Genomic DNA, 121896 nt, shown 5'->3' on the forward strand with positions numbered 1-121896 from the left:
CTAAAAGTCAGTTTCAATGATTTTTCTCTTTGGGAACTGACCTGAACTTCTATTTTCGTTGCGTTACTGATTTTCTGTCAAACTAGAGTTAGAAATTGTTTCTTCAATGAGATGCATGAAAAGATACTTTAAAAACCTTTACATTTGAAGTTTTGACTCCAACTTTCAAAAGTTATAGTTAAAAACAGGCCAGTAGTAAACTTATTCCAAGATTGGCCTCTTGGTCAGCTGATCAACAACTTGGGGTTGAATAGTTGATTCAGTGAAAGTGGACCTCGCAAAATTATGGTGTAGTTCTACTTAAAATAGTTATGAAGAGAGTCTGAAATGTAGAATTCTTGGCTCAGATGAGTGAAGGGTAGAAGTAGGGTGGGGAAAAAGGGGACAAGCGGATTAGGCAGGTAAAATATTGGGCGTATAGGTTTTCACCTGCAACACCCACTTGTCACTATATGTATTGCAGTGGCAGTCATTACACAAAATCTAACTTTGAAATTAAATTGATCTAGTAAATAGAAAAGAAGTTTTTTTCTCGTTTACAGTATGTCTCTTTGTTGGATCTGATTATTCAAGGAAATTCTGGATTTTGTCTAAATTCGAGATGGGGATTTAGGACAGGAAATATCACCAGATATGACAAACTTCTACGAGACTCAAAACTTTAAATCTGAGGGTGTGTCTTTGTTGAGCTCTGATGGTAAAAGGAGGGCAGGGATTAGGACTCGGGAGACGAGATGAGCGGATTTGTGCTGGAAAATATTGGTAGATATGTCAAACGTCTCAAAGCGTTAGGATAAGAGGAGATGTTGCTTGAAATATTGGCAGGCGGTTCCTCAAACTTATTGGTAATGTAATCGGGAGATACTCTCTGGGGATTTGAATACAACATCAAAGATACAACGACAGTCAAATACGAGAATATGAACCAGAAGTGTTCTCAGGATTTTCTTCTTCTATTTTTTTTCCAGTAACTTTAGTTTTGTAGAAATATAACCGTAATCTTTTGCCACCTTTGTTTCATCTTAAATATTTACAATGTACTACTAAATGTAACAATGAGTCTTTACAACAGTCATCAGGTGTAATCCTTTGTGGCTAAGTACTTGTGCTGCTTTCCTAACCCTTAGGCAGTTGTCATAGGCGATTACATTCTACTTAAGACCATTAAACGCTGCTAATAACCCTAGCAAAATACCACAGAACTCGTGTCAACAACGGCACCTGACTTGTTCTTGATCTGCTGTATTCCCACACTCCACAACCACAGCCACAGAACGCCTTCATTCATTATTTATAACAAACCAGAGCTAACTTCCTTTAAACCATTAGACCAACATGGCGCATTTTCTTTCTGGGCGGCTGCCCTAAAGTAAATGCTGTTGTTTCCTCCTGTGGCTAACGTGACTGCATTAGGGGCTTCCTGTCACCTTCTGGGTACATGGTCCTCGAGGGCTGGTCTTACCTAATAAGTGTGACTGAGTATTTTTGTGCAAAGTTGTCGAAGGTGTCCTCTGCTTAAGTTTGGCTTGTCCTTGGTTATAATCGCAAACTCAAATGCTGGTCATTTTCCTTCTATGGGCTAACCTGACCTATTATTAGGTAATGGGCTACCTGTCACCTTTCAGGTATACGGACCTCGAGGGCTGGTGTTCCCTAATAAGCGTGGCAGAGTATTTTGTTCAAATCTAACAAAGGTTTTCTCTGCTTTGGTTGCTCACAGTATAAGTTTATCACATACAGTGAATTTCATTTCATAAATGGCAGTTGGAACCAACCTGAATTAACATAATTAGAATTAAACCTCACAGCAAGGAATAACTCGGTGTGCCTAACTGTTAACTCCAAATACTTCTCGACAGCACCAGGTCTCTCATAAATTATCAGTTCATCGATCGCGACTTCAAAGATGTAAAAAATTAGACAGTACACTTCTTCAGCAATAGTAACTGCCATGATTTAGTGTCCAGCTGATGCCATTCACCATTACAATGGTTAAAAGAACAATATATTTCCTCACATCAATTAGGCCTAACAATCATGTGATATTTTGTTTGTTTTTTGTCTTGATTCTTGTATGTGAAGCAGACTGTGAGCGCACCTGTTACTCCTGGACCAACATCTATAAGTCAAAGTGTTCATTTAGTGGTCGAGCACTTACTTGTGGTGTTGATTTATTGTTGTGTGATTCGTACTCAGGTCAACAGCCTACGGTCTATTTAGAATTTTCCTTGTACTATCTCCCTGACAACTTCTCTGTGTTCTAAACTCAGAATAATCACAGCTATTTCATTTAATGGTTTCGTGAAAATGCAACTTGGGCGTGGTTTTAATTTTACATTTTGACAACCCCCTCAATAACATTTTCTTTGTTTTCGCGACCATAAGTTTTCATATTTATCAGTAAATTCGAAATACTCAAAACCGCCTGCAAACAATATCGGGGTTTGCAGCAACCCCAAACTTCCAGTATGTATGGCTGGAAGAACCCCTTGCTTGGAAACCATAAGTAACAGGACCTCAGACATTGAGATGAGCTCATTTCACTCAATGTGGTAGAAAAAGCGTATGGTCGTTTTGACTGGAATAGGAATTGGTTGTTGGAGAAAGGGTAAAGCTTAAAGAAATGAGAGAAATCTGTTGACAGCAAGACTCTCCAGAGGTGGCTTCATTTGCCGATGTCTGCTTGCCAGTCGATTGTTTTCCTGAAGCAAGCACCCGGAAATGAACGTATGGCCACCATCTTGACCATGCCATTAAGATGCGATAACGTCCACAAGCACAAACATGGCAATCCGACTCATTATGCGTCCAAACATCTCATGTGTGTCAAAACAGCAATACCTATTGACCCAATAGAAGACGTTAATATCAGGTAATTGATTCCTTTGGTTAAGGTAAACATTCGCGCACACTTACTATTAGTGATCAATAACAGGCGATTGTTGGCTACTTCCCCCAATCTCCATTAAGACCATTTTCTGTCGAAACAATGGAGAAGATGTTGACTTTAGACTGGATCAATAATCGGTGTGGTTATTTTGCAAAGTTGAGACATGTGCTGCCGGTCATTTCCAGACAGGTGCAGAGTGAGGTGATGAAGTCCACTCATATTGATATTGGAAGCAAACACTTTCACTCTTGCGAGCAATCTTTATACTTTAGTTCAACCAAGTTGACAAAGTGTTCTGATTCTGATCCCATAGGACCATCTAGAGCAGCTGCCCAGGTCGAGTTTATCACTCAGTGTTCATCAGAAACACATGTTTAAGTTGCTTGAGATGTGGTCAGGCCGTCATCTAGTGTCCAGTGATGCCAAGTCAAAGTGAAGTCCCACAGGGACATCTAGAGCAGCCCAGGTCACGTTTATCACTCAGTCTTCAGCAGAAACATAAAAAGACTGACTGCTCACTGGTGATCCAAGACTAATGGCTCCGCCACCATCATCGGAGACGTCATTGTGGTGTGGGTCACTGAGCTTGGGTTTATCGCTCAGTGGCAAGATGGTGGGATCACGTAACCGTTTGTCTCCTCAGTTCACCATTGTGGTAAGATGTATGGCTGACACTGAAAGGTTCAGGACAAAGGCATGATTAATACGGTTCATCTCGGTGATCTTCTTACCAGGCTTTCATTAACTCTTAAATGGTACATTTAGGTGTTGGTTTCACCGAGTGCGGATCAGGACATCTTAGTGGTATTATACCTGCCTCACTAGAGCTGTTCCTTTGGGACGTTCTTAGACGAATACGCTCTCCGAGGACCCGTTTTCTGCTCAGGTGTTCAGTGTCTTGATTCCAGAGGATTGCAACTCAATACGTCTGTTACAGAGATTAAAGTGAGATTTAGGATAAGGAGTTGCAGTCTTTTTCATAAGGTGCACCGCTGAGGTTGTCCTAACTTTTGCTGAGGTTAAGTTTCCCTTTGTTCATACTTGGTGGTTGTCCCTATAAGATGGGTATCGGAAATCTTTTTGTCTGAATGGAAAGATCTACATTTCAATTGTGGGAAATGCGGATTTTTTGTGTGAATGGGAGATAAAAGGGCAATGATTTTTAGGAAGGCCAGAAAATCAGTTTTTAAAAGCAGTCAAAGCAGTCTATGGAAAAGATGGTCAAAAGGTCACTTTGTATCATGTTTTGGTTGACACTGTACACTACCAACCTGGTCACAATTTCAAATGAAGAGTTCAAGATAGCGACCGTAAAAACACGTTTTTGTTTATAGGTCCATTCTTGAATATGCATTATCATGCATAACACTAAGTTACTACCAAGGCTTTACTTGATAATCTCTTCCCAAACTTTAGTCCCATCTTTTAATGGCAAGCTTATTAACGGATGACCAGATATCATAAAAAACAACCACTTCAATCATGCCATGTTGCTATGAAGCTGTTTTTCTCACCAAGCACCTAATAGCGTGGTTATTTGACCATATCGCTCATCCAGTAAGTCTCGTTCAGGGATTTATAAGAGGCGGCTAGTCCCAAAGAAAATCCCTTGCAGGGAGATAAGTATAATTGCCTGTCGTTGGTTCTGTTATTGACGGCATTCATATTGTCATCTCATTATATTTGCTATGAAAGGCCATCTGGTTCATCACACATTGTCTAAGCTCGCCGCGGAATCGTGTCGCTCTCAACGGATACAACTGCCAGCGATGCAAATCTCTTCTGACATGTTATAGATGTTATGATTGGTTAGATTGCTGGAAGACAGTTGCGGTAACTTGTCCAGTGTGGCGTTGCAATATTAATCACGGCCATCTTGTCATCTTGAGCTGCAGCTCTTCCTCGCTGAGGCGCATTGGTGATAAACCTTCATTGGACGTAATTGCTGGTATTACCATTGTCTTTAAAACATACCAAGATTGGTAAATGAGGCCCGGCGGCCAAACATATGATGTATCCCCTGATTGAGTTAGTCTTCTGTAATTTGATGACGACTTGTGCTGTCCGGGTAATGGCTACTAGATGATGCCGGTTCTTAACCAACCAAGATCATCATCGCTCTGGAATGTGATTACGGCGGACATTAACGCCAATCCTTCTGCCGTCTCCACACACCAATATGGCCGCTATCCGCGAATCTTATAAGTAGTTTATGGACTAATGAATGATGAATGGAGTTTTGATTCAATCTTAGCCATCATTTGTCCATTCTTCAGGCCCCATGCGACGTGCTAAAGTTTTTATCCCGAGTTTGCCAGACTCTTGCCCTCCAATTTCAGTATATATGTAGGTATGGTCCGACCTGATTAGGGCTAACCACCCCTGTAGACGGCTGATGGTCAGTCACAATAATCGCTCGTCTCCGATTGGCTGGGGGAGATGATGTTGCGCATAAAAATGTCGTCATGGTCTTCACATGGTCGAAGGTCAGACTCATTGGGTGCAGCATTTAGAGGCATTGGATGAGGAGACAAGCTTATGGCAATGTGTTGCAGTGGTCGCAACTATCCAGAAACCAAAATCTGTAGAAACCAAAGGGAGCCCACATTCAGCGCTGCTCTTGGACATTTCAGCCCAAGCCGTTTGAGTACTGTTCTTTATTGACCTCTTTACAGTTGATGCGTACGCGACCATCTCACTAAATGGCTGGACAAAATGCCATCTAATGAGATGATGAGGTACTTATCTAAAGGTAAAGTTGAGTCAGATCCACCTGTTCGCTTGCCTGGTAATTCCTCTCCAGCGTGATAACATATGGACTTCTTCATGTAAGAATATTCGTGCCGTATTCATGAACTGACTGAGGAATCCCATATTGAGAGTGTGAATTTGCATGTAACGATAGCATTTAATATTCCACCTTTATGAATTTATGCATGGTTCAAGTGAAATAGGGATAAATTACTTCTGTGACGTTCTCGAGACACCTGGTACAAAGTTTCAAAAGTTTAATTGAATGTGCTGATATCTTTAGGGGAGGTTTGGTTGCTAGTTCTGATAGTGGTAGTAATTAAGTTGACCAGGTTTCAATGCTCGAATAGTCACATGCACAGTTGCTGTGCTAAGGGCACTACAGACTGGCGATATTTATTGCAGAGGTGTGTGATTTTTATTGCCGTAATGAGTATAAAAAGAGTCCATTGCTAGTTTGTAGGCAAAAGTGCTTGTCTCAGTGACATGCAATAAGTTGATCCTGATTGATATTGCCGGTCTCAGCGATGACCGCTGATGTTAGGGTTGTTCTCCTTGGAGGGCAGGTAAAAGCAAACAAAATTAAAGCATCCACTACTCCTTGCCAACAGCTATGCCTCCATTGTGATCCCCATCATCGGCACCACAGATTGCTCTCCCCTAGGATATACAGACGTATTTCTCTCACATGTATGACCTCTTGTCTCTCCGAACTTACCACAGTAACAACCTGTTGCCTTCACTCTTTCAAATATCGGCCCTTCCAAGTGATTTATTGCTTTTTCTTCTCCGACCAACCCATCTATTATTCTTGAAATCCGACTTTATTCTTGATAATTTATAAAGTAATTCAAAACCAATATTGATCATATGGCTTGGTTTTGTCTTGCCACCGTTGAATCAAGCTGTCGCCTCTCATTCTATTGAGTTAAAGAGCTACACGTTTTCATTTGAAGCCAGTTTATCGATATAATTTCTCACGATACAATTGGCGTTAAGTTGTGTTAATCGGTCCTTGTATCAATTTCCTTGTATCAATGTGCCCGGGTTGATGTGTCAGATGGACTGGACACAAGTTAACCCTTTGAAGGCAGAATGACGTTGATCAACCCACGGTCTGCAGAAGATCAATGGAACATGTATTACAGTGGAACCCCGGTCGCCAACCACACCGCTATGATGAAAAAATTCTACTCTGAAGGATGAAAAACTTTCTAAGTCCAAATGTTTTTTTCACTCGTTTTTTTTCTGCTCAAAATGAAGAAATATCATCAGTCCGAAAAAATTTGGCTTTGAAAATTTTTCAGAATTTTGAACTTATGAAAAAATTCTTGAAGGATGAAAAAATTTCTGAGTCCAAATATTTTTCTCTCTTTTTTTCTGCTCAAAATGAAGAAATATCATCAGTCCGAAAAAATCTTGGCTTTGAAACTTTTTCAGATTTTGAACTTATATATTTTGTTCACATCTTCGCTTTGCCCTAACCTGTCCCAATGTCAAGTTGTTCAGAAAAGGTCCAGTGAATATTTTATCACCAGATGTGAACCAATAGGCACATGTTTGCATCTAAGTATATGAAGATATAGATAACATTTTGCACGAATAATCAAACTTCTGAGAAATTCTCCCGTGAACTGATGTGGCGCCAGTAAGTGATAACCATCAACTTATCAACAAACACCATTGGGGGAAAATCAAAGAAATGTCATTTTGACCACACATATGCCACAGAGATGTACATCCAATGACCACCTGTTACTGAAAATGGAGTATGGCTTAAATTCACAATTCAGAACGTTTCTCTTGAAAAGTCAGTTCTACCCACAAGATCTATCGCCATCCAGTGTTCGACATATAGTGGTCGGCTTGAGGATGAGAGTACCACAAAGATTCAAATCCAGCAAATTGACTTTATGCGTAGGCTACTCCAATGAATTTTGATGATCTTTGCTGAAACCATGCAGCAATTGAGAAGTGACATTGTAATCAAAGGCCTTTGTTGATCTTCTCATTACTGCAGACGTCAGCTGGCGATCCATTAAGATTGTGGCTGGATTGAAAGAGAAGAATATTACATCCCAGAGGTCCAAATGTTGCAAAAGTAATTGGAATTTGATCAAAATCTTGTAGAATGTGATTGAGATTGCCATAAAAATCTACCAGACTTGGTGATCATTGAAATCTGTTAGAAATATAGAATCTATGACTTCTGGGCTGGCCGATACAACGCGAGAATGGATTCTAGCTGATGCTTGTTGGGGACTTGTTATGAGTCGACGCCAGCTTGCAGTTTATCAAGATTGTGGCGCAATTGAAAGAAAAGAATGTTGCATACGGTAGCGCCTAACGTAATTGAAATTTGATCGAATCTGATATAATTTGATTGAGATATATCGAAATGAATAAGCAAGTCTTCTTTAAAAGTGTGTTCTAGATACAACCTGCCGACTCTAGAGTCTGGATATGATATGGATTTGATACGTCATCGTCAGTGGCCATGTTTGTTGGTTCGCTGTGGTGAGCCCTTTGTTTTTTTAGTTGAAACCGCAGCATAATCGGTGAATTGATCCTCTGTTCCTCGCAGACGACGACAGCTTGGATTGATAATCGATCAAGATTGTGGCTGGGTTGAAAGAGAAGAATGTAACATACTGTAGCCTTGCGTGCTTGAACATGAAAAAAGCGATTGAATTTTGATTTGAAAGTTGTAGTATTTGATCGGGATATATGAAAATAGACTAGTCTTTTTATCTTAAAACACATACCATGCACAACCTGTGACCACTTGATTAAAGATAAGACAATGTGCGATAATATGGTTTTCAAAGACCACGTTTGCTTCTGTATGTTGTTGCACATGGCTCATCCCTCGGACAGTATTTTAGAGACAGCTACTGTTTTGCAATATCTTGTTTGATTCAAGACCATTTTAACAGTTCATACATACAGCCACCTACAACACGTACTGAGAAAAGCAATAACATGTGTACGTTTATGGGTTTGAAACAGAGCAGATGAGTTAAGTTAATCCCAAGTTGTCAACCCCAAGATTCCTGTTGGTTCCTTGTTGGTTTTCTACAGGCATGTTGATGTGTGTCACCTCCCCTGGGTGCTGGATACCTCCCCATTAGAAGCACAATCGAGCATGAGACCGGAGAAACGTTCAAACCCTCTGAATTGGTTGACTCAGTTCAGTCGCTCATATCCATGTTGTCCCATTCAACAATAAACAATAAACAATCAGAAATATCAACTTCAGAAATCAGAAATGTTCTGACTTTTGTTCCACTCAATGAGCCCACTTATGACGAAGAAAAGAGAACAAACTTTAAATCTGGTAGAAAAGTCACTAAACAAACAATGATGATTCAGTGCCTAATTATAATGATTTGATCCCCAATCTCGAGTAGCTAGCTACACAGCATGTGCCACCAGTTACCAGACCTCACATGTGACCCTCACCATTGCACACGCTGACGCATGACCCTCGTGCCATTCCTCACTTCCTTTAAATAGATTCCTTAAGACTGGCTGTCGTTACCTCATTATAAGGCATTCATCCGCCGTATCTTTTATAATTGACTATGTCAAGTCACCACCATCATTGCAGGGTAACCACGACCATTTTAATGAACCCTGAAATCCTACCCTAAACCATTCACGAGAAACACCGGTGATTATAATTTAATTTTCTTCTTTGGTCGCCATGACCTTCATTACACAATACCATGTTAACTTGAATATGAAATTTGAAATCTTATTGATTGCGTCCAAAGTTTCATTATACTGAATATAATAGTGGAGGTCAGACACCAAAGGTGACATTGACTGTTGAAGGTCAAAGCTTTGTTTGTAATCGCAGCAGGGGTTGGGCTAACGACTTGTCTCCAAGAGGGTTTCGTGGGGCAATATTACCTACCTGTCCCTTAAATGGTGAGACCTGTTTCATCCCTCTTCAATGATACTTTGGTCCAGTCTCAGCCAACATTATGGGCAAATATGAATGGCAGTTGGTTTAACCCTTTACAGTGCTGCGTGCTCAAGAAGGCCATTCGCTCTTTATAACTTTAAGATGGGGCGAACCACCTCTACCAAACGTATGCCTTTATATCACTTCATCGCATTAACTTCACTCCTTCGCTGCATCTTAATAAAGGATGAAATTATAAGCTAAATAGCGATAAAACTCATCAATTTTCCATCTTGTCAAAAACGTCCCACCCAGCACATGCCAATGTCTTTAGAGACATCCGGAGAGATCCGTACTCATTAATTTCCAATTAGATAAAGTCGGAAACACTTCACTGAGCCACAGCTTGAATCTTGTCTGCGGTAAAATCTCTAAAATTGAATTTCCGCACTTTTCTCAAGTTGATTTTGTTTGAGTAATGAATGTACCCCATTGAGGGCGCTACGCTTATCTTCGGCGACGAGTTTCCGGTATAGCACATTCTCGCCGACTAAGATGAATGAGCTTCTCTACTTGGTCATTGAGGAATGCTAGGCGATCGTTGACGACAAATAGTTTCGTTCAGGTTGGCATCATTCTTAAGTCTCGTGGTACCGTTAATTTCACAAGTTGTGAGCTGATAGTTAGAATTTGACTCTGGGGATTCTCTTCGGAGTAAGCAATTTGAAGGAATACTATTGATGATTAGGCTCTGAGGGCCTTGGGTGAAAAATGGATGGAGTATTCCTTTGAAAATGACATTGGTTTGCAGAAAATAATATGAATTAATTCTGTCCGTCTTCGAAGAGAGATAGGGTATCTATTTCAGTTTCATAACCAAGGCCGATCTCCCTTCCAATTCCTCTTACTCTGGCCATCCCAAGTCTGTACCAATAAACGTAGTTTAATCTGCCGTCGGATAAGCGGATGTGAAATATTTGAATGATCATAAGAACACATCCTCCAGTGCCTGGGGACCATTGTCAAGCAATCAGGCGAGATTACAAACTTTATTTGAAAAATTACGCTCGTAATATCGCGGGAGAAAAATAAACTCCTTGATCACCAGAAAAGATTTATCACCGCTCAATCATGTTTCCTCAGTTATTATTATTAGAAATCTGCCGCACTGTTGATCATCCCAAGTTAATAAAAATTTAGAACGTATCATTTCCAGGAGCCATTATGTTTCTTTCAACAGATTTATGAGAGTTTGCGTGTTTTTATTGATGTTTTCTTCGCCAATTAAGTTTATCGTGGAATTACCGACTTGTTGCGTGAAGTGGTTACAGCTGACGGCCATTTATTCATTTCTGTATAAAATCTTAATTAGATTAGTGTGACACAGTTTATGCGTTGTCTCGCCTCCTTCTGTATTCATCACGATCATACATCTCTCAATCAACACGAATCAAGTTGGGCTTTAGGCTTAAATGGCTCTCACAGTTCAGTCAATTTCTTCTCGGAGACTTTTTGTTTACTCAAAAAATTTAACCAAATGTAGCCCTTGAGGAGGGAAATGTGGCTTTTTCTGGCCCAAATGTCATTCTATCAAGGAAACTTTACATATTTGAGGAGATGCAAAAAAATCGCAATCGTGGTGCTAGAGTTCAAAAAATGTCGTGTTGTCCAGATGTTTCACAAGAAAAGCAAAGTTTTTTGTGGACATAACAGTAGTTTATTGAAGTTGCAGATGCATGGGATATTAGTTTCCCCGACAAATTAGTGGCTGGCTGAGGCGTTTTTCTGGTGATATCTATACCACCTTGCTCCTTATTCATTATGCAACAGACACCCAAGTTTTCATTATCAAGTTTGCTGCAAGATATAGTGAGTTGCTCGTCCTTAAAATCATAGCAGGTTTGCAGCGATAGTTATCTTTGTAAACCAATTATATTTTAGTTTGTCAAATGACAATTGTTCCACCTCAGCGATCGCGGCAAGTGTCTCATGCGAGTGACTCCGGGCACTTAAATTGATTAAAATCACCAAGGGTGGATGGCTATAATACAACACCGACATCAGCTTTCGGGTGGTGCTGGCAACAATACGCTTTGTCAGTGAACTTATCTTTTCCAACACTGTCTATTAAAGTGATGGCCACATTTTTTATATGGCTGGATGGTTTTAATCAACATTTATTGACCAAGTTGAGCAAGAGCGGGTCTCATCTGAAATATGCATGAAGACGTGATTCGATATGTAAAATTGATAAACAGACTGTTGTTTGGAGAACATCTGGATTGAAAATGTTTTGAATGTTGACTTCTTTGAGTCACAAGCATATGATCAGTGGTCAACTTGGGTTCATACTACAATTGTTCCATCTGAACCCCGTTTGTGGTTGAATGGACTGGGTAAAGTGTTATGACATCCGTTTTGTTTTCTGAACAGCAACTTCAGATTTGGTCACAGCTTGCTTATGTCACAGGTGGCCTTCCTTTTCATTGGAATATTTTTTTTACAAATTGCCTAAAATCACGTACAGTTTTGTAAAACATAAAAGATGGCGAGATTTGCGGTTGTATTTCTATTCTCCTGTCAACGAAGACATGCAAGTTTAGTGTTGTGGTATTCAATGGCAGCAACTTTGACAAGAATCGGTTTTCAAAACATGTCACTTTGGATGCGGGTTTAGCAACAAAACTTTGAATGTGACAAGTTTTAGTTTATTGGTGTCTTTTGTGGTAGAATTATCAGATGGAGAGATACCGACACCAGCTGAAACTAACAGTTCTTTTCATCAAATTGAATGAAATAACTTTTTTAAATGTGTATCTTTGACTTGCATTATACGCATTTTTGAAATACGAGTTTTTGCTTTGATAACTATATGGCAAGCTTTGAAAGGTGTTGCAGAGAAAATGATCAAACTTTTGAATTTAAGTTGGTACAGAATAACCTTCAGCACTGTTTAGCAGTTTAGAGAGTGGCAGATGTGTTCAGTGAAAAAAAATGAAAGTGATTTTTTTGCCCTGTTGAAAATGTCAACAAGGTACAGGATGACAGGCTTGGTTTGTCAGACCATCGTCATGGAAGAGGTTTATGACTCTTGAGAAGGCCAGCTGAATTAAATTGCTACATGTGGCGACACATAGTGGCGAGCAGGGGTATTATCCAGTGGCCAGCTAAACCCCACACCCAAGTTTTCCCTCAAATTGATTTTCTGGTCAACGCAATCGCTGACTGCTGCCAAGTATGCTAATGCCGGTTCATATACAGGTCATAGGCCATACTTCCGCTGAAGATGATAAGCATATGTATGAGTCGATGAATAATTTCAATATTCAGGTACTTAAATCCAGCTGACACAATGCTTAGACTTTGTAAAGAAATATGAAATGATTATGGAGAGTATGTTAGCAGGTGTTTGATATACCGTATCTTGCTGTTAATATCTCCATGTGTTCCTTTGGAAGTATCCACGAATATTGCATTTGTGTGGTTCATATAACTCAGTCAGTGGCCATCCCAGTCTCAGTCAGTGGCCATCCCAGTCTTTAACGTTTTTGAAGGTCACCATGACCAATGCTGATGAATGGCTGTAATATTCTCGTAATATCCTCTCATAGAGATTGGATTAACCAGCCCCTTGAGGGTGGCTGCAGTTGAATTAATTGGACGAACGTTAAATTAATCAGAAATAGTAGAATCTAATGGAGTGAAAGTGGTTAAATATATTTATGGTTCTCGGAGGACAGTAAATATTGCAGGACATGAGGTGTCCGGGGAATTCGTAATATCTGTTGCTGCATGTTCTGTGTGATTTCTCTGACTCGTTAGAGATGAAGTCATACAACATGTTGCTTCAGTTCTCAAAATTTCCTGCATATTTGAAAAGATTCTGAATGTCTGTAAGTTGATTTTCATCATCTCTGAGTGTCAGTATAATTGCTGTGCGAACAACAGTCATATTGTAGTATTTGTTTTTATCGAACAGAGTGATTAGATCATATTCTAGTTCTTTCCCTTCCTGTTCTTGTCTTCTTGCTCTATCAATAAGCCTTTGCTTTCATCTCTTCCTCGAGTTTTCATCACACTGGCGACATCGGTGTTGTCTCTCGGAGACCAAAGGTCTCTCAAAAAGACAACCACAGGCACGCTATGTAGGCCAACAGAAGAAGTCAAAGGGTAATAAGCAGACTCGTTACAAGTTTATAATAATATATATTCTTAGTGTCATCAAATCGCCCTCATCACAGCTAATGGAGTATTAATTACACCGATCATCTCATCTGGAATTATCTTCCTCGTCTAGAATGAGGACACATTCGCCACTACGTCATGATTGCAAAGAGTTCAACCCAGAAAGACTAACTCTTTCAGTGCAACAATTAAGGTATACTGAACTTCCACCGGTATTACCTTCGTAGCCTCTCGGTGTCTGGAAGCTGAGCAATGTCAATACATCGAGGGTGAAGATGCAATGAAGGCAGAAGATGAACACTTTCAATGCTTCAACTAAGCCAGAGGACTAAGGCTTTCAATGCTACAACTAAGCCATAGGACTAAGGCTTTCAATGCTACAACTAAGCCATAGGACTAAGGCTTTCAATGATACAACTAAGCCATAGGACTAAGGCTTTCAATGCTTCAACTAAGCCATAGGACTAAGGCTTTCAATGCTACAACTAAGCCATAGGACTAAGGCTTTCAATGCTACAACTAAGCCATAGGACTAAGGCTTTCAATGCTACAACTAAGCCATAGGACTAAGGCTTTCAATGCTTCAACTAAGCCATAGGACTAAGGCTTTCAATGCTACAACTAAGCCATAGGACTAAGGCTTTCAATGCTACAACTAAGCCATAGGACTAAGGCTTTCAATGCTACAACTAAGCCATAGGACTAAGGCTTTCAATGATACAACTAAGCCATAGGACTAAGGCTTTCAATGATACAACTAAGCCATAGGACTAAGGCTTTCAATGATACAACTAAGCCATAGATGACTAAGGCTTTCAATGCTACAATCAAGGCAGAGGAATAAGTCTTTCAATGATACAGTTAAGAAAGTATAACTCGTTCCTGGTTACAAGTTCGGGCAGTCTGTGACGGCAAGGTCACGGAGTCCCAAACTTGGGAGTCGAAATGCGAGTAGTCAGTAGTGAGTGAAGTTGGTGCCAAGTCTAATGACTATATTTTACAGCCGCAATAGACCACCTCGTTCTATTGACCAGCACTTGCTTACAACAGAAAATATGTTGCAGAAACAGCAGACAAATAGAAGTATAAGCACAACTCATGACACTAAACGGTTTTCACTTTGCTCATACTATTTTCTACAATTGTATTGATCAAGCAGCCATGAAAGACTCGGCGTATCAGATATCTTCTCAATATTTCGCCGTTGTATTGTGCGAGGTGGCTTGTGTTGGCGGCAGAGAGAAGATGGATGATTAGACGCATCGTGGCGACATGGGGGCATATTGTCTGTTGTCTGCTCTCGTCTAATCAACAGCTGCTCTGGCTTCTATTGGCCATTTCAGTACAGGAAGCGCACAATCGCAAACTTGTCACAGTCATAGAAACTGCTGGGTGTCGACTATTTGTCTTTTTTTCACAGTTGGAGAAACTAGAGAGCTTGTGCTTGATAAGAGTCTGATATAGAACCTTTGAGCCAGGGTCCCCTCCCCTCCTATGTGTGGAAACATTCTATTGGTCATTTCAGGCCAGGAAAACTTGTCACCGTCGCAAAAACATTGATTCTGATTTGATGCGATGGTAGGGGGTGGGTCACACCAATATCTTGTTGGAATCCCAACTGGTCTATTGTAAACCGCAAAACATCTGCACCAGCTTATTTTACAATTCACAGATTTCTTTGCAAAAGAATTCTGTTTTGGCAGATTATGAAATTTCTGTTGGTTGTTCCAATCAATAAAAATTTTTAAAGTCAAAGGGTTAAAAAACATTCAATGAGCTGAAAGCCACCAATTCTCATTAGAAGGTAAGCTGAAGAGGTATTCAGATTCTATTGATACAAAAAAGAACTTTTACAAGAGGTTTGTACCTTGGGAAATCGCAGATGGTGAAATAGCTGATATTGTATCACTTTAGGAAACTTCACTGTTCATTGAGAATATTTTTAAAGTGCAATGCTTAGGTTTTGTAAGTTTTGAAAATTTGGAGAGGTCCAGAGTTTTAGATATTTTGAGGACTATATACTATAGACTATATACAAGCATATTGGTAAAGGTGATGAATTGAACCCTTAAAATCTCCAGTAAAGACAAGGCAAGATAGGGAAAGAATGCCGATGTGACTCGAGCATTACTGGACCAGTGTTTTCAGTGGGATCTGTAGCCTGCTTTGGGCCTTGGGGGAGATATATTGATAAAGAAACATCGAAAATCTTATGTCTTCAAACAAGTTTAATGCTAAATGGGGTGGGATAGGTTGATGGTGAGGAGACGATTGATGTCATTTACTTGTTGCAAAAAATCAAGGAGTTTATTTTGGGAAAGAGTTAAAATCAGAGAATCTTCATCAAAAGAACTGATGATAATTATGTGCAGTTCTAACTTCTACGTTCCTTCATGAATAAAAGATAGGGCTCAATATCCTCTAACCTAATGTGGATCATAAAATATGCGTCATTAGTAAAAACCATAATCATTGCTGAACAAACATGATATAACATAACCCCATGGTGAATTAAAATGATGAAAGCAAAACCCAATTCTTAAGCACCATAATAAAAGATAGCCGACATCATTTTGTTGACATTTGCAAAGTTCACCATAGTCGATGGCCATTTGATTGTGTTGGGAGACAACCTGGCACAATTACTGCTGATAGCAATTGGGTCTTGGAATATTTGAATACATAACTTGCATAAACCAGGCCACGCCAACATTTGCGTCTTTAATGTTGTATTTCTGGAGGCGGTCCAAATACTGGAACATCCACTGTGCCTGTATAAGGCCTAGCATATGATAGTAACAGATGTAGGCCTACATCTTGGTAATCTGTCTCATCGTGAGCTCGCTTCCCCACACTCTCAGCAAGTACCACGGCGCGAGATAAAACGAGATTGCAGGAAACGTCGTCCCTTAGATCCGAAGCCAGGCAAAAAGAAGCTGTGTGTTGTTTGTCTAGTGTAATGGCACCCAGGGTGCTTATTGTCCAGTCGATCTCGAACCTGGGTACCATTTGTCGGCACCCAGGACGACAACCACCCTTTCAGCCACACTCTCACAAAGATTGAGCTGCCTAATATGGTGGATCCTGGGCCCGGTAGTTAGAGACATTTTGTCCCTTTTCGGCTGGCTTCAAGTATAAGGGCTTAACTAAAGAAGAACGCAAGCTTTGAACGCTCCTGTCAAGACAAAATAACAGGATGTAGCACATTACCATTATCCCATAACCAGAGGTTCAAGCCGTACAAACGTGAGAAAACTACAGATGAAGATGATGAGAACTGCGTAATTGCTCAATCGCAAGATGGCCGCTTCCGACTGTAGCTATGGCAGACACATACAGCAATCACCATTTCTTACTGTAATAATGGTAATTAGGTGTTATTATCTTCATACCAGCATCTACAAGTGCAACTCAAGGGTACAGCAAATTGTGGTAGATCCTGAATCATTATGGCGTGTTCGCAATAAATAACTAATCGTCAGATAATAACATCGGTTGTTCTATCGTTGACCCTAATACGCAGCAAGAGAAATTGTCAGTAAGTGGATGAGAAAAGTACACCAACAATTGTCTTTCAAGAGATGTCTGGTTTGCCGATTTATGTCAACTTGTTCTTGTATTGTGTATAAAGTCAGCATGTCGATGAAATCTTTAAAAAAACCATTGACAGTGAAGCCAAAAGTCATGTGAATCTTTCACCAACTGGGAAGTCAAAGCCTCAAGTCAGTTTTTCAACTGGTTACATGACTTTCGATGTAAGCAACATTATATCGAGGAAGAGTTTACAGATGCAATCAGAATAGCAGTAGACTTTAAAGGGAGAGTGTTTTAAGATAATGCTGGGCTGGCTCTGTTGATAGTTAGATCAGCCCAGTAAAGAGGGTAGGTCTTTGTTGCCTCAGAAAGTGAACAGTAACATCCCTGGGCAGACGTTGTACTGTTTGATACACTTCTGGATGTATACCTTAAAGCATCATCTTCACAAGATCTCTGCAATTTCGTTTAGTGCCGGCCTGTCGTTATCTCTACTCTCCTTCTTCAGCGTCCGCCATTGGGGTGGGAAAACCAGGTCAGCGTATAGATGCAATCCTGTGCCATTCAATCCATATTGCAGAAACCTTAAATCAGCTACTGGATGGTATCTTTCGTCAATAATCATGCCTCATAAAAAAGGAATCAAATATTTTGATGAAACACCATATAATCACACAGTGATGAAATCAGCTTATTTTCTAACCACAAGAAAATACGTTTATCCATCAATTACTGTTGATACGATCATCTACCAATTTACAGCGGCATAACTTAGCTAAATAATATTCTTTCTTTAATCACTCAATTACTTGAGTTCAAGGCTTGTCTCCAGCCACAAATTGTTACTAATCTCCTTGATATTCGTTAACCAATTACTTGAAGTATACACGAAAACCAATTCTTAACAGATATTGCTTCAGCAGGTTTCCCTTAGTCGATCAATTATCAAAATAACACCATCGACCATAACTATTTTTCACCCGTCATCATTATCACACGATCGATGTATTTCCTTAGCGCTATTTTCTTAAATCTCGCTATTACAGAAATGAAAAAGACCACCGATTCACTAAATAAACCCTATCCATTATTACCATCAATGATGAGATATCATCAAAACTTATTTCTTTTTTCTCCTAAAACATCACTTTAAACTCCTTGGGTGGATTTGCCCAAGTCCTTCAATTATCAAATTCATAGGAGACAGATTAGGCTATATCCCTCTTAAGCCTTCGATATAATTCTTGGGACGGTATCTTAGAAATGTATCTTCTAATCAACTGCCAGTGGATAAAAAGACATGCAGGTTGATCCGTGTAATAAGTGGACATGAGATTTAACCCTTAAAGAACAAGGGCCGGACAAATATTAGTCATTTAAAGGAGAAGAAAAGATCTTGAGAGGTGGTCTTCTAGCAGAATGTTGATTAGAGGTATTCCTGTACCAAAGTCACACCAATCTTTACTAGAATTCTGATAACTGATCATTCTGTCACGGCATACTTTCTTTCGACACAGCTATCATGCATGTCTTTCTCAATCCTGTAACGTAGCAATAAAGAAAACAGAATGGTAAGAAGTGTCTGGTCCTCTAACCGAAGGACAATTATCTTCTACTCCCCCCCAAAATTGAGGCATATGTCACATTGTTTTGATGTCATTACACCATTTCATCACAAGATCGCTTCCCCAAGTTTTGAGATGTGTAATGTTATGGTCAACCTGCTCATGGAGCTTTTACACCATTTAGTCTTGAAGCTGGTGAAGTTATGACATAGTATTAAGTTGTCACTGTCATTTCTCCTTCATCTTATTTGATTTCCATACATGTTTTATTCATGATTCTAACAGTAATAAGAGGATCTCATCTTGAGTCATTTCTTAATATTAGAAGGTGCTTAAGACAAGATTAAAGCGTAATGAAACAGAACTTAGAAATAACCTTTGGAATGAATCCGACGTTTTGTGGCTTTCAAATATCTTGTGTGCAATTAAAGTGATCTTATAATTAATGCTTTTCTATGAATTAAACATCTTGTGGTTCTGATGTATTCAGCTGATTCACAATTAATGGCCAAGGGAGAGACTTATATCTATGCAGATATCAACCGCTGTTCTGGTAAAGTAATATGCCTTGCCATAGAAGCATTCTGTCTGTCTTCTTTGAGGGAATTTCATCTGTATCTGTGTCAAAAGGTTTAGATTCTTGCTTTGCTTAGCCATTTAAGGCGTGCCATACCTATGATGACTGCAAAAGGGTCCTGTAGTGTATGATTGAAACATGCTAGATTGTGTATTGTGTATGCGGATGTTGAATATGGTAAAGAATGCTTCTTTTGGAGAGGATGGCCGCCAGAATATAAGATGGACACCTGAATCCAACATTAACAAATTACCTTTTGTTTTAAGTACTAGAAAGATCTTTCTTACATGGTTCTCCAGATACCCATCGGAAAGTCCTTCATCGCCAAGCCAGCACATCTATTTGCGTTTGAATTCAGTCATTGGCCACATCGTCCCTGATGATTGCTCCCGAGAGCTATCAGTATAAATAGCTCATACTGATCAGTGTGCCCGAAGCTATCGTCTCCCTCCCATCTACCACCTAATCATATCTTCCTCTAAAACTAATTATATTCATAGAAACTGCCATCTCAATCGACACCAGGTTATGTGCAGCGTTCGAATCTTAAATTGAAAAGTTGTGGTAATTATGACATTAAGTTACACCTTGCCTCCTTAATGTGCGTTCATATGGAAATAGTGACAACTCACAAAGTGGAAAGTAATTCTTTGATATGAGATGTTGATGGCGAATATCACTCACTTCTCAAGCTTGTAATCACTTGATATGCTGATACTCGCTGCTGTGTTTTCTTCTCAAGAACTTCAGGCGGTTATTGTCTGTACAACAAAACTCGTCAGAAGTACCCAGGTATGTTGAGATGTTGATGGTGCCAAGTATGGTTAAATCTAATCTTTGATAGATTGGGCTTATCACTCACTTCTCAAGCTTGTAATCACCACAAAGATATGCAGTGCTGTTTGGTTGAATCAAACTTGTAATCACCTCAAAGATATGCAGTGCTGTTTGGTTGAATCAAACTTGTAATCACCTCAAAGATATGCAGTGCTGTTTGGTTGAATCAAACTTGTAATCACCTCAAAGATATGCAGTGCTGTTTGGTTGAATCAAACTTGTAATCACCTCAAAGATATGCAGTGCTGTTTGGTTGAATCAAACTTGTAATCACCTCAAAGATATGCAGTGCTGTTTGGTTGAATCAAACTTGTAATCACCTCAAAGATATGCAGTGCTGTTTGGTTGAATCAAATTTGTAATCACCTCAAAGATATGCAGTGCTGTTTGGTTTAGAATCAAACTTGTAATCACCTCAAAGATATGCAGTGCTGTTTGGTTGAATCAAACTTGTAATCACCTCAAAGATATGCAGTGCTGTTTGGTAGAATCAAACTTGTAATCACCTCAAAGATATGCAGTGCTGTTTGGTTGAATCAAACTTGTAATCACCTCAAAGATATGCAGTGCTGTTTGGTTGAATCAAACTTGTAATCACCTCAAAGATATGCAGTGCTGTTTGGTTGAATCAAATTTGTAATCACCTCAAAGATATGCAGTGCTGTTTGGTAGAATCAAACTTGTAATCACCTCAAAGATATGCAGTGCTGTTTGGTTGAATCAAACTTGTAATCACCTCAAAGATATGCAGTGCTGTTTGGTTTAGAATCAAACTTGTAATCACCTCAAAGATATGCAGTGCTGTTTGGTTGAATCAAACTTGTAATCACCTCAAAGATATGCAGTGCTGTTTGGTAGAATCAAACTTGTAATCACCTCAAAGATATGCAGTGCTGTTTGGTTGAATCAAACTTGTAATCACCTCAAAGATATGCAGTGCTGTTTGGTTGAATCAAACTTGTAATCACCTCAAAGATATGCAGTGCTGTTTGGTTGAATCAAACTTGTACTAAATTTATAGAAGCCATTTGAAACTGTGTGCAATACACCCTTACGAGAAATACAATGAAAATATCTTTGATTACCCAGACTTATAAATACATCAGTCTCTTTACGTATCTTTCAGAAAGTGTTTACCCTAATTGTTTGTTATGTCTTTTGAGAGCGCCACATATACCATTCTTTGTTCTTTATTTCTTTGTCGGATCCTTCTAGAAATATCTCTAATATCGTTTATATCAAACAGTGATGTTCGCATTGATTGCATTGTATTGAAAGCTTGAGATTTTCAGATATTGATGACAAGACATAAAAAGGTCTCTCTGTGCTTAAAGGTGCGATGCACTATGTTAGAAGGAGCGGTTTAGCAGTTCTTTGTTCTGTTTAACCCTTTAGTTACAGTGGAAATTGAATTTGTCCCAATGCAGTTCCATAGCTAGGGGTGATGCCCCTCCCCCTTCGTCATCTCCATGGATTTTAGAATATCAACCCCAAACATGCTGCGATGTCCTAGAATTGTTGATTAATTCTTTACTGCATTCTGGAATGACATGATCACCTGTTGATAAAGGCAACCTACGCAGGTTATGACTTCGGAATAGCTCATGATATATTCATTGGCGGCTGACTTTTGTGAAGTGACTCGGCCATGAAGAGATGCGCCTTTAATCATCGATTGCAATATATGACAAGATAATGGTGATGAATTATAGATGAGATCATCTCCGGGTGAATACTAATGGCTAGGGTATATACTTAGGAGGTGTGCATGGTGAATGGTGGTGATGTCGACGGGGAGGGGGGGGGGCACAGGTTTTAGTTGAAAGGAAACACGTAGTGATGATGGAGTTAGGCAGGTCAGAATTGAGAAGAAAGTCAGTATTGTGCTTGAAGTATGTTAACAAGTTATGGGGGGGGGGGGAGGGATGGAGGAAGGTAATCGAAAGGTTTGGAAGAGTTAGACAACTTCTTTGCCAGCAACATGGGTAGAATTTTAGGGCCAGGAAGACCAATCGTTGGGTGGCAGATACTATTCCCATCTCTCTCTAACAAAGTGTGTATTTCTGTCCCTCTATAGTACAGTAGCATTACTTATTCATCTTCAACAGCAGCTCGGCTAACAAACCAATTCCATACATTTTGTCTTCGAGGCATAACTTTATTCATAGAAATAATAATAAAGTATTCTGTCTCATCATATAAAAGAGGCCGACACATTTTCATATTCAAACATGAGCGATTTTGATGTGAAATTCATGATTTCATCAGAATGAGAGAAACATTTAATATTCTATCCTACGTGCTTTTATTCTAGGTCACAAGGAGAGCATGATTAGACATAAATTGATATATTTGTGCATTTACATATAGGAGCACAAAGTAGGCTGGTCCGGGGTGGATCTTCGTTGCTTACATGTCTTTCTGACAGGTTTGGGTCTGATGTTTGGATGGAGAATCACACTATTGCATCATGGCACACTAGGCTTGAGGTTGCAGTGTCACTCCAATAATCTCAACTCTGTCGGTCTGGTCACCTCTTGTAATACATTACATAACAAATTGGTCAATACTGTCTAGAGATATTGGCTTCACCCATGGAGGTACATCACTTAGGAGTTCTGTACTCGAGAGCATGTCATATAGTAGAACCTCTCATCAGTAGAACCTCTCTATTGAGGACACCGTCGGGACTGACAAGTGCAGTCCTTAATAGAGAGGTGTCCTGATTAGAGAGGTCAAATTGAATGGAAACCACCCCTTTGGGACCAAAACTAGTGTCCTTAATAGAGAGGTTGTCCTTAGTAGAGAGGTGTCCGTTAAGGGAGGTTCCACTGTATTGGCCCTTTTTGCAATGGTGGCTGGCGATTTTATCCCGTTCTATGTGTGAGCTCACTGAAACTTTGAAGAACATCTATCTCATTCATTATTTGATTGTGCTATGAGGTGGACTTATACATAGTCTACTGTCATGACTGCAGTCTATGCATGTTGTATATGAATAACTCCATGCCCTTTCACTTTCCTCTTTAATCGAAGCAGGTGTAATGCTTGGTTTACAGCTTGCTCAAGGACATTTAGATACTTTTCACCACTTATTAAAATGTATTAAACTCATGAATTATAAAGCTGCCTGCCAGCTTGTCTCATATATATATTTTTGTGTTTGTTTCATATATGAAACTGTGCATACCCTTGGATTCCATTGTCAGCTACTGCACTCATATTCACATCATTGTCTGACATTGGCATCATTATATATTTCAGCGTTTCCTCATATGGTTCTTGATTATCTTGCTGTAAATGGTGGTTATATCATTTTCCCAGTATACCCTGCCTAATTTCCAATCCGCTGATATTTGCAAGAGAGTCTACACACCTCAAACAGCGGATGAGAAAGCGAATGACAGATTACCCGCCGGGGAATAGGCGACCAAACAATTAGCCCTCGCAACGTGATTAATTTACTTTAAGCTTTCATGGTTGGTAACTTTTCAACTCCATAAAAATGATATTATATTACTTGACAAAGAAGATGTCGGCTGCCCATATGGATCCCGGCAATAAAAGCATCCCTTTCATTGACAAATTTGAGACATGCTTGTCCATTGGATATCAATTATTTACAACTTCTTTCTAGTTTTCGATTGGGATTGTTGCCGGTTGGTGCTCCTTGTCAGTTAATTCATTAGCATAGGCAGTTCAAATTAAATTCTTGTCTTCTTGAAGTCAGCAGTTCACTTAAATTTCTAATCTGAAAGACGCTGTCATCAAGTTGTTTTCATGTTGAATGGGTTCATTGACTTGAGAAAAAAATCCTTTTGTTTGTTCTATCTTGATTTGAATTCAGAAAATGTGTTAAAGAGAATTCCATTTGAGGTCGAGCCGACCGAAATCAACCCTCGATGAATTTATTACCGTGCAGTTCATCATGCCGTCCGTTGACAGTTTCCAACAAGAAGGTCTGGTTAATGATCTTATACTTAAGTAGAAAACAAGAAGTTACATGATCAGAAGCTAACCCCTAATTTCGTTTGGCCTTAATGACGCCAAGCATCAAACAGAATACTAGCACTAAAGAGATACGCTAGCTGGTACCATTATACAGATTGAAGCCTTTCATGCCTGACTAACCTCCCAACTTTTGTCATCATTTTCATTGCATTGCTCACTCTAGCGTGACCATTTGACTCTTGCCATGTTTGTCGTAAAACTATTGTCAAGACTTATGTCACATCATCAGGTATTCTCCCCGAGAGACGGTCGGTCCAGTCACCAGTCACAAGTTTTGTTGCGGCACCCGCTGCTGAGTGTGCCCCGTCATTCTCAAGTGGTGCGTATCATTCGATGGAGTGGTGCAGCTCGGCTTATGTTATCATGGAAGCCCATCATAGTATTTTATCAAAGTTAATTTTTTCAAGCCGGTGTGACAGCGGATATAGTCCCCCTGGAGTCATAGTCCGGTAGCATTGTATTTGATCAATTAAGCAGCATGATCTATTGTACCGCTCACCCTAACCAAAACATTTAGCAATGCGGGCTATTGTTACACGGACTATCAGCCCTAGGACTGCTATCCCTTGCACACCGGTATTCAACTTTTCACAAGAGGTTCTATCAAGAAACATAGGGAGAAACCACAGCTCTCATTCTGGGAGCAGGGATCTAGGCCAGGTTACACCTCCTGCTCCAGTCAGTGAGTTGTAGCTGATGTCATGTCTTAACTAATGATATCTTCTACGATCTGCTAGTGCAAACAAGGAGTTGGGACTCATTATTTGTTTCCTTCATATCAAATATAAAAAGGTACATGGCTGGTGATTCAGATCCAGGTGGGTTAAAATCATGCCAGCCTTCACTGATGTCCCGGTTGTCTCCTATACCATCTACGCAGTAAAGATATGATATAAAAGCACATGCTATTCCCCAAGCAAGTTAATGTTTAAGCAGGTGGCGGTAATGACTAAGGCAAGTTGATCATGTTTTCATGAATTTGAGAATAATCTTCAGATATCTATGCAGCCAGTTCTATCAATTCAACTTTTATGTGTTCAGCATATTCATGACTTCAAGTTTGGAATGAGCTCAAAGTGGATTTATTTGAAAGACTTTCATGCAATCAGCAACCTGTTGTTGTCGATAATTGATTTTCTTGTCTGCTTGGTCACTGAAAATGTATTCGGTGTTTTGCCTGCTCACGCTGTGAGTGAGAGTCTTGAACAAGTACCAACCAGGTGTCTGGCTTCAAACATCAGCTGACTCGATCACTTTTCATCTCAAATCATCCCTCACCGAATTAAACGTATTTAAATAAGTATCTCGTTGCTTGCAGTGGAAATCTAATAGAATTTGAGGACTTAATTTCGTTTCACTTGTGAAGAGGATATAACTTCAGTAACAAGTCCGAGCTGTACAAAAGAGGGAGTTAGTGGTCTAGATCTATCACTGTTCAAGTGGCTTTGCATGGCGTGTGCCCCTACATCGTAAAATACCCGACGAAAGGAACAGGAAGAAATGACAAGGCCTACTTCAGCAAGTCGGAACCCAGGGTTTCCATCATATGTTTATTCAAGTGTTACCTCCATATGGTGTAACACGTCAAAGATAAGAACGGTGATGCCATTGTTTTGTATTGGGGGTACTCTGGCCAGACGATGTGTGATCAATGCATCTTGTAAAGAAATAAGAACATATGCTGATGGAAAGTGAGGGGAACATGTGGTCAAGTGATTCACCCAATCCACTTCAGCGTCACTTTCCTGGACTTGAGATTCGGCCGTAATTGATTTCACTAAAGGTCTTGACGGAACAACATCCCGTAGTCAACTCTTCAACAATACCTCCATTGTCAACGCACAAACACGACAGACTGTCTAACTTGTGTATAGCCTCTATTGCCAAACCTAGTTATATGTACAGTTTTGAATGAATATCAGCTGCGATGTCTATATTTCTGAATGCAAAAAACTGCAAGTCATCCCTTTATGAAACTCTCTACTAAAAAAGAGTGACATTACCTCGTGAAATTAAACCCTGGCCCACGTATATGTCCTCTAATACGTGTCTCTGTTATCCTGTATCTTTAGTAAGTGTCCACCGGCCCATGTCCAGCTCGATTGACCGCTGATACACCCTCCATTTTCTCCCAATGAAATTATCTCCTTGATCGCTAAGTATCCACATAGTGATTCACGAGAAGCATCGCTTGATACGTCTCGGGATGTTAAAGACTATCAATAGCAGCTATAAGCTGATGACAAGTGTCATTTCCTTGTTGGTGGTAAGCTTCATTGGGTTTCTACAACCCAAAGAGCCTCTTCATATCAGAACTGGTCGACTATCAATGTGATGATGCGAGGAACAATAGTTATGACAGCGACTCAGACGAAGCAAGATCACTGCGGCTTTCCCTGAAGGAGGCGAGGCTTGTAAGATCGGTACACGGCGCGGTCGTCTCCCAGGGAGATCAAGACGCGTCGAGAGCAAGTGATCATCAATTGGCCACTTCAGCTTGAGCCGCGGTCGCAAGAGAATGGAATGGTACATTCAATTTATAGATCAACACAGCACATCCTTCTGAATCATAAGTCGGCCGAGCGTTATTGCTTCGGGACCTCGGGGGTACATTCTTTTGAGTACACTGTCTAATGATTCTCATACGTCTCATCATGTTTATGAGTTAAGTGGTCTGGGGAGATGGTAGCTTGGCTGCGGGAGATGATAGAATAGATCCGTGGACTGAGTCGGCCACCAGATGCAAACTGGCATTTTCTTGATATTTATGGTTCGTCTCATTCTAATCAAACTGGACAGGTTCCGCCGTGGTCAATATGATTAGAGAATAAACGAGGATGCGGATATAAGATGAACGCGGCCTCCTGGGAACACGGCGCACACAACCATAACTCCATATTGCGGAGAGAAACTCCTTTTATCGTAAATTACTTTAGTGTGTTTCCACGCGAGATCACATGATCGCCGGCTCTAAGTGGTTTTAAAGTGGCAAGAGACTGTGGACCTTTTCCTTGTCATTCTTAATGCTAAATGAAATTCACTCTTGCTTAATTTGGTAAATCGTATTGCAGTGATCCATTTCGCTCTATATTCTATCATGATAATTCAATATATGCTCCCGTTCAACGAAGTTGTTGGTGGGGGGCCGGGGGGGGGGGGGGCATCATGCTCTTGGTTGGTTTTCACCACGTCGACCACAATGTCTATGTTTCAAGTCGCTGCTAGAAAGTGTTTCCAGTAAGTGATAGACAGTGTTTCAGTGTGATGCTTGAATCAATACAGGTGGTGATAGAAAGTGTGACTACATGTACTGTAAAGTGTTTAAGGAGCTGCTAGAAAGTGCCTTAAGGAGCTCCAAGGAAGTGACACAAGAGCTTCTAGGAAGTGTTTCAGTGAGCTGCCAGAGAGTATATCTGGAAAGTGTGTCAGGTAACTTCTAGAAAGTGTTTCACCGAGCTGCTGGCCACAATGTCTTTCAGGAGAAGCGACAAAGAGAACAATATCACATGAAGCCACAAAATCTCTTCCAAGAGTAGCGACAAGAACCCACATATCCGGGGTGCACATTCAACGTCTATAAAATCACCTGTAGCTCGTACAAAAGCTTGTGCAGTTTCAAATTTTGACCTGAGTTTATAAACACACCAACCTTTAAATCACCATTGTCCTTGCTTCTGAAGGCAAATCTCAAATGAAGATTAGGTCTATGTTTGGTCAATAGCGATGGAGTTTTGAAGTATTGCCTGTGGACATTCCAGGGTAGAATACTGACCTTAGAGACAGGAGCTGAACGCCAAGTAGAGTTGTGCCTGAAGACAGTACTCGAAGTCGTTTCTATGTAGTTTTAGATCATAGTACATCACCTGAGGCTTGGCTTGTGGGATGAGCACCAACCTGACACCCGTGTTTGGACAAAAGAGTTGTATTTTTAATTTGAGAGGATCTAATGCGGGTACATCATCAGGTGTTTGTCTCGGGACCCGCTCTTCATTATAACTCGGCAAACAATCATAGAAAAACATACCAAAGATAGTTATTAACTAAGGTTGGCCAAAGATGCTTTCGATGTCTGTCCAGTTAGAGTGGTGAATTTGGTCACTGGGACCTACAATCCAGTGGTCGTGGTCTGGGTACCGGGGTGGTCGTGTTACCGGGTGTAATGGTAATTAGGGAGGAAACCATTCGGGACTGGCGATTCTTGGTCGTCATAGCAAGGTGGTCGCATTACCGGGGTGGTCACCGACTGGGGTTCCACTGTACTTTGATATATATCTTCATACACCTTCCTTGTCTGTTTTACTTAAATGGTGATCTACACTGGTGATCGAATATGTGTCCAATGGTGAACTTGTATCCACTAGTGATCTCCATGGGGTATCTTATTGTGGTTCTAAGACTCCTTTGGTGCACTGCGGTGATCTCCAATGGGGAATCTCTCTGGTAATATCAATTGGGATACTCCTTCGGTGGTGATTGATCAAGATGGGGCGTGGGTACGGTACTGAGAGGCACGAAGGTGAAATTGGGAATGAGGTATGGGAGCTACATCGCAACAGACCTTTCAAAACTAAAAATAAAACAAAGACTTGTGTTCGATGTCAGAATATAACTGTATTTCTAAATGTCTAATTAGCATTTATGGAATAAAGACCTCTTGGATCTCATTTGACCCTTTTGCAGCCTTCTATCCATTTATGAATTCATCATACAATGACAGAGAAAAATCACTACTCAATATGGCCGAGATTATCTTTAATTCAATAGTAAATAGTACATGAAGTTTTGACTTTAGCTAGAAAATAATTCACCTTTATCATAAATACACCGTAACAAGTACAACACCAAAATGGGCTCTTTAAAAGTAAAGATGCCCAAACTGGGAGAAAGAGCCCAGACAGAATAGGCCTACAGTCGCAGATATATCAACAGTTCAATACATTACAGTGCTTCAGATGAAGACATAATTTACAAAGTTACCTTAATAATGACCCTTAAATATTTTAGAATTATTAGCGGACTCTTCAACATTACCGTTGGTTCAGGACTTCAGGGACTTGGCAGTCGATTACCGGGGTTATGATACCTAAATCAACAAATTTTTGAGTTGCAGTTCTAATGATCAGGAAATCGTAGAATTTGCGACTCCATCCATACAGCGTCAACTTTGGGAAGAGATAGATTATTTTCAAAGTAAAGCAGGTTGTTAAACACTTGCATTCCTTTTATCATTATGAACATGAGCAAGTTATTGAAAAAGTCAGAAAGAAATGACATAAATACAGATAGTTGCTTTAGCTGGAAGCGAATGACGTATCTTTGGACTGCCTTTCAATAGCATTATTTTAATTATTCTTCTCAAGTTATGTTGATTCACAGAAACAGTGCATTTTTAAAAAGAAAATGAACTGACCTTGATGGTTCAATGTAAGACCAGTGAAAGGCAAGCCATAGATATATACGGTCGTGTGGTTTAAATCAACGCAAATCAATTCTGTATTCTAATATTTCTCAACATAAATCCACATTGGTATGACAGCTGGCTAAACACATAAAATGAGGGTTTGCACGAGATGGTTTTTGCCTACCACCTGAATGCCTGAAGTCCTGATTACCAGTGGCTAATACTTTATGATACAATAGTTGCCTCTACCATTTAGATATCAAATCATGCACTAAAATCCGAAGTTGATGAGGAAAACATTGGATAATTTAGAAAACGTCGGGGTTGATCCATGTTTACAGTTTTATGCCAATCATGACAGGTTGGTGACAAGAAAATGTCCTACAGATTTCAAATTTGTAAATTTGTAGGTGCAAAAGCTGTTAAACCCGTCTTGGTAGCAAAGAGAAGGAGCACCAATAAACATAATGTAATTTGCGTCTGTCTTACCCTCAAAGGACCGTACAAGGTTATCCGGTTTGGAATCGGGGCGGATCCGATCGAATCCGAATGCATGTTTTGGGTGCACGTGTAAATGGCCCTTATGACATGTTTTCAATGTCAGAAAATAAGCGAAAAAGCAGCCTGAGAGAAAATGCTCTCCCTCACGAGACCGGATGACAAGAACATGTTATGTTAAGCTCGTCTCACACTGTTGTTTCATATTGTAGCCTTGACGTCAAAAAGTACCTATTACCTTACCTTAACGTATATCAGGATAAAAGGATCAATCCAAGTAGCCACTATTGGTCAAGGACATAACATGCAACTAGTTCGTCACATACGAAGAATTATGTACCGTAGCAAATGCAACCTTTGTCGTGTAAAAACAAGGAACTGCATTCATATATAGTTCTGACTTATTTTCTATACACACTTACAGAGGTTTTTGAGTTTTGAAAGAAACTTGATTGTTTTTTTCATGCAGGTAAAACCTTTAGACTGAGGTTGTTCTGAATCTCAACATTTTACCGAACAACCTCTACAATGTGCGTGATTGTGTAGGCAAAAAAGTATTTAGTGCTTTTTTAAAGCTTTTCTAAGAGTGTAGTTAAACAAACAGGGAACTATGCAGCACTGAGGCTGAACTCGACACTACACTAAAAATAACAACACTCACAGTTTTGGTTCTTTAGATATTGTGGATCAACCCCTGTGTACCATTATGCCTTTAAGCCCAGTAGATAATTTGCTCATTAGGACAATTAAGATGGAGTTTTAGAAAGAATATGTATCACCAGCAAGGGAAATAATAAATAAGAGTAGAATCACCTCCGATGTAAGCGAAGACTTAGTTTTTACAATTTCCTGACTATCTATCATCAAGTGCAATGAAACAATAAAAATATCCTTTACAGTGGAGTTTTCTTTAGGATCACACCTTACACCACGATCATTCATAAAATATGTAGCTGACAATAGATAGTTATCGCATTCTTCAAACATGTCAAAGTAACACCACTCATGGCAGCGTGACATTTACGTAATTACACCTGAAGCACATCCAGATGCAGTCATAATCGTTTGAACAAGGTTTTGTAACAACAGAATGACATATCATCCTGCGCAGTAATGACAGAGTGACGTATCATCCTGCGCAGTAATGACAGAGTGACGTATCATCCTGCGCAGTAATGACAGAGTGACGTATCATCTGGCACGAATGGTGGTCAGAGATGTTCCTTCTCGCGCCAGCAAAGTATGTTGCACAGCTGCCAAGAGTGTCCCGGAGTATAGTGTTGGTTAGCAACCCAGCTAAATATGAAGCGACCTTCAATTAATCCAGGTTGAAAGCTTCAGTCCACGTTGACTTCCCCCCCCCCCCCCAAACAACAACACACAAACAAACAAACTGAATTCTGGGGGACACTCTTGCTAATAAGGCTGCCATTGGGGTCGACAACTTGAAATCATTACCATGATACGTTCAACATCAGTATAACACATTGGCTCGAAAAGAAGATTAAAACCGATCTTTTGAAAAAATGAACCGGCCACTTTCAAAGTTAGAAAGATGATGATATTGCTGGGTATATCATACTCCGCTGAATGCTAGGTTGTTGTTTATCCTTGTGGGATCCCCGATTTCCTCTTTCCTATAAAACATGGCCGACTGCGCATGACGAAGAGCGATTGGACCAAATAGGTATTGTAGGATACTTCGAAGGAATATTAGCGGCAGCTAGGAGCACAACAGTGTCCAAATACTTTTAAATTAGGGGCAGATATTCAACCGAATCAAATCAAAATTAAAATGCGTTAAACAGAGACAAAAGTCAAAGGGGTGGAAGCATATTTAAATAAATGCGTATCGTACATGAATACCATGCAATTTCAATCAAAATGCAAAATCTCCAGTCTTGTCGCGAAACATACAGATAACAGAAATGCAATGTAGCATCCACTACAGCACCTTAAAGTTCCATCCACCATAAGCTGGAACAATCGCCGTGAGACGGATTTTAGAGAGTTACAATTTAAACAGAGTAACACTTCCCAACTTACGGTGGACTGCGATCTAGTGGTTTTAGGGTTCAGTGTTCATGCTGTGCTAACAGTGTTTGGTTGTCTTGAGTGCTAGAAAAGCACCGTCAAAATGTGTCATCCTGAACAGCGTTCACTAGCGTCAAGAAGTGTCACGTAAGGTTAGCCATCCAAGTGAGATGCAGTTGTTATAAATGTAATAAGCAGGCCATTTCGCACATATGTCCTTAAAGATTCATGGCAAGTGGGTGTAAGATAAGAGAGTTGTCTAAAGTCTAGAATCATGCGAGACCAGCCGGTGGCCATCTTGTATTCATCTTTTTTGAAATGATACGGCTTCCCAAGGTTGGAACAATTGTGATTTTAGACACCATGTCTTGAACCCCCTTACATCCAAAATGTCACAAAATGTGTCAAATGGCATGCTGATTTGTTTTTGACCACAACATTTCATTTTGATTAGTTTTAACCTCACTGGACACTGGTTATTGCTACTGAATGCTCTTTAGTATGACCAGTCAATATAGGTTGAGATACAATCAAGAGTTCGGTCATTTATCAAAGTTATAATACTCAATTACAGTACTCATCAACATCACTAATGTGAAATGGTTTAATGAAGATATGAACCATTACGGCCAGGTGACCAATATGTGTTAAGTCAGGTTTGACAGAGAGATGATTCCGCGTTCTAGTGTAAATTTAGTTCTGATGCACGGAGAGTACATGCACATTTTGGTCACTTGGAAAGCATTTATCTGGCTTACCTGTCTCCTGCACTTTAGTTTGCTGAAACTGAGCAAACGGGCTTATCCACTTGATTGAGAAAACAGTAGGCAATCTTAGGTTTTGGTGAAGCCACTGCTTGAATTAATCATTGTTACGAAGTATTATCCAAAGGTTACGTGCAACTGAACTTGTAAATGTTAAGCAATTTGTCACTGAATTAGTTGTTCAGCTAAGTAAACTAAGATCTAGGAATGTGCGTATGTATTTTAATGAGATGGCCCCCACGGTTACAGGGTTCGTCTCAGGAATGTTGATGGTCAGGAATGATGACGATAAGCTAGTATGCGTACGCAGAAATAAAAAATCTCCATAATCGAGAAACACTTATGCCATGGCCAAGAAGGGGACATAAGAGTAATGCCCGTAAGAAGCAATAGTTGGAGTGACTAAAACATGTTATGTCATCTTTTATGTCCCCCTATTGTTGTTTGTCAATAAAATTTGCCAGGTTGACAAAACATTGTTGCCGTATTGTTTTCAGTCGCTGTCATGATCGGGCCTAAGCCGTCTGCATCATGTGTAGTGTGTGTAATGTATACCAAAGGAAGTGGGTTTGAAAAATTTACCAGCCAAAGGGGTGGAGATATGAGATTATTTCGCTAATTGGAGACGGTCTATCAGAAACTCAGGGTACAAGGCTGCTCTAGAAATGTAATTGAGAGTTTTTACCCATGGGTTCTGCATGGCTATGCAATACTGTACACTCTAGTTGCAGGTGCACTACCTGACACGGCTTTTTTAGACTCAAATAGAAACATTCAGGGCAGCCAGTTTGCGGCAAAAATAGAGGCCTAGTGTTGTTGTCACCATACATTCAAGTATCAACAAAGATTTAGTCATTTGGAATCGATGTCTTTCAATTGACAATTGGTTTTCCCCGCTTGGAGTTGCTTTGTGGAGGGAAGCTTTTACATGAATTTAAATCAGGAGCAATTTTCTGAAAAGAATTGTTTTGTTTATCCTTGTTTGCTACTAACCCCATCAAGACTAGCCAATGTTATATTATATCAGGTTGAAATTGTCGTGGAAATCTGTAATTCAATCAACAAATCCCGGTTTACAGTCAATTTCAATACACATGATGTGACGTGACGTTGGTTAGATCATAACACGAAAGTGCCATTTTTGGAAGTGATGATGTCTAAAATTCAAGCCAGCAAAAAGTATACAAGGTTTCCATGCATCATATAAGTGACTAAAATCACAAACTTAAAAAAACACGAGATTAGGGAAAATACACAAATGCGTTTTTTTAAAGGTTTTTAGTGTTAATTTGGTGAATAGCATAATATATGCAGAATAGCATAGATATATATCCACAATTAACAAAACAAAACTAATTCTTAGACACGTTTGACATTTGTAAAAGCCTCTCTGAACTTAGAGAAATACAGTATGTTCATGCCTGAAATGAAGCAAATTATCAACTTCTGAAAATAAACCAAGTGCTGGAAAATAATACGAAATTAAACAGTGGAATAAAGTTTGACTGGTTAAATTCAAAATTAAATTAATTTTTAAAATTTACTTCAAAATCTCAGAAATATTTCTACATCTTTATGTTGATTAAGTATAAAAGAATTACATATGTACTCGCTCTGAGCATTTCACACCGATCTGCAGTTAACACCACTAAAGCCTCGCTCTAACGCACCTTCGGACGATTATGCAGTATATAAACAAATGAAATACTAGTAAGACAATCAGCAATATTGACTATGAATAGTGCGTCCATTACCCAGGTATTATAATCAGAGTGTTTTGCCATAATTGAACAAACAAACAAACAGTTGGATATAAAATTGTTGTTGTAGTTGGTGTTCAAGTTTTATGATGCACTCCTGCACGAAATGCCTAGACACTTCAAATAAAGGAAGAAAGTCATTTTAATATTGAGCATACCGACACGAACACACACCCACCCTTACGCACAAGTAAATTACAGTAGATTGACAAATAGCATACGCAGTAAGAAAACTCTCTGAAGGGCGTCCACAAAAATGCTTCTTCCCAAGTGAATTCTGATTATAATTCCCGGATAATACATTTTTCTTATAAACACTTCTACCGGTTACTCAAAGAGATAAATCGAGACGTTTTTCCCATTAATCACAAATGTACAAAGATAATAAATATTAATATCATTATGACTTGCAAACATTGCAGCATCTTCAGGCACTAGACAGTTCTACGCAGGCCTAGTGGTAACAATCATAAATAACTAATTTACGGTGTGGATGTGGTTTTTGTGGTTTTGTGCAAATTGATACTTAAATAATGTGAAATTTACATAATAAATTACATTCTGTACAATTTGGGTAAATTTACAAACCATGCCTAGGATATATACATCTATAATCCCAAACACAAACCTATTGCATAATCAAAATGACTTAATTAATGATTAAGAACACAATTAAAAAATCAGATGGTGCTTTTCATGGCTCGGGCTCAGAAAAAGGCCACAAGCGCTCATCACATATTCGGGCTTGTTGTCAATTCCTCAAATAAAAAGATAACTTACTCCTGTTGTCAAAATGTGGAATGCAAAATAAAAGACGCATTTTCAATCCTGTATTCAAACTGTGGAATGGACACCTGTTTGATAAATGCCGAAGTGTAAATAAAAATCACATGGTAAAACAACATGTGCAAACGAATAATATTGTTCCAATTTTACAATTCAGTTCCCCTCTAGTTGCCCGTATATACCATCCGAACATGGTTGACTGTAGCCATGGGCTGCTGACAGTGCGGATCCAGAGATAGGTGCACGAAAGCCTTGAAAACGACGCGAATATTGGAATAGATCTTAGAAACCAGCAGGGCTCCCCCTTGTTTTCATTGGCGCTGTTGCTTTCTCAAAACACCTGGACCTGCAACTGTCATGACTTCAAATGGACGTCGAAACAAACATGGTTCACACTGTATCCATGGTCCTGACTTCATAGCCCAATGAAGCCTCCGTGGTTTTTTCGCAGCAATGGTGCCCAGAAACTTTTATATGGACTGTGAAAATTCAAAATAAAGTGAATTTCTTTGTCGTAGTAACCCGGTATAAAGAATACTAGGATCAGTATAACCTAACATGAGAACCTTTGACGGTCATAAAAAGTGAATGCTAAAAATGAAAGGCAAGAATCACTATTGTCATTATTCCTTGTAGCCATTAGTTATAATCATATAAAACCTAGAACTCTAGGTAAAACAATGTAAAAACACATCTGAAGACACATGAAAATGAAGACATTATTACCTTAGTGACTTGAGAAATCACGAGGTTTAGCGGCATCAGTGCATACTTAGTTATTAGCGGTTATCAGCTATTAAAATCAGTGATATTCATAATTCAGTAGTACACATATTTTTTCCTCCTAATACAACACACGATTGGAATGAAAACACTTATGCTGAACTTTTGGCTTACTGTGCCCACAATTGAAGAAGAAGACATGTTCATTACGTTCATTACAGCTGAGTTACCTACCTATCCCAGGGACAGACACCACGAAACATTCATAGAACGATTGAGATTAACTGACAGGAAACAACTTTCATATCAGTAGCGGACGAACACACGTACAAAACGACTTGATTACCTTAGTTAGTGGTACCCAGGCAGTACACCCATCGCAATAGTAGTATATCGAATAATAAGGCTCCAATAAAAATTTAGAAAAATATACAAAACAGGCGCCATTTTAACGAACACTTATAATTTGTACAATAAAGAACACCATTTAATCAGTCGTTGCCAATGTCTTCAAGAAGAACTTGGGAAGTTCATATTCCGCAAAAATATAATTGTCCGGTGCTGTGTAACGATCCGCTTCTTATGCTGCTGAAAGTGTATGTCCGGACACAGTTACTGACACGAACATCCAAAACAATACAGGCTCCAGTCTATAAATAAAATGTAAACATTTTGCCGGCATATCCTTTTGACAAGACATTGTCTTACTGTTCACCAAGTTGTTCCATCCAATTCGGCGACTTGAAGTATTCTGGGAGAACGTCGTCGAGTCGGGCGATTATTTTGTAGATGGCTTTCTTCCACGATTGTTCGGTGTCTTTGCCGGTAGCGATGGACTTGAAAAATTCTCTGAGCGAGGCTTCGATGACGCCGCGGAAAGATGTGGGTACCTGGAAGACACAAAAGAGACCAAACATCAGTCAATGTCAAGGTCATATTGAAATGGTATTGGATTGAGGCAAAAACTAATGAGGGATCCACCGGATTAGGCCAGGGTTGACCAATCAAGATTAAAACCAAGAAGGTCACCATCACTCAAGGCCACTGCCATGTCAGGCTTGACCAGTCGAGGTCAAAACCAAAGAAGGTCACAATCACTCAAGGTCATTGTGATGTCGAGGTCATTTGATGGCGGTCAAATCTGAAAGAAAATCGTTGCTCAGTCTTTGGCCTGAATTTGAAATACAGTTAATCCGGTAAAGTAGTTTTTGAAGATACCAATACCACGCATGGTATCAACTAGAGAATCATGTTTCAGAACAACCTTTTTGCTCTTTTGTAACCTAAACGATTAGATAGCAAACTTGAGGCTTTCATTCAAGTTAAATTTACCTAATTGGAACCACTAACGTGCAGCTGAGCTAAACTCATCTGGTGCCATGTTTCTCATGTTTTTCTCCAGAAAATAAAGACTCATTAATCTCTATACAGCCTCTTCTAAGCAGTTTATTCTCTCTCTTCATAGCTCCACAGGGCCGTGCACATCTCTTAACAGCCAGAAATTAAAAGTGGTATTACTTGAACCAGAAGTGCGCGCATCAACAGCAGTTTTTGCATCTTGCGTATTCCTCGTGTTGAACGAGTAGTAACTGTTTGTTCTGAGATGAGCACAGTCTCTAGGGTTTAGCTGCCTCCATCTCGCACATCCCAAAGACTCCATCGCGCCTTATCTCTCCACTTCATCAGTCAACGTCGTCATTAAACATTTACAACTCAGCATGAAATATTAGACTCAAATCATGCTTAAAACCTGTTTGGTTTCTCTTGAGGTGTTTGAGCCTCATTAAAACAATGGCTCGGGCGAGTTTCTCCTCTCAGGGTAAACACTAATGGCTCTTAATCTGTCTAATGGAAGGAGAAGCTAATCGCAGGAGAAAGGCGGTCGCATATTACAAGGAAATAGAAAGAAATGAAGCTTGGGGTTGGGTTTCAGCCAACACTTAATCTCTGCCACAACTTAATCTGTCTTTGCAAACTGGCCAGATGGGGATTGCTAATCATGTCCTTGTTGGTCGCCTCATCTACCAATTGTTCAGGAAGGAGAGCTAAGATAACCGTGGAGCCAATAACTGTGATGCCAGGAATAGGGTTGACCACTACCAGGCTCCTGGTACAAGGAATTGAGTTGACCAATTCCAGACCTCTGCTTCAAGTAATTGGGTTGACCCATACCTGGCTCCTGGTTCAAGGAATTGGGTCGAACCATTCAAGCATACAGTTGAACAATACAGAATGAGGTAGCGGTATAAATAAAGCAGTCCCCTAAATTCGTAGACTTGGCATCGGCGCCATTGGTTGCAGGTACGGGCTCGTGGGTGAAATAACACCACATATCCCAGTCGTCCCTCCAGAATCCCTATCATCAGAAATCTTGCTCTACCCTTGTTATGGGTCTGGTCTGAATTCAGATAGACCAAAGAAAGCAACTGAGAGAATGCTAAGAGATTTTGATGGCAGCAGACAGATTTTAGGCATATCTGACTTGCTAACTTCTTATTTTCACATGACAAATGCAAGGCTACGACCACTAACTTATGTGCCGCCATATCTCTCCAACCGTCTCCAGAGATAATGTGAAAGAACGATGCGCACAGTCTATCAACACAGCGGACTGGTGATTAATTTCCTTAGCTCGGCCCCTGGAGAGTAAATAGATTACAAGAGACGTTTACTTGTTCCTTATTCATGTCATTAGCAAGCAATACGGCTGATTACCCGATGTTCTCATCATTAAAGGTAATTACCGTGTTTATCTCCACATTGAGATATAACGGCGGACAGTCAGAAAACCATGAAGAACCAGTTATTTCCCAAATTATCTGGAAATTGCCTTCCAATTGTAATCTTGATGGTCACACCTTGTTTGAGTATACATCCGTTGCCAGCATGTTTAATAGAACCGGCCTGTCATCTACTAAGATGATGAAGTATAAATGTGACTCTGGAGAGTCATCTCGGCTATTCGTAGCGATAAAGACGCACCAATAACGCAGATTATCATCCGTAGCGAAACCAACGCCGTATAGTTTATGTTGATAACTTACACTAGCAATTTGTCTTAGACGCCTTCCTAAACTGATAATGAAAGATTTATGAGTTTGGAAACTGTTTGGTAAATTGTTGCGAGTGTATTAGGATGGGGAAGATGGCACATTACTGTTGTGGGAGAGGATAATTAGGTTATGCATTCTGGCAGTCTTTACATCATCTTTGAGATGATTTTCACACGGAACCATATCGAAATATTTCGATGAAGGTTACAAGCGTTCATACGAAATGACAGCAACGATGTTTATTCAATGATTGAGGGTCTCCTTTAGAAGCAGAAAATAGAATATTTAGCAGGAATTACCCGCGAGCAATATTACTTAGCGCCGTGTTGACGTCACAATAGCCACAGCCTCACATGATGAAAGAGGTTATTCACTTCAATATTCTTTCCAATCTTTAATAAACGGATCTATATTGTTTCATTGCCGATCCTTCCTCCTGCAGCCTGAGGCGATGTTCTAAGCCACGGACATGAGAAGCTGCCTCGGGGCCTCTTTCTCGATAGACTTACTTGGACTTAGTATTATTATTCCGATATATCTAAGTTAGTTATTCGAAAAGACAAATTTAAGTTGAAAGGGATTTTGTAAAGTTTAAAAAGGTATTCTTCAAATTGGACTCTTAAGTCTTTAAAATATAACTTTGATAGATTATTTTTTGTGATGAATTATTTTCAATGCAAACTTTGAAAAACGGATATTGGATTTTAAAGGAACATAAAACTATTTCAGTTGACAACAACATCTATCTCCAACGCCAAACAAGCATTCTTCAGCAAATCAATATAGATTTAGCTCCAATATAGATTATCAAGAATAAAACCCATTCTGATTTTTTCAGCTGGGAAACTGCCATTGAATGGCATATCTAACTGCCTTTTTTGATACTTTAAAAGTTTTATCTTAAAACTGAAATTATACTTGAAATGAAATTCCTTCGCTGCGAATATCATTACATATGCCGGCATGTATTTGAAATGCTGCAATACGGAATTAAACTGATTACTCTGAGAAACCAGGCAAGGTGTTTAATGGGGTAATGCCTGGTTTTCTGCTCATACCATAAGTCAACTTGGATAAATAATACATGTACATCCAATGGCAACCTTCAGCCATTTGATCAAGTTATGAAACATCAGTTCTTTTCAATATTCACCAAAACTTGATTATGTGATCCTGAGTCAAAGATTACCTTTATCCCAGAGGAGAAACAAAGTTTAAATGGCCAGATATTCAACTTAATTGGCTAGTTGGTTAATTTAATTGGTTTCATAATTAGATTGCATTGATGAGATTGTTTCACCGACCTGGAAACTGTCTTCGATTAATCTTGTTTTTACGAAGTTTGGATTCTGAAAAAGGTAACCCTGGGATTTGAATATTATTAGGATGCAAGTTTAATATCTGATTGATGAACTTGGATTCTTTATCAAGGTACCTTTACTGATGAGAACAGACCAGGTCAAGAGAAATAAAATCACATTTTCGCATCCTGCAGTCTGCCTTGTAGCATTTTCCTGAGCAGTTTGGCTGCTTAATTTCCACAACATAAAGTTGTGATTATTGGACTGAGTTTTGCACTCAGGATGTGTAAAACATTCGCTACAGATGGGTTTGAGAAAGAATGCTGGGCATTAAAAGGAAAGTTACTTCCAAACATTGAATATTGCCAAAGGGTAAAGATGCTTGCGTCAGACAGTGCCTCTTTGTTTGATTTTCTAAAGAAACCGTCTTCCACTTTTCAAGCATATGTAACAAAGGATATTCAGAACGTGAAAAAATATCACTTTTAGCTTTTCTTTCATAAGTAAGAGTTGTATCAGATTATGTTTTTCACCTTTTGTATTGACGTTCAACAAAAATACAATATTCAAATATGTTTGTCTTCATGGTGCTTTGTATTGATTGTTTTATTACAAGTAGATGTCGTAAGCTGGTAGGTTGTAGCTCGTAGGCTGGCTCCGGGCTATTGCTAGAGTTTCACTCTGTTGGAAGCAAATAAGAAATTGCCGAGAACCGAGAACTGACTCAGTAAACACGATATATATGTCTAGATTTTTCGATGAATATATTGAGAATTACGAAAATGTTCTCCACTGCCGCCACTGAAGATGCACTCACAATGTGTGTCGTTCAATATATAACTGCTGTTTCAGTTGCAATTATGTCGACATATGCTATAGATAATGGCACAAGTTTCCTCTGCACTTATAAAACCACATACATGTGACAGTGATGAATAAAAAACTGAATACATTCAACAATTTAAACAGTCATAGAAACAAGTCTTGCATATTTAGTATTATGACCACTAACTTTGCAAACAGCTGTAATTGGGGCATACACTGCTTATATGTTATCCAAGCAAAGAGGGTCAAAGTTGACTGTATTCTTGGAGTTTGGATAATGGGCCTGCCCTACTACATGATGATTGCCCATATGAACTTATAAAGCAAGCTATCCTAAGTGTTTATTAATTCCTCCATGGAACATTACTAATAATAAGCTGAAATTACCGCAGGGCTGGAGTTATTTTCTTATCAAGTTATTATGGCAGTTTCCTGTAATCATCCCAACTTCTATTAGACATAATTTGAGTCATTAGTTGATTTTCCGTTGCGAGCTCCTCGTAGGAAAGAACAAACAATGCTTGATGATGAGCATAGCTGATTTATCGTTTTTGTTTTTAAGACAACTGAGTCGTTACAAGTCGCTATTAACCTGTTTTCGTGTTTGATGATGGTGTATTTATTTGGTGATTATGTCAAGTGCATTCTCGCTGTCTGATGAGTATCATTCCTTTGCTCATCGGAGTGCTCAGACTTGACCTGTTGAAATGGCGCAGGATTGGCTACGGTTGTGATGAATTCATCCCACATATCTTCCCAACGAAAGTGCACACCCACCATATCCTTCTAGAGTCATCAGTGCATCCTAAAGTTGAAATCTAGGTTATCAATTCCTTTGATGGAAATGAGATGCCAAGTTCATCATCTTGACATTTTGGATAGACATATCAAAATATCTCAAGTCGAGAGTTCATTCTTCAGTCGATTGCACTCTGATGATGACCGATTCTTTTTTTCAAGCAAAGAAATTAGTTCCAACTAACTATCAACTTATTCTTATTTCCGAACGGCAACCATTATGGATTCTTTCTCTCAAAACAAAAACGACAAAATGATTATACAACAAAATGTTCCTACCTCAATCTGGTTGTTTCTATTATAGTGTAGGTTTAACACCCGGTAAAGTTCGGAGTCAGTAGTAACCACGAGGTCCTCTGGGGATTTCACACCTTCGGCCATAGCCTGGCGGGCATATTTTTCCATCTGGATGTAGTAAAACTCCCTGTAAAGGTAAATGGTTGAGACACATAAACATCAAAGAAATTAAAATTTGACATATGAAAATTTTTAAGAGAAAACATGGAGTATTCACAGGTCCAGTATTATGCAGTGTTTTCTGCATGATCCCTATGTAAATACTGTCCGCACCACATCCACGTGGACATTGGGCAAATGGGTAACAGAACTCAAATAACGCATCAATTTCATGTGAATACAGGAAGAGTGGTAAGGGCCTTTTCTTCAGATACACAGACACAATAAGTTTCATCCTAATTGTTGTGGTTCTGCAAAAGCATTGGGCCTTTGAAAACTGTATCAACGGCAATATTTTCCTGAAAAAAACACAAAAATGTTAATATTGCTAAAATGTCACATATGTTGGGTTCTTTTTCAGAAAGGTCAAGTCCAAGTGCTAACATGACTAATACAATCATTCTCCTAATAAGGAATCAAATGGAGACCAATTACATGGCAGAAGTGCAAAAGCTATCGAAGACAGTCAAATCAAAAACAAATGTCTACAATAAGAACAAATCTGTTGCAGACCCATTCATTAACGTTCTTATTGTTCCAACCCTGCCAGCATCAATCTCAACCCATCTCCACCGCGCTGCAGTGAGCTCTGTCCATATGTTGGACATTTGGCCATGCCCCTTCAAAGAGAGGTAGAGCTAATTTGCCTTTTGTTGTCGGGAATTATAGGTTTCAAGATCAGCCACTCAACAATGCCCTCCCACTCTATTGTTCTCCGAAGAAAGACGGGTTTTTTGCGCTGCGTGAACAGACGTGAACTCCTTGAAAGCGTTTTTCCTTGCGTGAGTGTTAGTGTCCATTTCCTTCATGGAATAAAAGCACTTAGGAGAAATTTAAAAAATTTACATTAAAATGAAATTAGAAGAACGTTTCTTTCATAGAATGTCTTCAGGTAATACTGGAAAACGTGCATGTCTCAGTACGGTTAGCGATCACCTGCTTCCAGCGCTGATGGAATTTCTAAGATTGGCCAATTCATGTGTGAGAACGACCTTACCAACCAGACATCGAAGGAAATGCAAAAGCAATCACGTCACATTGAGAGTAATATCAAATCAATTTGGACGTTTCTCAGCATAAAAATACAAGGAGAAAGAAGCCAATAAGACTTAATTCATAATAACGAGACAATTTTGCACTAATTCGTCCAGGAAATAGCACAGTTGTTCTCGATAGAAATTTTGATATTCTCGGCTCAATTCTCATAAAAGATGATCCATCTGCTGCAATGTCTTCAATCAAGGCCCTGGATTCAATCAGCCTGCGCTTTGTGTCCTGGCAACCTACAAAATGGAAATGTCAGCCACTCGTTTAGATGATCAACGCGAGGATATCGAAATATCTGATATTAGAATGGCGTCTATTCAGGTCGTGTCTCCAAGACTAATCTTAGAAGAAGACACACTGCATCACCCAATAAAAGCCAATACTGATTCAATAAAATACTCGGACCTAATCCTCAGAAAACCAAATCCAACCTCAGAATTATCAGCGACTGAGTCGAACATTGACACAAAGTGAGATTCAAGCAAGCCTGTCATTTTGTTCTAAACTCTTCACTTCACTTCATTTCTTCACTGCTTTAACAACGCAGCAGAATCAACTGATCTATAAAATTATACACCAACACTGACATTTGGATATGATCTTAATTGGAAGACGGGGACGGCTGACTTAAATTGTCCAGAGATTATTGGCTAATTAAGATACATCGAAGATGGTCATTAATGTCTTAAGCGATGACGGATGGCCCTGTATAACAGATCAGCAATCTTTCATTATAATTTCATTGGTTTATGGTATTAGCTGGTTTGGCCATGTTGACCTCTAGACATATGTTACAGAGAGACAAATATGGGACAGCGGGACAGCTGTGTCTCAACCTCAAGGACAAATGGGGCTGATTCTTAGTTCGTGTACAAAACGAGGGCCACTTAGGCACATGCGGTATAGAGATTGAACAAGCTGCAATTTAAACTCACCTCCAGGTGATAGTTTGCATGATGATATTCTTGAGATTGCATTTCCAACTTCATAGCTTTGTTATCAGTTTGTAAAACAAAATGGCACTAAGCTTGCCCATGATTTGTGGCCTGGTGCAAGATGTTGCAATTTGTAAGCTTTGTGCGGACAATTAGCCAATTCCATCTTTTGGTTTAAAGGTTTGTCACAGCTTGTCACTATCGCAAATACATTTAAGGAAAGCGACACATTTTCTATAGAAATAACACAAGTTGTTGCTAAACGTCTATAATTAATGGGCCTGTGTTTGGTTGAAAGGATTCCAAGTGTTGTTTAATATATCTTGCCGAGATCAATATCGTTCTTAGAAATGTTGATATCGATAATGTCTACCATGTGACACTCTCCGCTGAATAATGGCGCGACACCATTATCTTCGCGTACCTACCAGATGTTGGGAAAAAGACCCATATTGACTGGAATACTCTGAATTTATATATATACATATGTAACTGAAAATTTCACTTTTCATTTGAATAGGCCTACATATTAGAAAGACTGAATGTACTCGATGCCTGAATTACTACTAAGTGGATAATTTCTGAAATAAACCCTGATAACTTAACAATTCCACAACATTATTATAAAATCAAACCAAAAAAAGAATGATCGAATCACAAAACAAAATATGATCAAAAGCTGACACTATGCCAGCCATACCCATTATTCCCAATATGGTATCACATGACCGCTTACTTCAGAAGTGATTGGTCAAAAGAACATCACAGAACATGGCGGGAAGGATGGATGAACAAAGACTCTTACCGGGGAGGGAGAAAAACCAGAGATAAAACGCGGAGAATTATTCCAATAACTATTAAATCCAACAGAAACGAGTAACAATTCGTTTCAATTTCTACGATTGTTGATTGCAATCGCTTGGAGCTAAAACAGTGGCATAGTTAGCGTGGGTTGGCTATCTCCTTTTGATGTTCTCAATTTTACTGGAGCTGTTGTGGGAAGAGTTGCCTTTGTTAAAAAAGCACTCACCTTGGCTATTTCTCATATGTGTTGGTTGAAGTGGAATATGTAGTAGAAATGGCAGACTGAGTATATTCTTATTCGGTGTGTTTTTTGTTGGTGATATTTGACGTTTCGAGGTGGGTGCACTCCAAATAGTTTTACGGCGTATTTGGAGTCAATACACTAGTATTTCAATTGGGTGTTTGTATACGAGAAATATTCTTGATGGGGATACTGAAGATTTAAAACACCCAATAACAATGGGGGAAGATAGCTTCTGGGTTTGAGGTCAGTGACTGTTAGATGAAGTATCACATTATTCCAGAACGTGTACTCCAACAGACCCAGTGGTATAACACACATTGTCAAATTCAAACATTGAATAATATAAAAGAAAATACATCAGCACTCAGCATCTTGTTCAGTCATGCTCAGATCTCATTAAAGAAAATGAACCAAATGTCTTATTGGAGAAAGTGCAATCAAATAGACTCAGTGGCATATCTTTATTACGAGATGAATATTGTCCTGCGCCATTCTTTGTCTTATGGTTCAGTCGTCTAATCATTGCTGTGGCACAATAACACTTTTTCTATCAATATTTCTTAACAATCGCCCTCCGACACCCGCCACATCAGGACATTTCCTCGCAGTGTGATTGCCCCTCCCAATAGAACCACTTAACGAGCTCAGCATGCCTACTCCTACTTCTTCCCAACCAATAAACTCCAGTGAATAGATAGATTACTTGCCAGGAGAGCTTGAGAGACCTGAGTATTGATTGGGGATGTGCAACATCGCCAACAGATCTCTACTCCTTCTTCAAGAGAAATGCGAGAAGGTTGGTGTTTTCAATTCAAACTACACGTATACTAAGTGTAGATTTAATGTGTTGAACAATACTATGAGAAGGAGTCCAATATTGATACAATTTGGGTTACCTTGCCCATTAATTTTAACCAGTTGATTCAGAAATAAGCGTTTCAGCTGCCATATTGCCTTCCACTTAAACGTGGGCAGAAACAAAAAAAACAACTTAAACTTAAAATGCTCTTTGAAATCCACTTGAAACAGAAACTAAGACATCGATTTCTACTCAAGATCAATGAAATGAATGTGTCCACTAAGTACTCAGCCATGAATGTCACCCCGAGACACGCCATAAGAGCACTTCGTGTCAGCATGTCAGCTTCCAACCCAATCTCCATGAAATCACCACAAAGACCCAAGCTACTTCCAAAGTAAATATCAAAGTAATATCCTAATAAGTGTAACATCTCTCGTGCTTAGACAAACCACATACAGCAGCGTACTGTGAAAACAAAGTTAAAGCCACGAACCATTAGCAGACGTGATTGGACAAAAGAAAAGGAAATGGCCGACCGAGTTGGTGTTATTTTCTCCTTTGGTAATGATTGTCATAACTTAGGCTCAAAGCAAATGTTAGAATATGGCAATTGGCGCAAGGTAAATAAAGCATCTCATCTCTCCGAGAGAATATTGTGATAAATATCCTTTTAATGGATGAGATGATTAAATCTGGCGTTGAACAAACCGGCTCCTCCTGAGTGGAGGAGTGGTGTGGAGATTGGAGGTAAGACTCACACAGGTAGAGTCAACACGTCGCCGATTCTGGACCATGTCAGGCAAGGAATAATGACTTAGGAGACACTGACTTCCCTAGTCAAATCATCACGAATCAACAGGGGAGATACAAGTCAATGTGGAATATTGATGATAGAATGTTGGATGGCTCTTAGATAAACTTTGGTGGACTTGGTTGACATCATGCGATGACAATGCGATCATGAATGCGATGTGTTGTTGTCTTATCTCTTAGCGATCGCGTCTCATTACACATGGCTGCACAACATCGCTTGACATATTCGCACAATAACCGCAGGAATGAGGATTCCACCAATCAGCATTCAGACTATATTTGTACCGACTTCATCAGCAACACGCTTTTACTAAATGTTTACCTCAGCAGAACTTCTCGGTAACTTTGCCGAAGCAGTCTGTGATTTAGGAAATTTCTAGCTGCTGAGCAGAACGTCAACTTCAAGAATAAGACATGTTTAATGTAGTTTGACTTGGGCAAGTCTCCCATCGAAAAAAATCTACACATGAATATTTTAGAGCAAGATTAAACTAAAGTTGCAGTTATGTAAATTACAAGTCTAAGCAGTTGGCTGTCATGATGTCTGTAAATGTGCATGTTAGATACCTGAACTACGCCGGTATCGATTATTCGGCCCACTCCATGTGTGCCTGTCTTGAAGAGGTTCCCGAGAATGCGTTCACATCCGTAGAGGTAAGCCGTGCATGCATTATGTGGGCAAATTAGAGAGAAAAGTTCAAGGAAGAAATCAATGCAGCGATGCCTGCGTGGAAGGCAAGTGGGTAAACTTGGCGAGAGGCAGCAACGGTCCTGGATTGGCAACAGCCCTTTATTGAGAACTTACTTTGAGATTACTCAATCAGATTTCTTTCTGCCTTTGAGTTAGTTTTCGAGACGACGCAGCAAATTTAGAGTTCAGATAAGATGAGGTGTCCACAAATAAATTATATTTTTGATGTCTTGTATCAATTATGGCAAGAAAGTTGCTTCAAACTAAACTGAGAGGTCAAAATGTTCATCACCTCATTCAGTTAGTCACAACATTGCCTGAAATGATAAAAGATGTCCAAAAACTAGCTTGGTGATGTTACTGCCAACCAAGGTAATTGGACAACAAAACGACGTGCATTTCAAATACATGTTTGTGAAAGAGATTATCCACAGGGGACTCGAAGGTGTTCATGTTCATGGTCCAGTGCCGAACTATCCACGACGGCGTATAACAATGATGGAACTCCCATGAACCTTTCTGTTGTCGTGGATATACGCCATCATTCTCAGAGGTCACATTCACCTGTGTCGGAAGACGCAAACTTTATTGTCTGGCGTCAACTATAAACGGGCGAGTTTGTCTTTTATCACATCCTCGATGCAACTTACTCGGGATCAGAAGAATAAACGCACTCGAGTGGCGCGCATGACCCATGTCAATTAATTGTAATGCAGCCACGTGGCCGCCCTAAGTCAAATTCAAACTTTGCCTGATCGCGTATGCCTGACTATTGTGTCCATCTTCCAGGCTAACGCTGACATCTTCGTCCACACAACCTTGTTCAAACAAAAGATGGCGTATTCCTGAGGGTTTTATAAAGGTCGGTAGCCAACAATGGCGAATAACTTGCTGAAGCCTTTAGGGGTGAGGGTGGTGAACCAAGATAAACCAACAGCCATCTCCAACTCTTGTCGCCAGACCATAAACATCTGCGACACAATGACTCACAAAATGACAGTAAATATCAAAAACAGAATTTCAGTCTGTTAAGTCTTTACCTGAGGGCACAAGTTGTTTAAGAAGCGTCCTTAACAGGCTTCGCGGTCCCTATCGGCATCGCATCATCTCATTGTACGTCTCAAAGGATTTTCAGGTCGTCCTATTCAGGACCGCCAAAATGTTATTTTTAGTAACTGTGGCAGGTGGAACAGTGCAACTTTTTAAGGTTGACTGGTGCTTTTAAGGCCTCCAGGAGTTTGCCGTGGGGAAAGGAAAATATTATCAAAACTTAGATTGAAATTGTACAGGAGAATGTATCTTTTCAAGGTAAGTTTCACAGAACTTCGCCGTCAGAATTCACAATCCAATCCAGCCACACTTGTCACTTTCCCAAGTACCGGGTACCTTTGTTCCAACACTGAATACCAGATTAAACAGCACCCTTATAAAACTTTCAAAATCATTGCATTTCGGTACCTATAATGACAACCGTTTGAAATGTTGAAAACCTTTTTGATCAGCATTCCCAGAGCGGTTGGCAACCATTGCCAGGTCTAGAGACACCGTCACTGTGAAACAATACCTTCCATTTGGAACATGTGGTGAAGTGGCGGCTAATGAAATCTCGCCATCCATTCTTTCCGATATTCTGATGTTGAGGAACCATCGGTAGACCAAGGAGAGTGCTTGATGCTGAGAGTGTTATACATAATATATGACTGAACATTATCAACAGGATGTGTCACGCAATATGTCTACTATTTTTCAAAGTCCAAGATTTTTTGAGAAAAAAAACGACTTTTAAAGGTGAAATTCTGAGCTGAAATACAGATGTTCGAAACTTATGATGCAAGAACTCGATATTGACAGAAAATATATAATTGCTGTATCAGCAGTATCTGGTAACATCTGCCGTTCTCTGCCAAATCAAAGAGGGGGTATTAAACCATAAAGGAAGTGATTTCCTGAACAGCTAATCGTAACACAAAATCATTATTTCAAATCCATCTTCCCATCCCGTTTTCCAATACCAAAAAAGTTCTAAAAGCTTTAGAGAGATTGAATCAATTAGATTTTTGCTTAAGTGTGCGTCGATTGATTTTTTCCCTAGTAACAACTTGAACTTCAGAAATCAATACCAAAGCCACGTATCTCATGATAATTGTTCCTCCTTCATCTTCCAATGTATGCCATGGGCCTGGTCAGACACGATTCCTCTCGAGCACTTCGAACAGCCCACAGGTGCCAGAAGATCTCCTGAGCACACTTACAAATCCAACGCAAAACTTAAATATTTCATCGAACTCGAACCCTTTGTTGGAGAACCTGAGAAACTAACAGAAGCTGCCGAACTCAGGTGAAACACTTCTAAACTTGCTTCGTGCAGTAATTGGCAACAAAACCACAAAATCAATCAAATACTTATGAGATATTTCCTGCACCCAAGCTACGTGTGGAATAACAATGAATTTTTTATACGTTCGGTGAAGTTGTGTAGTCATAGGTACTAAAGGACATCACTTGGGATCGCATCATAGGTACTAGAGGACATCACTTAGGATCATATCATATTTAGTCGAAGATAGTGGTTTGTCTAAAAGCTGAATTAGTGATGGTGGCCAGCGGTACACCATAAACTTCTTCAGAAGCGCCGCATGGTGATTTATTTAGATCAATCAATGTTTGGTGAAAGTGTGCAGAGAAAGAGAACATATGTTTTGCTTAAGCGACACGTTATTACCATATCTTGTTTCCGACGAGCAAATTTAAATATTTAGAATAAAAGTATTCAAGTACTTGAGCACTGAAAAGGCTTTATCTTACATCGGTATTGTTTTGTTCATCGTTTTTGTCAATACTAAATTTGAGATTGTATGATAGTCACATGATCTGAACTACAAGGCTAATATTTGGCCTTCAAAAGCTTAACATGTCATTACCATGACTGCTACCACCTATCAGAATATCTTGGATGATGGATTTAACCGTCAGAGACTCCGTTAAAGAACCTTTACTTTCAGTGTAACAGCTATAACTCATCACGAAATGATACACTCATGATAGACTGCCGTGACCACAACTTTCTACCATGATCTATTGCTGAGTAATTACAGACTCCGTAATCCCTGAAGCCGATCGCGTCTTATAAAGACACTAAAATGGACCTGCGGTTAATGGCTGAAGAATATGGGACAAATTGGCAGCATAAGTAATCCAGGCTCAGACTAACGTGATTAGGCGTCTTCTTGTCACGATCGCGCACAATGAATAAATTTATGGTCCATTTTATGGTTATAGTGATATCTTTAACTCATTGCCTGCAATTGTGCAGTAAGTGAAAATATCAGGGTCCAGATAATCAATCTCAGAACTATAATTTGGGAATTCACTTAATTCATGTCCCATTTTCTTCTTTTGTGTTGCAGTCTGCATAGAGTGGACCTATTTATTAAAGAAGATAGGCTTTGTGCGTCAAGATTTGCCATGAAGTGCAACTTATAATTATCTTTTTGAGAAGAAAAAAGATTTTTCATTCAGGTTTAAAATAAAACTTTAATTCTCCAAATGAAGGTAGCCATGCATCACTTGTCGAAAGAAAGATCTAAAGAACAGTTAATTTTGTTTTGTAGAAAATTTTTAACAATGAACCTTGAAACTTCCTGCATGGTCCGATAAGGAAATTTGAACTGAGCATCCAACAAAAAAGCCATTAGACACGAATTTCATTGGAAAAACAAAACGCACTGATACAAAAGGCAAGTTTAATAATCGCAGGCAGTTGTTAATTTCCCCATTGTGTACTCACAGTTAATTATATCAATATATTGGTAAGGAAGGAACACGGCGCAAATAAAGACCAATCACTGCGCGGCGAGAGAATACTGACGAGGAATAAAAACAAATTGTGTCGCTTTGTAAGAAGCAGCCGCCTATAAAGCAACCATTCTCCAGATAATCTCACAGTTGCTTTTAGGTTCTAGCGCTGTTATTAGGCGGTAATTGTGTGTTTTATCTTTTACGTCCACTTACTGGCCAAGATTCTGGCGTCCGCTGATTAAGGCAGCGATCTCAATTACGCGAGGTCTAAGACCGCGATTTCCAAACGCCATATCAATTAGCTGTAGTGTTTGTGGCCAATACTGTGATAATATTCCATACAAGTTGTCAGCTCCTCCAAACACTCATAATTGGTATCTTCAAATTGAAAAGTCGTGTTCACGGCCTCTTGCTATCATGCTGGGGTTGATTGTATTCTGTTTGCTATAAGACACCATATGGACCATGGCTAGCATCGCTGACAAGGATTACAGGTAGAAACAGATTGAGACGCGGAGTCAATTTGATCGACGCACGACTTTGGTTCTCAATCATCTTGACAGCAATTAGCCGAGCAATGGAATCATAACCAGGCAAGGTTCATTAAGCCGTATGAAAAGAGAGGCCACAAATTGAGAGAAGGTCTGTCCGAGAATGCAGATCAGGTCTGTAACAGACGGTAGATGTAGAAACCTGGTTTAGAATTGAGATTTAAGAGGTCATTACATGCTGGAGGCCTGTCTGAGAATCCCAATTACCTCTGATCAGAAATAAAGTTTCAAAACAGGAGAAATAGACCATTTGAACACGAGAAAGCAATGTGCCAAGAGATTATAAATTACAATTCAGACATCTAAATGCCATTATGGAGTTTCTTATTCCAAACGGAAATGGCGCTATTAACAATATTAAAGACAATGGGTCATGTTGTAAGCTTTTAACGAATGGCTTATTGGAGCCTGAGGCCATGAAATGGCTGGAGCCATGGCCAAGAATAACGTGGATCATGATTTACTCCAAACTTAACATCCCTAACTATCTTACTCTCACGTTCAGCAATAATTTCTTGCGTCATTCTGACGTTAATACCAAATACAAATGCATTTCATTGTTACAAGTGTCCAATAAATGTCACGACTTTTGTCCTCTTTCTGTCAATGCATCAAGTTTTATATCAAGATAATTGCATGGATTAAGATACAGCCATGAATAATTCTGATATTTTCCGAAGTTCCAGTGACCATTTCTGAAGTTATGATCTAATATCCCCACGAGTGTAATTCTTTTTGCCATTGTGAATAATTGTGATATTCCACCTGGTAAATAAGGGCCCAGCAGTGTGACCAGGTGACTGAATTAATAATCTCGATCCAAATTTTCTGCTGACTTCTATTGATGTGCATTTTAGGAAGCATCCATGTCAAACTTAAGTCTATAATCGATATTATCTTGGACATAATCTTTTTTTCTCACTTTACACAACATAATAATTGAAGAAGCTGTTGTACGTAAGGACTCAATAAATCATAACAAGAATAGTTATTAAAGAATTGATAAATCATTTCATTCATTTCTTTGAACAGCTGTTGAAACTGAACTTAGAAAGACCTATAAAATCAATATGCTGCTGCTTGGTTTTGCATTGAAATGGGTTGAAACCAAATGGTTTGTACGGTGCATATAGCGGGCAATGTCAGAGCGACATGTTGATTATTCAGGTTTTCATTTTACCAAGAAATACCACCAGTGAAAAGTCACCCATCGACAAGACACTCGAGAAAACTGATCCATCAGTAGTTGCTCTATTTCAAACAGGAAGAAAGCCATCCATCGAATCTCAAGAGGCATTCTGGGTAAAGAGATTCGCGATAGGGTATCGGTTGATCTCCTGTCTGTCGTGTCTGTCCAGAAGTGGTTCACCAAAGTGCTAAGGAGAGGCTGAAAGGCCAGTTGAAACCTCTGAGATTGTAGCCACTCGAGTCAAGCTCCGCACCGTTCAGCGGTGGACCATCCCCCGCGGGGAAGATGTCACAACCACCGCCAATCAAGTAGATACAGATTCCATTTACTCACAGGAAGTCTTTACCGTCAGAGATGGTTTGACCCAGGGCAGTATGGACGAACTTTGCGACTTGAGTTTGCGTTTGCCCTTGGCAGAATAAGCAATCCCGATCTTGTTGAGTTTGGACAATCACTTTATAAAAGTCTACAACTAGAAAAACGATACCACTGCGATAGACGTTAAGATCATCAAGATGTCTTCAAGAGATGGTCATGTGATCTTCACAAAGGGCGGCATGGATTACTTTTATGAAACCGGGATGCCTGGATGTTGGCGTTATTGTGCGATAATTTTGAAGACGTCTGCAGCCCTCTTAGGATGGGTAGTAGACGGCATGAGATGGTTGGATCAACACTTGAGCGTCGGATCAAATTGGGACAAAGAAAATCATGCTATCTTTAGACAACAACATGGTACTGTAATCGTGAGCAGTTTACTAACCATTCCTTAGACAATACGGGCTGACAACTCAAGATTTCTGTTTGCCAAGCCTCCATCCTTTTCCTTCTTGAGTGTCAGTGAGAGCCTATCAATGCCAACTAACCTGGCCCGCTTTGATGGCGTGTGTACAATTGGCATATGCAGGGACCAAAGAGAACAATGATACTGGACCATAAGTTTTAATCATGGAGTTAAGTTGTCACGTAGTTCGGTTAAGAAGCTGTCATCTCGTTTCAAGACCGTGACACGGATGTTGAAGAGGTTGCCCAACTCTGACAAAGTTTACTGAAGGAACTGATCAGACTGACCTACGCCACCCACCAGAAAGGACAACTGGTCATTCTCAGAAATATTTAGAAACTTCAATGAATCGTTTTATTGTACGGTTGATCTGAACATTTAGTTTTTCTTGAACTTTCCAGTGCCCACAAGACACAATCATGATAGACGCTCTTCTTGAAGAACACTTTTCACGTTTCTGGGCTATAAATGTTACGGAAACAATTGAACCGTGTGCAGTAGAAAGGGTTCAGACGTATCAGATGATACTGTATTAAACTTCGCTAAGGGTTGTTTGGAACTTGCACAGTTAGCAAACACTTCTACGTCTTCTTGTCATATCAAGTTACAACAATGATATAATCGTGTACATGGTCTCCAGCATCTTTTTTCAGCCATCACATAAAAATTTATTATTTCTGTTCTGTTTCAGACAGATAAGACACTCCCCGACTGCCTTCTTGAAGACTCACAACCACTTGAGGAGTTGCGATAATTTCACGGACAATCGCCACACCGGGAGGGCCATTCTGTAAGAGGCAAGATAAGGTTCATTCACGCGGGTTTCCCGAGAAAGAATGCCACAACAATATGTTGCGTGCCATCAAGAAGTGAAGTTAATTGTTACACTGAAGTTGCTAGGCAGTGACAGGAGGACACTCTTTTGGAAAGAACATGTCTTGAAGTGCGTGCCAACCCAAGTTAGCCACAAAACTTGATACAATGATGAATGTTCCCAGTACAAGTTATACTGCTAGGTCCAGCAAGGTTTCATGAGAAGGACAGAGTTCCCTTGGTCTCTTACCACCTTCAAGATGGCTGTTCAAGATGGCCGACCTGTCAAGTCAATCAAGTCAACAACCAAGGTCAACAAGGTCACAAGGAGCAGACGTTAGACGAAATACTTGGTCAAAAGTTCAATTAAACTCTTCCAGTGAATTCATTGTGGAATGAAAGGAGTCAAGACGACTAAGTTTGAACTGTGTCACTCAAGTTTTCTTCTGCCTTTCAAGCTTGTTTCGGGCATAAGATGTGGGAATGCAAGATCGGAGCAGACCATTTCAAACAACATTTAGGCTTCTGTTCTCCATTGACCACTGGCCTTTGAATTTCAGATAGTCTTGCGGCTGAGCAAGAAAACGAAGATAATTGATTGGGAAAAAAACAGGAAAGCAACATTGCCTAATCAATTTGTTAACTGCGCCAGATCTACGACCACTTATGCACAAACATGCTTGTTCTCTCATCATTGAGACCAGAATAATGACTTTGTGTACGCAGCACCTGCCTTGACCACTTTAATGTACCTTATAAAAAAGTGTGTAAATCATTTTATCACCTTTAGTTATAAACATTCTTGATAAATTTACTTAGGAAGGCAACGTTGCCTTCGCAGATGGCAGAATTCACATCCTCTTTGTCCTACAAGTGATAATGCCTATAAGTATTGATAAGAGAGTGCATAACTAAACATATGGTGACCAAGGGAAAGTCTTATGCAGGTATCACTGTCGACAAGAAATAACGGAAATCAACATTAAGCAAGGAACAGTACAGATGGCCCTATTGATTTTAATGCTCTTACAAGATATCAACAGCGTTATTGCAAAGATATTGATAAGAAAACACATGTTAGAAAACCTGAGGAAATTGCGACAGCGAATCAGTAAATACAACGTGTTTGCTTAATTGGTTTAGATATTCTTGTCAAGGGGAATTAATCTAGGGATGCGCTTTTCATTTAAAACTGAAATCAATAACTTACAGATAGGATCTCAATAACTCACTGTAGCTACTCATCAATTTCATTCAAAAATTATGCAGTATAATTTCCATTTCTTTTCAACGAGTTTGTTCTAGACACGCACCAAGTTCATGAACTTAACAGACAAAAAGCTTCAGCGGTTTTAATCAGTCCATTTGTTTCTTTGTTGATGGTACATCTTTCAGGTATAATAGACAGTCTTTCCAAATGCATCGGAGGCAGGAGTACCTGTCCTTGCCATCTTGAGTACGACCTGTCAGTTGTTCAGTGGGACCGCAGACAAAGGACGACACGCTTGATACGCATGGCTTAACAAGAATAGGATACTTAGAATTGAGACAGATCGTCGTCTCTTCAGAAATAGAAAGTATCCAAAATGTGTGAGTAGATTAAAGAGGAGTTGCCTCATTATAACGTTTGACAATGGGTCAAAGATAGGCTGAATAGAATATGGAACAGACAAATTCGATTTAGAATGAAACATATTTGCTTTGTCAGCTCCAGGGTTACCTCACAGAGAGAGAATGTTAGCGGGTTCTACATGATACACAGCCCGTTGAATATTTTCTGAAGATGTAAAGAAATATTTGTTCTACAGCATCCTAAAGGCTTTACTTTGTAAAGTATCACCCGCACACCTTCATGCCCTGATAGACCCACCGATCAACATCTATTGTGTTCAACTCAATATGTTCATGAATTCTCCTGATAAAGTTCTCAGCAGCTCAGAGCCAAGCATACAACAATACACCCTTGTCACATCTTTGTCATTCAAATTGATACTAAGTTTTATGATTCATAATATTGCCACTTTACACGCACCTGTTCTGAAATCCTGTTTCCTTCTATTGGACAATAACACTATAATTCAACAAGCTCGTGTTGGATGCCCGCCTCCTGTCTATAGGGAGGATCAGAGGGTCAGTCAGGCATGAAGAAATTCGAGGGAGAATGGACCAAAAATCTTCAAAACATGATCTCCCAGACTGATCTGAACTCTTCCACAGTTCTGGTGTTCAACACTTTGAACTTTAAGGATCCATGATATGAAAGCGTGTCGGCCATGTTTTTCACTTGTTCTGTTATCTACGCGTGGCAGCTTTAGAAAAGCTCGCTTTCCCTATTTTTAACTGTACACCACTATTGAGGAGGATTGGTGACCGTATTTTAATATGATATGATGATAGCAAAGATGGCGGCAACGATGATATCATCCATGTTGAGAAAGAAGCGACAGCATCATCAAATACCTACTTTGATGTTTGTCTTCTGCAACAGGTGCCTACACCGTTTTAAAAACTAAACAAACGTGCTGTCAATAGACTCCAACCCTATAGATGCAAGGAATTCATCGAGTGTTTGGCCATACAGCACCGGACTTCAGATATCAATGTATTCTTACAAGGTGTTTCAACATCTACTGCGCCGGATCCAACTGAGCCAATAAAAGAGATTATTGACCCTGTTTAACATTACATCCATTGAAATCTTAATATTAACCCGAATTGAAAAGTCTACAAACATTCTTGTGAGTTTATGAAAGAAGTTATCGACAATTATCAAGGTGTTGTCAACTCAGGCGCTGAGTAAACCTTTACTCGAAAGAACTCAAACACACTACTTGACTTACAATCAATCAAATGGTATTGTGCACGATTTGAAAGCAAGAACTTCAAGAGGGACTGACGTTCTACCAAACACTTCATCAACGATTTAATTTTTTTCAAAAAAATGAATTTTGAAATCGTTATGGTTTCTACCGCGGACTAAATGGGGTGTCATTGTTTTGACAATTGGGCACTTTTTATCAAATTTGTTGCAAAAAATGTTCTCATTCATGTATTTTTTCCATGACAAAACATCAGCTGTTGCAAAGAAATTAAATAAGAGGACCTACTAGAATCATGTGAAAATGAAAATGTAGGCGAAACAATATGACATTAATGGGGATGAACATGTTGAAGGCCATCATTTAAACTAGGCCTATTCAAATCAAGATGAATATTAAATGTAGGTACGTGTGTCATAGTTGAACATCATTATCAAAATATTCAAATAGAATCCACAGAGGCCTGGTGACATATCATTTACATTTACATATTGAATACAGAGTAACACACTTCTGTCATTTCATCCAATATTCCTCTACTTTAAATGACTAATATTTCGTCCTGGCATTTGGCAACTACTGACAAAGAATGTGTCCTATTCATGAATAAACAAAACTTAGTGTGAGAAATGACGATAACTTAAATACTTCAGGAGCAAAGATGACGACTGAAAGTTCTTTTAACATAACATTTGCATAAAATGAGTGTATTACATTGACTGGCAGATTTCTCTAGAAGGAAGTTGTGTATTTCATCAGAAGCAAAGGGAAAACACAGTTCAAAGTAATTCCAGGAACACCTAATAGCAAATAGAAGACAATTCCTGTGGCAATACACCAATTAACTCCTAATTAAACACACAGAGTATCTATCTTCTTGACATTCCAACATGACATGATGCTTCCTCAAGATAAGTTAATTGCAGGATGTCAGAATGGTACTTGGTGCTCTCACATTCATTCATACAGCATAAACTGACATGCCGTGTCCAACTCAACCTTTATTAGAAACATTACCCCAATTAATGAGAATATGGTGAAATATTCATTACATGCCCCGTAGATCTTGCTAATGATACCCCTGCTTGTGATTTGATGAGCTGCATCAACAAAACCGTCCCGGGGTTTTGCTCTGAGTTAGTACATGGATAATAAGAATATTGATGAGCCGGGGGTGAGGGGCGGAACTGATCACCTATGGAGGGAAAGAATAACCTAAAGGAATGGTCCACACACAAAGATCACACTGTTGTAATTAACGTCTATCATATTACTTAAGTCGCTATGGTTTTCTTCATGAAAATGTTAATTGAAAACCAATGGTCTGGACGTTGGTTCGAGCGCAACTGGTGAACAATGGCAGGGTATGTTGAATTTGAGCATAAGCCATGAAGTGTACACTGGTGGCCTGGTGTGATTTAACAATGGGATCAATCTCCTCGAAAATTTTAATGAGTTTTATGATTAAAATTAAACAGTGAAGGAAGCTAATTAGAAGTAACTGGCTAGTTTGGGCGACCTCAGGTGGTTGGTGTTATTGACAGGAGGCGAGTATGACAAACGACAAGTACAATATTTTTTCAAACTTTTTGCAACTATTCTTACATCAAAATGTTAGAAAAGTCAATTGTTGATGAATTTGTGCTTTTCACAGATTTTGAAACAAGGGTTGGTTCTTTTTCAGGCTCTTTGTGAAGAAAACACGAGAACTTCCCTGGAAAACAATCTGAATATGAATGATTTAGTAAGAAACAGATAAAGCCTGCCTGTATCAAGAATAACGGCGTGAGTAATGTAATGTAGCGATTGGGAGAGACATCTGTCACGAGGCATCGTCAGATCAAACGATTACATGAGACATGGCTCGGATGAAAACGAGAGTCTAAACCATTTTGTAAGGAGTCAGCGCAGCATAAAAGGATTAGCGTCTTTTGGCAGCGGCTACTTCCTATGTTACATTAATAATTCACAAGACAAACTCATCCATCTAAAAGCGGAATCGCCGGGCCTGTTCAGCGCTGGTGTGTCTTAATTCGCCCATGGGAATGCATAAGAAACCAGGTGTTAGCGTGGGGAGTGTATTTGCATTAATTACGAGATGCAGAGCGGAGAACACAGGATATCTCGCCACCTGGTTTAATATGGCGACCATCTTTGATGAAGATGATCAATCACCTAGGGAAATATGATAATGCTTGCCGCATCCGTTTAGCAATCATAATTCTCTTATGCTATTAACCAATAAGTTGAAGTCAGCCCCTCTAAGAGTCATATCCATGTCCCGATGCCCTCAAGCACTCCCCTCATTTGATCTTCAAGTTTTTAATGAATTAAAAGACTCTGTAACAAGATACATTTCATGGTATTAAAGATGTCATGCAAAATTTTCTAATCTTAATCTTTTATGAAATATTTGAAGTTTTTGTGCTCAGGCAATTTTTCGATGACAAAAGGATATGATGTGATGAGACAGTGTTTTGTATTGTCAAACAAAACCGATTTAGGTCACTGCAATTAGATCTGGAGATAACGAAAGAATCGGCGAAGCTGTCAAATAAATAGATGGCAGCTCTATGTGGCTGCACCTGCCATGATGTTCAACTCCGAAGACAAGCTTTGTCAAAGACATGGCCAGTTAACCTTGTCCCCCATGGTTCAGTTCGCCATGCCTGCAATGAGTTACAACATTTAACTCATGTGCGAGTGACCCATAGGACGGGTTTTAAGGTGTCTAAGCCCCGAGGACACTGTGTTGAGGAGTCATAGAAATAGCAGAGAATAATAATGACGATTCTTGCAATCAATGTTTCACCATTTATTGTAATGATAATGAAAGTAATCCACTAATTATCATAGTCGTGGCGAACAAAGTCGACACAATAATGAGACATTTGTCAAGACAATAAAACATGATTAGAAGGAGGAAGTTGCCAGTATTGGTGACTGATCGCAATGATGAAATTGGCGGACAGATACACCGATGAAATTCTTAGTTTCTTTTCTAAATCCTTGGAATCTTAGAATTACCTGATCCCAGATAGTAGACTATACTGTAGAGAAGTCTGAAGTTCTCAAAGATCATACTTTCATAGACAGTTTACCAAATGGTTAAAATATCTTTCGTAAGCATTTCCTATGTCATGCATGAAGATAACGGTTGTCGTGGCAAGGGGGGACATACTATTGCATATTTTGGCCTTATTGAGATTCGATGCTCGCCGTTACACAATGGGAAATACTAGATGTGCAATATGGAATGTGACTAGATGATGACACCAAAGGCCTACGACGTTTTTTTCACTTTCTATTTTCAGATTTATCGACGACTGGATGTGTAAATAATGCACTGAAAGTTTCAATCTATATCGATTTCGAAACGAAGGCAGCTATGGCGTCATGGCTCCATTGTATTCGTGGATTGTTAAATTGATAACAAATGCGTGGAAGCTTGGAGTAAGTCCATTGATTGGTAACTTTATCAAGTTTACCTTAAAAATTATCTTTTTTCAAATCCAGGTTACCAGTAAACATTGACACGCACACAAACTCAGTGCTTTTCAATGTACATCATGACAAACAGAAAATTACACCAGGTCGTATTTGTTGATTCTCAATACTTGATATTCCAAAGTTATCACATGTAAATATATTGAAATCTTACATCTGACGACTTTTTGTGATAAATGAACTGTTTTGAGAAAAACAGTCAAAAGGTCTGCTGACAGCCTTCTTAAATACAAAGTCGAGAATGTGATAAGACTTCACAGTCTTGGTTGAAAATTGAATGCGGTTCACTTGACTGACTTGTGTAAATTCTCTATGAGATATACGTATATCAAAAAGCATTTTCTAAAATCTCAATTTCTGTCTGGCTATCAGTAGCTTTCTCTGCGCCGTGGATTAGTGGCGGTCTACTCTGTGTTCACAACTTAAGTAAACCTGATCAAGGCAAAGAGTTTATAAATTGAACTTTAAATCATCAAGAAAGATGACATTTCCAAATTCATGAATATTTCATTTTGAAACTCCAGCGTTCTACTTGAGTAAATGGCTCTAGATGGAAGTCCTTCCCCATCCCCCATTAGGCCATCCATTTTACTTCATTTAGATTCACTTCATCAGCCTTCACTTAATAGAAGCTTGCCATTATTGACAAAATAAAGTAATTAGGTTGAAATCTAATACGGCCAATTTCTTCGTTAATTCTTCTACAAGCATGCCAAGTCAACCTTTCATTCGGAGTATTGTTCGGCTTAAACCTGTTATTGAATTCTTAATTTAATTGAATCAATTAAATCATACTTGGGGCTGGGTAGTGAAGTCACATGGGTATAATGTACACCCTAATGAGTTAGAAGTGGTCTAAGAGGACAGGGCTTTCAAAGAAAGCCAATAGACGAACCGTAACAATGGATGAAGTGTACACAAAAAGCATCAGGATGAACTACAGTCCAAGCTGTAACGCATTGTTGCTTTCAATGGCCGATCCTGAGCAATCAATGCTATATGGGAACCGGCCAATATGCCAACATACTGTTGAGATGCTTGAAAATACTTGAGCATAATTCACAAACCTTCGGTGCCTTTTGTTGACGTGCTACACACAGGGTTGTCATAGCGGCCACTGAGATGATGAGTGTGAAAGCAAAAAGGGATGTGAATAACCACAAGTCTTTCTGGCGGCCATTTTGAGTGGTTGGCGGCCATTTTAAGTGTTAATAAGAGGTAACAGGCAAAGAAGAACAATGCCACATACGGTATTTGACTGGAAACAAACAAAAATGTGCCAACAAGGGATATGAATGTGACATGAAAACAAAGACCAACTTTGATGACTAATGGTAGTCTTTAAGATAACAAGCTAAACGGTAGCCCAATTTGTTAATTGTGGTCAACACGGATAACTAAAACCTCAACAAAGGCTGTATTAAATAACTAAAACAAGGGCTGTCTCAATTCGCCCAGAGCAAGAAGTTACCTCTTGAATTTAGTTTAGTTTGAGATAGTGATAAGGGCAAGCATGATTAGCAGATATAAGGGTATGCGACACGGTAACATGGAATGTTATGGTCAGTTATGCATTATTGCCATAGTCAATTACTAAACATTGAAAGGTTAATACGGGCCCATCTTAATGATGGCACTGAGCTGACGTTGCTGGTCTTATGATAAGAGGCGGCTTGCGCAAGTTGTGGCAGCCATCTTGATTTATCTCCTCCTCTGCCCGCCCATCAACTTTCCCCTAATATGGAGTTAATTACGGTGAAGAAGCGCGTATCTGGGGTGGACAGCCTTGTCATGGTTGATAAAGAGAAGCATGGTCGAGGAATAAACAAGCCTTTTATCTACTCTAACGTGTCAGCAGAGCGAATATGGAAATTTATCTCCGTAAATGGGTCTTAGATGAGGGGAGGCGGTCTCATTAAGGTTACCAACAGTTATTATAGATCTTCCGCGTAATCTGAAGTGGCAGCGACACAATAAACTGCATCTTGTTGGGGTATAGCGTCTATCATAACTTCTTATACAAATGTCCACGGTGAATAGAATATTGGGGTTTAAGAGCCCTTGCACATAAACCAAGATTAAATAACGTTTCTTTATCAGATCCACGCTACACGGAAGTCCTGTCCCAAGTAGCGAATCGTTGAGGATATTGGCTTATTCCTTCATCCAAACTTTATCAACGAAAATCATATTGCTTTAGACTGTCTATCAAGTATCTTGAATCTCCATAGGATCTGACCTAATAAACATCCCCATCAATCAAATAACTTGATATCATGTTTTTCAATATGTAGCAAACATGTAAAGAAGTGTGAAGAACTAATTGGGGCAGTTTCTATTGAGGAGAGAAACCTATACTACGTTGTCCTCCTTGACTTTATAGTGCTATGTCAAAGTGTGACTTGGACATTTGAGAATACTCTCCAATTAGCGGCTTCAGAAGATAAAGTTCACTTTATGAAAGATGAAGGTCTTGTCACGACCATCAACAAACTGGACCATGGACTGACCCCAATAAGATTAACAACATTTCAACACAAAAACCTTTACATCATTCAAAGAACTATATCAACAGCAACATCAAAAGACAATTGAAAGCCAGGTAACTTTTACATAATCTAACAAAAGGAATTTGACAAAGAAATGATGATGTCAATGATGTCTATGTCGTCAAACTCGAGATAACAATTCAATAAAAGAGATCTGACAGCAAGACATATCAATATCTTCTTTCATCAAATTAATCAAATAGGTAAACAATACCCCGAGTGCAATTTCAAAAAACATTGTTCCGATCATCAATTACGTGTGTCATGGTTGAAAAGAAAAAAAGCATAAGATGTGATACAGCCTATCCAATACACTACTAAGTTCGCTATGTTTTAGATTTGTCATGCTCCGGGCCACTAAAAACTTTTCAAAAGGTTCTTGAAAACTCAAGCACATTCTATAAGATATTGAATTACCCTATAGAATAAAATTATAATTGTCTGTGTGTCCTTCAATGAGGCAGACGACGGCTGGCAATAGTGGCTGTGACGTGAAGACAAGACGATCTCGCAAGGTGTCAACGGGCCTCAAGATTTTTTTTATTATCTTCCCACTCATACACCATCTGGAGTGGAGAATTCAAAGCTGAAACTCTTGGCCTCATACGCTGACTACCAACGTATGAGGACTATGTTGGATTGCTCGTCTAGATATTTGAAATTTAAACCAAGATCCATGTGTTGACATAAGTTTCCTAACACATGATAAAGAAATAGAACCCAATATCTTGAAGATTAATTCAATGTCATGAAGATAAATTTGTACAGGTGCAATCGGTCCGTTACAGTCGACGGCCATCTCAGCAGACGATGTCAGAGATGTCATTGTACATCCTGATTGGATATACGTGTTTGCTGATGATCTCCTCGTACAATGAGGTGAAACATGAGATAAATATGTCCGCCGCCATTGTTCTTAAGTTTCATTTTCACCGGGACAATATTCATTAGATGAAAAGCAGAACAAACACCAATTAAATACTTGAATCTCTTCGTTCGGTTTTTGTTTGCCTTTTGTAAATGGATGTATGATGAGCTATTAGACTTTATTTTGATCAAAGCCTGATTCGTGTTTTTAGTAATCTTCAAATGACATGCGTTGATGTTCATAAACTCTTCAAGGATGATGACAGAGCTTGTATCAGTCTTCTTGTTGACAAATGTGCTGTCGTAAAAATAGACTGGAAATGGTTTCACGGCAAACTATAAAATCAATTAGGGACTCAAACAAAAGCGCAATATGCATAGATTTATAAGTGCTATTTGTAACTTCAGCCAGACTTAGAAAGCACTCACAATGGTAAATAGGCTGTTGCTTCTTCTTCTGTTATCGAGAGAAAACAACATGAAATTTGTTACAGCTTAGATTTTGTTATCCTATTAAAGTTACTGACTCTAGACACCAATTTGAACATGAATCATTTAATAGTCAGTTGAGTAATGCTATAAAAAAATGCTAGATTTCATGATTAAATCTTGGTAATATAATGCAACCGTAGCAATAACCTTTAATTAACGATGTCATCCTGTGACCCAATAGAGGTAAGCAAAAAACACCCGGAACAGTCCTTGGGCGTAAATTCAGTTTCAATTCATAGCAATATTGGGTAAATGATTATCACTGATCATGTCGAGAGCTTGTATCGGCAGATTCTGCGCATCTTCCATTTGATCCTCCCAACCAATAAGATATTGCCAGATCGTAGTATCGAGCGTAATTTCCCACTCGGTGATCTGGATTTAGTTACAAGAACACGTTGCCGTGGGGCAAGTCACTTGTTGAACAAGATTGAGAGAACAACTGGTTTAGCCTAACATCATACATCATAAAACACTATAGACTGCATTTAACTGATTTTTGACGAATGTATGATTTTTTAATGGAGGTTAGAAGTTTTCTGAAACTTGATCAAATAATATTCTTTGATTTGGAAGTAGAGACAAGTTGGTGCGATTTCCAAGTGTCATTGGTTTCATAACAAAGAGCTCGGAGTGCTTCAGTTTTTTCTTCTTCAAAGATCTGTGCGGCTGCCGCACCTTGATTTGCGATGTTGTCATTGGTCATTGTTTCTACGGACTGTTGCCTTCAAAGTGAGCACCACGTGTAATTGCGAAACAGCAAGTGTCAAAATGGATTGGCAACAAGTCTCAAATAAGCAGCAACCTGTGACAGTTTGTTCCATAACAATAATTCGAGCCCATATGATGCCCAAATGTCAATAAAGAAATGCGAAAACAGGTTACGCAATAACAAGTACATACTTGGTAATGAGTATGTTGACGAAGATTCAATATGGCCATGGATGAGCTGCTTCTAGCCACAAAGGCAAAAGCTGTGATGAAAAGTTAGATAATGAACCAAGTGTGCCAGTACAGCAGGTCTAGGGGAGAAAAAGACAATGCCTTCACAAGGCTTAGATGGTAACACATGGAGAAAGGCAGTCAGGTGAATAATGAGAACTAAAACTTTGACTTAATGTTCAGAGAATTATGGCACATGTGGCCACATCTGAGGGGTTCGATGTAACAGATACAGGGTGAGCAAGTTGGAATATTTTATTCAGGGATTGGCTGTCTCCCTTATCAACCTAAGGACTAGAAATTTCTCTTAAAGCATTGAAAAGGGTATTACGAGAATACTCAGTTAACCAAGTTACAGCCATGTAAAATTCTTAAACGATCAAGTTTGAGTATCCTGTGGAAATGTAACTTCTTCCTTAAAGGGAATATTGTGGGTTTTGGAGATGCAAGTGTTAATATGAATTGGGTTTATCTGGTTTTTGTCAATTACCTATTACCATGGCAATGCATTCTTTTATCAATCATTCTAATAGTCTTAAAACCATGTGAGTATTGATTGCCTGGCTAAGGATGTTTGCTGACATTATTAAGTCAAACAGAACACCGCTGAAGAATGAAAGCCAAGTTAATAATGGCGCTAGGAGAGATGAAGAGAATTTCCATCTAAGTTTACTAAGTTCTAGTGTATAGCTTGGCGTAGCACTTTTACATGAAATGTACAGAGGTAACATGATTTTTACCAATATTACTGACTTTCACCGATTATCACAACCTATCGACATGACCATTCATTGGAAAGCTCTTGATCAGCACTTTCTAATGGTACCATTGGCACCATGATTCCCTTGATAGATAACCACATTGACATTCTTTGATATGCGCCAAATTGAAAATCCTCTCAATTAAGTGGTAATATAAGCAACCATAAACAAATGCACTGCCAACATGCAAATATAAACCAACCTGAAGTGAAACTGACTGGGAAATATTCCATTTTCTCAAAGTGAGAACATATGTTATTAGAAGGCGTTCGTTCTGGCTTTACCGACAGCTTGAACCTCTGCGAGGGATAAGTACTTCTTGAAGTGGTAATAAGGTTCGGTTAAGATTCACTTAATGCATCAGCGTTAACCGGAGACTCTTATAGCTGGATGGAGTGAATGCAGAGGACTCTCTAAGAGATGCAATCTGTACACAGTTTAGCTTCAGATGGATTTCTTTGTTAAATATGGCTGGGAGGCGCGATTTGGTAAAAGTGTTCAGTGGCAGGAAAGTTATAACAAGGAAATGGTCTTATTCAGAGTGGCCTAAACTAGCTCATCATAACAAGATCTGATGCTTTATCTACTGTTTACTCTTGATCTAATGCTTTTATAAAATTCAAGTCCTTGTCAATACAATACATGATGTTTTATATGTAGCAGAAATTCGAATATATTATCTGATGCCTTATGAGTTGCAACTGCTTATTATCCATAATATCACTTCAAAGTGTAAATTCCAACGCATTCGCTGTTTGTATATTTAATCTGATCACTTTTTTAGTTCATACTGGCCTCCCCTCCCCAAAACAGCCTACTTCTGAGATACGTTTGACCCCATCAGATATAATTTTTAATCACATCGGCGAGGTCAACCCCTTGAATCATATCTGACCACATCATCAGATGAGTCCTCCACATAATAATCCTATTAAATTTCAAATAGTCATAAAATGAAACAACAAATACACCTAGAGGATGACAAAGCAAACTAAACACGAGACGGAGACGTTTGTGAAAAAACGCAGTCTTATAACACATAATTATATCGTGCATTCTGAACACATGATGGGGCGCGAAACCAATGGGTGTGGCCGTTAAGATGATAGGTGTATGCGACTCCTCTAAGAATTGATCTTCAATCACCATCACATGACGAAGCCTTGGGTCTCGTCGGTGAAAGCCGAGAGATTTTTGATTGAGGTGTTCTCGTGTCAGATCGCGAAGAAACAAAGGAGCAATGTATCTTTAGGTTGGATGATAACTCGAAAATCGATACGAAATCATGTGAGTATTGATAGGTGACCTTTATAGGAATAAATATCGCTTCTTCCGACGCTAATGGATCGTCTCCACATGCTACTTTATTCAGGGTGGAACAGATTTGCCCAAAATACCCTGAAACTATTACGAAGAAACCTGACACTTATCTCAGCCCTGTGCGAAAATCGTTCCCAGTTCTTGCTAAGAAAACTTGTTATATTTTCACTAATGTAAATTAAGTAAATTGCCCTCAAGGCTTAAAATGACGCCCACTTTGATCTAGGTAAATACACGAAAGTCAGAAATGACACGTTTAAAAGTGATGAAAGTTTGATCTGTTATGCCAGTGTGCTGAATCATCTTGAAGTCAAGCTGGTGAAGGTGTGTCATGTGACAATCAATTAGGTTAGCCAATTCTAGTGCTACGTCATCATAAGTTTGATAAAGGACAGAAAACAATGCCTGGGTGTACGGTTACGAAACACAATTGACACAAAATGACACAAAACAAATTGATGACAATTGAATGACAAGCGAGTACATCTATTTTGAGACTGAATTGATTAAGTTATTTAAATATTTAATGATGAATTCAACTTGGAATGCCTGAAAATACTCATTCGTACCCTGTAGGAAAAAATATATATCAGGGCTATTAAATCAGGAGGATGAACTAGATCGGAATAGTAATGATATCAAACTACTAACAGAAATAGTGCCGAAAGAGGGAGAAACATTTATTGAAAATTGATACTGGTAATCTGGTCTGAAATACTTAAAAGGCTGTATGGTATGAATATATTTCGAAGATTGTGATAGACCCTCAGTTTGTCATGTCAACCCCTATCTACCTCTCCTAGGCTGTGGATCTTCATTTTAATCACGCTGAAACAACTACACTTCAAGAATTTAATGTTAATTGTGCCCTCTTTCCCTCATGCAAACCCTCATGCAAACCCACATCCCACAATTTTATCCGCCTTATTCTTCTTGCCACAGCCATCTTTATTTGTTCAAGCTTGTCATAATTGGCAAAGCCATCAGAACTGCTTATGACCAATTACTATATTCTCCACACACAACCAACTTGTAATAATATTACAGTCATTTAACATTACCCGTCTCTAATCATGACATGAGTCAGAGACGAAAGAAATATTCAGAGTTTGTGGCATGTGTTCTGTTCTTAAGGAACTAAAGAGGAAAAATAGGGAAGCAACTGAGAAAAAACACATGCCAACGACAAATGCTTGAATACAGTGGTATGTATCAATGTCTATTCTAAAACACCTTATTTTGGCAGGTCCTCACAGAATCTGGTTTTGACACACTTTATACAAACCCAAATGTTTATGGTTGTTTCACCAAAATAGCTGCGGTCAAAAGCAGGCTAATACATAATCCATTGTAAAAATGATTGCAAACAAGGTGTTTTAGAACATAAAACATTGGACAAAATATCTACAAAACAGGAAAAAATCAACATAATACAACAAAGATGTATGGAAGGGATAGGAATTCTCTGATGCATGCAGCCACGTGGTTCATAATTTTAGACAATTTCCAAGAAAATTTTAAGCTTTCAAGATTTAGTTCAAAATGTTGAACTTCAGACACCAGAGAGTCCCCATCCAAAATGAAAGGAAACTATGTCATTTCTACAACAGAAAAATGTATATCACAGAAAAAAATAGACCAGCACATATTCAGGTCAATTAAATATTTCATGCAACCCTATGCTCTGACTTCCAAACTAGCCAAAAATTAACTTTTGTCAATAGCTTATTTTTCAAGAGATTTTTCGTTTTGACTTAATTTAGGTATTACCCATGTTTTTCACAACTTTTGCCACAATTAGGGTTATTTTCACAATTTGTGATCTATTTTCCTGCGAATGACATAGTTAAAGGAAGACTGTAAAACTCCCCTACCTGAAGTTGCTGAACCACTTGACTAACTGGGCAGTGTTGTTCTTGTTGAATTTGATGTCGGGGAAGAACACTTTCAAAATGGCGGAACTTGGGTAGCGCACGTAAAAGAACATCAACTTTGCCTTTCGTAGGTGCATAGGGGTTAATGTGCTGGTGTATGTATGGTTAAGGAAAAATCAGGTCAAAAATAACGTATTCAAAATGCACAAGAACTTAAGAAAAGGATGTCCAGGGAAGAGTCTGGGTATGCTTTAAAACATTGGGTCAGAATGGGTTAATTTTGTAAGCTTGAGCCAGTCTGGAGCAAAAGTCAAATGGAGTCTAGTCTAGACTCATTTAACATTCAGTAAAATAGATATCGACTTGTTAAATTTCGTTAATTACCAGATCTGGCTTTAATGATGAGACGTTTAAAGCAGGGGTGATTCATGATTAGAAAGAGTTTGAAGTAGAAACAGTCCCTGAGGACAGTAGACCCTGCCTTGGCAATGTTTAAGAGTTTGTAACCCTGCATCTTCATGGAAAAACCTTTCGTTTTCATTTCTTAAAGAGACAGACACATACCAAAAGCATGACAAAACATCCACAAACACATGACAATATCTCCACAACACTATTATAACTCACAATTGTTCTATGACCAATTATCTTCCCACTTTTCGCCTCAATGGCAGTCATTATCGCAGTAATTTATCTCAAGCAGACACAAAGTCAAAGTATGACGGTTTACTTTCCACAGAAACATTGAGCAGAACCATTTGACGCTATTTAATGCTCTGTTCTAAGTACGAAATCGCCCAATTAAGTCATACGTCTGATTACTTTTCAGTGTTTCAGTGCAGACGGTTGTCATGTACAGAGCATCTCATCACATATTCACCGCGCTGCCTGTTACGCAAAAAGAAGACACTTAAAAGTTGCTCCACTCGAGACCGAAAATCAATTAGGCCCGCCCGGTACGGTACGACTCGAAAAGTGAGTCGCGGTTTCTTGAGTGTCAGCCAATGAGATGTTGCTACCGCGAAGTGATTTAAAATATTCATCAACAAGGAAAGTAAAGAAGACAAGAGGGAAGTATGTTGTCAGATAATCCATCGCGGCCGATACTTGCCGAGCTTTCTCTGGCACAATGACAGCTTTTAAAGTTTTAATGCGGATGGGAAACAGACAAGTTTACAGAGAGAAGTGGTTATTTTGGAAGCAGATATTGATTCGATCACACCTTAATCATACCTTGAAACAAAACAGCACTGCAACAGACTTAGAGTTTGAACTACTGAGAAGACCAAATCCAGCTTTTCCCAACCAGCAGAAAATCTGAACTTTTGGGTCAAGACAAACAACATGTCTAGTTTGAGAAACCATGGAACTGCTGGGTTGTTTTTAAGGCAACCCTTTGACAATGAACTTCTTCGTGTCATGTCCACCATTTTGAGAATCAGCCTGCCCGTCGAACCCGAGGTATATGATTTCCCATGCTGCCTGCCACAGCAAATGGTTGAATAGACGGCCATCTTTATTCAAGTCTTTCCACTCGTTTTGTTTTTCTATCGCGGCAATTACCCGAGCATAATAATAATTTCCTTCTAAAATCCAGTGTTTTGAATCGTGGCTGTTCAGACTCACTCGTGGACAATAACCACGGCTGCCAGAATTCTATAACTACATTTAGCTAATAAAAACTTGTGACAAAGTTGCGTGCAGGGCTGATGTCTTGTCACTCGGCTCGTGTCTCAAGGAAGTACCAATCTTAAAAGTCATTTAACGACACAACCATAGCAAAATGGAAGGAACTGTTTGAATTGAAGACATAATTCACTGAAAGACCGAGAACGACGCAATATCGAGACGAATTTGAATCAGAGAAGCAAAAAGATGTCAGTGCTAATCGACAATTTGCCGTCTAGAGTTGCACACGAGATTGGTTTGATTAATTGAACCATAATGAAGAAAATATCGAAATCAGCGCGGCATGAAACATGACGGTAGAGGTATATTGTGCCATGTCATCCTCGGGATAACAATGATCAACTCTCACAAGGGATATTGGCTGCATGCTAGTCGCCAAGTGAACAAAAGTGAGGCTCATGGTTGCCAACTTAGATCTTGAATTACACGCCAGTTATTGCAGAATGGTTGTGACAAATGGCCTGAGAGGCAGGTGTGAAAATTATATCAATAATTTACTGGAGATAAAAGCTGAATTGGTAAGAAAAACATTTGCTTGGGTATTTCGCAAAGCATGACAAAAATCGAGATTGGCAGAACCTTTATTGCTGACCTATAAGGCAATGGAATGATTCTGATTGATTCTTTCAATGGAATTCATCAGGAACAACTCAAGAAAAGATAACTTATGTCGAAAGATCTTGAACGAGCCTCATAATATTACCTGACTGCACCAAAAAGCAAGCTTGGTGCCAAATCCTATCCGAGGGGCATGCTGGGTAAGAAATCGCATGACCTCCCTTAGAAGATGAGACACAAGCGTGACGGACCATTTAACTCTGGTGCTTTTGATTGGCTGCCGTCTAATCGACTGTACAAAACAGGTTATCTGATGGACAATGCACGCACACAAGACATTATTTGATTGCACCTGTTTTCTGCATGGTTGAGAAAACGGCGACTGATCTTAGATGGAGACAGAAGATGAATAGGACAATCCCTTGGACAGCTGCTTCGGTGGCCACACAAAATAGCCGACTAAAAGCCGACATGATCTGGTAACTCGGCCATCTCAATCCACAAATGAAATTAAAAGTGATCGTTTCTTTCATTATAGGAAAGTGTAACGTTGCATCATGGGAAAATATGATTAATTCGATACTGGTGGCATATGGTGAAGAGACGGATGATCATGATCAGGAACGTATCAACATCACCATCTTTTCATGTGGAACTTCTCAAGTCATTATCCAAGCCCCTCAAGATGTGTCACGAGGAATTAACAGGAACCTGACTAAGCTTGTCCATTGTGTGTTATGGAAGGATTGGCTAGTGAGGCTTGAGGATTTCCGGATATATCAAAACTTGTATTAGGTTACAACTTGCATTCCAAACATTTACAGAATTTGTTCTTGAACAGTAGAAATTATAGAGATTGTCAAGTTTCACTGAAACGACATTTAGTAATTTATTTACTTTTTATTCTACTGTACGACATCACTCAACTGGTGGCTATATAGTCACACAACATTTTTCAGAGCTTTAGTTTTTTGCAATCAACTACTTCCTCCCTGCAAGGAATTTCAAGTTCTAAAAGTGTAGAACTTCTGAAAGTGTAAAACTATGGGTATCGTATGCCAAACACTTCTACAGATCATATTGATCGCCCTATTAGGAATGCGATCCCTATACGGGGCCTACACTGTAGAGTACATTGTGCTTAGTAAGATACTGCAAAGAGCAAGAATCACTTCAAACCAGCTGACGGGTTTTCAACAAGTTTTAAAGGACGAGAAACTATTGATTTCGGTGAACAAAGAAAATTCATTTCTATTGAAATGTGTGGAGCCAAGGATTTTGGAATCAAGTATATCATTCGTGATAGTGTTACAAATGTGCTACATGTACTTGGGCTATCAAAAGTACGATCCACACTGACAAAGGTGCGAATATCTTTCTGTCTTCTGAAACCTCATAGAACATATAGCAGTCGGTTCAATGTTTTCTTTGAGGTTTGTCTAAGAACTGCATTATTCATTAACTAGAAATAAAGTTTGCAAGTTCTTTTCTTGAAATAATTTTATATGTGTTTGTATTTGTTTGTCATTTTTAAGACAAAGATAATTACTTGCGAAAGTTTTCGAATCTTGTTTCCAATATATATGGATAAGGTTGTAAAAATATGGTTCAAAATTCCAAATGTATTGGAAATCCCAGATGAAATTGATATTTTAGTTGCATTAGGGCATCAAGGGTTCTTTGCATAGAAACCCATTAAAACACATTTTTGAAAAGCATTTCTCATGATGATGCAAATTTCATCTTTAAACAAATTGATTTGTAAATGGGCAGTCTTTTCAATGAAGTATTCAGAAGGCCTGAAAACATGATCTATAAATAATCCGCTCCATATGTAATTGTTAAACCCTGCAGCCCTATGTTCATAAGGAGATTAAAGCACCATTTTGTAAAACAGAATCGAATGCTTGAAACAAAGGTGATATCACTTACAATTGATATGACAAAACAGTTCTTGAGATCCAGTCTTTGTTTGAGCAAACTTTCAAAGGGTATTCTGATAATGCCCCAGAACCAATAAATTATTGTAAAATTCATAACAAAGCGAGTTATAGGTGTGTATATTAGCTTGTCACATCTTTAGGCTCCAGGGATTTTGCAAATTCTAAGAGTTTAACTTGCCTGTGGTGATGAAAACATTAGATATTGAACTTCGATTGTTTCAAAGATTGTCAAATTAACAATTTTCAATTCTTGTGCCCTATTGGGGCTTTGTTTTTGGAACGGCATCCGTGTAAACAACACGTTACTGATTGTCGAGGTAAATGAGGATTTTCATCATCAGGAGACAAAATCAATGGCACAGTCGGTGAAAAAGGACCTGCACCTGCTATGAAAATTACAATGGCGCATAATTATAACAAAACGAAGCAACAAGGGTTTACAAATGCACCCCTGGCATCAACGATGGCGAAATGTGCTGCCATAAAGTTTATGCAAATGAACCAACATTCTGTTGAAATGGAAACAGTCCAATATTAACTGTTAATGTTGTTATGCTAATCTGAGTAGCCCCAGGGTTGTGTGGTCTATTACACAGCAACGTTGGGTCCACTTTACGTCCCAGGCTGGTGATTGCTGACCCTCTTGGACAGTGATGACCGTCAATAGGTTGAGGAATCACCATTGTCCAACCACAGATTACCATTGATGTGGTCTCATGTGTTATTACCATTACTATGCATGTCATATGATTGTGTGGGGAGAACACTGAGGGATTACTAGCTGATATTGGTGGAGTAAAGGCTGTCCGTGGGCTACTATAATTTGCGGGAGAAATTACTGTCAAACGCTTATAATTATGCAGGCCCATCAAGACGATGCCCTCGGCTGATAAGAACAAAGAGATAAGGTACACTTCAAAAGGAAATTGACAGTTTTGCTATTCTAAGACTATCATAAGTAGGAATTTTTTTACTTTAACGAAGTTTGCAAACTATTATAACTTCTCTCATGTTATTTATTCTTTGTTTTTGAGTTACGGATATTTTGTTTTGCGTAATGATAGTCTTAGACATAATTCGGAGTTGCCAAATCGTTTGACCTCAAAGCATGTGAGTAGGCTGTAAAATATCTGATATGTTGAAATATCAAACAACACAAACAGTGGCATGCACAATTTAAACGAGAATAACAGCATAATTCCACCAAGAAATACTCAATCACATGACAACAGAAAGACGCGAAACCGAAAATAAATCGTAAAAGCTATCATCAGATGTAAGAACATAACAATCGACTTTCATTCGACAATTTGAAACGTGGTGAGATTGGATATCACAAAGAGGCAAGAAAAAGATTCATAGAAAATCATTTCGTGAAACTTGATAAAAACAAGTTTTGAGTGGAAGACACGTCATACTTAGGCGTCTGCTCAGGTTGCATGTAGGTGGAACGGCTTGGCGAAAATAAATGAAAGGGCGGCTTGATCTCACTGGTAGAAAAGAATGGAGGAACGTGAAACACCAAGATTTCATCAAATCAATGTTAGGTTCTTCAGGAAAACAGCTTGGTTTTGATTAAAACAGGGGGTCACTTGAGACGTTTTCTGGACATGTCAGACAAAGCTCATTTTCATCGGATTCAAGACAAGATTAATCTTTGACTCGCGATGATTATAAGGCAGAATGCCTATTCCCGAGGGTCAAGAAGAAAAACAATATTTTTGTGACTTGTCATAGAATGTGGTTCATATATGAAATAACGATATGGTAGACTAGCCAAGTCTATCTTTGGTGATTTCAACTTGGTCAGCGTGACAGGCACAATGGCAATGCTTTACCAAGGATGGCCCAATTTGGAGATGCTGACAAGTTATAGCATGGCCAATGGTGTTTGGGTTTGATGGCAGTGGAATTGGTCAAGCTTTGCAAATCAAGATGAAAACCATTCAACCTGAAATAAATGCACACGAACTCGATTAATCAACGAGAAGTTAAAAGGATATTTTGGGGTTATTTACCAAGTTCAAAAAGGATATCATGTGTTGCATACTGGCTTCGTATGTTGGGGTTTCGCAGTGACTTCTTTCGAACGCTGACTCAGATTGTTCCTGTCTTGCCATTGAGAGCTGTAGGCTTTCCAGTGGTGTGTGTGCGCCGCTTGGTGACATGTGATCGCCGACGGGTGGCGAGTGAGAATCGTGGTGGAACGCGCCTCCGTGTTCGGTATGAGAGTACATTGAGAGGACATCAGAGTGCTGAAGACTGGGGTTTGGAATAGCGACTGAGGTAGGCAGAGTAACCGGTACAATGGGTGGATAAATGTCATGATGATGAGGCAGATGCATCATCATGTGAGGTTTCTCACTCTCTGACGTAATTGGTTCATGTAGCAGAGCGCGGGCAGCACGTGGTGATAATCTGGTATCCGTCACTTTGGTTCTCTTCTTCTTGGGCGTATTTACAACAAGTGCAAGAGCTTCCGTCTGTTCTGGTTCCTTCTTGGGATAGGTTGGCAGATGAGGTGGTGGCTGGAATGCTTGGGGAAAGAATGACAATGGAGGGAATGTATGATGGTGGAGCGGATGAAGCGTCTCCGGGAACCCATTATGAATGAGCTCTGGTGGCCGGAATGCATGTCTGTCTGTCACTTTAGGCTTGGATGGCTTCGGGTGTTCAATCTTGGGATGATCCTGGTGACTAGATATTGTAGATAGTTTGTTTGCTGCGTCTGTCAGAGGTGTTTGCGCTGGTGTCTTGGTTTTGCTGGTCTGGTTTAAGAACTTGGTGACCACCGAGTCTACAGTGTTACTTATAGCGTCCCTGATTTCATTCTTTAGGAGTTTCGCAAGCTGGTCCAGATTCATGTTCTTTAGATCAATGTCATTGTGAGATCCGTACTCCTGATCGCGCACTAACTTGCGAACCTTATCAATGAACTGATGAGGTTCTACCTCGTCATCCAACCCAAACACAGGCCAGCCTCGTCGCTTATCAGACTTCTTCTCATCTTTCTTATCAATGCCGTTCTGGTTGATTTTATCAGATTTTTCCTTCGCGTCGCCATTTTCCAAATCGGATGTATTATCAGGTGCCTCCGACTGATCTTTGTCAAAAAGCGTCAGGTACTTCTGTTGCATGTCCATCAGCTGTTGTTGCATGTGCGTGAGCTGCTGGCGTATATCATCTCGCTCCATTCGCCTGACTTTGGTTGGTGGGTCGTCTATCTTTGCACCCTCATGCTGCATTGGTTGGCACTGTTTCCGCTTGCGTCTGGCCTCCAGCGGTGGCGTCAGCGCCGAATCTGACTTAGGTCCAGGGGAAAGTTGCATGCTCGTGATAATGTTCTCAACTCTTGCCCTCTTCAGTAACTTAGCCTCAGGCCCGCTCCCCTCGTACCCATCGCAAGGACTCAGTTGCTCACTAGTAACACACGGACTAGAACACTCGCTATCTATTGTACTTCTCTTATTTTGATTTTTATCAATGTCCTGGTCACTCTCATCTGAAGATCCTTCATTTCTCGGCCGACCCATCTGGTGCAGCACTGACATGTCCAGGTCTAGCTCCCCATTGTGGAATAAACTGGGATCTCTTTGATACAACTTAGCCATCAGGTGATCGTTCCCATTTGGAAATCCCAGCGGCATTTTACCTGCCGCTGCCAAATGCAATTGCATCCTGCGTTCTCGACTCTGCAGAATTTCACGGAGCAGTTTGCTGGTTTCGGGGGACATTGTATCCTCTCTGCCAATACCGAACTTTTGTCGCATCTCAAGGTCAAATGGTGAATCGTTTCCGTTGAAATGTTTTGTCGCGAAGTGTGCGAAAGGTGTCGATGAAAGTTTATACTTTTCATAATCTTCACCATCCGATCCATCTTTCTCCATTTTGCTCGACATGGAGTCATCCACATCCACCTCGATGTCGCCATTGGCAACACGTGGTCCATCCACATCGTCCAAATCCTCCTTCATCAGATCGGTCGTCATCTCATTCTTGACCACAGCTGCCGACATCTTGAATACTATGCTGATAACACGTCAATCCTTGGTTCCAGCGCCTTACAATCTTTTCATACCTGTAACGACAAGGGAGAACCATATGGTTAGTTAAGAATCTCCAATTCTCATTATAGAAACACGGCTCACGATCATAAAGACACACAGACGGGGCCTGATCAAAGGATAACTCACTCAATTCTATCGCTGCAATACGAAAGAATATTATTGTTCAGTGTGACATCAATGAAAAATGAATTTAATTAAAAATCATGGAGAGATCTTAACAATTATTTGGCCATCTGTGACCAATTTGATTGACTTCTGTTTTCTTTCAAATTGACAAGTGGTTGCTATTGAATCAATAAATCCAACTCCCCACTTCAGAAACATCTCAAAGAATATCAAAGGAATGCTGTCAGCAAGAAATTTCCATTGGAATGACAACCCAGATGAATACACATAATGTTTAGATAAAGCATGATTGAGCTCCTTCTGTGATACGGTTTCATCCGGGAGGGAGCGTAATCAATGTAACAGCTTAAGTGAGTCTGGTGTAGCTTGACAAAGTCAATGAATCTATTGAGCTAGTGCATTAATTAGGAGAAACAATGGTCCTCACTTATCTCCTTGAGCCATCTGCTGAGACAACACTAATGCATTTATAACAAAAGAAGATTAACAGTTAGCAGGAAGCGAAGAAGAGTTGCAATAAGTACCGACAGTCACATGATTATGGTAGGTTTGAATTTTTCTGAAAACGGACACTATTTTTTAGTTTGGAAAGGTGTTAAGTCATTGTATGACACAAAATATTTCCATATAATTTCGTTTTGGGTTTCATTGCACAATAAATGATGATACCTTTTCAGAGTTCAAATTTGGAACGATGCAAACTTCCATCTTACTAGTCCTGAATGTCACTTCACTTCAAAGTCAGACATATAGAGATTGTCTCATGTCATCGACATCTGAGAGAGTCATCCCAGTTTATGAAATAGATCCCCTGGTGTTTTATACCATCGACTGATGGCATTTTGACCATCCCTTATTATACACCAATCAATCACTACAGCAGGAAGACAGAAAAAAACATCTAAGCTGCCCTCAAAAAGGATTTCATGAAAAAAATGAAACCAAAACGGACAGAATGGGGAGATAACGACCACGCTCGGACCACACCCTATAAAATGTCTGATTAATCTGATAAGTGGTAATTAATGAAAGTATTTGGTAATTAGTGACAGAACTATTAGACTAATAGTGTAGTAATCTTTCCCTTGGAACTCTCGATTGAAAGACCAGTGTGTGTAGGAATGTCGATTCATTTCCCAAACCGGTTCCCCCTAATGAAACAGGATGGTAAAATAGTTTAGGTCATCTATAATTTCAACTAAATCTACTTAGAATAAATGGCCATGGAAGATAATGGCCCAGGAGGAGCACTTAACAAGATGGAAGGAGCAGGAAATGGATGTCCGCAATGAGACACGCTCGCTAAAATCGCTAATATGGTTATGTCAGCGGGAACTCGGTTGTCAATGTTGATCTTTTTGGTCATGCTTTATCATTTGGGCACCACAGGACCATAATATTAATGCCTGTAAACTTTCAAAGAGCCGCGAGCTATCCCCATGAGATAGCCAACTCTACGAGTCTTACCCCACAGCGAAATCATCTAATTTTATAAGTGGAAACCACGATGTTATAACGAGAATGTAAAACTGGTCACATAATTGAGTGAGAATGCAGCTTTTAGTATTAATGAGAATAAATGTTAATAAGTTTACGCTGGTTGAATGTGTGAGTAGTAAACGATGGTTCTTGCGAGCTATTACAGTAATTGCATTACTGATCATTACTACTACATATATCTTTTGAGAAGAAAAACCTTTTTTGCAAAAGTGAACATTTTCAATGATGATTTTTCAAAATCTGGTAAACAGACATCGATATGATTGTCTCCATCCTGTTCTGATTATCTGCAACATTGAACAAAGCATTGCCCCTTTATATGTTTTTACAATATTCAAACTTGTAACAAAGCCAGGGGGCTAGACAAATACTGTAAATTTCCGATAGCTTTTTGAGACAAAATTGCTGAGATAGTACTCAACTAATGTTCCAGCCATTTATGCACGGTTTCATACCTTTGCTCTCATACTAAGATGTTTTATGAAAGAGACCAAAATAGCATATTTTACACAATACACCATTTTTTCCGTTCTAACTGGTTAATACTGCCAACTTCAGTTGATGTTTGGAAAACGATGCACCCAAAAGCAGAAACCATCACAAAAATGTGTTTAGTGTATTTCTGATAAACTTGGTAAACAAAGTATGTACTTTTTGCAATTCTGATGAATGTTTCTTTTTATGGACTGCTTTCAGAATCGTCCCCTGGAGGAGGTCGACCTGAATGGATATGAATCGTGAATACATGGTGGGCCGATTTGTAAATCTGCGGTAATACGTTGTGAATGATGGTAAACTGGTGTTTGGCGTTGGCTTCAGGCGAGATAGACACCGCAGCTGCCGTAGCTTACAAACCACCAGATAGCACAGAAGCACTTTCTGATATCGCACTTGTTATGCGGTTTGAAACTTGCGGTCACTTCAGTTGGTGTTTTGGGAGTCAGGGAATGGTCATAAATGCATGCTGGTCTCCAATTCAAGTGAAGAGAAGAGGGCAAACAGTAGACTACACTCATAAGACTGGAGGTGTTATCTATGAACAAACCCAAAGCAGATACATGTACATGACGTTGAGAAGAAGAACTAGAGCACATACCAACAAACCTTGGAAAATGATGATTAGGATTACAACCCATTACAAATCTACAGGAAATAACTGGAAACCAAGTAACTCATTTAAGATGAATCAGCACGAAACTGCTAACCATAAACCTCATAACAAAGGGATCTGAAGCAAGAATTCAAGAAGTAGGGTGTATCTTTGAAGGCAACAGTGCCTCCCGAGCTTATCGCCATTATCACGGCATCGTTACTGGCTAAAGTATTGTTCTCGGACCTCACTCAATGAGCATGGACATAAATTCATTCTTGGCGCCAAACAATCCCAAACCCTGAGCGTGAATATTCATCATCTTCTGATGCGGGTAATGTTGACATAATCATGAAATAACATCTTGACGGATGGCCATCGTCAATTCAAGACAGCGTTTTAAAGTCTCGACATCATTAACGAGACCGTAAAGAGCGCCAAGAGAAGAGTAGAACATCATTTGTGCATTACTTCTGTTTTTCTTGTCGGTCATTTCTTGACTCAACAATGGCCGATATGCTTCACGGAGTCGTTGCGGAAATGAGCATTAGCTCTGATTAACTTTGTTTTATTATGAGATGTCCACAATAGAAGTTGTGCTTAATCTTTATGAGTGAGGCAGGACTGGCGGAGGACGTCTGTCCCGCTTCAGCAACCACGGCATTATTAGCTAATCGAAGATAAATTACTCAAAGGCTATTTAAATCTCATATTTCAAGATGGGTTGTGTCTCATCAAACACGCATCGTTTTTGGTCTAATGTATAGAAAGTGACGATTCGAAAATTCGTGGTTATGCACAATGTACACTACATGTAGGTACCAATTCTGAAAATGCCAAAGTTTGACTTAAAGTGGTTTTTGAAGTTATCAACTAAACACAAATTTTAAAACAAATATATTTGCGACGATTGTTACATCTTATTTTCTGAGATTGAGAATTGTTGTTTGTTTATCTATCACCTGACACACGTTTTTCTTATCCTATCTGAAGGTAGGCCTATACATATTAACCTACTATCTTATATCAAAAAGACGATCAAAATACAAAATTTGACACAATCTGGCAAAGACATGATTGATAAAACAGAACTAATAAAAAGAACAACAAACACGATTATCATTCTTCAATGTTCAGACGTTCAAGTCCAAAAATGACACCTGATTGCTGGTTATAAAGTTGAAGAAAAGTTGACTCTCTGCACATTAGATTTTACCCTCTAAAGCACACATCTCATGATGTCAAGATTTCCGTCCAAAATACGATATGTTATATGAATACCACTATTTCTCTTATCTTAGCCTCAAAGAATAAACATGACTTGGAAGATAATTTAAAGACTGGTGATCAATATAAGAAAATGAGTAAGGCTTTCTAAGCCCGTTCTAAGTATCATATCTAATTGGTCATTGATCGTTGGTCATTGGTCTTAGTGTAATTAGAAATGTCTTTAGTTAATCTTAAAAACCTCTTATGGCGGATTGCCAAATTAACTCTCATCGCGGTCGTTTTTCAGACGGATTCTCAAAATTGATATATAAGAAGGACATGGAAAGAAATAACATTATTTTCCAACAATATTTTCCCCCCGATTTTATAACTACTGGGCACAATTCGCCAGAGAAAGCAATCCAAACCAAGCTGCTGGAAAAGGCAACTGTATTTTATCCAAATGTATTTTATCTCAAAAGGTGTGGTACGAGGAGTGGACGTTGAAGTGTTTTGCCCATTGTCATTTACAGTGAAGGCATCTCAGCACACATGCCCGAAAAATAAGATTCCCATGTGACAAAGCCCAGCTTTACCGCGCATCAGTTCTTTTTTTTCTTTGTGCAGCCTCGTGTAGTGAGCACTGAACTTCTCTAGGTAGAGTTACATTTTCAAGCCGCATCTGTAAACGAAGAAACCGAGAGATTCTCACGTAGCATATGCCAGGGCGATGAGAGCGATCTGACAATATGTCCAAGCACTCCTTTCTCCTACAATGGTTTATTTGGCTGCGCCTTTTGTGTGGTGCATGACTGGAGCCACTCGATCGGTCCTCCTTGACAGGGTCAACACTGCTTCAAGATGCAACTCTTGGAGACAACCAGCGCTACTTTACATGATGGAGGAGGAACAGCTTCCAAGGAATCAATGCTTGACGCAAATACTGCATCTCAACTTGAACATCGCCAACAAAAGAGTTGCCAAGCTTCTTCGAAAAAACACTTTGTAAGAATGTTCTGTATTTGCAATCTTTGGGAAGGTCGTGGAAAAAAGTACTGAAAAGAGTTACACAGGATTGCTTCTTTTTCAAAGGTTATCGGAGTTTATGTCAGATTCCCATTCATCGATGACCCATTGTTGATCTTGGCATCTTCTGAGGACCTCAAAGCAAAGGGAATCATGAACCACAGACTGAGAAATGACATGATGCTTTGGGGTAGCCATTCATATTGCCATATATGATGTTGTGAGTACTGTTTACTCAAACAAAAAGTGACAACTCTTAAAGTTGCCGTGGTCAACGGAAAGTCTAAAAAATCAGAGCAGATTTGAAGCCAGTCATCAACCCATTTATACACTAGTATCCTAGTCAGACAAGAGAATGGATAAGAGAGCTTGTGACTTTATAATGATGGTCCAGACATATGACCACCTCAAAAGTCATCTGCTCCTCTAATCATCAAGCATGCCCCTCCAATATCAAGAAGAATCAAAATTTCAAATCTTTATTCCTCGTCGCGTTCTCACGTTCTAGATGACAATGCGGTCAACCGGAGTGGTCAGCCTGGCCGTGGAGGGTCAGGACAGATGTAGTGACATAAGGACACGACTGACGCTGACCATGAATTCGTATCTTATGAGACGCATGTCGAGCGCATGCCACTCCCAACAGAGCAATGGATGACACTAAACAGAAAACTCGCCCTGAGCTTCAAAGGCAATAAACCTACAGATCTATTTGGATACGTTGCCCATCACCATGGATAATTTGAGGTATGCTGCAATGTATCATATACAGTTTCGTTGCCAGAATATTGATTTTTCCCTTCGATCAAGGGTTGTTTTTTATTACGATTTGATCTCCAGATACTTATTACACAACCGACACCACAATGAACAATGTTACAACCATTAACCCTTTGAGAACTGATAACCACATTGTTTCTTTATGCGCCCAATTTTCCGAAACTTTTCATAATCATCAAAATCTATTGAGATCACCATAGGTAGAAAGCATCTTTCTGAGAATACCAAGTGTGCTATGAGTCATGATGGTTTGACAATTTCGTTAATTTCTTATCTTTTCTCAACATAATCCTGTCTGTCGTGCTCTCCTTTTCAAGTGCTGACCCCTTGTGGCAGATTTACTTACAAGGCAAGAGCTACAAGTTGATCATCTTCAATCCATTTCATGAGACGCTAAGGTAAGTGATAAAGTTATCGGCTCTGATTGTCCCACATTACCTTAGGCATCATGGTTGTACATATATTCTATGGTACAAATCAGAAACGGAAACATGCACTTTTTTTTAGAAATATTATCGTTGGAGGAATCAATCAATGGTGTCAGATCAAATTTGATTGCTAATCAATTTTATTGGCAATCCTAATGATATTTATTCTAATCATTGCACAAATGTGCGATTGATTTTGTAATTTTAAGCTGTGGCTATTTTGACAGAAAGCTATAAATAGACTATAACGGCAGCAATGAGATACTTCATTGGCAAAAGGTGGCAGTAATTGCGGTCTAATACAATACAGAAGCTTTTGTTGACGAAATTAACATGGGCTGGAAATCGATTGTTTGTTTATATGACCGCCAACTGCTACCGCCTGCTTGTGACAGAGTTCAATACTGTCAAAAAGGCATTATGATAAGTTGCCTTGTGGAAGAGGTTTGATTTCTGAGGACAGTCAGAATGTTGTTCTAATCTATGCGAAAAGTGTATTTAAATCATGGTTGATGCCAGAAACTAATATTTTCACATGATTTCTCTTTTAACAGGTTTATCTTCTTCCATCGTCTGTCATGAAAACAACGCCGATTGAAACGGCAAGAAAAAGCGCTTCACAAGGTTGAAAGGGTTAACATATCTAGCTGAGAGAAATAAGTACTTTGATATTTTAACTCGGAAATGCAAAATAAAAAGATCTCCGAACACAAAAGGCAATTGTTCTGAACCGATAAATCGATTCAAGCGAGCCAGAAATAAGAGGAGAGAATAACAATAGAAATTCGTAAATAAAATATCAACTCAAAAGATATTTCCAATATCTTCAAATTTGACGATAAACCAATGAAACAGATAATGGTTCTGATAAGGCATCTTTTCTATTTGAATTTGTTTCTTAACCATTTTAACATATCGACGCCTCCCCTCGGGTTTTCTGACTAATGCTTAAAGTACATGTACTTTGTCTCGGAACCCCCAGCCCACACCCCCTGACCTCTCCCTGGAGGGACCCTCACTTTAACACACCATATAATTTCCCTTTCTTTGTCAAATTCAAGTCAACAATGAACCTAACAATGAACAACAAGTAAAACTAACAAGATTACAGTCATTCTATTGTTGACATATCTAACATATCTCTGGTGGATGTATCAGGGTATTTACATGGTCACACTTTTATTGTGTAATAATTAGCAAGTACTTTTGCAAGCTCCTTGAGGAGCTCATAGCGAGCGCTGAACACCTTGACAGGCAGTCTCAGCCAACCTAAGTTAACCTCATTATTGTACGTAAATACACATCAAAATGTTCATGAGATTACGTCAATCAAGTCGACACAGACTTTTGATATCTTTCCTTTGTCCTCAGGCAATGCGTTTTACCTTAAGGAATCTTTTGTGCCAGCTACTTGTTGGTCTTTGAATAAAGGTGTAATACCGAGTGAACACATGGTGATGCTCCCATAGTCTAAAGACGTGGCACCTGTACAGGTGTTACAATAATGCATGACTTGGCCAACTCCTTTTATGTCGGCTCAGGTGCCACAATACCAAGGAAATGTGCACTCATTCAAAAGGCACAAAATAGTATGAAATTGTTGATGCTTCACCATTAGAATGCATTGCTGGGCGGAGGTATTATATTACTTTGGCCTCGGCTGAGCATTTTTTGTACTGATGGTCAGGCCAAGGGATGAGTCAGGTTTTTGCTCCAAAATGCGTATCAATTATGAACAACTGCTTCATTCTGATAAGGCAAATTACAGGGAAAGGTGTATCATTTGTGAGTTATGGATGACTTCATGAAACGATGGAAGATGGCACAGTTTGTCATAACAAGTCATGGATCAGAATATCGTCTCGATCACATGACCTTTGAGGCAGATTACACTAAACTTTGACGAGTTACCAAGAGAAGAGATACCAAAGACAGCTTGAGGCATGTGAGGGATCTAACCATGCAGACACTCTCCCACGACAATAGGAACATACAAAACTGTCAAAACAGGCGCATCTGTCTTTTCGACTCCTCCAGGGGGTTTCTTCGCTTAATTTAATTTTGTTTGGTATGTGGTTGTGTCTCACAACTCTGCCTTCTCCCAGGCGCGTTGACGACACCCCACCTGACATCGATTCTCTGGTCACACGGAACTTGTGATAAGAAAGACCAACAGGTTCCTTAAGTTGACCTGTAAATAAAGGTTGTGAAAGCCACCTGCTGCTCCAACCACTAGACCATGAACGCAACATAACCATTCAAATTTCAAAAGACGCTCACATTTGTATTTTGGTCTTATTTTGAGTAAATGTATGTCGTGACGTTTTTCGATTATGCCTACTTTAGAATCCTACATTGATATTTCATATTTGATTTTTGTACGCCATTTGTTGAAAATTTGTAATTGAATTTGAAAATTTCCAATTGCGTAAAAACGTATGCTGTTGTATAGACAGGTACATGTATACAAATATAATAAATACCAAGTTTCGACGAATTTGCATGTGTGATATCTGCACAAGGGCATGGACCTGAACACTCAACACAACCAAAATTTGCGGAGAAAAATCAATTTGGAACCTGTGATGATTGTTCATTTTCGAGTTCTCTGTCTGTTTTTGGAAACATTTTTATCTCTTTTGGGAAAATTTCCGATAACGACTTCTGGGGGTCGTGTTACATGTAGGGACGTTGCATGTAATGTTCAATGTTGTGCATGAAATTATTTATGAATATGACTGTAGCAAATGCGAAAAACACACAAAAAGTTCAATATCTCCTAAATGCAGACAACAGGCCATTAATAAGGCTATAAATCAAAAGGTAATTTAGTCGTTACTTAAGAAATGCCCCTCATCTCTGAAAGCGGGCAGAAATAATTGATTAAAGCCAAAACGACACGGAAAATCGGCGCCATTATTGCTGAAAAGCGTGATTAGTCTTAGATCCGTTGATGAATATTCATGGTCATGCTCGCTATTCATGGTCAGATGAGCAGACGGATGAAGTCGGCCTCTTTCTGATGAGAGGCATCCATCTTCTGTTCTCCTTGATAGACACGGGATGATCTATGAAACAATGTTTCTACTCCCTCGCTTAATCACCCCAAGGCAAACAAAAAACACAACCATTAAAAACACCTCATCGTTCACATCATCCTACTCATCATTCAAAAAAATTATCGAATTTCGCATCTTTTGTTTCAATATTGCATCCAATATAATCTATTTGTATTTTTGAATCCGGGTATAAAACTGATATTTTTTAAGATGGATGTCTTCTGGAAAATCCCACACTTTTGAAAACAAACATTTTATATATGGAACTTTAGAATCCTGAGAATGCTCCACATGTCCCACTTGATCCACTCGTACAAGCCCACGCAAATTTCAACTATTTCAAATCACTCTGATCCCTCTATATTTGAATATCGAATAAATCGAGAAATCAATCAATAAAAAGAATAGATAATTAAAGAACTTACTCGCTTTATGTTAAACCGTGAATAACTTCGACAGTATATCCCAATTATCTCGGCAAACGCTCTCAAGTATCTTATCCCAATGCTGCCACTATCAAGACTGAGCTCTTGGCCTTAAGTGAGCCCTTTACAAACCGTCTCAAAGACCCAATTATATTACTGTTGGCGAGGCACGTGCCCTGTAGCCCCTACCTTTACCATTAAGCATATGGTGCGGGTTGGTGACAATGAGGGATGAGCTCGCTACCTCTTTGGCGTCAAGAGATGGGGCGTAGCCAATGTCTCCTTTATTATTTATATTAGCTGACAAGTGACATGTTGGCGCGCTAACCACTGCTATTAGTTTGTAAAGAAAGAATCTCAACCAACTTAAGATGCTGAGGCATTATATTACCACAATATTTATTCTTCGTGAGTGGTTTCGGTGAACACATCACTTTTTGTCTCATGATTAGAATTCAACATTTCAATAATTGGAATGTCATACCTTTGTGGAAAGGTACGTGTGTATTGGACAACAATGTGTATACATTGACAGAATTTGATACTGAAACAATTTGATTGATATAGGAGCGTTTTGATAACATGATTTATTCCGAAACATGTTTTTCTCCTCGACCTCCAACCGAAACTTACCTTTAGAATAAAGTCAATTCTTGCGATATCTATTAGGAAGTTTTCTCATTCTTAACTTGCACACGCCTTGTATATAGATAATAACGTTAAGATAAGATGTTGACTCTCGACAAAATAAGAAAAGTTTATCAATTTCTGAGATTGGACACATTTTCCATATTCAGTTCTGTAAACTTTTTGTATATGCCCCATGAACGAAAGAGCGAATATCAGCCGCAGTTATGTTATCAGCGCTTGTGGGTTCTGTGACTTTAGATAATGCGAAATGTGACTTTGTATCTGGTAACTTGTATGTATGAACAAGACATTTTGTCAGCAGATAATGTGTCTATAAACTACATGTACTTGTTTTATGTAGTAAAATCCTGGATTTGAAAGATCGTAATTCACAATCTTGGGAAAACTGGAAAAACCTGCCTTTCATGTAAAGGCAAAATTTATTGAAACTAGTGGTGCTATGTGCAGCATGCAGCAGATATGATAACATGCCGCCAATCGAAATAAAAGCTATTGTATCATTAATGATGTACTACGATTTTCAACGGCCTGTAGCAATTAAAAAACTAGATAGAACAAGTGGAGAGGTACAGAATTGACACAAAATATGGGCAACTGCGTCAGAAGAGGGGATGTTGTGGAGTTGTAAAATGAAACACTTTAAACTAAGATTGCGACATTGACGATACATTCCTTGAGTCACCTACCTACCGCGCGTATCACGCCTTCAGAAGCAGAAGGTAAAACGACACCTGATATGACACACAAAACGAAATAAATAACTCCTCAAATTCATGAAATATATTTGCTCAACACAAAAAGGTAAAGTCCAGTGAATGAATCTCACCTGAGTTAGTCCACTTTTAGCCAAGACTGATCCTTTTTCTTAAGATGAGCACACAGATCAGAGAATTTGCGGGAAGATTCCACGAGGGCTGTTATAAAGAGTAACCTCACATGGATGAGTCTCATATTTATATGACTCAATGCCAGGAGCAGGGAATGAAACCGGATTCGCCACCTGTCAGTGTCGCGCTACACTAAACGTATCGTCCTTGACTGCGTCGAAGTTTGAGGCGTGGCTAGCATAATTAGATTGGCCATTTACGCCGAATCTTCAAAGATCCATGTGACAGATGTCATGATGAAGGTAGACCCACGGTTTATATTTGAAGTTATCATCTTGATACAGAGAAGAATGTTCAGCTATGGAGTATTTTCTGTGTCTTCGCGAAGATTGTGACTCGACAAGAAAATACGTAAGCTACGTCTCCACGCGACTGAGAGAGATCCGTGTGCATCTATCAGAAGAGCAGAAAACATCGAATATTTAAAAAGGATAGTGGGTGAGGGGCAATAACTACTCTGAAACAGAAAAAGAACTGCCGACATGTCGGGACAAAAAATGATATGGCAGAACCATTCGCGCAGGACCAGTGTACCATGTGTGGTTGTTCCCTATACTTCAGTTTTTAATAAAGGTAAACACCAAAAAACGCATCAATCTATCATTCAGCGTTTCGAATGAGGGGAAACACTCCTCACACGAAATTACTCAAAAACAAACACCAGTGCTGAGTAGGCCCTAAGTAGTTTCCCGTCTTTGATATCAGAGAAGGCTAGTACACAAGCGAAATAAGTTTACTACTTCTGCAGGACTTTGTCGAGGAACATTATAAGCACTGCACCTGATTATCTTTTTGCGTGTCTATGAATTGTCTCGATGTCACAACCTTGCCATCATAAAAGCACCACTAAGTGATCGCATTTAACAATGTTTTTCATTAAATTGATAAGGGACCAGTATATAGTTTTTAAAGGTTCATAGTCCTGGGAATGTCGTCTGAGATGATCTAATACCCCCATCTTTGTTAATGATGAAGGTATCATCAGAAAGTTTACAATGGTCGCGAGCCGTGGTTCTTAAGCAGTCAATCACTTTCAATGGCCGTCTCACCCCAGCGATCACGACGACAGATTCGCGTCTTCAAGACCACAACTTTGAATGCACCAAGAGAATGTTCGCGTGGCTGACCACCAGGTCATCCAGGGCGATCTGATAATAACATCTTCCGATTGTTCTTAACCACAGCTGTGCTATAACCTAAACCTAACTTGTGGCGTCACAGGGTGACCGCTGTGCATAATGGGGGCAGTTTGACCAGTTAGGGCAGTTTGACCAGTCTTAATTAAAGAATTGCCATTATAGTTAGTGACCACGAAGCGTCATATTATCTGTCTCTCCACGTGCTACCTACAAACAGCCCACATTTCATCCGTGACCGCAATTTCAAGTAATTAATCTACTAATTTTCAATGGACGCTGGACATATGTCACACTTATCAATTAACTAATTAACTTAAAATAGAGTAACAAGTTTCTTTTGAATTATTGAGAGAGCTCTTGTCGTCTACCAAATGCCCCATCCCTCTCTGCAATTAGGGCAGTTTGACCAGTCTTAATTAAAGAATTGCCATTATAGTTAGTGACCACGAAGCGTCATATTATCTGTCTCTCCACGTGCTACCTACAAACAGCCCACATTTCATCCGTGACCGCAATTTCAAGTAATTAATCTACTAATTTTCAATGGACGCTGGACATATGTCACACTTATCAATTAACTAATTAACTTAAAATAGAGTAACAAGTTTCTTTTGAATTATTGAGAGAGCTCTTGTCGTCTACCAAATGCCCCATCCCTAAAGACTTTCGGACGACAAAACGTAAGCGAGACTCCACGAGAAAATGTGCCAAGCCAAGATAATGCATAATGGCTTCCATCGCAATGTCTCTACACTTTGTCCTCCATCTCAACCAGAAATCTGTAGCAACGACGACGGAAACGACGCAGTAGCCTCTTCCATTCGGATAAACACAGCGCCGAAATCAGATTCACATTCAGAGTTCGAAAATTGTTCGAAAAGTTGTACCAAAAATGAATTGAAATATTACTGAATTACTCTCTTGTTTAGCGAAGAGTAATTAGTCCAAGTCATAGACGATATTCTATTGATTCTCCAATCGGTTGTGACATGGCTGTGACTAGAGACACAAGTTGACTGATGGATGATGTGTCTTATGTGTGTTGTTGGTTGTGACTGCGCAGCGACGAAAGACACAGCGAGACGCTCCATTTGTCTTATTCTGTCTTTAAATTAGTACGTCATCAGCATTGTTGTTGATGCGATTCCCACATGTGTCCACTTATCCCGAGAACCAATGCTCTTATTCGTGGTGTGTGGTGCTGCCATCTCGTTTTAAGTGAGCAAATTAAGCGAATTGCCACATGTCGTGAGTTGATGTCGGACAATATTAATCTTAGACAGATGGGTCGGTCACTTTGATATTGCATGTATTTCAGAAATGAAGACGACTCAGCGCTACAAGAGTGCAGGGATAATTGTTACAAGGTCCCTTTGGTACAATGTGGATTAAGTGATCAGATAGGACAACACTCAGCGGTCTCAGACCTTCTGGTTGTGAAGTGCCAGATTGGAGGACCTGCATGCGACATCGTCTTGTGTCTTCTTCTCTTACGAACCGTCTGTCGGTGCCTTTCCGCCCTCAAGAATGTGACTCTTCCATTAAAAAAACAATTGTGTTTCACCCCATCCCAACCCAAGACACAATAATGGATATGAAGGGTAAACGGCGCGTGGCCGGCTGACTGAATGAGATCACGGTGACCCGTTATAAATGTTTCGCCAGCTTCGTTATTTTGCCGCTACGCGGCGCGTTGGGTCCTTGCGTCAAGTCATTGAGTAGCATTTTTATTGTGCTATTGGGTGTGATTGGTTGTGACACGAGACGCATCCAATGATGTAGGCCGACACTGTAGTGTTGGCTGTGACTGTCAGGAAAGACAGACGCAGCGAGTAGTTCAATGTCGTTCTATTGTTCAAGAGTGATGCGATAGGCCACAGTTGAGATTTCGGCGCAACCTCGCCGGTGCACTGTGCTGCCATCTCGTTGTATATGAACGAACTAGGCGAACTGTCGCAACGATCCATGTTGTGCGAGGACAACGTAACCCCCTCAGTATAATTTCTGGTGTATCTTTTCGCCTCGATCAACAAAGACGAGGTCTCCTAACTTAATTATAAAGGCTGTGATTACCACAATTGTCTCACATTTCACATATATCTAGTGGTCTCTTGAACACGCCGAAACGACCATTCTCAGTGGAGTTAGTGACAGTTTCAATCTAGCTTTTAGACGAAGACATATTTAACATCTATGGCCGTCATTGTTACAAACTTTGCTGGCATTGATAAAGGCTTGGTCACAACCTGGTCAAAATAACAGAAAGACAGCTTTCTAGAGGGCTGGACACAATCCAAAGACAGGGACAGCCATATATCTCAACAGACTTGGCTGCTTTTCACTCAGGATGACTCACTGACGATCTGGTTACTGCACTGACACCAAATGAACACCCAAAATGACTCAGTCAACAATTGTTTAAGTGTACAACATTTTATTATTTACAATTTGAAACAAATATATAAGTACTCAAATACTCACAACATCAAACTCACTGAGCAATTCCTCAGTGGAGGCAGACACCCATGTGCTTCTCCCCATCCTGCTGTACAACTGATCAGATGAAGAGTCCAACACCCTAAATCTGATACAGGTGCTGAAGAGACATCTCAAACACTGTAGGAGGAAGGAAACCTATATTGAGTCTAGTAAGATTCCAAAGCCTATCCAGGCTAGCACTGTCGTCCTCACACCAGTCTCTGTCAAACCTTTGTTGGATGTTCTGGTTAGCACCTTTTATCAACAGGCATAATACTCCTCGAGTCCTCCCCTCTCCCGCAGAGTAAGCACATCATACTGTAGTTCTGATACTCTTCATCAATGTCAAATGTGAAGTCGTGATTGGCTATGACGTGTTGGCATGAACTGCACACATCTGAAATCAAGGAGAGACAAGTATAGTCTTCGCAAAGATTGATGAGGATGTTATACCTGTAACTTAGATTTTGAACTTAAGATAAGACTCTTTTTCCTGACTGAAGGATTCGCTAACCACCTTTTATGCCAATGATTAATGCCTATTATTAAACTGCGGTACATGTGATGGACCAGGGTATACTTCGTCAGGCCATAATCACAACTTCATCTTACGTTGATAAGTCACAGATTCCGTTCCATCTTCATGCTCATCTTTCACTCGATTCTCAACAGCGATTGGTTCCTTCTTCTTGCACTGGCTGCAACCAGCGAAGTTCATGATGTAGGAGCCATTCTCCAAACATATATTATCCTGTAAAGAAAACAAAGGACACAATGGATCGATGAAAGCTTTGGAGAGAAGTAATCGCCGACAGGTTTATCTTTTTTGTCACACCCTGTAAAACACAAACCCGGAAGTAACATCGATCGGTACGTCGCCTATAAATCACTGCATGCATAAATACTAGACAGCTAAAAGGGTATAACTAAAGTGTGATTGATTCTCCTAATAACATGTAACGAACTTGCCAAATATGGTACAAGATGGTGCTTTATTTGGTCCATAATTACCCGATTGGGGAACTCTTCTTTCACACATTCAGAGCACATTTTTTGTTGGTCCGTCGCTATTTATGTGTAATTCCGCCTGAGCCGGACGGCCACGCTCTGCATTCTGGTTGTGACTTTGTCCTCAAAAGACCGGGACAAATGGAAATCAAACAAAAGTTTCTTGCAGTTTTGCATGTTTACGAGTTTTCTTTACATGGGTGGCGCCACCTTTCATGCAACCTAGAAACGGTATACAATCAATATGTAAAGAGCAAGCTCTAGTGAACTCACACAACTGTTTGACATGGGGCCCCCCCCCCCCCCCAACCCCCGTCCTTCTGACATATTTAGCCAGTACATTGGGGGATGAGTCCCCCAAACCCCCTCCCCCGTTCTCTGAAAGTGACAGGTTTTAGCCAGTACATTGGGGGAGGCCCCCCCCCCCATTGGACTCTAAAAATAGAATTCCTTGGAGACGCTGAACCATAAGGTCCCATAAAGAAATAGTCCCCGCCCGCATACTAATGCTGACTTTATTATAGCCTACCTTTTAAGGCACTATGGCAAACTTCCATCTCCAATCACATCAACGTATGTTGGATCAAACACCCACACAGGGTCTCCTAATTATCATGATCATTACATAATCAAATAATAACATGTCGCCTTCTTTTCGGTGAAACTGAGACTGAATTATTCACATTGTGTTCAACTGTGTTCATTTCGCAGTAAATTCATTAGTTGCCAATGTATGCCTTAGAGGTGGCAGAATGGTACTGTTTAGACAAGATGTCTCTCCAACAGCCTCAAAGAATATTGGATAGAACGTCACTGTACTGGGTCCCAGTAATAAATATTGCCATAAAGACATATGATATTGTTCTGGGACTTATGTAAGATTAGTTCTCTCCGCCAAACCCAAGACTGAAGAATAAGCACCTTGTGTTTATAGGCTAACAAATGCAAACACTTCCAAATGGACCCCCTACAAGAGAAGAGTGGCTCTTCTTCTCTCCGACTTTGACACCCTATACGAACATATCAATAGATCAGCCAGCGGTCCTTGGTGTCGCCGCGTGGGTTTCGTCCAGTGAAATTGTTTGCAAAGGTCAGGGAACCACGATCTGACATCCATAACAAGCGTATCCCCTTTTCATGCCAGTTATAGTCGGGTGCTACACCACAGTCGGGATAGTGGCCGCCAAATGAATGGTTGTTGAATTTAAAATCATGAAATCATGAGGCAGATCAAGTTAAAGGTCAAACTCAGGAACGACAAGATCAAGATTTCCTTCCAATAAATTTTCAGCAAGACTTACCTTCCACTTGGACAATCGCAACTTGAATTAAGACTATAGAGACCTTTAAGTTTTCCTGGCAATATGGTCCATCAGATAGCACCAGGTAGCATACTAATGCGGACTTTATTATAGCCTACCTTTTAAGGCACTATGGCAAACTTCTATCCCCAATCACATCAAACACCCACACAGGGTCTCCTAATTATCATGATCATTATACATAATCAAATAATAACATGTCGCCTTCTTTTCGGTGAAACCGAGACTGAATTATTCACGTTGTGTTCAACTGTGTTCATTTCGCAGTAAATTCATTAGCTGCAAATGTATGCCTTTGAGGGGGCAGAATGGCACTGTTTAAACAAGAAGTCTCATTAAACAGCCTCAAAGAATATTGGATAGAACGTCACTGTACTGGGTCCCAGTAATAAATATTGCCATAAAGACATATGATATTGTTCTGGGACTTCTGTAAGATTAGTTTTCTCCGCCAAACCCAAGACTGAAGAATTAACACCTTGTGTTTAACCTGCTTTCATTTCGCAGTTAATTCATTAGTTACCAACGTATGCCTTAGAGGGGGCAGTATGGTACTGTTTAGACAAGAAGCCTCTCCAACAGCCTCAAAGAATATTGGATAGAACGTCACTGTACTGGGTCCCAGTAATAAATATTGCCATAAAGACATATGATATTGTTCTGGGACTTATGTAAGATTAGTTCTCTCCGCCAAACCCAAGACTGAAGAATAAACACCTTGTGTTTATAGGCTAACAAATGCAAACACTTCCAAATGGACCCCCTACAAGAGAAGAGTGGCTCTTCTTCTCTCCGACTTTGACACCCTATACGAACATATCAATAGATCAGCCAGCGGTCCTTGGTGTCGCCGCGTGGGTTACGTCCAGTGAAATTGTTTGCAAAGGTCAGGGAACCACGATCTGACATCCATAACCAGCGTATCCCCTTTTCATGCCAGTTATAGTCGGGTGCTACACCACAGTCGGGATAGTGGCCGCCAAATGAATGGTTGTTGAATTTAAAACTGTTAAAACTGTTCACGTCAACTTACATATGATTAGACAAACCTTCATGAATTCAATGGAGATTTCCACATCACAGGAGAGAACCGAAGTGATGGCATCACGCATATTTAACATGATCACTTCCATACTTACCATCATGACTTGGACGTGCGCCTTTAGTTTCTTTGAGCAAATGGTATTTGATAAGGGACAGCAATTAAATTGCCGTTGAACTTGTACATGAAATACAGTGATGTACATAATTCACACATGTCTGACTTGAAATTTCAAACTGCGCAGTTCATTCCCGCCTTGAGCATGACTATTTCTACAATAAAAACCCTTTGAAACCAATCCATACTTTTATCAGGAATAGATACTGTGCCTTACCTTCTGCTGCAGCCGTTTTGATTTGTTTCGGAAAATTTGAAGGTATTTTTACGTTAGAAATCGGAAAAAGTGTTCCCGCGATGTTCTCCGCAGCTCACACACCAACCAACTGGCGTTCAAATCAAGCGCGACCGATCACGACCCAAGACAATACATTTACGTCACAGCGTCCGTGCACTTCTACTCCTCTACGCCTTGAGCCAGGCCGGCTAGCAGTTACCTGCTCACGAGAGTCTTTTGTTCTGTCAATGGATCAATATGAGAGGCATTGTCAAAAATATGACAGGCATTGTTAAAATGTGGGCTTAGCTTTATAGCATACATACTTGTACATGTACGTTTACCCAATTACTGTGGAAATGCATAAGGAAGGTTCCGTAAGCCAAAGGACGACGTAAATGCATTTTTTTATCAACGATTTTTTTATCATTTCCCCAATTCCTCTTACAACCACGTATAAAAGATGGTTCAACGTCGCGTATAAAATCAATTTGCAGATAGAGGACTTGATGACTCGACAGACACTCGTTGTCCATTAAGCACTCCTGTCTCCTGGGTAAAACTTGGTGAGAAAAATGAGTGATCCTTAATCCAATCTTGCCATAGTGAGCAGTCCTCCTCGATGGTTTAGGAAGCATCAGTGCCATAGCAACAGCTGATATCAAGTCTTTTGACGGAGTGCAGCCTCGACACACAAACAGCGGAGATGGTCATCAGATACTTTGAGAAGGACTTTGTGACGATGTGATTCAAAAGCAAACGAGGACTGACGACGAATTTGAGGGCTTCTTTCCAAAACTACACTGTGGACAGATTATTTAAATAAAGTATTTTTATGTTGATATTGATGTCTTTTTGGTGGCACGTTCGCGTGTGAGAAAGGCCTTTGAGGATTCACCAGTCTTCTAAGATGACTGTGGTCCCAAGTAGTACTCAAGTTGTGCTTAAAGAGTTGTCAAGTAGATATTGGGTACAACCGGTCTCATGAGATCAGATAACCAGCTGGCAGAGGTTGGTTGTTCCTTTGTCCGTCCTTGTGAGATGATTACCATGGTACAACCAAATCAGTTGTCATGTAGCACCCATGTAGAACGCAAATGAAATGTTGTCTTGTACAGCTAAAGGGCCCTTTGAAGGTTGTGTCAATGTCTTCCCAACCTGACCAGATAACCAGCTGGAAGAATACTGACATCGCAAAACAAATCGCAGAAGTCACAAATGAAAACAACACTTACATTTATCTCGTATAATAAAATGCTTTATTCAGCAAGATTATGTATGAATGAATACACCATGTGCTGGCACACAAAGTCCCTAGTCTTGTTAAGTATTATTATGTATTACTAGTATAAAACATGGCTAAATGCAGGTTTTGACCAAAAGCTAACCAGGAGAGATGAACTATTTACACAGCCTTTTTAATCAAAACATGTTTGTTTACATTAAACGGGATGGACTTTATTGAATAGTTATTTCATTATGATGTTGGCTTAGGTGGAACTGATCAAACGGTACAGAATTTTGCAGGAAAACTTTACTAATTTTAACAAAAAATTTACTTTTAACTATAAAATCAAGACAAGGCAGAGAAAGATGACCAGTATGATTTGAATTTATTTGCATCTTTGTGTCCAATTAAACTTTGAGCTTGGTGCAAGGAAGTCTTTGCTTAGAAATGAAGTCCCCCATTGAAATCTTTTTCATTCTGTACAAAAAAGTTCATTATAATAATAGATGTATTTAGTATAAACGATCTAAATGATTAGTTATTATTAGCATGGTTTATATTCCAATAGAAGTCACAGACCTTCAATCAAAACCTACAGTTCCGTTCCCAATACACAAGAATGATTTTATATCAAATATATACTGTAACCATAGTGATCGAGGAACTGCAGGGATCTAATCGTTCCTATACTCAAGTCTTGGACAATGACCTCAGCCTCCCCTTTCAAGAGTCATACAGATTGACTCAGTCAAGGAAAATTTTTGGGAAATATATGTCGTACTAATTTCTCACACCTACCGGGCACTTGTTCCATGCAGAGTGTAAAACATCAAGTTCTAACATAGAATTTTCAAGTTGGATTCTTTTTATCAGCACTCCTCTAAAAAAATAATGTCATAAAATCTGCACAGATAAATGTTTTAAAATACCATACACACATGACAAGGTCAACAAATAAAGTTACCTCAAGTTACCTTGAAGTTACCTACTAGTTTTTCAACAGGTCTACTTCCCCAAATCAAATGAATATCTCGGTGAACTATAAACGAGCAAAAAAAAACACCCTCGCAAATCTGACTGATGCTACACTACACCATCTTGACCCTGAGGCCTTGGATCCACTCCACTGACCCGGACTCCGTTACACCAATGAGGGGAGGTAACGGACCGATTAACTCTGATGGTTCAGAAAGCACAACACATGAGGTGAATGAGATAATCAGACATCTCACAGACAATACATATAGAAAAAAAACTATTTACAAATCATTGGTGTTGGTTGCAGCACATCAGAAACACATGCATGGATGGATTACAAAGTCAGTTTGTGTGTGACAACATCCCAAACTCAATCTCATCATGTCTACTGAGAAACTTGGAAGAAGTTCACATTAGCAGCACGAGTGAACAGGAGAAGTTGACCATTTTTGAGTCCAGTGCCATCTATGGGTCATATCTGACTCTTAGAAGATAAAATGGTGGACATAATGCCAGCCTTTGACATGCAATTCCAAAATCTCTCCTCACTGCCAACGACACATTCCATTTCGTTTCATATAAGGTCAACATTTAAGATATTGCCACATTTGGATGGAACAAAGTTATAAATTGATTTCCATGCATACAAGCCCTAATAACCACAGCAAGGACAGATTTATTCTAAATAAGTCTAAAAACTATACTATATCTCAAGCTAAGATTCCGGGACGTCACATACATGTACAAGAGGTGACAAACTGTCCTCTTGTCATTAACTTGTGAAAAAGTGTACTAAAAAACTTCCTTTCTGGACGTTAGCAAGCTACTGGTCGGATTCAAAAATGTGCAGACGGATTATTTACAATATCATTATGCTATAAATAGCATCACTGGTACACCACAGCCCAGTCAAGTCAAGAGTTTCTACATATTTGTAAACACTTTCACAGAAGCCAGAGTGTGGAGACTTGGTCTGGGACATGCATGTTCTTTGGCATGCAGGTAACAACCATTTACACTCTGTGCTGGTAGTTTATCAACTGAAGAATCAATCCAATTCACAAAAGCTTAATTTTTCTATTAATAACATACCAGGGTAAATGTGTGAGTGAGAGTGTATGAGTGATACACATGGAAACTTGACTCGAGACGACATGAAGAATGGGAAAGCATAGAGATACTCATATTGATCCAACAAGAACTATCAAGCAAAGCAGATTTCAAAATATTACATGTATGTTCATGATTGTCATGAGCTGTTTTCTAAAGGTTTTCAGAATAAGTTAAATTACCGGCCAAAGATAATAATGAAAAGGGAAAAGATTTAAGCATGATCGCCTTGGTAGAGAAATGTTTTGCTTATTCAAGCATTGCAAAAGGTTGAGGACAAAAAGGTAATGTATTTCATTAAGGCTCTATACAGGCAGTGCAGATAACGACATCACAGCAAGACACCATTCTGGATCTCATATTAACATCACTCACCCACATGAGACAAAACGGCACAAGTGAAATGTGGTGATGTCAACAAAGTCACCCACACACATGACACACTGTGTAGGTGATGGCAGCACGTCAATGGCACGACTGACGTCCAAAATGGATGCCGGAATGACGTCACTACACGACCTCTACACCAGCAGTAACACGCATCATAGCTAACTCTACTTATGCATAGCAATTTACAGCTTATCCTACCTGTTTAGCTCATTCACAACCAGGTCATCTTGGGATTTGAAAGCTTGGAACAAGGGGACAGACACCACTAGCCGCTATGCTGATGGAAGTGAATGAGCTAAAAATCACATTTAGCAAAATGAATACTGAAACTGTTCAGACCATTTGGAGTCTTCAATCTTATGACACCGAACTTTACTTATAATCAGATGGATGGAATTCATAAAAACACCAGGCATGCTTGGTTAAATATTGAAGTGAAACAAACTGAAAAGATATAAATGACATCATTTCATGTGAATCCATCTATAAATCTTCGATAAAAACTTAAAATGTTCACTTATCCAGTCATCTCAAACAACACGGTTCATCACAAAGACATCCTCTTTTTTGCTATCCTATAAGATTAGCACATCGTACCATTCCCACTTCTTCTGTATAAATATAAAGTTCATTTCAATGCTTCGAACTCAGAAACTCGAAGCTACTCAATATTGACCATTACGTTCTGACCACAAATCTTACACTATCATCTATTTACATCTTATAAACTCTACCTCCTTGACTACACATCAAACTTGGCTTATCTAAGTGATGACTGCCTTACTGAAGAAAGCCCAGCTCTTCAAGCAGTGTTAGAAACAACATGTCTCGGCACTGTTGCCCTAACACTCTTTGAAAATCAAGGTTTCTGCACACCATGAAGAATATGACATAAAGAAAGTACTCGCTTTCCCACGGTGGCCTTGGCCTCTATAACAAGCCACAAATACCACTAATTTCATGTCCAACGTCTACAACACACCACCTCCCGTGACAACCACACATGCAATGAGGAACTTAGGTTTTCTATTTTGGTTTATCTCGCATTACAGTGCCTATCTCATAAAATACGCTGAAGAAAACGAAAGTCGCCAATTCCCCCGCCCTGCTTAACAATTCACTGCGCGTTATTGCATGATCAGATGGTGCATGGGCTGGGCCTGGCTTCAGACAACCCCAGGACGATGCCATGTGGTGTGTATGATAACACTGGACCAACTGTCCATGGTAGAACACCTCAGCACTGACTATGCCTGAAACTTCGCATGAGTGGCACGAGGCAGCTCGGAGATCCTGCATTGCGTAAGAATGGATGCTGTAGTAAGTCGAATGCGGTGGCTCTCTGCGACGGATCTCGTATTAACATCTTCTCAATGAAGCCCTGCAGCCGTGGTGAAACCTGAAAAAGCAATACGTCATCTAATTTCCAAGAAAAACTGAACTATCACTGTTAAAACACATTGTCCCTCAGCCACCTGATACCGATCCTGAGCTAGATCAGAGGACCAAGCATCCTGAAGACCACCAGGAATGGCCTGGAGGAGGAAAAGGTTGTCAAACAAACTGAGACACCCATAGGCAAGACAAATCCTCTCAGTGCTTTGGGGCATGGTATGAAAACCCCCAGTTTTTGACATTGGTCCTGAACCCAGAGAGCAAGTCGAGAACTCAGCAGTCAAACGCCATGAAAACCTCATCCCCATTGATAAAATAGACTTTACCTTGTGAGTATTCTTAAGTTTAGGAGGCGGCATATCTCGGATTCTCCTCATGGCCTGCAGGGGTGGATCGTTAAAGAACGGTGGTTCTCCGTCAATCATTTCTATCACCATGATACCGAGGGACCAAATATCCACCTGAAACAAACAGCAATGCCCATCAGATACAAGTTATTTGTCGCCAAGTCAATAAATTGTTTCTTCATGACATTAGCGAGGAGACGGAATAGGAATAAGTTGACTGGATTGGGAGTAGTGCTTATGATTTCTCCCAAACATTCCAGCTATAATATCTGGAACCAAGTACGTCATGTATTGTAAAACAATCTATCTGGTGCAATAATTATGAGACACATGACAAAACACATGATCTTTTGACACCAATCTGGACACTAGTAGTACCAAATGAAGACCCCCCCCCCCCCCCGCCATCAGACTTGTAAACCTGTAAACATAGGACTTACCTCTGGTCCGTATGGTAACCGAGATATAACTTCAGGGGCCATCCAATAAGGCGTACCAACAAGAGATTTCCGTTTTGGCAGGTCAGGTGAGACTTGGGCACAGAAACCAAAGTCGGATAACTTCACCTGAAGGAAATAAACATTGTGTAAACTAACCTTGATCTTGAGAGCTCAGGTCGGGTTGTTGACACTGTATAGCTGTTCACTTTGCAGCTAAGTTCTAAAGACATGGCAATCAAAGGACCGTGCACAAGTTCATGAATGACGTGTTGGTCTCAGGTATGGTGCGATGATGTTTGACACCTAAGATGACGACACCCTTCTAAGGCAGTTCAAATCGTTATAACCACCCATCTACAACTGGTACTTTATCAATCAGAGGACTTAATGCAATGTTCCATGGAATAATCATCATAACTGTGGAAATGACACATACCCTTCCATCATGTGCCAGGAGAATGGAATCTGATTTGATATCCCGATGGATCACACCGTTACTGTGCAGGAATGCCAACGCCTTCAAACACGCTTTACACACAGTCGCTATCTGGGTCTCATCACACCGAGGACTGAAAGATTACCATGGTTATGTAAAGCAACAGTGCAGGAAAAGTGACAATCTGATGTAAATGTGAAATGATTCAGAATGGCAAGCTGGAGCTGTTCCTCGTAACCTAATCTTGACAACAAAACTAACTTGGCTATCAATGGAACAAAAGTTATGGGGCGGCACTTTTCATTCCCTGTATTGTACTGTTATCATCTTGACAGGGGTACATTTCAACCTCCCTTTTCCATTCCTTGGACCGCTTTCATGGACAGGTGGTTAACTGGGCTATCTCAACACACAATAGGATGGCCACATTCTCCCGAACCTGATAACTGACCTGATTATGCAGTTCAGCAGCGTGCAGCGTGACTCTAATTACCCATTGTTCTCTTCCAGTAAACAGACAAGCAACCTTCATGGTTTTTCAGCAGGGTGGGGTTCATTTGGAGGTTTTAATTCTACTTACTTTGCATGTGTGACGATATCCGTGAGGGCTCCTCCCTCCAGGAACTCCATGACAACCCAGAGCTCATCGTTCACCAGGAAACTATCGTACATGTCCACAATGTTGGGGTGGTGGTAGTCTCTCATAATCACAACCTGAAACAGAGATGGATGCAAGTTTATAAGTCACGGGACAGGTTTTGAATTGACACCAGTCATCGCATGAGATTACATTAGTGACGAAAGATGAGCTAACAGTATCCGATTTAGCTGTGCATTACTTGTATTAGGAACACATGACAAGAAAGCAAATGTCATTCTTTACCTCATTAAACAGTAACTCTCTTCGCTGCTGCTTCCTCAAATCCATCTTTTTGACTGCGACTTGCCGCCCTGTATTCCTATCCGTGGCTATGCACACGATACCTGTCGACCCTTCACCAATCTTGATGAAGTTCTCCAGATATTCCCTCGGGTCGCCAGGACTCACGACCATCTGTAGCGCCGCTCGGAACTGAAAATACAAATGGAAATCAGCAAGCTGTCGGATGAGTATCGTTCTCCAACATGCATAGTGAAAGCAAACTTTCCCTTGACAGCTCAGCTCATGCAAAGCTTTAGTTGACAGGGACTGTGTTTGAGCCACCTTCCATGGCTGAATATGCAGTGAATCTTATATCATGTAGTCCAGTAGAACCTCTCCATTACAGACACCCTTTGGACTGACACATGCTGTCCTAAACAGACAGGTGTCCTGCTAACAAAGGTGTCAGCTATGGGAGGTTCTGTAGTAGACATGTTTGTGTAAAGACACTGCCATGAAATGTAATCTGACTACAATTCTTCAATTAGCAGCAAAACCAAACCCGTATTGCTTTCCCTAAGAACCAACCACCGAATTTAAAGAAAGTGAGGGAAAAGGAAAGCAAAGATGCATGCAGCTTCTTCCACATTTTGAAAGTTTGTGGTTGTTTGTTTTGATTGTTGTCAAAACTTGTAAAGTGAAGTAGATGACTGAGGAAGAGATGGATCCATACGCAAACTTGCCTTGTCTTGTTTTGAGAAGAGCAAATGATCTCTGGGTCCTGCAATTTGCAAACTGCCCTCTTTGTGGAGCCCCTCAGTAACTCCAATAGGTTTCAGCAGACAAACAAAAGTAAACTGTTCTTTGAAACAGACATGCTTTCAACACAAATGTTGACCTCATTGTTCCACAACAGTTGCACCCAAGTAACATGACTAACCCATCTACTGAAACTAATCAAGGCACAGTCCATAGATATTCTGATTCTACAATATCAATACGATTGGAAACACAAGAACCATTAGATTAATAGTATAAGAATTCCAGAGATGTCTCACATTCCTGCTGCATTACAAGATATGACCTCCACCTCCAGACAGGGCCGACGTTAATAATATCAAATATCATTCTGTGATACAACGCAAATCAACGTGAATGGCATTTCATCTTTCAGATGAAATGCTTTGTCACTAGTTGAAGATGCTACACTCGCACCAAACAAAATCAAGCGGTTGGCCTTTGCTTTGACCGCAATACTTTCCCAACAGCTAATTCCTGATAATCATCATACAAGTTTAAGACCATATGACAACAAAGAACTGCATGCAAACTTTCTTATTGAACGATTTTCTTTCTTGCAATACAAGCTGGCACCTGGCCAAGCAGGAAAAAGTGAGTCTTTGGACGGAATCCAGTCATAACAATACGGGGTAGATTGGTGTTAGAACAAAAACAATCAACGACCTCAAATGAGTGGTGGGGGGGGGGGGGGGGGGGCATTGTGATTGAGAGTCATGGCAGAGGCTCTCTATGTGCCATCAGCATACTCTCAACCTATTTGGTCATGTGGAAGAAATGTTAGCCGCTTGGCTCACTGATATAAGATTCATTTCAATATCAGGCCAAGTATTCCAATAAATAGTCTAACCCTGATATCATCATTGGACCAACACAGTGTAGTGCAGACATTTGAACATATCCACCCCCAGGTTGGGTAAACATCCACGATATTAGTATATTACACAAACTGAGCAGTGTTTTCTTACGTTGATTATGTGGAGTGCTTGAAATGATGAGAGCTCAAGTACCTGGCTGAGAGGTGCATTAAGCACTAATTATAGTCCTAATTGATCTGAAGGGATGTCTGAAGGTTCATCACCTGGCCAGGTTCAAATCGAGGTTTATAGACCCAGACACTTGGATTGACGGGCAAGGGGAAATAGTAGTCAGCATTTCAGTATAATATTTCCTCATACGGCCACCAGAGGTCCTTGTCCGAGGAAGCGAGCCACATCCAGTACATACACGATTGCTACAGGACTAAGGGTCAATGACACCTAGTTTCTTGTTTTGGTTTTTGGTTGATGTAACCAGGGGTCTAGGACTCTGGTGGACGTCTAAATTCAGGGAAGGGGTTAAAAAGGTGCTTGAAAAAGCACAGGAAAGGAGACGTATGCAACATGCTTGATGACATTTTGGTTGGTCTTTTTCAAACTGACGAACGAACTAGAAGACTCTGATCTCTCTATCTCTAGACAGATACATACCTCATTCGATAAGGCCTCTTTTAGCCACATCTGAAATTGCCAGGGGTACAGGACATGTATTCAGGGTGACGTTGTGTGTTAGAACGTGTTACTGACCACACAAAGCAGACAACCAGGGGCAAACAACATCCAGAGGAAACAACTAAAGAGAAGCCACTAAGACTGCATGTGTCATTCAATGAGATGAGGGGTGGAATGTGGAGAAGCAATGTCAGATGGCTCTGGACACAACTGAATCAGAAAGAAATCAGCACATCCAGCACCTTGACGTCTTGCAGAGCACTTTCGTCAAGTCAGAATTTGGCCGACCAAAACAGCTTTCTGATTTACAACCCTTCTACATTGAAGAACACATGCACTGACAGAACCAAAATAAAACAACAGAAAACCAGAACACCCTGCAACCAAGGAGTAACTGAAATCTATGTCTCTATGTACTACGTCTACATTACCTGTTCATGGGAGAGTCTCTGTTGTTCAGGATGGGGCCCTGGACTCCTTGCCTTATTTCCTGGGGTTGTTGGGGTCTTTGGAGAATGGGGGCCCATATGTGCATTGGGGCTAGTAGGTGACCCCTTCATGAAAAACCAAAAAGCAAAGGAAAAGTCAAACATGCAAGAAACACAGCGAGTAACAAGAAGACAAACTGGAACATTCAGTAGTTTGGTTATAACAGACAACAAAAGCCATAAAAAATAATCAGCCAAAAAATTGAAGAAAAAACATTAGATTAAAATGGTACAAGATACCAGCTCATGCATGCTGGCGATAACTTGCACACAGAATGAGCCATGCATTCTGGAGATATTTGCCATGCAGCTCATGCTTGAGTTTATTAAGCACAGATTACAATGGGTAAATACAGTGAAAGGTTTGGTAAACTTAGTTTAAATCAGCAGATATCATAAGTTTTGAAGCTATCATTGGAATGGTCAGCTGGTGGCAAAATGGTGACACACTTTTGAGGTGCCGAAATCGTCATATTTGTGGTCACTAAACCTGGTATTAGTATTTGGTGCTGACTTGAACCATTTCCATTTCTAATGGAAGTAAACAGTTCAAATAGAAACTGACCTTATCAAAACCTATATAGACCTACATTGATAAGACAATACTATTCTGATTAGGAAACATACCAGCTTATTACATCTGCCATTTCATATAAAATCAGACTGCTAGGTTCACAACTTCAATGTTAATTTTCATAGAAGTATGAGAGCGCTTTATCTCATTGTAGGAAAAACATCTCATGATATATGTGTTAGAAAAACACATTACTTTTGAGTCGGCTGAAGTGCAACTGTCTGATTATTATCCTGGTAATGGAGTTAACCCAGTGTTAAAGACAGCCAGAATAACGCACAAGCACCTGCCGGTCATCACTGGTGAGTAGTTTCAGAGTTCATGAGTAGATGGGGCTACCAACGCACAAATAGTAAGAATTCGGATGTGCACGTCTGTTTCCAGAATCCCATTCTAATCAGAAAATCTGAAAGTGTACATGTACACAAGCAATGACGAGAGGAGCCAAGTCTGAAGATCTGATCCTCAGTTTGAATGCAGATTGACCAAGATATTGACAGAACATTGTCTCCATCATTCACAACTGCATCCCGATAGTCAACTTACCCGCTCATATTGCTGCGCTGCATTCGGCTTGGCTGGGTACGGAGGGTATGGATGCCCATTTCCACCATTTTGTTTTGCATAGTCATCCCTCATCGGGGACTTGGGTTTGGAAGGCAAGGTGTTATGTGCGTTGGGAGCCATATGTTGTGGTTTACCACGCATGTCTCTTTCTATCGTGTTATAGCCACGATTTTGTGGATGGCGTTCTAACGTTCCGCCTGGATACCGCTGATCCGGCATCGGCGGACGAGAATTGCTGTCCATCCTTTGCTGCCTCTCTATAGTTCCAAACCCATCCATTGGGTCACGTTCTGATCCATAGGGTGGCCGTGTCAATGGCGGTGGTGGTTGTTCTCGCGCATGTGGCCGAGCATCTCCAAACGGCCCCCTCGGATCTCCATTACCTGTAGGTGAATGTGGTGAATGCGGGGAACGTGGTCCACGACCCTGTGTCCCATACCCATCCCTGTACGGCTCTCCCCGATCTTGTGGTCGATGACTGTCACGGTAGGGATCACCACGGCCATAAGGATCCTGATTTGATCGCCGATCAGCATCATACTGATCACGACCATAGTCTCTAGGTAATGGCGGCCGTTGTGGTTCCTCATGTCGGCTATGATCTCCTCGACTTAATGAGTTGTATGGATCATAGTTATTGTATGGATCCTGTGGTGAATGAGGTGGTGAGTGATGTCCGTAAGGATCATTCTCATGTAACGTTGGTGGCATGTTCTCGTTCATCAACTCCCGCCGTTTGTACATAGGTGGACTGCCCCCACGTAACGAGTTTGACCGCGCAACGGAGATACCCTGGTTGTTGTTAGGGTAGCCATTGAGGCGACCATGGGACTCTCCTCGAACGACAGTCTGGAAGACAGAGGGTACAGGGTTAGTTTACGAGACAAGCAACATCCCTGAGCCAGCAGCAAGAACATTGAACAATGAGAGCTAACAAATTTACACAAGTCCTGAAAATAAAACCACTGCATAGAATTTAGAAGGTTCATGAGTTAAGGATAAGAAAAAACCCAACAAAAATCGAAGACCGAGAGAGCACCTTCAGGTACGCACATTTTGATATGCCAACAATTGCGCAGAGATCTTCTTGAGACAACCTGCAAGGATTTCCTCCATGGTGACTGATGCCGAAGAACATATTCAACCCCTCTTAACCTGGTCCATTTTACCTATGACTGGCATATTGTGATAAGCCTCAAGAGCTGGGAACTTCAACTTGTGAATTTGTCATTTGATACATCACACCTGAGCGGCAAACAAGATCGTTTGCCCTGATTTTGACACAGTCCAAGTTCTCAGAGTGTGCTTCTCTTAACCAAATCCAGTCATAAACCAACGTCAATTCCCCTTTTAGGCACCTATTCCATAAAACTACACGGTATACTACACTATACGCAAACAATGGCTTCACAAAGGGTGCATGACCATGAAACTATTGTTCGCGTATAGTATAGTATAGGGTATAGCTCTATGGAATAGGTGCCTTAGAGGTTGTAAGGGGTACGACTCACCTGATAATAAGCTAATAACTGAGCTGAAATAATCTTGAGGTGGTTGGCCAAGGGAACCTCAAGCTCCGTCATGTTGGACTGCCATAAAGTTCTAACCGAACCTCACAAACAGGAAATTTGAACTCAACCAAAGAACTAAACCAGTTACTGGTCACATTCAACAATGTACCACTTGATAATTACATTATGTTTATAAACTCGGGCAACAACTATAAAAATACTGGTTGGTATAAATCAAAACAAGGTTGCCTGTTGAGATAATTGCATTATAATCTGATTCAACATCTGAACTGCTGGCTTGATTAGTGTAATTTATAGCTGGGTCACCCCTCCTGCCTGGCGCATAATCAGCGCCAAGGTCCTGGAAAGTTTATCAGCAATTTCACTAGAAGACTTCCCAACATATTGCACTGCACCTTACAGACTTTTTTAATGTAACACGACACATTTGCTTACACCTTTGATTACACTAGAGGTAGACTGGGACCACACCAGCGATGAAGTTTTTTCCTCGATTATCAAGAAAATTGCAGCCACAGTTCACCAAAGATAATTAGATTTGCTATAAAATTCTCTCCTGCATGGCTCCAACGGATTTTTCGAAAACATCATCTACATGTAGTTTCAGTTTTTTCTGTCCATCACACCTTTAAAACTTTCAAGGCTTCCCTGCAATTCTGATGGGCTCATTTTATCTATACCATGAGCAGTAGCCCTGAACACTTGGGGAAGGGGCCACAACTGGTGAGTCAGAGCAGGGCCGGCTCACTGAGGAGGGAAACGAACCAGATTCCTTTGGGGAGAGCAGAGGGGCGATATCGTTTGCACTCACCTTCAAAGGAGCCATTTCTGTCGGTGTGATATGTGACGGATCTATGACAGGGACGGGTCTGGATGCTGGCTTGATGATGCTGGCCCACTGCGGAGGTAGACCAACATACTCCTTATGTTGGTTGTCATAGCCCGTGTGCACCCGATGCTCAAAGTTGGACGGTGCTGATATCGTTGGACGTTTTTTCTTTTTACCAAACATCTTATCTCTGGAAAAGATAAAAGAGAGGAAAGTCTTTAGCAAAGTGACTTCCAAGAGCAAACTATACCGTGGTCTTCACCCCTTTGGCATGGAAAGCAACAACAAGAAATTATATGATATTGAGGACCTCAGGTGACAGACTTGTCCATGGCTATGATAGGACTGTGAGGTTTCCTGCAATAAGAAAGGAACTGGGATGAATAAGAGCCCAAGATGGTGAATTCACCTTTCGATTCTGTGCACCATGAAATGGTTAACATGGTTTCAGAATTCTAGAAATAAATTACACATTGTAATGTTAGATTGGACATTGTAGTCCAAACTTTGGAGCCTTCATGAGTTCTAAAGCATAACAATCCTCACTTGTATTAATGTTCCTGTGACTCCAGCCTGAACTGTGGCAAATGACTGCTGTAAACCATTACAAATCAAACCTCCAATGACTATGAAAATATCACTAAATCTCAGACATTCCTCCTGAGATGGAGTATTTCAGATCAAAACAATGGTTTGACTTTCTCGGAAGTCCTAGAATTCAATATAAGACCAATTCAATGATCACGATAACAAGATGTGATGTATATTGTTCTAAAACTCAATGTCTCCATTATGTTGTAAACTATACTAATATCAATCAGATAGGGGAAAGGTTATGCTGTAATCGGCAAAGCATTCTGTGCTCATTTTCATTTCTGCAGTGGCAGGATCATGTTTGGAGTAGACCCATGCAATGATCTGGCAAGAATAACTTCCAAGTTTTACTCTAGAGAATAGTGAAAAAAGTTTTGTGTTATAACTCATCACCAGACTTCGATGCTCACACTTCTTCCTCACAGACTTTTCTGCAATTCCCATTTCAAGTGAAACGAAATGCATAGACTTCAGGCCTTTCGTGCATCACGTCATGATGTGGTAATATGACTCTACGATATTGCATTATTTGTTCAAACTGGGACAAAAACGTTCTTTTCCACTGCAGACTCACACCGAATAGGACATCATTTAAGATCTTGACCCAAAAGACTCGCTTAGGAACAGTGAAGAGGTGAAGAAAAGGACGGAATATTTACTCAAATGATGCACTTGAAACTTGAAGGGTCCACAGACACTAACAAGCACAAATTCTACCAGATTTTTCCTCGAGGTATTGTAATATATCTAGGAATGAATGTGTAGGTGTGAGCGTGTGGAAACTTACTGAATAAGTGCACCATGAGTTCATACATCTCTTGAGTATCATTGAGAAATCCAATAAAATCTATATAACTCACTGATAGGAATATATACACTGACCAATGATTAGGCCTGTGTTTTATCAGGGCGTGTTACGATAGACATCATGCTATATCCCCGAGTCCTTACATGTACATGAAGAAGATGGCGACTCCCTAAAATGATTTGGTCAGCAACAGTGGGTGGAACCTCCCACTGCGGACACATCCATTAGCAGGACACCCTTTCTATTGGGGACAGTGATTTTAGTCCCAAATCAAATGGGTTGTTTTTATACAATTTGTCCTTCCCTATTTTAAAAGATAGCATTTGTCAGTCCTCCCAAAGGTGTCCTTATACAGCAACAGTAGTAAATGCCAGACCTTCTCTTAGTACAGTGTATAATACAAGCAACAGGTGATTTCCCATTGAAGCCCAGTCTTCCATAAACTTCGAAATAAAACCACCCCTTCATTACCTTTAGTTAAAGGAACAAATCCTCAGAACAAAGAGTTCCTATTCAGCTTGAGGGCAACAGAGGCCTAGTGGAGTTGACACATACATACATGTAGGCCCTATGTGTAGACCATGAGTATACCTGTAACAACAAACTTTCCACAAAAAGCACAAAAGCCTGATCAACATAAAGCTTAGTAATTGCCGCTATTATTAGGTTTGACTCTTTGTTCTGTTTTGTTCACAACCCAATCCAACTTTCAAAGAGAATCCTAACAATTATCACTGTGGTTAAGGGTTTCCACTTGCCAGGATCTGAATTAATCACTTCCCCTCATAGTTCTGGGTCAAGTTAATTTTGATAGAATTGGGCCATAATCTTGCAGATTATAAGCCCACTATTTGCGTGTAATTATCAGGACTCTGTTTCTCCGACCTCCCTACAAACTTGAAACTTGCCAGAATAGAGCAAGGGTTTGTGGAACAACTGAGAGTATTATCAGTGGAAGAGTGAGGTAACAAACTACCACGCAAGGCCTGTGCGGTCATGGGGTAAGATCCTGAGTTGGATCACTTCCTATGACTGAGTGGACTCTCCAGACAAACAAGCTATTTCTTTAAGTGAAGTTTGTGTCAACAATGTAAAGATGAGCATTTTTCCAGGAATCCTGCTGTATTGTAGTGGTGACAAACTGTGTATATCAAGACACACAAGACAAGTGACCCTAAATCTGCCCTAAATATAGATGCATGACTATAGTCTACACCAATGCCTTGAGTTTATAATTGCAAATTTTGATTGTGACCCCAAATCCACCCCCTCTCGATTTACACCCCAGAGGAAGTCCCAGTGTATTCATAATTAACCTCCTCCATGAACAATGTATGGTCGTTGAATCACTAATCGCCCTCATGACAATAGCCTGAACAATGGCAGAATCAACAAAGGGGACATCACTGACTGTTGGATGACAAACTGAGATCCAACTTCAACTTGTCACCCAAGACATGCAAGATACATGTGTTTACAAATGAACATCCTAAGATCAGTGTCCACGAGGACACACTTGTCAGAGTGTGGACAGTCTCTGCCTATGTGTATGTACTGCTCGGAGTTCATACTCCAGTCTACGCAAGTCATACACTATGAACAGTACATTGACTTTACTCAGAAGTCCCTAACAATATACTAACATGCCAAGTATTAAGGAAAGTATCAATCAGTGATAGGGTGAAATTGGTGCACTCTCAAATTTAAGATCATGATGCAGTATGTAGGCAGAGGCAGATGACACACGACAGGCTGATGATCTATTCCCTTTTCAGTTGACTTGCCGTGTCAAGTCATGGTGAAAGAATGTATGCATGGCACACACTTCAAATGTTGACAGGAGTGTATAACGCTCTACCACTGACAGGATGCATTGTAAATGATTTTAAAATCGATCAGGAACAGATTGTTAAGGAGACGTCCCAAGTCTATTGACAAATGTACATGTTGCATGGATGAAGTCATGACAGCACAAGTCAAAGCTTGTCATTGATATGTACAATCATAACCCATTATGATGTAGGGTGAGATTTTCATATTCATACATGCACTGTCAGCAGCGATTGTGACAGACAAAAATTGAAGATACTGTATCAACGATAGTATCATTCATATGTTTTTCTTATGACACTGACAGCCGACACTTTTGAAATGCATGATGACCCAGAGTTGAAAACATACAATGAAGAGGCAGAATACTCATGAAAATATGTTGTGTCCTTGAGCCGTGAAGACCACAGGAACCTTCCTATAAGGCCAGGATACAGATCAGACTAGCTCTAGTCTAGCCATGATCACTTGCTCTGTCCTGAAGTCTCCCTGAGAGCTTCATCCATCACCACATGTCAATCAAAACCAGTCGACCCAATAATGCAATCTTACTCTGTCTAACTATACCACTGACATACTACTCCCAATCAATGATTGGTTTTCGAATATGAATCGATAGATGAATGACCCCCTCAACCCTGTGGTCCTCCTCCTGTCAAACAGGACACAGAAATGCGATAAAAACAATAAATAGTGGAAACTACTAACCCAAGATTTACATCCACCCAAACATATTTCCATGTCCAACGACTGATGACCATTCATGGAAACATAAGACACCTTCCAATAGACCATACAATTAGATTGATCAAATTACTATGTTGCCCATGTTCACCTAGATATTCTGCATTCCAAGCCTTAGTGGACACATGAGGACTGGGCCGTGGCATTTTGCCAATCTATTAGGCCTATACATTACCAGTATGAAGAACACACGTACATATCCGGGTCCACCTGAGCTGAATATCATTACACATACATACCAATCACAATTGGTGCCAATGTGATTCAATTCCATGCATAAAAAATCACGAAAGCTGAAATGCAATCTGCGCAAAACACTCCAGCAATAACATTAAACTTGTGATCGAAATTAATTTTACAATAATTTTGTATTCACTTTTCGCTGCACGAGCATGACTGCATACACTGTACATCAATCCTGCACATGTCAATTCAATTCACTGTCTCAATCTAACATTTTAAAATCACTCCGTTGGCGTTGAGGAAATTGGACAAGTGACACACTCTACCCAAAGGCAGTCCTGGATGAAGGGACATCTTAGTATCATTCATTCGATGATCCTTACATGATGTCAATAGGCTGGCCTTTGACTAGCATTCATCTGACATGCATGAGAATATCCTAAGGTGTAACTTGGTCCCAGCATGCCTACCAATCATTCTTGCTCTGACTGCACGGGAAGGGCCGGCCACTAGACCATGCCATCACTGCTACGTGCAAATGAGGGACGTCCACACAGAGGTTGATTACCTGACAAAGGGCCTCTTGGTTCGGCACTGATTACTTTACCATTAGTAATAATAGTATCCTACTGGGCTTAATCACACCTACACATGAAATATTTTCATAAAAATCCCTCAGACTGGTCAGCATTTGGTGAAGCTAATCATTATGTTTCCTTTCGGACTCAACAAGGCAATGAGAAATTAGTAACAGATGATTTAGTCCATGGACTTATGAAATAATGTGGATAAACATAGATTTCGGGCTGGACACAAGGTTAGGCTCTCAAAGGCCTACATTCTAAAGCCAAGGTACCGGCAAAAATAATTTGTCAACGGTCCTTACTAATTTATAAGCATTTACCAAGTGAGCTCATGATGTACGTGTAGAGAAAAGAAAATCAAGCATCTTTTCAACCTACAAACATAACATTTGAGCATCGACTGGTCATCTTTCAACAAAGCCAGTGTACCTTAGTTTAAGTCCCTAGGTTAACCAAAGCGGCATGGCCCCCTTGTTAAAATAACAAAGCATAGTGAAGTCCCTTGAAACAACATTTATTAGATAATCCAGGAAACCTTCATAGAACTTGAAGTCTTTTCCATTCGGTTTACCAAACTTGAGTAGGCCACTCTGTCAGGCCTGTCGGGACAGGCTGTCAGTGAGTGCAATCAAGGGGAAGACAGCTGTATGGGCGGTTATTACCGCAAATAAAGACAAACCAAAGCAAAGACACTTGTGTAGCATATCAAGGACACGTAGATTGATACTCCTGGGCGGTTATTACCGCAAATAAAGACAAACCAAAGCAAAGACACCTGTGTAGCATATCAAGGACACGTAGATTGATACTCCTATGTGTGCCACATCAAAGACATCTGGACCATACACCACATCAAAGATAACGATGCGAAGTCAACAGGCGGCGCCACTGTAGATTGCTGGCGGCCGTACGCTGCCTGTTGACGTTGTTGTTATTTGCCACCTCTCTCCTATGGCAAGCCGTTTGCTTCAAAAAGTCGAAATGATTTTTTTTCTAGTCGAAATGATTTTTTTCTAGTCAAGATATTTTTTTTCAAGTCAAGAAAAAAAATTTGAAATTAAATTTTTTTTTTCAAGTCGAGATATTTATTTTTCTTCTCATTTAACTTATTGAAGTTGAATCAATTAATTAAAATTTCACTGCGAGAAAAAAATGATTATAAAAATAAAAATAGTCGCTTATATCAACAAAAACCTATAGTTGTCGAAATCGTTTTTACTTGTCCCAAGACGGTGGCGCCGCCTGTTGACTTCGCATCGTTATCTTTGATGTGGTGTATGGTCCAGATGTCTTTGATGTGGCACACATAGGAGTATCAATCTACGTGTCCTTGAAATGCTACACAGGTGTCTTTGCTTTGGTTTGTCTTTATTTGCGGTAATAACCGCCCAGGAGTATCAATCTACGTGTCCTTGATATGCTACACAAGTGTCTTTGCTTTGGTTTGTCTTTATTTGCGGTAATAACCGCCCATACAGCTGAACCACTCAATAACAAACCCAACATAAAACGGCCAAGTTCGACTTCAATAGAGACTGATCACAGGACAATTAGGACAAATGATATTGCAGTGGAAATCTCTGAGGATGCATCCAGCTGCAACAGTAGGAGCATGTTAGTGACCATCTTGATTTTCACACAAACACTGGGCATACAACTAAAGCTAAAGTTGCAGGGCTACACAAAGAATAAAGAGAGATGAAACATTGATAAACCGTTCATCTGTTCTGAAGATGGAAGATAGAGCATGTCTGAGAAGGAGAGTGGAGACCACTGCATCCACCCACAAATAGATGATGAGTAATCTTGTTAACAGAGCTATATGTCATCATTATCATTGACAGCATCAGTTAACCCAAAGCCTCAACACAGAAGCATGTTTTGAACTGAAGCCAAATTCAAAGAGGCCAAAGTCAACAGAGTGGTGGTCAAAGTTGCTCAACTTGTGTTGGCAAGCGACTGAAACTTGTGCAGGGTTTAAACCGTGGTAGGCCTTTATCATCGACTATCATGATTTAGAAAACCCACCTCATTATTCCGTCATCATTCCTATCCCTCACATTAGTAAACCTTGGAGAAATAGCATGTTCCTGACCAAGGGGAAACTCAGCATGTAATCCGCCTACACAGTAGATGTACTTGATAAAGGCCTATGACACCCAGGTCGAGAATACGGGGAAGTAGGCCTCATTTCTCGGTCAAGGTAGTGATATGAATCATACTCAACCTACTCAAGATCAATGCATAATCACAACACCTAAGTTTAATTAGGGAACAATCAGTGACCCAATTAATGTACACAGTTTGGCAAACCATGGCCAGTGTGAAAGTCACACTTTTACTCACTTTTTAGCCAAACAGAGCAGCGTGGTTCCTGGTTTTTCAAAATGACAGAAATCAATTTAAAAAGTGAATGTGAGCCTGTTTCGAATGTGATGTGGGGTTTGTCAATCAGAATAAACGGTCAGGTACAGCACTCATAACCTGTGCATCCTTGGTTCAACTCCGAGTAGACTGACCAACAGATTCTGTTTGTCTATGAGCTTTGCCTAGCAGTTGATTTTTTCACCAACAAGAAGCTGTGGATGAAAGACCTCCAGTTAACACTGTAGTTTTGTAGAGCAGCCTGTGTCCACTGTCGTACACTGCTGCTACCTGGCATAAGGCTCAAGCTACAGATCAATATAGATCATGGCCAACATTTTCATTAAGCAGTCCCTAAACCGATTAGTATTCTTATCCTTGTAACCAGGAACGGCCACTGAACCAACCAGTCAGCATTGACAGGAATAGGATAGGATTATTAGGGCCAGGCCTGACAATCACATCTAAAATCTTACAGGATACAAGAGACCCATGCCTTTTGTAGCAGTACCCAAAATCATGGACTGGACACAATAAGAAAAGTGAGCAGTCCTTTGACATGCAAAAAGCAAAAGGTTTGTGATATATTGACAAACCAGACAGGCACTCATGCGACTTACTTTTTAATAGGGCATGTATTGTCACCGAGTGTATCAAATATGGTCAATCAGCATGACAATAGGCATATTCATTTTGGCAAGCCAAGTTTGCCTGAGAATCACTCAATGGCTTCACAACAGAATAGGTAATCACTCAGATATGAACGGCTTAAAACTGTGGTCAACATGGATGCTCAGCTTGGGACTTTGAGTAAAGATCAAAGATTCTTGGCTGTTTGCTTTGATCATACAATATTTCACAATGAACTCACCTTCTATATTCATACAGAACATCCCCATCAGATCCAGTGACCGTATCCTTACTACCCAAGCATCCACCGGACATTTCCTATCCTTTCCACCAAGTGCCAAATGAGATAAAATCCACCTTTAATCTTCAGACCATGCACATTCATGTACTACTGGGTGTTTTCAATGATGACCTGTACTCAGATCCAGAATATGGCGCAGAACATCAACCCAAATCATAGATACTCCTATTAGTAGAGCCTGATCAGACCTCATTCTATAAACCACTCTTCGAAATCAGGGTAGGCCTACTAACCTTCCTTCCTATGTCCTTGATAGTTCGATTCATCATGTTTTACATTGGTATTGTGGTTTAAAACATAAAACCGATTGGCAGACGTTCATTAAGGTTGTCTCATGTTCACTGCTACTCACATTCATGCAATTGCAATGATTGTGAGGTGCTCCCACAACTTGGGTGAGATCCAATCACTATAAATGCTGACATATTCTGAACTCTGCCGTTGGAGAAGCCTCCAACCTGTTTGATATGTGGCATGTGGTTCATATGAGCACAACTATCCCAGGTCAGACAATATCAAGGTTGCTTTACACTAATTAGTCAACTTAGTTAGATCAACTTAGAAAGACCACGTGTGTTGCAATACCAGTCTCTGATTTTCAAATGTAAGGAAGGTATAATCTTGACCTGCACATGGAAAGCGGGAAAGAAACAAGAAACATCCAGTAAAATTCACCAAAGTACTGCATCCGGCACACAAGGATGAAACCCTGCACTAAATGTCTGCTATCAATAAAACAAGGAATAAATCACCACTACCTACAACAGTACCTGATGCAGCAGCATCCAGTGTTCCTATCTCTCACATTCTACCAGAAACATCAAGCAGGGATAAGCAACCAGGAACCATTCAATCAGTCAATTAGTCAAAATCAGCCTTATGATGATGACTGAGAGCAAGGACTGAGAGGTTGTATTCAGAGGAACTCGGCAGCCTATCATAGTTGCTGCCAGCCAAAACAAAAATATTCATCTCCCGAGATATATCTCTACAGGACATCAAATACCCCCCCCCCCCCCCCCCCTATAAGGCTTTGATACCCACTTTCAGGAGAATGAAGAATTGGACTACAGTAAAGTACTGTTGCATCGAACATGACTTCAACAAGGAGCCATATCGTCCAACACCAGACAGAGGGCATGATATTTTACGATTCCGGCAAAACATGGGAAAAATGTGTGTTACCCAGATGGATGGAAAGGCGGTATAGACATGCTACTGGTCTACAGGTGAAAATAAAAAGTGTTGTACGAGAACCATATGGACCTGAGCAAGTTATGATGATAGGAATAGGAGCGTATTTACTGCTCTCTGTTATATCTGTTTACACAACATAGAGTTACCTACAGGAGAGGGGATCAAACCATCAATACCCGAGGTGTTGCAACACAACTCTAAATAGAATCAAGTACAGGATCACTTCAATCAATTTGAATGTTGTATATTACGTGCCATCATGGAGGTGGATTGAACACTGCATTGATTGAAACAAACAGTGAACAATAAAACTCTAAAGATATAGGCCTATAGAAGTCAGAACATACAAAAAAAACAGAAACAGAAATTCAAATTCAGAATGGCAATATTTATACATGTATCTTACCTCTGTCCATTGAGCATCACATCATTTATGGCACCAAACATACATTGGAAGCTCTGTAAGGAGGATGTATCATCACCCATCTCTCCAATATCATGTTTAAATTTCTCTGAAGGCATCTCCAAAGCTTATGTTTTGTTGAGATCTGTTTTAATTTCAATTAGACATCCGGCATGTCTGGTCATTCCAGAGAGAGGAGAGAGTAACTTCTAGTGAGTGTCTTTGTATGTCAATACCAGCAATCCATATCCTGATGCAAGAATACACCAACCATGCCAACTTGCAACAACGCGTTTCACTACTGTCACTGTTTAAAGAACGTTTTAAAAATTGATGTATTCCAGATAAAGACTGAATGCTCTCCATAAGGCACAAGAATCCAGTCTTAGGATTGAGAGCACTATAGTTGCCAAATCCTCATCGACATCATGGGATTCATGGGCTGAATGGTGTCAGTTGAGTTTGTTGTAAGTTAAGATAAGATGTAAATGCACATCATGTGTCTCACTCTCTCAATGAGCAACATTCCAAGCGAGCATTAAACAGCGAAGTCGACTACTAGTGCTACTGTAAGTCTGTATTGTCCTGCATGAATCAGTGAATGACGTCGATCGTTTGTGTTTGCCTGATGATAATGAACGACACTCATGCACTAAAAAATGCTACAAACAAGTCCGCAGCGAGGACAGTGACATAGCCTACTCCTGCCTATAGTGCCTAGTCCTATAGTCAGTCTCAGCCATACATACACCGACTGACAACCACCTGATCGCCTTGAATCAAATGCAAAAGTCCCACCCAAAGAAAACAATGATGTTACAGATGGTATCAGCCGATGAGTAATCGGTGAAAAAGGGACACACCCATTTTGATTCAAAGCCAGCCGCTCTGTCACACGAGTGCCACTTCTTCAGTCAAAAATTCAGGACGTGACGACTGGACTGTACCCGCACGCAAAAACCTTCAATTTCTTCACTTAGCAAATTACACCAACGATAATATTCGGTGTCTACAGAATGCTCTACTAATTTAGATTTCATTAATAATTGTTATGATAACACATACTCACCCTATATCATAATAAATCGACAATTAACGGGGATATTTCTCTTCGAAATTCAGCAATTTTCCTGAAGTTCCGATGTCCACCAATTTTGTGGGGGAAATCAAACATGGCCGTTCGTCGGTGCAGATGACGTCACGGCGTGGAATTCCGTTCATTATCATGCCAGTATCTATTTTAAGATCACGCTCACGTGTTTGTGTTTACGTTTTGGACTCGTTGTTCAGAAGGCTTGACTTGGGCTTGTGAATTGAAAATTTGTAACAATTTCCGTTTCTTTTACAGGTGTTCATGTTTAAGCATATTGACTTAATCTTTGCTTATTAATTGGCTTGACTGTGGGGTATAATATAGCCTTCGTCAAGTCACTTACCGGGAAACATATCACGAAATGCTTAGGCCATGGGAATGATTAATCCGGTTTACCGTCCACCTCCGAGGCCTCTATCCTTCCTATTGGCTTGGTCACATTATAGGTTCAGTATGTTTCAAAACATAACGCGGGTTGAGGATTGCTCCGAAAAAATCCTTGCTACCGCGCTCGTTCATTGGTCTGCTTTGAAGTTGTGAAGGGGAGGGCACATCCAGAAGAGATATGGTGCACTACTGTCTCATTGGCCGAAAGTCATTTCTGCAGGTAACAATATAGAGCGACGGTAAAATACACAGGCCCATTGCGGGGAAAACATAAATGTCCTCGTTTCTCACT

At 39.9% G+C, this 121896-nt stretch overlaps 3 protein-coding genes across 9 annotated transcripts; all 3 read right to left on the reverse strand.

Annotated features, from left to right (window-relative positions):
• Positions 1-28852: 28852 nt before the first annotated feature.
• Positions 28853-89757, reverse strand: LOC135485225 (prospero homeobox protein 1-like). The gene is made up of 5 exons (XM_064767053.1): positions 89639-89757; positions 76487-78529; positions 70262-70415; positions 42483-42627; positions 28853-37116 (listed from the first exon to the last, which is right to left on the reverse strand). Exons 2-5 carry the CDS (start codon positions 78465-78467, stop codon positions 36931-36933), a joined length of 2466 nt encoding a protein of 821 aa, XP_064623123.1. The 5' UTR covers positions 78468-78529; positions 89639-89757; the 3' UTR covers positions 28853-36930.
• Positions 89758-93279: 3522 nt separating this feature from the next.
• Positions 93280-94472, reverse strand: LOC135485021 (protein Churchill-like). Its single transcript, XM_064766746.1, has 3 exons — positions 94328-94472; positions 93929-94067; positions 93280-93713 (listed from the first exon to the last, which is right to left on the reverse strand). The coding sequence occupies exons 1-3, from the start codon at positions 94364-94366 to the stop codon at positions 93565-93567; spliced, it is 327 nt and encodes a 108-aa protein (XP_064622816.1). The 5' UTR covers positions 94367-94472; the 3' UTR covers positions 93280-93564.
• A 3786-nt stretch (positions 94473-98258) lies between these two features.
• On the reverse strand, positions 98259-121287 carry LOC135485230 (serine/threonine-protein kinase PAK mbt-like). 7 transcript variants are annotated; one of them, XM_064767061.1, is made up of 11 exons: positions 120128-120258; positions 117258-117299; positions 110469-110676; positions 108105-108974; positions 106476-106505; positions 104230-104418; positions 103927-104060; positions 103347-103479; positions 102911-103036; positions 102450-102584; positions 98259-102127 (listed from the first exon to the last, which is right to left on the reverse strand). In XM_064767061.1, the coding sequence occupies exons 1-11, from the start codon at positions 120241-120243 to the stop codon at positions 101966-101968; spliced, it is 2145 nt and encodes a 714-aa protein (XP_064623131.1). In that variant the 5' UTR covers positions 120244-120258; the 3' UTR covers positions 98259-101965. The 7 variants fall into 7 exon arrangements, with proteins under 7 accessions (XP_064623131.1, XP_064623128.1, XP_064623134.1 ...); XM_064767058.1 differs by lacking the exon at positions 106476-106505 and adding an exon at positions 106928-107050; XM_064767064.1 differs by lacking the exons at positions 106476-106505; positions 117258-117299; positions 120128-120258 and adding exons at positions 106928-107050; positions 121194-121287.
• Positions 121288-121896: the final 609 nt, after the last annotated feature.

This window comes from Lineus longissimus, chromosome 3, assembly GCF_910592395.1.
Source record: "Lineus longissimus chromosome 3, tnLinLong1.2, whole genome shotgun sequence".
Classification (NCBI taxonomy): Eukaryota; Metazoa; Nemertea; class Pilidiophora; order Heteronemertea; family Lineidae; genus Lineus; species Lineus longissimus.

Excerpts from the sequence above, each read along its gene's own strand:
- LOC135485225 (XM_064767053.1), bottom strand. The coding sequence starts at position 78,467 with ATGTCGGCAGCTGTGGTCAAGAATGAGATGACGACCGATCTGATGAAG. Across the intron at positions 70,416-76,486 it reads AGCCAGTATGCAACACATGA|CCAGCACATTAACCCCTATG; the intron begins TATCCTTTTTGA and ends ACCATACATACA. Across the intron at positions 37,117-42,482 it reads ATAGAAACAACCAGATTGAG|GTACCCACATCTTTCCGCGG; the intron begins GTAGGAACATTT and ends TGTGTCTTCCAG.
- LOC135485021 (XM_064766746.1), bottom strand. The coding sequence starts at position 94,366 with ATGTGCTCTGAATGTGTGAAAGAAGAGTTCCCCAATCGG. Across the intron at positions 94,068-94,327 it reads AAGAAGAGTTCCCCAATCGG|GATAATATATGTTTGGAGAA; the intron begins GTAATTATGGAC and ends TTTTCTTTACAG. Across the intron at positions 93,714-93,928 it reads GGAATCTGTGACTTATCAAC|ATGTGTGCAGTTCATGCCAA; the intron begins GTAAGATGAAGT and ends CCTTGATTTCAG.
- LOC135485230 (XM_064767058.1), bottom strand. The coding sequence starts at position 120,243 with ATGCCTTCAGAGAAATTTAAACATGATATTGGAGAGATGGGTGATGAT. Across the intron at positions 117,300-120,127 it reads GTGATGCTCAATGGACAGAG|GTTTACTAATGTGAGGGATA; the intron begins GTAAGATACATG and ends TATTTCTCCAAG. Across the intron at positions 107,051-108,104 it reads CAGCGCAGCAATATGAGCGG|GGGTCACCTACTAGCCCCAA; the intron begins GTAAGTTGACTA and ends TTTTTCATGAAG.